The sequence below is a fragment of the Erithacus rubecula genome (genome assembly GCF_903797595.1).
Source record: "Erithacus rubecula genome assembly, chromosome: 6".
Taxonomy (NCBI): Eukaryota; Metazoa; Chordata; class Aves; order Passeriformes; family Muscicapidae; genus Erithacus; species Erithacus rubecula.
In genome coordinates this window covers 38,080,593-38,193,559 of record NC_136688.1, presented here as the reverse complement: position 1 = coordinate 38,193,559, position 112,967 = coordinate 38,080,593, and the positions used below count along the sequence as shown (strand labels likewise).

Below are 112,967 nucleotides of genomic sequence, written 5' to 3'. Positions count from 1 at the left end.
CACCCTTCCCCTCTGGGGGACTGAAAACATTCCCTGGAGCCCAGTTCCTCCAAATTAGGCCATACATAGCAGCAACAGATAGTGATAAAGTTTTGTCTTGGGGCACAGGTCTTCTCTGTATATATTCCTGCTTTAATACAAAATAGCTCAAGAAATAAAGATTTTTCCTGCCTGCAGCCAGGGCCAAAGCTCCTTGCAGCAGCCAAGGACCATGGATAGGTACAAGACAGCCCCTGTGGCAGCTGTGTGGTCCAGAGCAGACAGATGGAGCTGCACTGCCTGCCTGGCTCCTAGCATCACTGCCTGCAAGCTTTTCAGAAGGGAACTCTGGTTGTTCTGACATTTAGAATAGATTAAAAATCGTTACAGGTTCTTCTGGAACATTTTAGGAGGTGAAGCTATTGATTTAAAAACTCAACATCAGTTTTGTAAGAGAGTTGAACACTTCCTGGTTTCCACCTGTGAACACCAGTGCCTGGCCCTGGCTGACAGCAGGAGTACATTTATCACACTTCTCTCTGTCCCCGTTTCATCTCTGGCCTATGCATTGTGCAGGGTTGTGTGACAGAGATTTCAACTCCCCAAAAGTCTCTCAGTATATGAAGGGTGCTTGATCTCTTCCATTTTGTGGATCAGCTAGAAACTGGTGTATTTTGAGGTCTAAAAACAGCACCATGTGAATCTGCTGCTCTTTGCTGCCTGATGTTGGGAGCATTTTGGATGCTCCTGGATCTCAAGGACATGCCCACCTTAGCCAAAATACTTCTATATCCTTCACCAGGGTGGCCCATAATGCTGGATGCAACACTGCCAATGTTTCCTAGTTGCATAGTCCACCTTACACTGTGGCCAGCTAGAAATTATTTTCATTTTGAAAATATGAAAGAAATATTAAAATCTATGAAAAAATTTATCTGCAGCTCACAGAAATATGCCTGTGGACACTGGCCCCAAAGGAGGGGTGTCAAACTCTATGATCTTAGGAATGATGTCATGAAGACTCACAGCACTGTCTGCATGACAGTGTTTGTGCTATCAGGAAACAACTGGCCTGGTCCTCGGTGCTCCCCGTGTCTCTTCCTCCTCTGTCCCTTGACTTTTGCACTCAATGGACCCTGTGTTCAAGGAGCAACATCACACTTCTGTCATTTTTATCTCCTCCTGACTTTGCTTACTTAACCTCAGATGCCATTTCCCCCAGCTTAGTGTAGCATCCTGCCCTGGCTCATCATGCTGATGGCAATTAATAACTTCACTCTTAGTACAGGCCAAGCTCCTTCTCTTCATGCCTCCTGTTCATACCTGCACGCTCGCCTACTCCAGCTTTTGTTGCAAAGTTGGAGAACTACCCAAATTTTCCCTGCTTCAGCTTTGCCCTGTTGGATGTCAGAATTATTGAGACCAATTTGTTCCAGGCCAGCTGGCCTTTCTGGGTCATGAAGGACACCCAGCCTACCTTGGAGAGTACATGGACTTGCTAAACACCTGGGACCAATGCTGAGGACAGAGATGCTCAAGCACATGGGCCCCTGCCATGATGTGCATTTATGTTCTGGCCCATCTGCAGAGCTCACTGTGCTGTGACACAGCCCATTTCACATGGTCTGTGGCAGCAAGACAGCCAGATAGCAGTAGGGACTTCAGTTCCAAGAGAATTGGCCAATGCCTCTAGTAAAGTCATTTTGTCATGCTGAGGTGTGAAAGACATCACAAAAGTGCTACACATCTGACACAGGGTGACACCAAGCTTAAACACACCCACATGCTGTGGTGGTTTCAGCCTGACTTTGATTTTCTTTACCAGTCTGGGTGTTTTGCACTTATGATGAAAACAGAGGTGCCAGGTACCACCAGCACAGGCAGCAAGGGCTTGGGAACCCCCTGCCCTCCAGGTGCTGAGCAGGAGGATGAGCATCTCACACTGCCCCAAGCCCTCATTGTGTTCACTGCCAGATGACATCCAGCTGGCATGATGCCTTTCTGGCCAAGCTCTTCAGCATCCCTGAGCTCCTCAGTATCCCCATGCCCGCTGGGAGCAGGCATGTCCCTCCTGTGGTGACATTAATGCAGCAAATTGCAGCAGTGCTCAGCCCCTCAAACTTCTTTCTCTGTCAGCAGAAGTAAAATGAAATTGCCTCTGCTGCTGGCTCTGGTGCGAGCTCATATCTCTTGGCCCTTAATCAGGGCAGATATGAAATTTCTTATCTGTTGAGTAAAATGGTGCTGCACTTCAATCCATCCAATTATTTTTTCCAATAAGTGTGAGTGAGGGGGCTGGCGGGGCTGGCTGCAGGAACTTGTACTGTCAGCAGTGTGCTGGCAGTGAAGGGGCCCTGCCCTGGCAGACACTTCAATGCAGAGCAGCCCATACAGGATCAGTTAAAAGCATCCTAAAATGTTCTCCTGGGTTGTATGACCCAGGAAGGGGCTGGGGTGGGGAGCTGTGAGGGCAGGTTGGCAGGCAGGTCCTTGGAAGCTTGTTGCCCACCCAGGTGATTTCCAGGAATCCCCCCCTGCCATGTGGACACAGCGTGGTGTCTCTCCCTTTGGCCTGGAGTGTGGGCACTGCAGGGTGTGGGCACTCTGCTTGGCACATGTAAAGCAGAAATAACAGGTTCTCTGCCAAACATCAGTCAGTCTTCAAGGCCAGCAAAACTGTCATTGAAGATCTGCCCAAAGGAGACCCATCCACCTCCAAGAGGATGTCTGTGCTCAGCCCCAGAGCCTTGGGATCACCTCTCATGAGCACTCAGCTGAGACCATGGAGGCCAACCCGAGAGAGACAGCAAAAGTCAATAAAAAGTCAATGTGACAATGAAGCAACTTTTCAATCCTGGATCAGAACGGGACCCTTTCCAACAGCATCCAATGCCTGGGTCACCCAGCTGAAGCATTTCTCCATTCCCAGGAGGGGACCTACCCACCTTTTCTTTTTGACTCTTGGAAGTCAACAATAGTGTGGTTAGGTGTGAAGGAGGATCAGAAAAGCTGACCTTGTCACCTGTAGCACTGATGTGTGGGCATCTGGAAACTCCAGACAGAGATGGGGGCACAAAGAAAAGGGAAGAGTCAAAAAAGGAGGATAAAAATGGGACCAACCAGAAGGTGGGAGAAGGGACCCAGGAGTCCTGAATAAGAAGAAAAGGGAGAAAAAGGTCTTGTAGGAGAAGACAGGAAGAGGTAGCAAAAGAGACACAAAAACAACACAAATGGAATAATCCCAGAAGAGTCCTCCCTGCATTGTCCCACTTGCAGTCACGCTGAGGGGCAGGTCTAACATCACTTTACTCATGTGACAAAGACTGCAGCCTCCTGCCATTTCCCCTGTAGCTGTCCCTGCATCTCAAGGCATAGCCAGCTGGGAGTAAGGCCTCCTTTCTTTGGCACTCCTCTGCAGGCTGAGCAAGCTCCACAGGAGGGGTACCCAGAACCTGGGCTCTGCAGCAGTGAGGCTAAAGACAGGATCAGGGACAGCACTGTCAGCCATTGCCTGGGCTTGGGTGCTGCTTGATGGTCCTTGGGTGCTCAGAGCAGCCTTGCTCAGGTTTTGCTTCCATTCATCTTGCACCTCCCTGTTACATTTGCCTGGCACCTCCCTGTTCCCCCAAGTCCTCTGCATTGCTGCTCCCACTTCCTCGACCAATGCTCCCCTATCCTAAAGCTGTGCCAAAGCCAGTCCTGGACTCTGGTCCCCAGCTCCTCTAGCTCTTATAGGATCAGGGTGCCAGCCCTCTCTGCAGTCTTATGGATGCCTCACAGAACCTTGCTGGACCCAAATAATTCAAACAGAAACCAAAGCCCCTCTTTTGAGGAGGAGGGAGCAGGCACCAGCCTCAGTTTTTGCTGATGAGTATTTCCTAACAGAGTGATGATGGAGGCTTCAGGGGGCTGGAGACCCTGGAAATCCCCTGCAACTGTAGTTCCCATGGCAAGTACCTTTACAGACAGACCTCCATAACAGCAGCAGAAGGAGGATGCTGAAATGGAATAAGGGAACCTGTTCACTATAGCTATGCTGCCCTTCCAAAGCCATCAGACTGTGCTTCACCAGGTCCTGCAGTTGCCTGAGATGATGAGCAGCCAAAACATGGGGGTAGTAGAAGTCAAGCCTCAGCTTCATGAGATGACAGCTAAATTTAACCCCACTTTTCAATAATGACAATATAAAGTGCACAATAATTTAATGCAGTTCAGCAGTTAACATGCATACCATCCCCAGTTAATTGGAAAACTGTTTTGCAAGCTTCTGCATTAGCAAGTCAAGAAAGAGAAGCTCGTTTAAGGCAAAGAAAGTTGATCTCTATCTAACTGATAAAATTCTCTAATATTCTGAATTTCTGATTTTGAGTGAAACAAGGAGTTTTTTCTCTCCAGCTGAGATGATGGGAAAAGTTTTGGGAGAAAAACCTGCCATCTTTGCTCTCTGAAATAAGGCAAGCAAGTAGGAACTCTGCCCCGGACAATTAGCTCCTGTGTAGTGCTCTACACTGGGTTTGAGTCACCCCCATCAGCAAAATCCCTATTCAATATCTGTTGCTTTCAAGGACCATGAGAACAAGCACCAGCACGCCACCCTGGAAAGGCAGCCTTGTTCCTGAGAAAAGCAAAGCTGGGTAATGCAGACTTTCACCATGGTGATACTGGTTCCCACCACTTTCTAAAACATTTTCTCTATTTGCATGTTAGTTGCAAAGTGGATTTGCTCTTGAATCTTCTGACTGAGCAGCAGGGAAATTAATGCAACAAAAATGTATCTATGTAGAGCAGTTTTCCACTGACCTGTCAACCTTCTTCTGATGGTAGGCTTTGAGTCTGAACAGGATTAATTTTGTTTCCTTTCCCATTAAAGAGGACAGCTCCTGCTCACCCCCTGTCTGCCAACAACAGAGCCGAGCTTTTACTCTGTGTCCTGCCTAATGCTGCAGATACTGCCTGAATGAAAAAAACAGGCTGCAGAAAATCTAATTTTAGGGAATAGGTGACTCCTGATTTTCTGTGATGAAATTTCAACCAGGGGTGCTCATTAAGAGCCAGGGTCGTGCATCATCCCCAATCTTTTAATAGCTCTGGGCACTTCACTTAAAGCACCTCACAGGGATGAAGGATTTTTTGGAGGGAGGATGTAAGTGCTAAAATCTGTCTTTAATATCTGGATGTGGCTGTTTGAGTCACAAATGGACTTCATCACCTTTTTTACTCTCTTTCCCCCCCCCCCCCCATTACTTTGTGACACATTTTTAAAGCAAAAACACCCATGTACAAAAGGGAGCAATTCAATACCTTGAAACCTTAGTCAACTTTCCCTTGTGGAAAAGCATTTTACATCCTGTACACTGGCTTTATTTCAGACAGAAACGCCATATTTGTTAGGAAAAGTAATCAAACAGCCATGAACTACCTTGACCCAGAAAAAACAGACACAAAGTGATGGAAACAGCCCATTCCCCTGAGACTCCAACCCCTAAAAAGATCTAAAACACATGCATCCTTCCAAAACATTTATTTTCCAGCAGTTGCTGGTAAAGGTCCTTCTGACATGACATTTCAAACAATTGCATTTTGGAGCAGCCTGGCTCAGGAGCACTCAAGGGAGGAGTCGATCTGGGCTTTGCTTTAAATAATGTATGCGCAGGTGACCTCCTCTTTGCCAGCCTGGCAGTGCTCTGTGTGTGATGGCCCCTTGATGCTTTTGGCAGGGCATCCTCCTCTGAAAGAATTGAGAACACAGTGTAGGAGTGTGTTCATCATCAGGGAAAATGACATGCCGAGAACTGGGAAATTTTGAAAAGGAGGCTTAACAAGAAAGAATTTGTTTTAATTAAAAAAAAAAAAAAAAAAGAAAAGAAAAGAAAACAAAAGAAAAGAAAACAAAAGAAAAGAAAAAGAAAAGAAAAGAAAAGATAAGGATGTGACCTCTGCTAGTAGCCATTCCCAGGTAATTCTCAGATTAGGAAACCCGTGGGCCTAATGCTCCATGCTGAAACCTCTCCTGCTGTGCTTAGAGGCTATTCAAGCCTAACACACATTCTTCAAAAAATAGATTGCTGACATGGTGGACAGCCCCAGCACACTGACTGTCCTTATCTCTCACCAACAAAAAATGTCTTTGGCAAGGCAGCCAGGGCTTCCCCCTGCCAGCTGCAGGACACAGCAGCCAGCTCTGGAATGGTTCACCCTGCAGCAGTGGTGCTGGAGATCTCAACCCACATCCCATCCTGCTCAGTGGGACTGTCCCCCCAGGTCTCCAGGAAGCTGTGTTCATGGGCAGGAGATATACTCCTCCTGCTGCTTGCCAACAAATGGGGGTTTGGGGAAATGCTAACCACTGGCTTGTCATTTTGGCAGCAATGTTTTCTTGATGGCCTGTCGACTGCTGATAATAGCAACATCCTCACGCTTAGGAACACAAGTCTCAGCATAATAAATCCCATGCTCTTGAGGTTGAGAGGTGAAGAGAGATGAAATTGGGTCATTGCTGCTGCAGATTTGTTGGTGGAGTTGGGGGCACATTCAGCTGAAAGCTGGTATTTTGTGAAGGCCGTAATCCCCAGCTTTGATGTGCTCACAAACATACCATGGCATTGACGAGCTGTTTTCTGGGGCACTGAGGTGTGTGAACCTCTGACAGCAGAAAAACAGAGAGGAAACAACAAACATCAGTGTCCTCTGCTGAGAGCACTGAGGAGGGGCTGCTTCTTCAGCTGCCGTGATGGATGAACAGGGAACACTGAGAGTGATACAAACCACTTTGCAAAGCAGATCCAGGTGATGGTTCTACACATGCCAAGGAAGTGGGTCCAGAACTGGGGGCAGAGATAGAAACAGGAAAACAGGTGAATAAATCCCTGCTCTGCCACGGGCACCACAGAGCCACAGGGGAAACAGTGTCATAAAATGCAGTCTGGTCATGTACATTTTCACAAAACTGGGGACTTCCCAAGGATTCAGGGTAATTCTGCTTTGGAGAGGCAATGGCTTTGATTAGAAACATCTCTCAGAGCAAGTTGTATCCTACCTGATGAACCCCTTTGCCTGTTGACTGCCACTAGAGTGCAAGGTAAATCAATCACTAAGAAGATGCCCATGGACACAGAAAATAATTTTCTGAGGGATGAGAGCTCATTTTCAGGGCAAGATACACAATTAGTCCAACCAGCCCTGAAGATTCAGGACCAATCCCAATCAAGTCCTCTGTTGCTGCTGCAGACCCCAGGTGTAAAAATATTTGGGCCAATGTGTCCCACCTTAACCTGGCCCCAGCTTTAGATACCCATCCTTCTACTACCCTGATCCACTCCCAGGCTGGCAAGGGTTAAATATTTTTCTTTTAGATGACAGACATGTCTTTTTCTACTTGCCATAGCATGCTTCAGAGGAGATCCAGAGACCACGCAGTCTCTTATGGTCTATGCAGACTTTGAATTTTGTGGGCTCTGATCTATAATAAGGGCTCTGAATTAGAGAGCTGCTCCTACTGTGTGTGGAGGCTATTTCTGCTCCTTATAATTGTTTCCTGTGCCCCATGGTGTCCATGACTGAGTTCACATGAGACAACAAGGAATAAATGTAGCATCCCAGGGAGAGAAGTGGGGCTGAAAAACTAGAGCTTTGGGTGTGCAACCTTGAAGGAAAAGAATGGGCTGGGTTATAGCTTCATACACTCTACATGCTTGTACCAAACAAAAGAACTGCAATACGAGATAGCCTCATAGCTGTAAGAACAATGGAGAGACCCACACATTCAGGAAAAATAAGTCTTTTTTATGTATTGGTGCAAGTGGCCAGGATTTCAGCAGCACAAAGCTGTGCTAAGCCTAGAAACAAGACCCCAGGGAGTGAGCAGCAGGGGTCTGTGCTTGATGTTTAAAGCTTTTAGAGGCTGGACAAGAGTAAATGACTAGAGCCTGACAGATGCAAAATAAGGTTCCTGAGATCCCCGGTTCATCCCACATGAGAGCTGTAGCTTTTGGAATCAGAAGCAGAAGTATCAATTTATCAACTTTTTATAGAGAATTTTATCTATATGAATGAAGTCACTGAGCCTCCCAACTCCAGTGTTTGCTTTTATTCCAGAAACGCAAATTGTTTGGATATACTCTTTTTTTTCTTTCTCCCCACAAGGATTCCTGATACAAAAAAGAAAATCTATTCTCCACTTTTTCATATCTCCCTACAAATATTGGCCTGAGCTAACATGGCTTCATATCATGAGGTTGAACCAGCATGGACCTGCTTTTTTGAGTTGGCCCTCTTGAGAAGACATTAAATTTCTCACACATTATTGCAAATGGACAGAAATGTTAAATCTAGGTGTCTGTCCTTGATTGGGTATCCACACCCTTGGACCACTGCCACGCCGATGACCCACTGTTAAGATAACCCTCCATCCTCATGTCACACTGTGCCCTTGTGGAGAGCTGTGCATGCTTTCCAGAGAGGAAAGAAAACAGAAGACTGGTCTGTGTGCTCCTCAGAACCAGCTCAAGAACAACCACTGGCTTTATGGATCTCACACGTAGGGGCCAGGTGCCCACTTGGCCACAGGTGCCCAGTGGTGCTGCAAGAGCAGTGCTGGGGAGACATTGAAATGAGAAGGCCACCATATTGAAAGTGGTGGCCTCCTGGGCCAGGTCAAGAAGTTTTCTTTCCATCTACTGAAGACACTTGCTGTGAAGTGTGTCTGACTCAGCCAAAACAGCCCATGGGTATCTGCAGGCTTCAGTTTGTAGCACTCAACTTGGAAACTGTTATGAAGACAAATGGTACACGTCACATCAAATCAGCACCTTAGCAGCTAGCAGTGGCTTAGCAGAAAGATTTGTTCAAACAGTGAAGTGAGCCCTGTGTTCTTCAGAAGGAAGAGCATCTGTTCATGAATGCTTGACTAATTTCTCATTATCTTTTTGAAACAGCTTATACCACTGGAAAACCATCTCCTGCACAGCTATGTTCAGCCAACAGCTGGTCACCTGCTTGATTTACTGAGATCATCAAGAATGACACAAGCAATGTAAGAACAGGTGCAGGTATTTCAAGAGGAGGCACAGCCAAAATAGGCACTTAAAGAATGGAGGTAACTGAAACCCCCTCTTTTAAAGCAAGAAAAACAGGATGAACAGGAGCAGAGCTGGTGGCTCTGTGGGCCTGGCATGTAGCCATGGCCAAGGTGAGATGATGGGTTGAGTTTGTGCAGGGACTGCTTGGATCAACTTCTAGTAGATCCATCTGTTCCCTGGGGTCTGGGTAATGAGAAGGGAAGAGTTTCTGTGAGTCTGTGTGAGTTATGCCTGCCTGTCATGGCATTTGCTATGCCAGGTCATAATCCATTGCTGCGTTCATTTGCTCTGTCAGATTCCCTGCTAAAGGGCTGCTCCCCTCAGCTTTCCCTAGCAGCAGTGTGCTGCAGCCAGGGTCCAGCCTTGGAGTGGGCTCCCAGTGAGTCAGCCCTCTGCCACCTCAGCAGCAAGCTGGAGGCAGAGGACTGTCAAAGTTTAGGCTGAATTTCACATTGCAGATTCCAGATTTGCAGTGAAAAGTTTGCTACTGCTCCCACTGGGACAGTCAAGCTCAGCTATGATTTGTCCCTGGTGCCAGGGCTCTTGAGTGATATTTTCCATCACAGCATAAAGGGAAAGCACTCTGCCGGTGTCCCTCTCACTCATTACAGAACCCAATGATTTGTTTCAACTTCTCCATCTGTGTCACAGAGATAAAGCAATTTGCCTATCACTGCAGAGCACTTGGCCATGTCTGGGTGGGAAGTGCTCGAAGCCAGCCCTCACCTTGCTCCAGCTGTAATATCACAGCTTCCCAAAGGGGCTTAGCCAGGGGAGCTGGCCCTTTCCCACACCCTTCATCACTTTTCATCAGCTGGCACAAAGCAGATACTCCCCAGCCAGGCTGCATCTCTGCTGCTGTGGCTGTAGGAGACCTGGAAAAATGGAATATGCCTGGGGTGTGAGGAGAGGAGGGAAGGGACAGGTAGGAAACCAATGCCTGCTGTTTTCACATCTCGGGTCTTTCATCATCATCACAGTTTTAAATGACAGTATATAATTTATTAAGAGATAGAAGTAAGGAGAAAGCAGAGTGGAGAGGCTAGAAGAAGCAAGAAGAGGTAGAGAGTGAGAAATAAGAGAATTATGGACACAGTTCAAGGAAAGGAGCACAAGGAGGAACAGTGCCAGACTTGGAAACCAAGAGAGGGACAAGGGAGGGATAGAGAGAAACAATCTGGCAGGACAACAGGGGAGGTGGGAGAACAGTTCTCAGGGAATTAGCTGTAAGAAGCCAGAAGATGGCTGCTTCCCTGGTGTTCAGGAGTACTGATGGATTATCGACCAAGGGAACCTAATGTGTTTCATCCAGCATATTTCATAGCTGGGAAAAGCAGGTGATATTTGGGAGAAGAGGGAGTGGGGGCTGTTGGCAGCCTTTTTTTCTGGCTTCAGACAACACTAACACTCCTAGGGTTAAATCTGAATTTCAGAATACAGAGAGAAAGAGAGAAGAGGGATTTAGGAGTCATTCAGCACAATGGGACAGCTTTAGAAATAAAAATAAAGGAATTAACAGATGCAGAGAAACACAAGAGACAATGAAAAATTGTTTGTTTAACATGTAGAAACTAGGGCTTCTCACAGAGGTCAAGCAACCACCTACAGCTGCAGCCTGTGAATAATGCACTGACACTTATTTGATGAAGAAATATATTTATTTATATGAGCCTTATGAAAATGCATATGAAATTACAGCATCTACAAAGAGAAGCAGAGAATCTAGGATGCCTACACTGAAATAAAGTGACCAAAGGACAGACCCAAGGCACTTTGGTTCACATCTGAGGGCCAGAAACCACTATGAAATCTGGGATTCAGTTTCTGACTGAGGCAACTCATTAACTCTCTGGACAAATGTTTCTAATCCTGTGACTTGATCCGTGCCTTTGGTCTGGAGAAACACCCTTGCAGAGTTCATCTGGCCAGCTTCTTCCATTTCATTTCCCCCTCTTTCAGCCTCCAAGGTATTTTTTTCTTTCAGTAGGTTTTTATCCCAAAGCTAACATCAGGGCTGTGTGCACTGGCTCTCCCTGCCAGCTCCTGCTCACTGCCACAAGGGGCTGCCTCTCCAGGCATGTAACAGCAAATCCTTGGGCAGCTTCTTGGGGGGCTCTCCCAATGGCTTGGTGAGTGTTGGATTTGGAGGGCAGAGCAGCACCAGGTGCCAGCAGTAAGTCACCTGCAGCCCGTGGGGCTTTGCACAGGTGTGCAGTGAAGTGCAGGCTGTGGGGATCTTGTTGAGTGAAGTGCAAAACCAGGGCTGGTTTTCTTCAGGAATACGGTGGTCTCTGGATTTCTTGGCACTTCTTGCATGACTCCTGATCTGCAAGCAGAGGCCAAAGTGCCATGGAGAGGAAGAGTTTGCACATGGCTGCTTAGCCAAGAGCAGGCACCATGCTGGAGGAGGGTGGGCAGCAGCCAGCCAAGGTGGTTCCCAAGTTTGCTTGTCACCCTTATCCTTCTTTCACACAGGCACTGAAGTCTGCTGGCAGTCTGTGAGCTGGAGCCAGTGTCTGGCATGCTTCCAGCCTGGAGAAGTCTTGGGAAGATGAGAACTAGCACAGCTCCCTAGGTAGATAGATGCTGTGATATCCCAGAGTCAGGAATGCAGCTGAGGTGCTTGGAAGGGTCAGCTGTGGCAGCCCTCCCATCTGGCAGGAGCTGAGCTCTGGGCCATCTCCCTCACAAGCATAGAGTATATTTTGCATCCCTAGGCTCAAAGAGTGGTGAAGGGTGGAGGATCACCATCAGACCCCTGGATGAGCAGAACTGTTGGCTTCTCCCCCTGTGCAGAGCAGGCAGAAGCTGCTTCCCACTGATGGCTGCACTCTTTCAAGGTTTTTCTGGGAGAGGCTTTAGAGGATGGCAGATGGACACAACACAGGATAGCAAAGGTGAGGCATGCAAGATGACAGAGACCAGACTGCCCTGTGACCACAGTGTGGCTGAGCTGCTGGGGATGGCAGCTGGGGGAAGCACCCATGAGCAAGGCCATGTCTGTGTGGATGGAAACCTGAGGGAGGCTGAAGGGAGCAGGTGAAGCAAAGGCATTAGCTGAGCACTTCCCAGCATCTGGAGCTCAATGCTGCCTCCATCACCTGCCCCAGTGCCTCAGCACTGGGACTTTTGGAAAAGGCAAGGAGATACAGGAGCAAAACCATGGGGAGCTGGAGGAATTCCCATCAGCTCCATAGCCACTCACATCCAGGGAGGTCATACTCTCAGTGGGCTCCAGCACCAAGTTGTCCCACTTCTCAGACCTGGCCAATTTAAGGTCAGTTTAAGGTGGCATTCTTTAGCCTCTCAAATAAAGCCCTTTTCTTATCTGGTCCTTTCTGCTTTCTACACAACCCTTAATGAATTTCAGGGTTTGCCCCTTGTAAAGCTAGGATTAGACAGAATTTTAATGACTATTAAGAGTAAAAATTTTACTTTTAAATTGAAAGATAGGGTCCATCTGAGGTGAAATCTTGGCTCTACAAGAGTCAGTGAGAAGCTTGCCAATAATTCATTTGAGCCAGGATTGTACCCATTAGAGTTCAGGGCAATTTCAGGGCTCTGGCTATCTCACAGGTTTAAAGAGAAAATGCCACAATTTGTTGTAATAACCCAGCTCCCTTTAATGAGCAAATTAAAGGAAATTGGTGCAGAACAGGAGGGAAAAACAGGATGGAAAGGAGAATGCTAAAAAGCTACCATACCAGCAGGGTGACATGCTCCTGGTGATGCTTCTCACACTGTGACTGAAGCTTGAAGATGGAGTGAGCACCTCCATCCATCCATCCTCCATCCCTCTCCTCACACACCCAGCTCATGTCCAAGTTGTGCTAATCAGTTGTGCCTGGCCTTTCTAGAGTCTGGCTTGCTTCAGTGCATGGACAACTTTAGCTCTAATCAGGTGCTGGTCAAAATCATGCTTTGATAGCCTCTGCTTTGCAGCTCCCAGCCATGCTCTTTTATCTCTGCCTTCTTCAACCCACACCCAGTGGCACCTGCATCTGTCTCCAGGATGTGGTCCAATTGCTTTCTCTCTATTGGCTTCTTTTTGAATCAGACTTGAACTTCTCATCCTCAAGTCTATAACTCTATCCTTCCTCTCCTTTCTGTTTAGCTTCTTATCATTCTTCCTGCTCCCCTGACCACTCTGAGCTCTCTCAAAGGCACTCCTACTGAGTGCTATTCTGAGTGCACTTCTGGCTTTGTGCTATTATGTGCAGGCAGATATGCCCTCTACATTCCCCTTGTTCATGTCCATGCAATACCTGCTGCCAGCATACTGCCTGTCACTGACATCTCTGGGTGTTAGAAAATGGTAATTACTTCAGTAATTACCATTACAAATTACACTGCAGCTGGGTGAGAAACAAGAATAATACATATCGTGCAGTGTCTTCAGGGCCCCGCCCTTCCTGCTGTGCAGCAGCACTGCTGAAAGAGCAGAGGGGGCTAAGGTGAAGACAGAGGTTTGACAAGATTTGACAGGCAGTTCCTGTGTGGATGGAGAATGGGATTTTAAGGCATCCACAATAAACATTGATGAAGGCTTTAGGGACTAGTGAGATCAAGCCAATCAATCCACTGCTTTACAGGTGGCAGAAGTGAAGATGATATGATAATGAAGCTCCAGCCAGTAAGCCAGTGTGCTGCTGCTTCCAGAACAACCTGCAAGGCACAATGGAGAAGCCCTGTGGAGAGGGAATTACAATAATTGAGCCAAATGGCCAGTAGGTGTTTACTGCTCTTGCATGGTCATCAGGGGGTGCAGTAAATCAGGGTACAGCCTGTACAAATTGCAGTACTGGATGAAAACAAAGAATGCACTTTGGTCTCCCACCTTCCCTGTTTCCAAAGCCAGCAGAGATGCTGCAGGACCCTGATGCTTTGGAAACACACTGGGATGGGCTGCAGTGCAGGGCAATGATACTCGGTCGTAAAGAGCTGAATCAGAGCAACTTTGTAAAGCTGGCACATCAGTCTGGAGCAGAAGCTTATCTTTAAAACATGGGACCTTTGGACCACTGAGAGATGCTACTATAGGGAATAATGTTCTGCCACATGTCCTGGACATGCTTCTGTGAGATGACCCTGGTTGGGACACCTGAATCCAGAAGCTACATGATAATTTTGGTGCTCAGGCTGTACCTGCTCAGGCCCAGAGCTGTGGCCTCAAGCCCACAGGGCTGCACATGTGGGTCTGACCAGCTGGTGCAGGGAGGTGAAGGAAAAGGGTGGACAGGCCTTTGTGGCAGCAACAATACCATTTGTGCTCATGGGTTTGACATGTTGCATTGGAAATGCTGTATTATAAATGCATCGATGAGAGAGAGGCTTGTAAAATATTTTTATTTTGTATTCTCACCTTTTAGAAATGTTTTTATGAGATTGTATCTGTGCCTCACAGATAACAGTATCCTAAGTCAATTGATTACAGCACAGTCCCTCCAAACTATACCCATTTATGTCATAGCCTGGCACATTCAACTCTTGAAATATTTTCCTATTTATAAATGATCTCTAGTCTGAAGTTGAGGCAGTTAATGACATAGCTAAATCTATAACCCTGAGAAGGGACCCAAATAAAAAACAAGTAGTTGTATGGACTTTGTGCACAGTTTGCTTTTACAGCCAAGCCTCCACAAGAACACAAATATACTGGCCACTTCTCCTTAGCTTCAAGCTCCCCACCACAGCCTGTCTGCCTGTGAATGTAGTTTGGAGCTGGTCTGACTCAGTGTGGTGCCAAAATGGCTGCAGATGCTGCAGCCTTGTCACAGTCCAGCTTGGGGGATGGATGTCCTGAGGTTAGGGAGGCAAAGCTAAATGGGCAATTTATATGGCTGCTGTTCCCCTCTGAACCCCACTGCTATTGTATTTTTGTCTCTATCTCCAGGCAATCTCACCTCCCGAGGTCTGTAAGACTCTTTCTCCTGCCAATCTAGCCTCTACAAGGTATTTCAGCAGCTGATGTGAATGATTATTGGCCTGCTATGGATTTCATATGGATGGTGCATCAGTGCTACCCACGAGAGCACATGCTCTTCTGCAGAGAGAGCACTGTCCTTGCCCTGCTGCAATGATTGAAGTGAGCTTCAAATGTAAGCAACTTGTTCTTGTAGTTCATCACTTTTTCTATAAATATTTCCCTTTGAGATACACTTTCTCTCGCTTCCTTCCATAGGTGGTATATTTTGTAAAGTTTGATAATAATTTTTGGCTGATCTGTTTCTTCACATGGCAAGGTAAGGTGTGTTTAGCACCGCAGGTGTCTTCCAGATTGTGTTTTTTCTCTTCCTGCAGTTTGATACAGTAACTCCAGCATAGCCCCCAGCTACTCTGCTCAGTAGTAGAGTTGTCATTATGCTGGAGGACAATTTGGTGGTGGAAAGTGGTTTTAAGCTGACAGCACAAGGTTTAGTAGGGCCCAGAACTTGGAGGAGCCATTGCCCTGAGAACATAGACCCCAAAGACAGCCACAGAAATCCATATTGCTACAGCACATCTGCCACTGCTCTGCACCAGGGCTCCTCACCCATCTCTTCAAAGCCTTGTCCCAGGCCAGGTCTGAGCAGGAAGGGTGCTGCCCAGCTACACAGAGGTTTCTGAACAACCTCTTATGGTATCCAGCCTGTGACCTTCTGCAGGCTCCAGCAGCCACTTTAGGACTGCTCATTGTAATCCCCCACAGAGGACTCCATCCCTGAATGGGTGTCGTAGCCCTACCAGCACAAAAAATGCAGCCATGGCCAACAAGTGGCATCAATTGTGCTCCAAAGGCCATGGCAGCCCTCTGGGAAGTGGAGTTATGCTACCATCAAAACATAGCTGTGGCGTAGGCGCCCAAAATGTTCTCCTGGCAGCTCAGTACATCCTTGGCTTCTATCCCAGAGCAACATCTCTCCCAATTTTCCCTGTGACAGGTTGTTCCTGGGGATCTCCTCACCTTTACCTCCCATTTCCTGGTAATTTTTTCCCACCACTCATTAAATTTTGATGTAATTTGAGTATTTTGGCATTGCAATAGAGGCAATGGTTCATTAGCATTGCCTTGGGTGTGCTCACTGTCCTCCAGACCCACCCCAACAGACTGCAAGCAGCCCCCAAAAACTGCCTGGCTGACCTCATGGGGCAACAACAAAACTGGAATGGTAGAGAGGGCTGGTCTGACCAGAGGAGCTGAGATCATCCCAGAGCCATGACATTTCCCCTGGCCAAGTGTATGGACTGAGCCCACAAAAGCTGTTGCTTCTGCCCTCAAAAAAATTGAGGTTGTCCTCAATGAGTTGTCACTAGTTCATTCCCTTAATCCCCGGCAGTCATTGCCCTCAACTGATCCATCTTTGTATTACATCTGTTGTGCAACATTACCCCTTCACCTCTGACACCCCAAACTCTGCCAGCCTCCAGGGTTTCACAGGGTCAGTGCTAGCTCTGGTCCTGGCAAGTACAGATAAACACAGGCTTGGTGACACACAGCCTGGTCTGGGTGATGTTGGCTGAGAGGCTTGGGCTGCCAGAGCTGATGTTCATGCCTGACTAGCAAGGATTTGCACAGCAAAACATTTGTTGGGAGGATGGTGAGGGAGTCATAGGGTTATAGAAAAGAAATCCAAGGTCTTTCTGTGGGGAGACAAAAATGGAAATTTTGACCTTGTCTGAAGATCAGAAATGGGCTGAAGAGCCTGGTTTGACAATAATGAGCTGAGAGCAGAAGAATAGCCTCTCTGGAGGTTTCTGCCCTCAATTTATCCATTTTCTTCCTACCGAAATCATGGCACTCCTGGGGATGACAGCTCCAAAACCCATCTCAATTTGTCACTTGAACGAAGTGTTTGATCTGAGAATTATTGTTGTTGTTGTTATTATTATTTTAATATTTGAAAGTTGATAATGCCTCTGACACCAAGACAGAACTCATGAGCAAGACAAGTTCCCATCCCAAGGCTTTGGGAGCACAATTCCAGCTTCCAGTTAGTCACAGGACATCAGAATTCTGCTCTTAATGAAAAACGATATGACGCATATGTGGTATGAGTCATTATAATGTTAACTACAGTTGCTTCAAGCCCAGACATCGCCAGAATTGCTTTCCTCCCCAAAGATGATTCATGTGCCTCATGTGTGACAGCTCAGTCATTTTTTTGCTTATTCGAGTGAATTTCAATACTTTTTAAGGGTTTGGGGGGCAAAGTCCTTCTGTTCCTGTTTGGCAAGTTGAATTTCCTTAATATGTTCACAATCAGTTTCTCAGAGATTTGATAGCAGAAATGAGGAAAGAAGGAGAAATCAAGAGATTTGCATGTGTGTGTGCAGGGGTTTGCACCAGGAGGCTGCCCTGGTGCAAGGTCCACTTCCCACTGCAGCTGTGAAGTGGAGGGTGCCCTCAACTTGCCAAGCACAAGCCCCCAGGGGAGGGCAGAGGGATGCTGAAGGGTCTGCAGGAGACTACAGGATCCCAAAGACAGGGATGCAGCCCACCACTGCCCCTCTGAGCCAGCAAGGGACTGAGCACTAATGGGTAAGGTCCCTGTGGTGCTCACACAGCTGCTCGCTGATATTTTCATCCTAATCCACTGCCTGCTTTTCATCTGGGGCTTCAGCAGCCTGGTAAAACTTCATTTCCAGAGGCATTGCCTCCTGTTAACAGCTGCATAAGGAGGTCCCCAGGGATCACTCTGCCAGCCTCCAAAGAGGGTTTGTTCAGCAATTAGTCAGTGGGAGACCTGCTATCATGCAAGTGATGGCCACCTCAGGTAGTAGCTGTATTTCCTGGGGTTGGACTTAAACCTCTGCTGCTACATCACAGCTTGTGGACAGTCTGAGAGCCCCCAGCTGCTTGGCTGTCCATGTCCCCATGTGCATAGGCTGGGATACATCACATCCTCACCCAGCATGGGGGGTTTTGGGCAGAGCAGGACAGCTCTGAAAAATGAGAGGGAACAGAAAAAAAACAGTAAGCAGAAGAATCTTTAATGAAGTGAAGCACCACAGTCCAGGCCCTTGTAAGAGAATAGGATTGAACCCTGTTGGTTCAAAGGCAGCTGTGGGACAGCTTTCTCTCAGTCATCTCCTCTGAAAACTTGGCTGAATCCTGCCATGTGCTCCATGCCCTCCAAGGCCCTAGGGACCAGTGGCTGCAGTCTGTACCAGCAGCAGAAGCAGCCCTGGTAACAGGAAGGCTGGATCACATCTGTCAGCCACTGACCTCACTTCTCTCACAATCAGAGATGGGCAAGATTTGCCAGGCAACCACGTTACAGACTTCTATTCTTGGGAAGAATTATGTCAAAGTGAAGTCTTCAGTTTATGACTTAAATTTAACCTAATAGGATGCAGAAGTGCACAGACAGGCCTCAAACACTCTGCCTTGTCCCAAGCACATCTACATTTTTACAGCTGAAGCTCACTGACCTTTTTTGTTTCAGGCTACATGGGAGTACAGATTTGAGATCGTGTGGTTTTCCCCCTTTATTTTCTCCATAACTCAGAGTTTTACCTTCAGCAGTTGCAGAATCACAGTGAATCAGGCTGGAAGGACTGTTCTGAGGTCATCCATGGTGGACGAGTAGTCCCACCAGCTCAGCATTTTTAAGAGACTGTTATCCTTTGTGGACAGATTTACCACAAAGCTCTGGCTGCGGGCGAAAACAGCCAAAGCATATGGAGCAGCTATTCTGGGTTTAGAGCTGCTTTGCTTTTCCAGAGCAATGCAAAGCAGCTAGACAGCACACAGGGTTCCCTTCCATATCCCACTCGTCCTCCAGATGTCTGCTATTTCCCTGAACATATCCCCTACACGAGTGACTGCATTCATACACACCACCTCCTTCTCCCTCCTTGCCCTCTTCATATCCTGTAAAATCCCACACTGCTCCCCAGCCCTCCCAGCCTACACCACAGCTGCCTCTGGTCCAGGAGCATCAGCTCTGATGGGGACATTTGGAATTCAGGGAGGTCTCTTGCCTTCATGAAGACTTGCCCTTTTCCATAATAACCTCCATGTCCTGTCCTCCTAAGGCAGCTGTCCAGGAGAGTGGGAGTTTCTTATGCTGTGAGGAGCTGGAGATTCTGCCACATACTTCAGGCATCCAGCAAGATTTCATAGCTGGAGCAAGGAAAAGGTCACACTGAATGTCTATTCACAGCATGTCAACTAGGAGCTTAATTACTGCAGAATTCAGGTGCTTTCCAAAAGCACCTCCTTCCTCCAACCCTGGCGTGCCAAAGAACAGTGCTGCACCTGAATACTGCTTCAGCACCACTCACAGGGGATAAGAGACCCCTCTTTGACATGGCCACATGAGACACTCAGGGCCGTGGGTGATGGAGAACAAGGGAGAGATAGGAAGGGATTCCCTGTGGATTTTACTGCACTGAAGTATTTTAATCTCCAGCCTCCTCAGAAGACAACGTTTGCTAAGAAGGAGGAAAATGACACTAATTCCAGAAGGATGCTATTCATATATATTGCAAACACAGGCTTCTCAGGAGCTTTAACTACATGTGAGCTTGGAGTTATCTGTGTTATCAGGTGCTATTCACATCATACCAGTCCTGACAAGATCTGATGCTGGGTGCTCTGTTTCGAGAGGGAACTGCATCTTATGTGTTGTTTACTGCTACCTCCTAAATGGCCAGACTTCCTCATGAACACTTTCTAAACTTCATTCTGCCCTCCATGGCTTAATGCTTCACTTTTACAGAAGACTTGGGGTTTTTAAACTGTATTTTTTCATGATAAATTATCTGAATATTTCTTCTAATTGAAAAACCTCAACTTATCCATTACAGCTGAATCATTACCAGAACAGTACTGTAATATTTTTATTATTTTCTGTGTCCCTCTGTAAAAGCAATCTGACAGCATGTTCTGGGTTTTTTTCCTCACCACTGTACATTAACCAGATGGTTTTCTCTCTATTGTCCAGAGATACACCCACGTAATTTTTTTGCCTTCATGCCTCCAGTTAATTTAGAAATCACTAGTGATTATGAAGCATTAAAGTTGTTCCTTCCAATATGTTTTACCTTCCCCCTGTCCACGCTTAATTTCTTCTCCCATCACACTGCCCAATTAATTAGCTTTGGCTCGTCCCTCTGAAGCTTCTCTCTTGTCTCCAGATTTCACTAATCTGATCATTTTTAATAGCTGCAAATATAACTTTAATCTACTCAGTGCTCCTGTGGGCCATCATAAATAGGTGCTCAAATCTCCCCCACACCCTGCTGGCACCAGGTGCCCTGAGTGCCTCTGACAAGTGAGTCCTGCCTGCTCTCCTGTCCTGCTGATGCACTCACCTGAGCAGCAATGACCAGCCATCTCAAGTGTGGCTTGTTTCCCTTGCATTGTGTTGTCACTCTCTGTTTCTGTTTCTTTGAGGATGCTCTGCAGCTGAGCCCTTTGCAGAGACTTTCCAGTTTTGGGGTGCTTTAGTAGTGTCTGTCCGTTTCTGGCGCGAAATCTTTCCTCTCAGCACTTTGCCTGTGATTGTTTGGCAGGAGTTCAGGCTTTTAGTCTTGAGTGATCTGGGGGGGTTTTTTTGGCCGTCAATAATGTTGCCAAATTTGTCACGGCATATTTATCTGTTGCTATGTCTGTAGTTAAATGAAGCATCTGAAGCTCAGAACATATTGGCAGGCAGATTTTAATGTTTGAGAGAACATAATCAGAAACAAAACCCCACCTTTCCATGCCAGGCAGGCCTGAAACACAAGTATAGCCTTTTCTTCTTGTATTTTATGTCCCCAGCAACATTTTTTCTAATTATTTTTTTAAGAGGTGCATCATTTGGATTGTATAACAAGTCCAGTGGGATAGTGCATCAGCTAATATTTAATGTAATGAGAGCTCATTTCCTTCTGCTGGATGGGTCCTCAACAAGGTCTCCTTTGCAGCTGAGAGCAAAGGGCCATTTTGATATCCATTTTCATTTCATTCATCCCAGTGGATGCATAAATACAACAAGAAGTTTCAGTGGAGTGGGAGGCTGTGCATTTTGCTACATTCCCTTCAGAGTCTGTCCCTTTTCTTTTTCTAGGGCGGGAAAGTTTCCAACTGGCAGCTTATCCCCAGTGCCCCAGAAGTGTTTTATCTCTGGCTGACTCTTCTAGGTCACACAGCCTTTTGCCTCATGTCACCTCCCAGGGACAGTGCACATCTCTGATCTTTACTGAATGGCTGTGGTTGTAAAAGCAAAGCCCCAACACATCACCTAGGCTGATTTTCACCATGCCTCCACAAGCATGTACCCTCTATGTATGCATACATTTCTCTCAGAGCTGCTTGAGCTTGGAGAAGCTTTGATTTGGGATGCTAATGTCACCTCCTCATTGTCAAAGCAGGAGAAACAGTTCTGCAGCTCTGCTGCTAAGCAGTGTGTCTGTAAAAGTTGGTGAGGGCTAACCCTGTGCCTGGCTGGGCAACTGCTGCACCTGCATGTTACTCCAGGGATATGTGTGGCTCTGGTAAAGGATGGAGCAGCCATCCCCAGCTGATGGAAGGAGCTGGCCAGAACTGTGCAGGGACAGCTGTGGTGCAGGTGACCATGCACACCATGGTGGCAGTGTTATCTCTGAGCTATGCTCCATGTTCCCAGCCTTCTGCATGTGAAAAAGCCAATTAAGCTCTCTGGGCCTCGGCAAGCCATGGATGAAGAAGCTTCATTCAGCAACTGAGTTTTTCCAGCACAGGGAGAGATGGGGTTTTGAGCATTTCTTGCTTCCCTGTAACTCCACAGCCCCCTCATCCTTGCCAAGAGGCTGTCCTTGAGGAATGAGGCTTCTTTGCCTTTAATTATCCCGTGCTGGCTGGATAGGGCTGCATGGGATCTCATAAGATGTAAACAGCAGGACTTAGAAGGAGGCAGTCAGTGGTGATCACATCCCCAGGAACTCCCAAGGATGTGAGCAGGACCTTTATGGGGACTTTGACTCAGGAAAGGCGATTGCTACAAACCTCTTTGTTACCACCCGCACAACAGCAAGTGCCACTGACTCCTCTCCTTCCTCACAGGGCTGCATTCACCCCACACTGTACCTTGAGGTGCGTGCAGCCAGAATTTTACTTCACACCTGCTGGGACTTTGCTGCAGCTGGAGTCATCAGGACTGAAGGAACCTGTACAAGTCATCCACCTTGTCCCTGTGTCCCAAGCCACATCCTGAGGCTGCTTCCAAAGTGTTCTTCTAATCTGCATTGACAAAACTGGGATGGCAGAGATGCAAAACTTCCTTTCATACCCTAGCCCTTTCCTGTCTGTCCCACTCCCTAGGTACATGGGGACAAATATTTCCTTCTTAGATTTCCCTCAAGCTATGCTGGGTGGGTCTGGCCACAGGACCCGTTTTCCCTGGGGATCATTCTGTTGATAGCTGCAGCCTTTGTGCTCTGGCTGACATCCTCAAAGACAGCTTCCCTGCTGAGGCCCCCAGCCTGGGGCTTGCATTCTGGGCTCAAATCCTCCCCAGACCTGCTGGGGTTGCCAACAGTGGGACACAGATATTACCCCCAGGGAGGGAAAGCTGGCCACCTGTCACTGCTTTTTTGGGGAACACATACACTTAAGCCCTGCTGTTAGCCCACTTAATTCAGCCCTTTTCGCTTTGCAAAAGGCTGTCTCTGCTGCTACTGGAAAGACGTGCAGCTATCTGAGAGCTGAAGCAGAGGGGTGGCTGCCCTGCCCATCTCCTTCCCTAGCCAGTGCCTCAGCCCCTCCGGTAATGGACCCAGCTGCCCTGGTACACAGCCCATCAGCTGTCAGCTCAGCTCCTGGAAGAGGCTGGGAGGTGTTAGAGACAAGCCCGGACCTTCAGAAAGTCACGTTGTACTGAGAAGACACAGCGCAGCCCTCGGGGAGCCTCACTGTGGGCTGCAGAGGATGACAGCTGGGCAGTGTCGCTGGTGGACACGGGTGGCTGTGGGTCGCAGCTGGGTGTGCCTGTCACGGACTGCTCCCGGCAAAGCAGCCCTGAGGATGGGGGGAGGCAGGCGGCTCTCTGCCGCTCAGGCAGGTCGCTGTGGTTAGACCAGGCTGCAGCCGCGCGTGTATCTGCCAGCAGTGCACATTCGGTGCCGAGTGGTCCTCAGGAGGGGAAAGCTGGTAGGGGGTCGTCTAGGGAGTTCAGGAATAGCAGGGCATCGGTGCAGGGCTCAGGGAACTGCCGGAGCGTGAGGAGCAAGGCGAGCTCCTGGGACATTTGGGGGGCTGGGGGCGAAATGGGCTCGGGAAGAATGGGCTGTTGGGGCTGTGGTGTTGACTCTTGCCGTGCTGGTGCAAACCCGGGTTACCTCCGCTAATCGGAGTGATGCACAGATGCGTGTGGGGCAAACCAGCCTGCCACGGCGGTCCTCACGGAGCAGGGCAGAAAAATACCTGAGTGAGCCAGCAAACGAGCTGCCTGTCCCTGGGCCGGGCTGCCTGTCCCCTCAGCACCGGCTCGGGCAGCGAGAAATCGCTTCATTCTTTTCCTTTAAACTCTGCTCACTGGCACTGGGTCTTTCCCTCGCTGGGGGAGTGGGAAGGGCTGTGCCCTGGGAAATGCAGCGATCCGGAGAGAAAGCAGAGAGTTTGAGCGGTGTTGTCGGGAGCAGCGGGAGCAGCAGTCACGTCGGGAGCAGCGGCGCGGCTCCGCTCCGCCAGCCCTCGAGCCGCTGATCCAGCCGGGCGAGCGCGGCTCCGCGGGCGCGGAGAGCAGCGCGGTGCGGCCGCAGCCCGGGCGCCGCGCTCCCCGTTACCGCGCTCCGCCGCTGCGCTGCCGCACCGGCACCGGCCGCGCTCCCCCGCTCGCCGCTGCCGCGCCGGGCCCGCCGCAGGGCCGCCCAGCCCGGCCCGGCCCGCCACAGGCCGCGCCGGGGCCGCCGAGCAGCGCTGCCGCCGCCGTCATGCCCGCCGCCGAGCCGCTCCTGCCGCCCGAGCTCCAACTTGGCGGGTGAGCCCTGCCTCGACTCGCAGGTAAGGACCGCGCACTGCTCTCGGGTGGGGGTGCCCCGCTAGCTCCCCGGCGCTCGGCGGTCCCGGGGGGTCCGGGAGCGCGTCCCCAGCTTCCCCAGGCTGCTCCGGAGCGATGGCAGCACGGCCCCGGGGAAAGGCAACCCCGCGCCCAGCCCCAGCTGCGCCGGGGGGACAGAAAATCCGCTGGGGGAGGTAAAGATGAAAGGCTACAAGCAGGAGAAACCAGGACAAATTACCTCGTCAGAGGCTCTGGGGTGGCCAAAATGTAAGGATTTCAACCAAAGTTTTGGAGGCCAGATATGTCGGAGCAAGTGCAATGACACCTTGGACCCAGGCTGCCTTCGGGACTCCCTCCCCGAGTGGCAGCTCAGCCGCCGGCTGAAGTTTGGGGGTGGCTTTCCTTATGAGAAGCCTCAGCATTCGGCGGGAGCCACGGCACTGCCGGCCATCCCTGGGATGCAGCTGGGCAGGGGAGCAGCCCGGGCGCCTCGGTAGATACAGCTACTGACCGTGCTGTCACTTGTACCAACCACACGACTTCCCTGAGCAGCACCATCTCCCCACAGCCCTGAGGATGATCTCCCATTTTGTGTCTGGGGGAAAAAGCCACTCGTTCGGGAGTTTAAATGGGAAGCACTTTCCTTCTGTACCCAGTGCCTGTTTATAATTCCTTCTCCGAAGCTGCTGCAGGTTTCACAAAAGCCAAGCTGCTCTCCCAAACCCTTTTTACTGGGCTGCTTCCTTTGCTTCTGAAAAAGATAAATTCCCCTTTCATTTAGGTTGGCTCTACCACCAGTGAAAACCTTTTTCTCAGGAGGAAGGTAGCACTATATAAATACCACGGAAAACCAGAGAAGTGGGGTCTGAGCCTGCCTGCCACTCGCAAGGAAAAAAATAGCTTTGGTCTCTGAGGGATAGTTGCTGGTTACTTTGTAGATTGTCAGGAGAAGGAATTACTCAAGCCAAAATGCAGTGACTGCGTTTCTGTGGCAAAAGTTTTTTTGTGTCATAAACACAGAGCTAAAGCTTTGGGGAGCTGAATCCGCTTCACTTTGTCTCCCTGAGCCACCATCAGAGGCAGGTAATAAACACCATTATTAAAGAATGAGTAATTTGCTGCAGCTCTAGCACGGTGAATTTGTACAGCAGATCTCTGCTTTTGCATGGTACCCAACTCCTTCCTGCCCTCAGCCCAGCCTGCAGACATCACCATCACAGAGAAGTGACCACGTGCTCAGAAAAATATTGGCCATTAAAATCTCCCTCTAGCACCCACAAGCTCCCTGAAGCAAGTCCCAAAAGGGCCAATCCTGCTCGGCCCAGAAGCTTGTGTATTGTGGCAGAGGAGTCTGTGGGCCCCTGGAGTGGGCATAGGCACTTCAGGCTGTTTTGGTTTGTCTGCCCCCCTCACAGCCCCTCTGCTTGTGTTGGGATGTACTCACATCTTTCCAGGACCATCTTTAACTTCACTAGGTAGCCCAAAGCTCTGCCCTTTCTTCCCCTCTTTTTCTGCCTAGTTTCTAAAGTTCTGGACCTGTGCCTGTGACTGGCAGGTGCCACTTGCAGGAGCTGCAACTCCATTGCTGTTTTCAGGGTGGTAATTTCAGACAAAGTCTTCAGACAGAATTTCTCTATTTGTAGATTTGGAGATGGGGAAATGATTGACTATTCTGAGTGAAGGGCCAAGGCACAGCATTAGAGAGGAAAAAAAATCCGTTGCAGGTTTCCTTCAGATTGCCCTTCTGTTGCTGTTTCTCTGTCAAGTGAAAAAGACAGCAAACCAAACACTTTGTTCAGCCTGGAAGGGAAGGCTGGAATAATCCCCAGTGTTTCTTGTGTGCATCACTTAAACCAGCTTCTTTTTGAAGTAAAACATCTCAGGTATATTTTGAAAACCAGAGCTGGTCACAGGATTTGTCCCCAAGCTATATGTCTGGAAGCTCAACAGCTGGTGTGAAAATTTGCCCCAAGGCACATCAGAGATTCAATGTCATGTGTGGCAGTCACACTGGTGCTGTTCCTGAGCTGGGCAGAGGTTTCTCTGCAAGCCCTTCCTGCTCTCCATGACTTCCATGGTGACAGGCAAGGACAAGAGGGTGCTGCTGAGGCTTGTACCCACCCAGCAGGAACATGCTGGGAGGGAAGCACCATGAGCAGAATGTTCTCGCTCAGCCAACACAGGAGCAAGAGTGCAGCTCACCCAGTGCACAGCTGCCTCTTTCAACACACTGTGACTCTGGAGGGGTGCAAGAAGCAAGCCGAGTCCTGTTCCAGGGGGCTGGAAAGAGAAATGGGCCAGGAAGAAATGAAAAGCATCCATACAGCAAGTGAAGGAGCAGACCAGAGGGCCCTCAGCAAGGCAACTTGACAAGGCCATGGAAAAGAAAATGTGATATTGTTTCCATACTGTATGGAAGAAAATGTATCACTATCCTCTGCATCATCCTGGAGTCTGATACTGTGGGATGGACAAGGGTTGTGGGATGGCTGGGGGCAGCTGCTGCCTTTCCTCCCATTATATTCCTGATGATAGAATAAACCAGGGTGAACTGCCCCTCCTCAAACTCAGAGGGCACATCTCCACTTGAGTATTCTTTGGCAATATGGAATTTTGGCATATGGAAGAGACTCTCAACATCTGGTTTGGATTGCTCTTTTTGACCCAAGTAATAATTTTAACACCTTGAAGTTTGTCTGGGTCTGCAGATGTTTACCAGATGGGAAGACAGCAATCCACTTATTTGCTGGACCAGGAAATCATCTTACTGCTGATAAATGCACACTGATTTTTGGAAACTTAAGGTTTGGAAAAGTAAGCTAGACAGGTGTCATTTCCATGACTTAAGTTAATTTTTAAATAGAGAGCAGATTATTGGCAGATGAATTAAATATCTGAACTACACAGGAGCCTTGTGAATCCAGGAGAATCAGAACACAGTAAGCAAGGTGGAAATAGCCCTGAGCTGAAGGCAGGGAGACATGGATAAAATAAACAGGGCAGTGGGGAAAGGAGGGTGCCGCATGCGCTAGCCTTCAGGGTGCTAATGAATCATTTGAGCAGGGATATGTTCTAAACAGAGACAAATGAGCAGTCCTTAACAGATGCTTTACATTGCCAGCTTCAATTGATAAGAGAGGGATTTGCAGGGAGATGTGAGGATGGAGTTAGGGGCTGTGGCTAAGCTGCTCTATCAGCAAGCCACAGCTGTGAAAGGGAGGACATCTCTGTGTGCCCCCAACAACTGCTGCCACCTTGAGTGCTACGTCCCTGTCCCCATTTTGGTCTCAGACGATGCATCTGGAAGAAAGCCAGGTCCCATCTGCCCGACCACTCTGTGCTGGATGCCAGGACATTGAAGGGAGATCATTCCTGGGATGCAGACCTGCACATCTGGGCTGGGAGCATGGCCAGTCCTGGAGGGGAGCATGAGGCACAGGTCTGCTCCAGCACAGGGTGTTTATGCTCTCAGAGTGGTCTCTGGGGAGGATGGGGAGCAGGGTCCCATGGTAACAGCAGCCATGAATGGCCTTTGGGACTTCATGGGCAGGAGAAGATCCTTGAAGTGGAGATCATGGGACAGGAGAAAAGGTTATGGGTAAAAGTGCCTGCTTGGAGAAGAGCATGGAGCCATTTAGAATAACCACTGTGCTCAGTTCAGTACTGGGTATAAATAGTGACAGAGAAAACCTGATGTGAAATTGAGGACAGTAGTCATTAACAGAGGAAAATCAGCCATGAGCAAAATTAAAATCTGCCAGCAAGAGCTTCTGTACATCTTCCAGCATTAGAGGGAATGTCTTGATAGTAAACACATCTTGAAGGACCTCTGTGAGCAGTCCAGTGGGATACTCGTCCCTTTGGGCACTCGGAGCAAGGAGCCTGGTCTCGGGAGAGGGACTGGGCCCCCTCTGTGCTGGCAGTATTGGAGCCCAGGTGTCAGTGAGTTTGGCTCTCAGTGGCTCTGTATACGTGGATGTTTCTAAGTAGGTTTTCTACATTGAGGGCAGGATGCCAATGCCCATCTCTCCAGAGAGCAGTCTTAGTGTAGTTCCTTAAGGTGGTCCTGAGCTGAGGAAGAGAAGGTTGAAGTCTGAGCACATGTTTCTGCAGGACAGTGATTTAGATGCCATAGCAGGCAGGGAAAATAGTCTTTCCTGACCCTGAGCTGGTATTTTTTGGCTCAGACAAGAAGTGAGAGCCCAAAAGCCACCAAAGCTGTCTTCTCTGGCGGATGCCTCAAAGGACTGGAGATGCTGACAGTCTCAGCAGCAACCACACCTGGGAGTCATTGCCCTGACTTCCACTGCCTGCCAGCAACCTTGCTGGGTTCCCATACAGAAAAGTGAAGAAGCCTCTGGTGAGAGCAATCCATCAGCTTTGTTTGGTGTCGTGCCCCTTTAAAGCCCCTCGCAGGGGCTTATTGTGCTGAGGGTGCTGCAGGGCTGCTCCTCGTTTGGGTGCAAACCCATCAGAAGTGCCGTGAGGCTGGAGGACTGTCCCAGTGTGGCTGTTGGAACTTTCAGAACTTGCCCATCACTGATCCTGTCCCGGTCCATTTCCCTGGCCCGGTGCTGCCAGCCAGGTCACCCTCTCTGCTCTGCCTCAGCTGGGCACCCCATGGCCACTCTGCTCCCCCCCAGCTCTGAGCCAGCCGTAGGAGCAGCCCCCCTACACTGCCCACTCTTCTCCCTGATCCTACGTACACAGAACAGCCTGTAGAAACTCCTGACAGTCACCTTATTTACTTGTTTGCGTCTCCTGCTTTAAAAAAGTGATGCTGAGAGAGTCCAAACTTGCTAATTATACACCTAGCCACCCACGCTACCATGTGCTTTATTTCCATCACCATCAGTGCTTTCTCCGGGGCACGGCCAGCTCGATGAGCCCTTCCCGAATCTCGTGCCTGGGGGGCACTGCGAGGTGCATGCCGGCAATCGCGGTGAGCTCAGACCCCGTGCCGGACGATGCCGTGCTCGCACTTGAGGAGCCAGCGCCAACCGTGGGGTGTCGGGGCTCCGTAGCCATCCGCAGCGATTTGGGCACACGGGCACCGGGCCCAGGGTTTGCCCGCAGCGGCGCTGAGGGTGTGGAGCGGCCGGGCCCCGCGGGGGCCGGGGCTGTGCGGGGCTGTTCTAGCACTGCGGGGCGGTGCGGGCTGTGCGGGGCACTGCGGGAGGTGCGGGCTGTTCGGGCACTACGGAGCTGTTCGGGCACTGCGGGCTGTGCGGGGTTGTTCGGGCGGTGCGGGGCTGTTCTGGCTGTGCGGGGCTGTTCGGGCTGTTCGGGCTGTTCGGGCTGTTCGGGCTGTTCTGGCTGTGCGGGGCTGTTCGGGCGGTGCGGGGCTGTTCGGGCTGTTCTGGCTGTGCGGGGCTGTTCGGGCTGTGCGGGGCTGTTCGGGCGGTGCGGGGCTGTTCGGGCTGTTCGGGCTGTTCTGGCTGTGCGGGGCTGTTCTGGCTGTGCGGGGCTGTTCGGGCGGTGCGGGGCTGTTCGGGCTGTTCGGGCTGTTCTGGCTGTTCTGGCTGTGCGGGGCTGTTCGAGCTGTGCGGGGCTGTTCGGGCGGTACGGGGCTGTTCGGGCTGTTCGGGCTGTGCGGGGCTGTTCGGGCTGTGCGGGGCTGTTCTGGCGGTGCGGGGCTGTGCGGGCTGTGCGGGGCTGTGCGGGCGGTGCGGGGCTGTGCGGGCTGTGCGGGGCTGTTCGGGCTGTTCGGGCTGTGCGGGCTGTGAGGGGCTGTTCGGGCTGTTCGGGGCTGTTCTGGCTGTGCGGGGCTGTGCGGGCTGTGCGGGGCTGTGCGGGCGGTGCGGGGCTGTGCGGGCTGTGCGGGGCTGTTCGGGCTGTTCGGGCTGTGCGGGCTGTGCGGGGCTGTTCGGGCGGTGCGGGGCTGTTCGGGCTGTGCGGGGCTGTTCTGGCGGTGCGGGGCTGTTCGGGCTGTGCGGGGCTGTTCGGGCTGTGCGGGGCTGTGCGGGTGGCGCGGCGGGCGCTGCGCGGCGCTCCGGGGACACCTGGTGGCCGCCCGGCGAGCTCCGGCCGCGGCCGAGGCGGGGCACACGAGGGGCAGCCACGGCCGCGCTGTGTGCGGGCACTCCCTGCGCTCCCTGCTGTGGGGGTGCCTGCTTGGAGGCGATGGAGCTTCCACTGCTCCCGTTTTGTGATGTGCACGGGCAGTGTGTCCGGATGGTTGGCACAGGGGACAGGGAGGGACGGCAGCCCCAGCCCTGTAGAGCCCCTTTTACGGCTTCTTCTCCAAAACCAGCCTGGCTCTTCCCTGCCAGCCCCAGGGATGGGTTTGCTGCTTCCTGCCATTAGGAGCAACACCTTAGTTCTGAGCACAGCTGGGTCAGAACACTGCCGCAGAGAAACATTTTTATCAGAGACAATAAAGACCTGATTTTCACCTGGAAATTGCCCAATTTGATGTGTGATCCTTGAAAAGCAGCCCATCGCATCCCAATTCTCAGAGCAATTTAGTCTCTGTTGGAGCCAGCAGCCCTTTGGTACTGGCTTTCCACCTGTCAGGAGATCAGAACAAGCATTTTATTCACTCCTTTCCAGCTCTATCAGACCAGCTGCATCAAAGGTGTGAATCAGATTCTCTACATCACAAATGCCTCAGCTATCCTCCCTCTAATCCAAGTCCACAGGCTTTGTGTCACCCTCTTCCTCCCCTCCTGGTCCTCATCCACTCTTTCACCACTGGCTTCATAGTCCTTTTCTTCTCCATGTCGGTGGCCAGGATCCAGCTCTGTGTGGCTTAGACATCACTTTGCTTCCTCGGCCCCATGCTTCTTGCCCAGCATTTCCCTTCCCACTTCTGTCCCTACTGTGCTCTTTTGTTTCTCTGGGTACCCTCTCTGCCAGTCCCATTGGGGCAGTCATGTCTCACCACCCTTCCTCCTGCCCCACACTGAGATCTGCCTCCCCCACATCACTCCTCTGACCTTTCCAGCCCCCAGGCCACCTCACCTGATGCTCGTGCCACAGCCACCTTTCCCAGGACTGGTGAAGGCTTTGTTACACCCAGGGATGAGCAGCCCCTCAATCTGCATTCTGGTGCTGTGCCCATGACAGAAGCAGTAGTGTCAGATGAGCACCCATGGGAGTGTTTCAGTGTTGGCTGGAGCAAAACTGCTTTCTGTAATCATGTCTGTGGGGCTGGTGGAAGCACTTCCTTCTTCCCTTGAGCTGTGGTTCACCCTTTGGGGCTCAGGGCTGAGACATGCCAGGTATCCATGCTGCTGCATGGGCTCCTGTGCCCCAGAGAGGGCATATGCCAGACACACCGTCCATGAGCTTTCACAGCCCTTCCTTCACCCCCACTCCAAAATGACAACTGCCCAGGCAATGCTGTGCCTTTGCTTCTCAGCAGCCTTTGTGAAATGGTTTTCTTCTAGGCAGAATCATAAGCTTGCATGGCCACAGGCCGAGGTACTGTGTCCTGACTGGACATGGGCCCCTGCTTAGAAGACCCAGAGCACCTGAGAACTTCTGGGAAGGTCTGGGCTCAGGGACAAATGCTCGACAAATCTCCTGTGCTTTCCTCTTCCTTCAGTAGTGGTCCACATCTGTCCTGGGGCTATGGCAGCTGTACCTGGCCATGGTGCTGCTTAACATCAGCAGGATCAGGAACAGGCATTCACACTGTCCCCCACCCTCAGAGCAGCCAGGGTATGGCAGTGCAGTGGGACACCAGTACCTGAGGGCTCTGACCTCCCCTGGTGCTGCCCTGAAGGGAAAAGCCTTCTGCTAGGGTGAGCTAACCTTCTCACTCTGGAGTCTGGGGACGTGCACCGAAGCCACAACCTGCTAATGAGCCCGGGAAGCAAGGCAGAGTGTTTGCTTGACAGGGCAATTAAATGATGATTGATTCCTGGAACAGCTACTTAATTCATCATTAACTGGCTTATCATAGCCGGCATCTGTGCCAAGGGTCCCTCTGAGAGCTGCCCCAGGGGATGTGGTGTGGAGGTGAGACCTGTGAAATGCAAGGCTAAATTTGCTACTTTTTTATTTTCATGTCTTATTTTGGCTCATTTTACCCGGTACTTGCCTTAAGAAACTGAGAATACACAACACAGCTGTGCATTTCCCACTCTGCTGGGGACTGCTGCAAGCAGGCTGGGGAGGGAGTGTGGGGGCTCTGCTCAGCCAGCTGGTTACAGGAGCAGCCTGCACAGGGGGAGGCAGTTCTGTAGGGAGCCAGCAGCTGTCAGGCAGCAGTAGAGCTGCAGCATTGGTTCAGCTCAACGAGGGCACTGCAGTCTGCCTCCTCCCAGGTGTGCCCAAGTCGTGCATGTGTGCTTGTAGGTGTGCGTCCTCCCTGTGCATCTAGCAGCAGGTCTGTGTGTGTGCATCCTCCCTGTGCATCTAGCAGCATCTCACCGTCATTACCTGCTGCCAGCACTGCCCAGGCTAACCCCATGGGGCTGATGGAAATGCATGCTATCCACTCTTGCTGGTTATCATGACAGAGAATTGCCACTCTTTGACAATTTTGTCTTTTACTGCTTTCTGGCTTTCATCTTCTGACTTCATTACTCTTTCCCCGAGCTTGGTTGTTCACAAGCTTTCTTTATCACCAGGCTTATTTTATTACTAGTTTTCCTTTTTTAAGTCCCTGTGTGGCTAAATTCCATGTAGGGTTCAGATAGCCCAAATGGGGTTTGGGGACAGCTGCAGGGCTGGTCTGATTCTCTCCTTCCCTGCACATGCCCACAGGGCTGGTCCTCACTCTCTCTGCCATTCCCTCTCTAATGTCATCTCTAGAAGCTTGGTGGCCCTTGTCTCCACCTGCAAACCCAGACCATTCAGTACATGGTCTCTGTGTGATGTTCTCATCTTGGTGGCAGAGGAGTGGGAAGCATCTCTAATCCCTCTGGTACTGGGACTCTTTCACATCTGCACCGTTATTGGAGAGGAAGGTTCAGCCTGGCAGCTGTCCAGCAGGACTGAGCTCTCTGCTGTAAGCGTGCTGTGACACAGGTCCTCATTGTCCCCTCCCCACAGCTGACAAATGCCAGCACTGGGTATGAAGGCTGCAGTTGGTGGCTCCTATCAGAAGCACTGTGAGATTTTCTTATGCACTTTTCCTCTTGTCCCTGCTGTCTCCCAGGGAGAGCATCAGCCCCAACTCTCAAGAGTGGAAGGCAGCAAGAGAAAACACTTTAGTACAGGTAAATCTTTTATAATTCCACAGGGTGCAAGACTAGCACAGGCTAAATCCTTCCAGCTGTAGCCCTGCCTGGTCCATGCTTTGTGCAGCAGCTCCAAGATCCTGGCTCTGCTCTAAAAACAGCTCCAGGACAGTTTGAGGGACCAGAAAGGTTTGAGTTCATCTCATTTCCCTGGGATGAAGCCTCAGCCCTGCCCAGCCCATGTTCACAGACTTCCTCCTACTTCAGGAGTTTTTCCTGTGATTTTTTTTGCTGCCCACACTGTTATTCTTCCAAGGTGTGTTCACCCTAGGATGTTTGCTGCCTGCAAGCCCTCGCTGCCTCTTCCCCACAGACCAGGTCAGTGAGACATCTCCCACCAGCCCTTCTAGCATTCTTTGGGGCCAGTCCAGCTGCATGGATGCACTCTTCCCACACTGGTTCCCTGGCACCTCCCAAACTGCCTTTTAGGTTTCCAATTCCTCCCAGCTCCTTTCTCTTCTTTCCCCCTCCCACGCTCTGTTTCCCAGTGCTTGCTGCTGGAATATATGGCTTTTCTGTGCAGCTCTGATCCTTCTCCAGTCTGTTGCTGAGGACCCCAAGTGAAAAGCACAGCAACTTCCACACAGGCAGTGACCAGCAGCCTGCCTGCAGTCCCTCTGCTGGTGTTTCTCAACACATTTGGAACTGACTCCCTTCAGCAGTTCTCAGCAAGATCCCATTCCTTCCCACCCTAGCTTGCTGCCAGAATCATTTCTTAAGATAAGGCACGGATGGTGTACTAAACCTGCCAATTTTCTCTTGTTAGCACTGGGCTCCTGCTCTGGCTGCTGCTCTCAAATGACACCTGGTGACTGGTCTTTCCTTACTGTTTTGTTAAAAATTAAGTTATTTTATTAGAAATCTAATTTACATGTTATGGTAAGCCAAGAAAAGGATCATGGTTTCTTTGCATGAAAACGGATGTAGCTTTGAGCTTCTCTGTGTCTGTGCAGAAAATAAAGCCATCTTTGCTACAAATATGCATCTCCCTTAAATATTTTGAAAATACTTAATGGCCACCTGCTGCACGAGCCATTACTGGCTTTGTAGGCAAGGTGGAAGAGTGTGGAAGGCAGGGAATGGTTTTGGGAAGGGAGAAGTGAAGGGCATTCACTAAAATACAGAGTGTTTTAGCAGTACAAGAGGGCTTTTGAACAGTTCAATTTTCCTGAGCAGATTTACAAAATGTGATGACCACTGCCTGAACAAAGCCAGTGGACAGGTCCATTTAAAACCCTGCATGGTTCCCAAACCTGCATGATGTGGTAGAGTTTGGCCAAGGAAATAGAGGGCTTTTCACCCTCTGAAGTCTTCAGTTTTTCTATTTGTATTTCTTTCTTGAGATTTAAAGCCAATGTGATCTGCTGTCTATCAAAAAACCTAGTGCACCTGAGGGATTCTTGTGGCAGGAGGATGTGTGACCCTGCTACACAGCATCCTGCAGAGAAGTCAGTGGTCACTCAGGTCTCTAAGGAGGACAGGAACATTTGAGATTGCAAGGCAATAAGGTGGCATGGCTGGGGAGCTGGAAAAATGCTAAAGAGACTATAAAACCTGGGGCTCAGGTAAGTGAAGAGGGCAAAGTAACTGCTTCTCTCTCCTGAGAATGCTATATTTCACTGTACTTTTTCTTTGTTCCAATGTGGGTTGGGAAGCCAAACTAGTAAATGCTCCACTGAAGGAAAGTGGTAGAAATATTTTGTCTGAGAAATTTTCCCAGAAAAAAGAACATGAGAGTAATACAGGGTTTCAGCACTCTGAAATGGAGGAGGGGAGAGGGAGGTGAATTTCCCTGAGGAAGAAACCCATGTTGACATTTGAAGCTGAGGATCTCCTTTGGACTCAGCATTTTCTAAAGCTGGTGGCCTAGAGCCAAGGCTGTCTGACTGCTGCTGTACTCAGGGGTGGAGCTGGTTTAAAGAGCACTTTGATGTGATGGATCATTTCCTTAAAATTTCATCATTTCAAAGTGGACCAGACCCCATGGAGTCTCCCCTTCAATCTCCACATCTTTCTGCCTCTCCTCACAGAACATCCAACACTCCCACCCCAGCCTAAACCTAAACACCACTTCTGTGTCCTCACAGCAGCCCCTTGGCTTCCCCTGGTGCTCACTGCACTTGCCACAGCATCAGCTCAGCCTTGGATAAGTCCTAGAGAATTTCCCATAGAAGGTGTATATGTAATGTGCAGAGGGATATAATTCACCATGCAAACTTCCACTTTGGGAAGTCAGGGACGCTCCTCCAGTGATTGTCAGTCTCTTATCTACCATCCTGTCAGTCTTTGTCACAGCACACATTATGAGCCAGCAGAAAAGATGTGGTAGGTCCTTTCCTGTGAGGCTGCACATGGCCAACTTAAGATGCATTATAGATACAGCAGGTCGTCACATTAATCCTGCTTGAATCAGATAACCTTACTGCAACTGCATCCTTATCTTGCTGCCACCTGGGGAACAGCATTCAAGCTGTGCAGAGGTGGGGAGGGGTCTTGTTTCCTCCAGTATTGCCAAATTTTTCTGTTCCCCCTGGCCTGTGGATGTTGGCTGTGCACGGGGGAGAGGCTTTTCTGCTGCCTTGCCTTGCTGAACTAACAGCCTGTTCCTGCCACCCCTGTGCTCCCGCAGGATCTCCCCACCACTGCCGGCAGCATGGAGAGCGTGCGTGAGCTCCAGAACCCGCTCCTGGCCAAATCCAACGGCCACCTTGGCAGCAGCTACTCTTACCACCAGCACCACAGCCAGGACTACCCCAGCCATCGCTGCCAGGGGAAACTGTATTCCTACATATTCCAAAACACCGGTGGTGCCAGGACTCACCAGCTGCTGGATGCCAGTTCCCTGCAGCTGGCTGTTGAAGCTTTGTACGGCCCCAGTTTCATCCTTGTGAAGGATGAGACTGCTCTCAAGGCCAAGGACAGCAAGATGGAAAGCTGTGAGACCACTTTCACAGAAAGCAAAGAGTCTCCTTCTGAAGCTCCTGAAGGGCATGAGGCACAGGGGTCCTGCCTGGTAGAGAGTGACATCCGCATCCAAACTGTTTCCTATGAGGTGGAGGAAGAGGAGCTCCAGGAGTATGAGGTGAGCTTGGACAGGTGGCATAGCACTAAACTCCTGTGATCATTCTTTCTGGACATTGGCTCAAATTCTTGATAATTTATTCTCCCTTCTTTACCCAGAACTCCCCCCCAAAATCCTGCCTCACCAGCCTCCCTGTGCTCCCAGTGTTTTTTCTTCCTCCTTATCATTTTTGCTCCTTTTTCCTCACTACTGATCTCAGAAGGAGGTCAGCTTCCCTAAGAGCAGCCTGACTGCTGCTGGGAGCAAAGGGAGATGGGTCTCTGAAGGACCCTTGGGAAATGGGAATGCTTTGACAAGGGCAGCTTGTCACTGCTGTGACACTCAAGCTAAAAAGAAACAGCAATTCTTGCATAACAGCAACATTCACATGTGTGATGGCAGCAGCTGAGAGAAAGCTTTATATATATAAAGACAGGATGACTCCTGCACAGGGAGAATGAGAGCTGACAAAGCAGCCTTGTTGCTGTACTGTGCCCCACTATGGCCTGAGCAGTGGTGCCAAGCTGGGAAATGTCACCCAGGATCTTGAGAAGTGGGAGAGGGTCCCAGAACTCACTGGAACTGATGCCTGATGACCCAGAATAGCTCTGCTTCTTTTGGTGGTGGTGGTGTAGCCCGTTCAGGTGGCAGCAGGGATGTCCCCACCTCTGTGTCCTTTCCCCACCAAGACACATCATTGCAGGGTGGTGTGAGGCTGGCCCAGCGCTGCCCAAAGGCAGAAGGGCTCAGCACAGCACTGAGCACTAAGGGGACAGGGCATGCTGCTCCTGCAATGTAGGCTCCACTTCAAAAGCTTTCCCTCACTTCCTAAATTAGTTTAGCAGGATATCGATCTCCTAGTCTCTAATGGGGATAAGTCACTTTGTTTAAGTTTGTTTAAGCTGACAAACAGTCAGATCTGCCAAAGCTGAAGATATTTCAGTTTAAGACTCTCTCTAACGCAGGGAAATCCCAGACCCCCAGCATTTGCTCTGGCAAGAAGCCAAGAATCCATTTCACTCCTGAATTTGCTGAGCTATGTTGTTCCTCATCAAATCATGCTGAAGGGTCTAAAATATTTTTGAAATTGACTCCTTGAATTTGCCCGTGGGAATTGTGTGAGCGTGTGTGACGGGATCAGGAGTGAGTGGGAGCTGGGAGGCGAGGTGCTGAGGTGCAGGCTGGTGGCATGTGCTCACTCCATCTGGTTTTGCAGAGCGACTCCTCCAGTGACAGCGAAAGCGAGGATCATTTCCTGATGCTTCCCCCGCGGGACCACTTGGGCTTGGCTCTTTTCTCCATGCTGTGCTGCTTCTGGCCCCTGGGGATTGCTGCCTTCTACTTCTCCCAAGGGGTAAGGAATCCCTTTGCTTGCCTGCATGTGCCAAGTGCTAAACAAGGGCCCTGAAAGCCACAGCAGTCCGTGGAGGTGACCAACACCTGTCTGAATTTAAGGCTCATCTCTGTGCCATGGCCATAACTCTGAGGGTTGAGACAAAGGGTGCTCCTGGATGTCTCCACAGTTGTTGTGGGGTTAGAACCCCTCCAGTTCTGGTGTGAGTTACTGGAGCTTAGGCTTTTCCTTTGGGTTTTCTGGCTGTTATTTAGGGAACTGGGACTTCTCTTGGCCCCTCACCCAGCTTCTCACACTCCAACCAGGTTCAGGAAAGTGACATTTTCCCACCTGTCCTCCCATTCTCCAGTAATGTCAAGGTTCTGCACCATGACCCAGGCTGAGGAAGCTAATGCCACAGGACCAGGCTGCTCTGGAGTTGGGATGCAAAGGAGAGCTTGGTGTCCATATCACCCTACAGCTCCTCTCTTGCACTTGTTTCTGATGCACATTGGCTAACCTGGGGGAGCCAATGCCAAGCTGGCAGAGACTGGAGAGGCAATGATCCTCAGGCTGCAGGAGCTCAGAGGAGCTGCTGCATCCTTGAGGGCTCACCCAGAGCCTGGGCTCACTTCCATCACTGTTGACCCAGAATAATTCATGCAGAGCCAGGGGATTTACTCCACATTTGCATAGGTGCTGCTGTACCAAGAATAGATGGGGGAGGCATTAAGAAATTAAATCAAGAGGATAGGAACATAAATGGAAAAATATATTACATGAGTGCCTGGCACAGGGCTGGTGAGAGGCAGGGGAAGCATTAATTGATTAGGACCCCAAGGAGCAGCTGATTTCACATTTTTCCACATACTGCAAGATAGCACAGTGCACTCTCCACGTGGTGATGGGGCAATTTATATGTAGCTCCATTTTCTATAACTACCCCCTTTCTTCACTCACTGAGGCAAGAACCATATATTTGTTTGGTATCCTTGCACATTGAGTACATTGATGCACACCTGGCAACTTGAACCTGAAGTAGTAGGTAATAACAAGAGCAGCTTGGAATATGCCCTGAGCACTCAGAGAAGCTGGAATTTGCTGTCCTTTTCCAGAGAGATGAGGATCTGTCTCCAGTGCTGGTTCCATCAGTGCTTCAGCAGCAAATAGGCTTCAGCTGAAAACCCCATGCAGGAAAAATCAGATGGCAGCACAGCTGGACCAACAGACCATGCCATCAAGAGTCAGCTCCCTGAGCCTAGGCAGTTGTCTTTACATCTCTGTATGGGGTGCACTGGCATCTGGCCAGTACCACACAGCATCACCCCATGCACTGAGGATCCAGCCACCCACTCACAGCTCTGGCTGTGTGCCCTGATGGGTGCTTTCAGACAAGTAGCTGAAGCCCATGCTTCCCTTCGAGAAATGTAGGGAAAGAAATGTAGGAAATGTAGGAACCTTGGAGGGAAATGTGTGCACTGCTGTTCTGAGCTCTCCCAGACTGACAGACACCTTGCTGTCTGTTCCCAGCCTCCATGGGGTGCAGCCAGACAAGAAGCACTGGCTCAGTAATGAAACAACTGCATGCTGGTTAGAGGCCAGGTTGGTACAGCTGTGAGCAACAAGCATTTCTTCTCCTTCCAGACCAGCAAGGCTGTCTCCAAAGGAGATTTCCATCTGGCCAGCTCAGCTTCCCGCCGAGCTCTGTTCCTCGCCGCGCTCTCCATAACCATTGGCACAGGAGTGTACATCGGGGTGGTGGTGGCACTGATCGCTTACCTCTCCAAAGGGGGCCACGTGTAGCTGCCACCTGCATGTCACTGCCATCCCTGGCCACTGACCCTTGTGGGACTGAGCTTTCCTGTGGAGCACAGAGCCCCGGTGCCTGCCAGGGCTGCTTGCACAGCATGGATGTCCTGGGCAGGTTTCTTCCTCTTCCAGACAAACAGTAGACCCCTGTTCTCCCTGAGGCTGCAGCGTGTGACCATCTAACAACAGGGGATTGAGCACCAGCCTGGCTGCTGGGACAAGGAGGACACGTTAGCCTGGTGGAAGATGTGCAGGACAGAAACCACACGCTGCTGCCGGGCTGGTGCGACCACCCCTATCTGGGGCTGCAGCTTCCCTTCTCAGCCCTGCTGCTGGGGGATCCATCACTTCCCCAGGCTTGGCTCATGAAGGGTACACACAGGGAAAAGAGGGGATATGGTGCCAGGGAATGACTGCTGCTTCTTCTGGGAGGCCAGAGTCCTGGTGGGCTCTCCAGACACCTGTGATGGGGACGACATTCTCACTTCAGTGCTGTGGCCTGACCCCTCAGCTGCAGTGAAGTAGAAGGACAGAGCATGGACAAGACCAAGAGGCATGCTCTCTGCATCCCTCTGCAGACAGACCCCTGATCCACAGGAGGACATCCCAGTTTCTGGTCTATCCCAAACCAGAAACAAGGAGGAAGGCAGGCTGGTGGTTGCACACCATCTCTCCCATTGTAAGCACAAGTTGGTAAAGACAGCGAGGTTTTCTCTGTGTTGATAGTGACTGTCACGGTGATCCCAAGTCAGAGCCTCTATAAGGTTGCCATCCCAGAGTGCTGGGGCCCTAAAAATATTTGTAATGGAAATCTCTACCTAAGAAGTGTTCTGGGAGGGGTGCTGGCCTGAAGGATTCCACTCCTTATACCAGGTCAGGGCCCTGCCCACAAAGAGGGATGGAAAGTAAAGGCTGATGAAACCTACAGAATCTGGGGTGGGAGTGCTTTTTGTGAGGGGACGAGATGCAGAGAAGGAAGAGATGTGGAAGGAGCCTGAGACACAGGGCTCAACACCCTCCTTCCCATGCCTTGGAGAGAGGTATCTCCATCCATCCAAAAGTCTCTGGTAACAAGGAAATACCAAGCATCCCCCCATACATCTTACTTTTGCTTATCTGTATATTGTCAGCAACACATTAAGTGCTTCAGAGGTGGGTATGAAGGCAAAGGTTGCCCCAAAGGGCTTTAAGAAGCCACCATGCCTCACCCCCCATTCTCCAGCACCTGCCTTTGACCATCCCTCCTCTCCCTGGCTCTCCTGTTGCCTCTTTTCCCCCTGTGCAGGAGACTGCAGGCAGACTCTGGGCATCCCTCACCCCTTTCCCAGAGTTTCTGGACAGGCTGCAGCCAGCTTTGCAAGAGATGCAGCATGTTCCTCCAGCTGGGTGCCATTCAAATGTACATTTCATCCTAAAGAAGCATGTTAATGTCTGCAACTGCCATTGTACTTGAGCCATAAAAGAGAGAAGTGCATCAGAGACCTGTACAGAAGCTGGTCTGAAAGTTCCCATTATGTTTTTTAACATGGAAGAACAAATAAAAAAAGCAGGAGAAAAGACTCTGTTTATAATAACATGGAGCTGGCTATCAAAGAGGTGAGCATCACAAGAGTGCTGCACTCACTCAGACCTGGAGCTGTTTATGCTGTTCCTGAAGGAACTTATAATCTGGCTGGTGTATGGGTGTTTTGGAGGGAGATACATTTCAGTGTAGATCACATTGGGGAAATACCACCGAGAGCAGGATGGTGGTGTATGATTTTTTTTTCCCTGTGTGGTTGGACAAAAATTAGAGAGAGAGACTGGAGCATCTGTGTGCAGTAGAAGCATAAAATCTGCTTGAAGAGGGGCAGAAGAATACAAGCACTGGGGGAAATAAGCAGACCCTATTTCTGATGCATACAGAGAAGAAGAATTTTCAGGGAAGGGCAGGCATGTCCAGAAGGCATGAGCTGGCCGTAGAGAAGAGTAATAAGGGACAGACTCACCCAGCACCCATGTGATGGCTTTCATTCTCCTCTCCTGCATGTGTTCAGCCTTCCTGGATATCCATCCCTCCAAAAAACCAAGGAAGAGCATTATTTCAGGAGAGGGGACATCTGTGGGTGCATCTGCAGCAGGGGTGACCAGCCCCACCACCCCCCAGCTCAGTGCTGTCCCAGCTAAAGCCCTCCCCATCTCTCCCCTTCAAATACCCCAGAATCAGCAGGGGTGGGGAGTACCAGCTGATTCCAGTCCAGACAAAATTATTTGGGCTGCCAGACCAGAATCTACAATAAGATACAGCATTTGCTTCTGAATTCCTAATTCTTCCAGCTGGTTCCCTCCAGGAGTTTCCAAGAGTGGGGGGTCCAGCAGTCTTCAGCCCACTTCCCATGGGCATTCCATCACTCTGAACCCCAAACTGCTTCTTTGTCGTTTTTTAATTAGAGATGCATGGGGAAGGAGCAGGCTAAAGGGCCAACAGAATTAGAGTCTTTTCCACTAATAGCCTGAATCTCTGATGAACTTGTCAAAGCGGGGGAGAAGGGGCTGTGCCAGAGCATCCCTAAGGGGGGCATTATGCAAATGGAGAAATTAGTTGGAAACAGCCTGAAGGGAAACATGTGGAAATTGAAATCCGAGGCAGAGCATGATCACTGCTGAATAACTTATTATAGACTCACAGTGCCTGCTGTAGCTGCCTAAGCAGAAGGGAAGGAAGCAAAAAGGCAACAAGACACAGCAGTCAGGGAAGGTTCAAGCTCCAGAAATTTGACTGAGCTTAAAAAATAAAAAGTTAAACTAAACTCTACCAGTGGGTGTGGAAGAAGTGACTCCTCACCCCCTTCCTCCTGTCTTCCCAGAGAAGGTCTCTCTCAACCAGGACCCTCAGCTTAGCAGCAGAGTTCTGTAGTGGTCCAGATCCCACAGAGGATACTCAGAAATTTGGGGGCAAGGAGGAATAGCCTCAAGTTTTGGCCTGGCAGCATGTCCAGCCTAGAAAGGAGAAGGAATGGAGGGAGCCTGGCAGGTCACTGCTGTGGGAGGTGATGCAAAGGGCAGCAAGTGCAAAGATGATCTTTGTTTGTGTAGAGGGGTGGTGACAAAGTGACATCTCTGGTGGCTGATGAGGGAGGCTTTGGGGCTCTCTGAGATGGGGGTGGAGGAGGGTTAGTAAAACAGTGATGTCCTGTTACCTGCTGTCCTTCTCTGCATCCCAGAGCTTTCTAAAAAAATAACTGCAAGTGGTACTGAGGAGTTCCATGACATAGCAGAACAACTCCCTCTTCTCCAGTCATGATTGGGACATCTGTTTGTAACCAAGTTCCCCACCAGAAGGCTGCAGGTGCCTGTCCCTGTGAGCACAGGTACCTCAGCACAGCTATATCAACCCCCTGGCCTCAGCCCTGTGCCATCACCCTCCTCCCCACTGCTCCCAAAATGTCCATGCCCTGGCTCAGTTGCCACACCAGTGCTACCAGCCTTCATCCTAAACCAGTGGCACTGAGAGACAGACACAGACAGTCACCAGAAAGCCTGTTCCCTGCCTCTTCCCCAAATCTGTGCACTAGCACCTCTCTCGTTTCACACACACTGTGGCCTTTGGGTTGCCAGAAGTGCCATGACCAGGTGTCCCAGATGCCCTCCTTGCTGTGAGGACAAGAAGTTGGGGACCAAGCCAGCCCCACTCCCTGGACTGGTTGAATATCCCCTCCATTCCTCCCCTGCCTGGAGATGTTCTTTGCTCAGGCAGGAGCTCAGAGCAGCACTGTCTGAGGTGTATTGGGGTTTGGTTTCTTTTCACAGCAGTGGAAAACACATTGTCTTCCAGCTTGAGCTCCTTTTGTAACCTCCACAGCATCAAGGTGAGCACTTCCTGAGGGCCTTTCTCTTCAGAAGCAGCTAAGGACAGGGTGGATGGAGCCTGTGCCAAGGGTGGAGGTGGCCTTTGAATCCTGCCTCCTTCTGGGATGCAGCCAGGAAGAAAGCTGCTGAGGAAAAAAGCACCAGGAGCTCAGCACAGATCTGAGTGATCAATACATCTGAGCTGTCACCTGCTCTGCTGCCACTGCTGCCCCTTGGCAGGTGCTCTGGTGTGCCAAAGCAGTCTCACTGGCTACAAATAGGAGCTGGGAAGGGGTGATGGGAGATGCTGGGATGGGGCCATGCTGGATCTCACTCCTCTCCCCACAGGGATGAGGTGAGAGGATGGCAAAGGGAAATGAACCTGGTGTGGTTTGTGGGGGACTCAGAACCCCTGTGGGACACTGTCCCCAGCCAATGGGATCCACCAGGACACTGGTCCTCCCCCACACCTGCTTGGGGTCAGCCCCAAGGTGGGTGATGTGGAAACTACCAGAGCAGGTTGTGGGGTGTCCTTCCTGCTGCACTCCCAGAACCCTCCTTCCCTGGGAAGACAAAGCCCCTTGCAGAGGCAAAGCCACCATCTGCTCTTCTCACCAGCACCCAGCAGTGGGGTGGGATTGCAACCATGCTGGAGGAGCAGAAATGCCTTAATTTCACCCCCATCTCTCATCTGCAGCATGGTAAGAAAAGAGACACGGGGAAGTAAAAGCAGAGTGAGTCCTTTGGCTCACTTAATAGCATAGTGAATATTTTCCCTTCGCAGTAATCCAGGAAGGAAATAGCTAATTATCTGAGACAGGGCAAAATTTTATTTCTGTCAAAAAAAACGCTTTAAAAATCATGCAGCAGTGCATCTCTTCACCTAGTTTATCTTTTTCTCTTTGCTCCCAAAACAGCCTGCAGTGTAGAGAGCATGGGGAGGCACAGCCTGTGGCAATGCCATCTCTCCTGAGGCTGGTGGGAGAGGATTTTTACAGAGAGAAGCCAATTAAAGAGCTATCACTCAGGCAGGCATCAGCTTCTGGGAAACCAGGAGCTTCATTACCTCTCCTCTCACCACACATGCAGGCACCAGATCACTCTCCACAGACTCTGGTAGCCACACATGCTGGAACACACTGCTGGGTGAAGGTGTCCCCATGGGGCAAGAGGACAAGTGGTGTCAGGAGGGGACAGGGCACTAGGTGGGGACACTCTGCAATTGCTCCCTCTGCTTTTGGAGACACAATACTTAACCAGTTTTTAATCCTTTCAGTATTTGCTGGCTTCATTTTTAAATAGGTCTTGTTGCTTAATCAAAATGTCAGGCAGGATCAATCCCAGTTTCTCACAGAAGTCAGAGTGCAGACAGAGTGCTTCCTTCTACTGCCATGGAGAGCTGAGGGACAGCCCCATGGGCAAGGGGTCCCTTCTGCCACCCAGGCAGGCTCCCTGCCCAGACTCACACAGCTACAGAAAGGCCATGAAGATAAAACTTCATTCCCAAGCACCTAAGTTTGGCAGGAGTGTGTGTCCATCCTGCCACAGCTCTCATACCTGTCCCAGCAGCACAGTTACTGAAGGGATGGAGAAGGGATGGGCAGATCAGTAAAGGAAAATGCCAGGCTGGCATGGAACCACACCAAGAGTTGTCAGCTGGTCCAAAAAAAGCTAAGACAGGTATTAATGGGCTGTTGATATTTTAGAAAATCAGTTGGACTTGAGGGCAAGATCCTTGAGGGTCTATATGAGGACTGATCTTCCATATTTTCACTAGCAAGCTGGCATAGCAAAGAGGGGTGCCTTAGTGTCATTTGCCAGTGAGACAAATTAGGAGGGTTTTAAAATACAGAAGAGTAGAGAAACTGGACTACCTTGAAGGCAGGGGTGGTGGAGATGGGATGAAATGCAGGGAAATGTGAAGTGTTGCCAGCAGGAATTGCTGCAGCAGGCAGGGAGGTCCTCAGCTGGCAGCAACCAGGGAAAGGCCTGAGCCATTGCTCCAACATGACAAAGGCAGAACTTATGTTTGGATAATTGGTTCAGCAAAAAATATTCATGAAGCATAATGGCAGGGCAGTGATGGGCCACAGCTGGACTCCAGAAGACATTTTCAGCCACAGAACATGAGATGAATTTTAATGGAAAGGAGGCAGAGCAGGCAGTAGAAGAGCAGGGAACAGGACCTGGCAGTGGCTGGCTGGGACAGAGGCAGATGGTTCCCCACAGATACCACTGGGGCACAGGAAGAAGAGATTCTCTTTGAACAACTGAATTGGCTTGGCTGCACTAGTTGCCTGTAGTCTGGACCTATGGAGGGAATTATGCAGGGGACTGATAAAAAAAAAAAAAAAAATCCCCTTTTTCCATCTTTTCCTTCTTATCTTTTTTTCCCCTCTGCACACAGATATTCTTGATAATGAATTGCTGCTATGCTTGTCAGCTCATGAGCAGTTTTGAATGGTGTCTCTGGCTTCTCTTATCTTCCTGCTGCTGCTACTTCTTCACTCTGATGCTCCCAGCAAAGCAGAGGAGCTGTCCTGTGAAATGCAACCCCTTTGCCACCTTGATGCACTTTTAAGACCAACACTTTTGCTCTTTGCACCAACAAACAAGATGCCTGTGCAAAATCTGGAGGCAAAGCCATGCCTGAGCTAACATGTATCAGCTAAGTGCCCCAAAGCTTTGCTTGGGCATAATCAACTATTCCCACAGCACCTGGGCAAGCTCTGCTTCACTGCACTGCCCACCTTCCACACTCCCCCCAAGGATGCAAATGGGATGCCTTAGTGGCAGGGCAGAGGAGAGCCCTAAATTGCAGGTAGCAAAAGGCTGGTGCCCAGGGGCTTTGCAGTCCCTCAGCCTCTGCTTTTCGGTTACCTTTTAATTTTCCTCTTTTCTTGAGTCAGTATTTAAAGGAACCTGTCTGTGAAGGAGTTTTAGGTGACACCTGAGCTAAACCTCACTGCCCAGGTGCAAAGGGAGAGATTCACCATCTGGTAGCTGGCAGTGTTACGTGGAGCAGCAGAGCCTGCCTCAAACTCATCTCCCAGCACCAGCTCAGTGTGAGAGCAGCATGACATTCACAAATCAAGTGCTAAAATTCCCCCCCATTTAAGCTCTGCTCAGCCACAACCTACATCAGTAAGGAACAAGTACCCAACATTTAGCTGGTGTCAGCTGGCAGTGATCCAACATGGCCTGATGCCATTAAGGAATAGGGAGGAAGCGAGTATTATTTTCCTCACCAAGTCCCATCCAGGCATCCAGCTAAGGGCAGGAAAAGCATTACACCTAGATCTCTTCATCAGGCTTCTAAAAAGTGTCTTGCAAAGGGGGTGTGGAGCCCAGTACCCAGAAGAGATTCATGCTGCAGCTGGCCAGGTGTGATGCATACAGCACTCCCAGCTCAGGGAGAGTTGGGTGACGTGAAGCAGAAGCCATTCCTTCCTTCACCCTGCAGAGCACTGGGCCACACCACAAAGGCTCCCCCAGGCTCTCCCAATGCCCACCTGCCCCCAGCAGCAGCTGGCCACCACCCCTTGCACTGTGCCATGCTAGTGGATGCCCCAGCACACGACTCTGCTGTCAGGCACAGCCTGCCTCAGCTTCACGGCCACCCAAATAGGGCCCGTGGTGGCACCCACTGTCAGCAAACCCACCCTCCCTGCTGCTTCCCCTGGCTCAGGCAAGGCAGGCAACACTCTGGGAGCCCTCCATCCATTTTCACAGCTGCTGCCATAACCACCACTGCTGCTGAAAGCAGATATCTCCAGCCTCCAGCAGTTTGGAGACATAGGCAATCTTTCCGGAGTAATTACCAGCTGACTCCCTCAGTGGAGTTCATGGATGAGTCCTCCCTGGCAGCTAATTACTTCAATTACTTCCCGACACAGAGCCCAGGGCTCTCTGCAGCAGCACACAGCACTGCTTGGCAGCTCCCTGCTCCTTATGTGCCTCCCTTCCCAAAGCAGCAAGTGCCCCAGAACCCCTGCTCTGGGACCACAGACATGCTGCAGTGGATGGGCAGTGGTGAGATCCCACCATCACCAAGGACAAGGAGCTAAATGGTTTCTTAAGACATGCCCCAGATGCTGGTTCAACACAGCTGCCCCACCACAGGACAACTCTGAGCACCCCTTTTCCTGCAGCTGCTGCCAAAGAAAGCTCAGCAGAACATAGGACTCCTTTGCCTAGGAGGCTCACAGGGAATGAAGCCAGACTATGTCAGGAACAGGACTGGGCTGCAGCAGCCAGTGATATGTTCCAGACACCTTAAGGAAAAACAAGTTATTTGTGAGCAACTTTGAGAGGAAGAGGTGGGGCAGAGCAGGGGGATGGATTTGGGACAGACACACCACAAGTGTTATAGCATCACCTCTTAATATGGTCACCAAAGCTCATAATGCCCTGCCAAAGGCCTGAGAGTAAGACAAGATTCAGTCCTGCTGACCTTGTAAATGCAGAGCTTGGGAATCTCTCCCCCCACATCTGTAGGTTGCTTTGACTTTTGACAGCTTCCTGGGAAGCAAGAGCAGAAGTTGTCACCACAGTAGTATCAGGCAGCCCTAGACATCCTACAGCTCAGTCCTGCACAGCCATGCTGAGAACTCACACACTAAGGGGATGAGGGATTTTGGAGTCTGGCAGAGACCTCAGCCTTACAGCTCAAGGTGCTCACAGGGCAGAGGTGAAAACAGCTGATTTCAGCCTCCCAGTACACCACCACCACTTCAAGGCAGGACCACCAACATCTCAGACATTGTCTCTGCATCCCTGCTGCCACACAGGGTTATCTCCAGCCTTGCATCTGTTCTGGAAGGCAAGCCTTAGGCTCTTAGCAGGGAGAGCACAGCTCCAGCCAGGCCTCCAGAGCAGCAGACACTCCCCACCAGGAACCAGAAGATGATCTTCTCAGGAGCAGAAATTGAGGTATGCACAGGCTCTCCCTGCCCATTAGACAGTTTTAAGAAAGCAGAGAGGGAGAGAAAAGCCTTGTCTAGAAATCATGCAGTGAGAGTGAGGACACAGGACTAGGAGTGGAAGAGTCTTTATTGCTTTGGTTTCTTACAAGTGAGATATACACATCCATGTTGCTTGCAGCACAGCACAGGGGATGCAGGTACACTGGGCACACAAGTTGCATTTTCTCTGCATTCTCCTACACATCAGGGAAGAGAGACCCTAGAAAAGTAAGGCAGCTGCCAGCTGAGAGAATAAAGGTTTGTATGAAAAGTTTATTGCTACAAGACCTGAAGGTCAGGGACTCCAGAGCCTGCAAAGGACACTGACTCCTATTTTAGCATTCCCAGCATACAGATTACAGTGAGGACACAAATAAGTCCCCTCAGGTACCAGCCTCTGCTCCATCTAGGAAACATCAGGGCAGCCAGAGGTAGGTATCAAAAGCCAGAGTTTCACCCATCTCAAGTGAAGCTTTTATTGTCCTTAGCTGGGAAAAGCCCAGACCAAAGATGCTCCCTACATAAACCTGAGCATTCCCCAAACCTTTCCTCACCTACAGCTGAGCCAGTACTACTCTGCTCACTAATGAGATGCTAGGCACCTCCACGATCATCCTGCACATCCACATTACTCGTTCAAGCAACTGCCTGGGGCAGAGAGACTTTCACATCCTCCATCTCATGAGGCCCAGCAGCATCCCATGACACAGTACTACCTCCCTAGCTCATTCTTTGAGCACAAAGAGAGGAAAATTATCTGGCCCCTTCCTTTGGATACTCAATGCCTTCTCCTTCCACTCCTCCAGCCTCTGGGAATAGGCACTGTGAGGATGAACCCATACCTGATTGAACCACACAAAAAAGAAAGCCAGAGACTAGGAACAAAACAAAACCAAACCAGAACAAAAATCAGCAAGGCCCCAAGCTGGGCACGGCACCAGAGAGGCAGAGGGCACACCAGCAGAGGAGCTGTGGCCAAGCTGGCAGCTGGCACTCAGGCATCCACCAGCGTCAGCCCATCGTGCAGGGCACGCTTCCACATGTAATAGGTGGAGCGGGCTGTGAGTGGGAAGCGGGCACTGAACTCCTTGTAGGTTGGGAAGGTCTTGGACTCAAAGCGCTGCTGCAGGAACAGCTTGGCTTGTGCCTTGAACTGGGCGGTGGCGATCACATCCATCACAAACATCCGGCTGTTGGCTCTCTCCGACACGGCACAGCCCGGAACGCTGCTGTGGCACGGCACGGCAGGCACTGCCTTAGCCATCTGCTTGGTGGCTACCTCCAAATGGCTCTGTGCTTTGAGGCCTGGCTCTGCTCTTGGAGGTGCCAGGGAACGGTTCAATGGCAGGCTGGAGCTGCTCCAGGGCAGGCGATGCTGCCAAATGGTTTTGCCACTGCCCTTCCAAAACCAGTAGGCTGTGGGGGAGAGAGATGGATAGCGCAGGCGGTACTTGCAGAAGGGCAGCTGCCATTGCTGGACCTGCCTCCTGGCCGCATCTCGCAGCTGCTTCCTCCAGCACAGAGAAGGATGGAGCTGCAGGAGACTCCTGGATGCTGGCCGGTCTCCATTCCGTCTCTTCCTAATAGGCACGCTGCTTGGCTTCTGCAGGAATGGCTTTCCTACAGCTAGAGTTTTCTGGTTATCCAAGGGTGACTGGGGGTGTTTGAAGTTGGGGTTCTCCTTGATTGCTTTTCTTCGCCAGTTATAGTAAGTGGACCTGGAGATGCCAGGGAAGCTGCGTTTGAAGCATCTGTAAGGCACCAGAGTGTTCATGGAAATGCATTTCTCCAGGTAGGATTTGGCTCCTTGCATAAAGATTCCTGCTTGAATGGGATCTAGGGAAGGACTTGAGGATTTTAAGCTCCCCTGAGGATTTGCTGACTCATTCACATCAGCCTTTCTTGGGACAACCCTGTGAAGTTCCTGCAACCTGTGGGCCTCAGACAGAGCAGAGGCATCACCGTTGACCGTGCTCTGCATCTCGTGCTTCCAGGCATAGTATGTGGATCGGGAGATTTCTGGAAACATCTGTCGGAAGTGCTGGAGGGGGATTATATTGCCCTCCTGAAAGCAGGACTGGAGGAAGTGTTTAGCTGCAAACCTGGCAGCCGCTTTCTGCCGGTGCTCACGAGACTGGCGCTTCCAGCGGTAGAAGGTGCTCTTGGTGATGCTGTAGCGGTCACGCAGGTTGGAGTAGGTCAGCTGGGGGTCACTGTTCAGCAGCTCCAGGGTCTTCATGGGCTGGACAGGAGGCTCTGGTGAAGGCACTGTGGGTTCCAGCTCCTCCAGGCCAACCACAGCCACAAAGTACTGCGCTTTGAAGACCTGCCGGGAGAGCTGCTGCCCCGACCACATGATGTGCAGCGTGGAGGTTCGCGGGCCGCACTTCCTGGGCCGGATGAGCCGGTTAAAATAGGGTCGGATCTTCAAGTTGCTCATGGGATAGATGGAGTAGATGTTACATTGCAGTACTGAGGCAAGAGCATAAACGTGCCACATGTTGGCAAAGGTGCCAGGAAAACAGGTAGCTTTGATGTCAGCATCAAAGATGGCTTCCAGGATAGCCATGGGGAGGCTGGTCATCTCCGGGGTCTCCTCCGTGCAGAGGGAGTAGCGGGCAGCCTGCAGCATCACTTTGGAATCAATCATGCCATTCAAGTAGTATTGTTTGTGCAGCAGCATCTCCACCACAGTACGCACCTGCAGCTCCAGGCTGAGGCTGGGGTTGCCCCAGAGCAGCACACTGGCAGCCTCAAAGAGGCGGTTTCCCTCCCCTTTGCAAACGAGAGGCAGCATGTTACTTGGGGCATCCTCAGGATAGAGGCTCCTGGCTACCCGGTCAACCTCCAGCTCCTCTTGGAACTGACTCCCACAGTAGCCAGGTAGGGAAAAAGATGACAAGGTCCTCTCTGCCTCCAGCGCAGCACTGGTAAGGCCCTCCAGACCAAAGCATTCGGTGGCTTCCTGTAGCTCCTGCAGCACAGACTGCACCAGCTGGTGCCTCTGGATCATCCTGAAGGATGCAAAAAGAAAGAAGTTACTGGAGATGAAGTGCACACTCCAGATAGGCAGCGGCCTGGCCTCCAGATCCAGCTCCTGCCCAAAGCACAGGACGAGGGGAAAAAAAGTAAAGGTAAGTCCACCGTGGACATTTAAAGGACAAAAGAGGAAGCCTGGGTCCTCACCAGGCATGCCTGGGAGTGGGACATGGGCTCAGCTTGCTCACCAGTGACCTCCTGCGGGCAGCACATATGGCACACAGCCTCCACTTGTCTAAGCAAAACTAAGGAGTGACTGCACCCATAGGATGGGAAGCCAGGTCACCTCCTCCAACTGCATGCCTGGCTTTGGCCTGGCATCACCCCTATACCCACCTCTCTCACTAGTAGTTTCATCATTTTCATTTTACTACTCCCCTACCAGCACCCAAAGAGAAAAGTTTCCCTCAAAGGGAAAATTATCATCATTTCTGTAGGAAAGGACCTGTGACAGAACCAGCCTGTGTGGCCATAGACACACCTGGCTCAACCTGTTCAAACTCAACAGAAGAAGAGGTAAGAAGCTTGCCTACTCCCTCAGAGCAGGGCACTGCAGCTGCACCCATTGCATGCACCAAAAACTGTCACAGAACCTGGGAAGGAAGTGACAGAGCCAGCCCAAGACACAGCTACTGCTGCATGAGCTGACACTAGATGTCACTTGCTGCTCAGCCAACACACACCACCAGCTAAGAAGACACAAAAGGAGGGCTTCTAGAGCTACCAGGCAGGAGGCAACCCAAAAGTACAGGCAGAGTGCAAGCACTGAGTGGGTATTTCAGAGTCTTTAGAGAGTGCTCCTGCTGCCTGAGCTGGTCCCAGTCCTGTCCTACCTCTCCCCCTCCATATGCCAATTCTCACTCATGATATACAAAGAGTCAAACCTACACTGCCCTCTTTGTTCAGATTTTGGATTCCCATGTGGTTCTGTCCCCAGCACTCCCAAGGGCTTTCATGATGGCTGCACAGCTCTTAGCTCCAGCTTCATCAGAACAGCCCTCTTCAGCATCCTTTCACTGTCAGCCAGCTCAGGCTGCTCCCCAGCCAGCCTACTCTCTCCCTCTTGAGCCAGTTTCCTCCCAGGGACCACAACACCTCACTCAAGAAGCCAAATCTCCTCCATTTTCTTCTAAGCTTCATTCTCATATCATGTGTAATATGTACAGCATCACTTTGCAGCCTGCTCAGCCAGAGCTCACCTTCTCAACACTTCACAGGTATCACTGTGCACTCACAGCTCTGTGGGTACATGAACAGCAGAGGCAGGAAAAGCAGCAGCTCTACAGTAAAGCAGTTGTCCTGCCTGAACTCTTCTAATTTTCAGCCCTGCTACAGATATGGTTATTTGTGCTGTAACACCTATGGCCTCTGGCCATGACCAAACCACATGAGGTGCAACAGAATCACACAGACACACATGAACTCATCACAAGAGGCTCTGCACTGCTGCTGCCACAGCTGCCCCTTGCCTTTAATCATAGGTAGTCACCAATTGCATCCCTTCTCCTGCTCCAAACTCCTCCACTGCAATCTCCTGCATGTCAGAGGCCAGAACATTCTTACAGCTGCTCCCACAGCTGTAGGGCATCAGTTACTAGAGGCAAACACAAGAGAATACACTCAGCTGTGATGCAGGGAAGACAAACTAGTCCTAAAATCCTGGTCTGAGAAGGTATGGATTTGCCATTTCAGGTCTGCTATTTTCCTAGAATTTTGTAGAAATTTACAGTAGTTTAGAGAAATTTTGACTAAGCCTATGTTGAGTGACATGAGCTGAAACAAAGGCACAACTCAGGACAACTATAGGGCTGACAGAGCCCAAGTCCTCACTCTCTGTGGTCTGTCAAATGCTTTAGGTATCAGCCATCTCCCCTTGCAGCAGCCAAGGTCTGCTGAGCACTGTCCCACCAGAAGAGCCAGGAAAGGCAAGACAGACTTTTTACACTCTAGAGCGGGTGAGGACATAGTTGACATAGGCTAGAAAGCATTAGCAACAACCTATTTCTGTCCTAGTGGGCATTTCCCACCCTCTTATAGACTGGGGGAGATAGAGAGAGGGAGAGCTGGAAGCACCACTTAATGGCCATTAATCCTTTTCTCCAGCAATAAATCCACAGCCTCAATGTCACTGTCAGCTCCTGCTGCCCAGAGCAATCCTAAGGCAAAACCCACAGCTGAATCAGCAGCAGGGAGTTCCTGGGGCAGGTGGAGACGGGCTTGGGTAAATCAGAAGCAGAAGTCAGACAAGCTGGGGGGTTTGGTTCATGGTCAGATCAAACCCAGTAGCTTCAGCAGAGGACTTGATGCAAAGGGAACACTTCTGCCTGCACACCCCCAGGGAAGCATGCTGAACACGGCAGACAAGTGTCCACTAAACTACCTCAGCACCAAGAGGTAAGTAACTAAGGAGCTTTTTGCTGCTGATAAAGGTTTTACCTAACCTGGCTGCTTTTGCATTGTAACAGATAAGGAAACAGTTGCAGGTCACATTCCCTCACCTAAACTGATGGCTGGTGGCATCCAGTAGTGCAAGTTCCCCTAGCCAGTCCCAAAAATACTCCCACCAGCAGGAATTCAGGAGACTTCAGCCCAACTGCCCAGGACCCCTGGTACCCCAGAGGAGCAGGGGTGTCCATGCACCCCAGCCCACTGGGTTAAGTGCCTCGCTTCCCAGCCCCAGCTGTGGGGTCAGGCCACCCCAGCGGTAAAGGCTCTCATCTGAGAGAAGGGCATTTGAGCACCGGGACCGTACAGCAGGAGCACAGAAGTGTGGAGCTGTCTAGGCTAGAAATATCACCGGAGCAGCACCAGCGATGAGCAGCAAAGGCAGCAGGACGCCTGCTCCATCGGCCAACATCCACATGTTCACCGAAGCTCACAAACGGAACGTCGCTCACCGGGGGAGGGAAAAGCCCCAGACCCACCTTAACCTAGGCCGAAGCGCTGCAGCCAAGCCCGGCTCCGTCCGCCCCTCGAGCGGGGCACGGAGCGCTCGGGCGCGGCGGCGCCTGACAGACACCCCCAGCCCCGGGGCCGCGGCTGCTCACGCCTCTCCCGAAGGCGGCGGCGGCGGCTCCGTGCGCTGCCCCGCGACAGGCACGGCCCCGCACCCCGGGTGGGAGCACTGGCGGCCGCTCCCCTCGCCAGGAGACAAAGGGACACACAGCCCCGGGCCGGGGGAGAGGCCGCCGGTGCCCAGGCAGCTGCCGAGCGGAGACCGAGGGCAGCACGGCACTGGACGCCCGCCCGGCCGGGCGGGGATGGTGCCGCCACAGCGGGACACCCGCGGCTTCGGAAGGGATGCCGAGGAGCCGCGGCCCCGACGGCGCCCAGCACGGCTCCGCACTCACCTGACTCCGCGGGTCAAGTCACGCCCAGCCCGCACCCCGGGCCGCCCCGCACCTTTAAGGGCGGCGGCAGGAAGCGGCGCGGAGCCGCGGCCGCCCCGGTGCCAGCCCCGCAGTGACCCCCGGGAGCGGCGGCCGCGTGCGGCGCCGGGCCGGGCCGAGCCGGGCCGGGCCGCCCCTCCCCTCCCCGCCGGCCCCCGCCCTCCCCTCCCCCGCCAGGAAGCGGACCATCCCCGCGGCCCCGGCCCAGATGAAAGCGGAGCGGGCCGGGGGTCACTTCCAAAGCTAAAGTGATAATGGCCATTGTGCCGCCGCCGCCGCACTTAAAGGGCCCGCCGCCTCGGGCCGCCCTGTCCCGCTGTGCCCCAAAGCATCCCCGGGCTCGCAGCCCCATGGCGAGTGGCGGAGCCCACGGGCACCACGGGGTGGGAGCTGAGCGCCCGCGCGGGGCACCCATCGTGTCCCACTGGGAGCAGGCAGGTCCCAGGAGGGGGTCACTGCAGTCCAAGAGTTGGTACAGCCTATGTGTGTGTCTGCTCCCTCCTCCTGGCTTGCTCCTGATGAGGCCACGGTCCTTCTGCCCCACTAGCCTTTTCCTCTCTCCTTCCCAAGTGGTGCCCCTTTCACCGGCAAGGCCAGGCTGGCGGAACCCCCGGGCTCCTAAGGCAGACAAACCTGCCCGCCAAAACCTTCTCATTTGTCTGTGGTGGGCACCCAAATGACAGAAACCTTTTCCCTTGTCCTCAGATATGGGCAGCCTCCTGGACAGCCTTACATCTGCCTGCTGGTGCCTGGGCCTTCAGTGGAGCTCTCCTTCTGCTATTATCTCTGCCCTGCTGCCTCCTCAGCCTAATCTCAGGGCCAAGATCCCTCTCCTTAACTCCCACTCTCACAATGGCTTCATCCTGTCTCTTGGGCATCACGTGAGGCTGTGCAAACAACCAGCACATCAAGCACCTCTCTCCAGCATTGCTAAGTTGGCAGCACGACCTCCACCCTCTTCACATGTCCAGAACTCTAGAGCTCCCTCCAGTACCTGTTTCATCCCAACCTACACCACCCCAAAACAGGAGCCCAAGGAGCCCATTTGGTCTTGGATGTGAGGCCTGGGTGCATTTTAATGACAGGGGTCATAGTTTGGTCAAGAGGTAAGAGCTGGGATCTTCACTCTGTCAGTGCCTCATGTCCCCTGTGTGTGTAGCTCTGGCAGTATCTAGTTTCCTTTCCCTCTCCCCGGCCTGTCCCTGGGGACCAGCCTGAAACTTGCCACAATTGTCCCAAATCCAGTGAGGGGCACAAAGTAACTCCTGATGCCAGAGATAGCAAGGGCTTCCTGCCCCACGTGCCTCTGCCCTTGGGCAGCCTCACTGTGACACTCATTTCTGCTGCAGTGTTTGGCAATGAGACAGCAGGAGGGCTCAGAGACACCATGTGTAGGATTCCTGTGCAATTCAGGAAGCAACTAAACACAGATGTTTCAAAGGGTAAATGTGTCCAGCTGCCTCTCCTGCTGCCTTCCCCGTGGATGCTAGTCCAGGGGCAAGCATTGCCACACAAATCAAGGCATACCTTCACTGCCCAGAAGCACATATCCAAGAGCATTTTTTCCCACTTCTCTTGTCTCACATTTGATCCTAGGAATGCAGGGGGAGGCCAGGCAAGGAGGGTTTGACCAGAGGAAAGGGTTCCCTGGAAGCTGTGGACTGGCTGCTTGAGAGTCTTCCCAGCCTCAGTTAGGTGACACAACCCTGACCTTCAATTCTCAAACAAGTCTCTCTCACTGGACACAGAAGCTACAGAGTAAGAAAAAGAGACCTAAACCTTCCCTGGTGAGCTTTATCCCCTTCAGACAAACTTTCAAAGCCAGCTCCACTCTCTCTATCAACCTGTCCAGTCCTGGCTCTTTTCTCCTCTGGCAGGCTGGTGCTCATATCCACAGCTGCTAAGCTTCCCATCCCATCCTTCATTCTTTTAACTTCTTCGGTTGCAAATGCAAAGCTGGGCTCACAGGGCAGTGAGACACTGGTAAATGCCAGAGTCAGCAGGGTCAGTGATTAACATAGGAGCTGGAAAACACACAAAGAGACAGCTTGGGCAGTTCTGTTATGCAGATGACTGCACACACTCACTTCCAGCTTATAAACAAGTAGTTAGCATTTTTCTGTTCCTTGGAGGAGTTCAGTGGGGGATTAGAGTACTTCCTGCTTTGGTGCAGGATGCTTCAGCATTACAACCATGGATACCTTTGCAGTTTAGCTATGGCTGCCAGAAGCTTTTCTGTCTGTTGCATTTTAACCTGCCTGCTTGCTGCCCATCTCTCCCAGTCAGGGCTCAGAGAAAAGGTGCAGAGATGTCCAGCTGTGGGGAGTCTCCAGGCACCATGTTACCAGACATACTGTAAAGCAGGTTTTACTGCTCCAAGTTTGGGCATGGAGTCTTCTCCCAGGTCAAGAGCAACCTCTTTGTTCAGCAGATAGAATTCTTGTTGACTTGAACCTCATGAAGAAGGATGGTCAAGGACTTGGTGCTGAGTTCTTGTATAATAAGACAGGGCTTGCTCTGGTTCTGTCACAACCTTGACAGTGTCACACATGGGGACAATATTTAAACATTCAGCTATCCACCCCATCAGGAAAGTTCCCTAGTCCCACCTAGGGGATGTCCAGGAGTGGAGGGAGTCAGAGCACCCTACCTACTACAGGGCTGTCCATGGGTGGACCAGACAAGACTATTCAGATAGAATGGGATACAACTGAAACAGCTGGGCAGTCAAATGCCATTTGGGGCAGGTACAACTGTGGACCAGTTGCCAAAACCACTTCTGAAGCTGGAAAAGTTTGACCCATACTACTTTATGACCCATTTATGATCTATACATGGGGTAAATTGGCATGTCCATCCTCTTAGAGCCATTGCTGGTGCCTGGCTTCTGTTTTTCCCACCTTTCTCCCTCCAGAGCACTGCAGAATTTGAATCTCTCTGGGAAATCCCAGGGGAGGTGGGACTGTACAGGGGCTGATGGAAATGAGAGCATGGGAGCTTCTAGGAGGATCCTAAGTGTCTACTGTCTTGGCTGCTTTCTCTCCTGTGCCTGGCATTGCTCCACAGGGAAAGAGCATTGAGCAGAGCTTGTAGTCTGAACTGGCAACATAAATCAGGTTGCAGCAGCTGCAATATGTCCACCAGTCACAGGAAGAAAGAAGTCCAAGGGGTTCTGGTGTGATATTGCCCAATAGAGGCCTGGAAAACATGGAGTCCACCAAAATTTTTGTAGCAACTTGTTTACTGTGAATGACAAAAGTCCATCAACCTCAGCAAGAGAGAGCAGTTAACAGGAGTGACTACAGCTGAGTATAAAAGGGGCAACACAGATGCCAGAAGTATTGGACCTGAACTTTAAGACAACTTAAGGGCAAGGCCCAGTCAGGAGTTTCATCTCCCAGGGGAAGTGGGGAGTTTGCCTACACATTAGATCCCACTTTGGACAAGAGACTGGAGGCCCTTAAGTCTCTCCCACACCCTATTGCCCTCTTCCTTTGAAGTGAATCAGAACTCAGAGTCATTCTCCAGCTCCCATCAGTGCTACCTCCTTCCCACCCTGCAGAGAACACCAAGGGATCTCATTGCTGTTCTCCTCTCTCCAAGTTAAAATAACTCTTTGTGGGACCAGGGGACATCAGTGATGTCTCCTGAGAGCCACTCCCTATCTCTCTCCCAGTGGTTACTGATTCCCAGTTCATCTTCTGGGTCATGGTCAGCACTGACCAGTCCAATGCACCAGGACACACAGGAGAGCCAGGTCTGACTGCCCCCTGCCCTGAGGTACCAGAGCCCTGACAGCAGGTCCCATCTCTAATTCACCTCTGCTCATCTTGGGGCTCTTTTCCCTTCTGGTTTCTGTCCAACTGGGCTCCCTTTTTCTTCCCATTCTGTGAGTTGGGAGAGAAAGTTTGAACTTGGTGTTGGCACTGTGCTCTTGCCCCACGAGGCCTCTGTGAGGCTCTCAGGTGCACAGGAGGAAGTTAAATGTGAAACAGCAAGTGAAGTACCATAGCACTGAGCAAGGACTAGGAATCCTGGCTGCATCCTGTGGTCCTGGCCATAGGTGGGAGAGTGGGGGAGAGCTGGGAACTGAAGGAGATTCAAAGTCAAGATCAAAGCATTTCCCTCTGAAGCCCTAACACTTCCCTCCCACTTGCACATAAAAGCACTCTGCCCTCAGCGGGCTCTCCTCTGGGGAGGGTGGGTGGAGGAGGGGGTCCCTTTTCCCCCCTTTTCCCCCCTTTTTTTTCCTGTGTTACTAATAGTTCTTCTCACAGGTGAAATGCTGAAAATCCTTGACCTCTCCTCCCCCATGCCTGCTTCTTACCCAGATCCAAAGGGCCCAAAACCGTTTGGATGACGATGAGTTCATGGCAGACCTGGCCAGCTTTGGGGGTGTTACCAGCCAACGCCTGCATGGGGGAGATGCAGCAAACAAAGCCTTTGAAGCGTACAGTAGAAAGACACTGTTAGAGGCAAAGCACAAGGAAGGAGGATTGTAAAGAAAGCAGAGCAGTTTGGCCCACAGGAGGGGGAAAGGCTAATTAAGACACAGTGTGGAGAAGGGAAAAGGCAGAATCATTAAGATATCACAGCAGGAGCCCGTGGTGCAGCTCCATGGAGGTTTAAGCCATGCTGAGCCTGGCCTGTGCTGTTTGCTCCCCCTCGGTTTCCCATTCCCATCCTCTGCTTTGGGGAGGCACAGGACTGTGAGGGACTCTGTCAGTTCAGCTTGCTGATCCAGCTGAAAATTAGCTGGTTTAGTTCACACCCTAATACAGACAGAGTTGAAGCTCAGGATGGGAGTTTTCATTACCCCTTCCTTACTAATGGTCTGACAGAGGGCTAAAACTCACAGGTGATCCCACCTGAAGCAGCTGCAAGTTCTGGTGAGGACAGGTACCTATTGAGGAGACCAGAAATGGGAAACATGGGCAGGAAATGGTGGATTCAGTTTTGGAAAGCCCAGGAAGGGGATAATCTTCTGGCAGTGCTTCGTTACGCAACATCACACAAAGCCAGCAGCATTAAGAAAGACCTGGGAAAGAGGGAAAGCAAGCTACAGATTCAAGGCTGCAGCTTTGTTTCTTTCTGTGATGACAGAAGCTGCTGCTTACTTCAGAGAACACCCAGGACCACTTACCGCACAAAGGTAGCAAAAGATGGGTTTGTCAGGCTTCTCCCTGCATCCCAGCTACAGACTAGCAGGCAGAGAGGGAGCACAGGCAAATGGAAACACAGAGGGACAGTGGGGAAAAATGTGAGCCAGGGGCTGAGAGGACAGGGATGCAGGAAGATCTGGCTTCCTTCACTGGTCCAGGGCATGCAAAAATGCATGGAACAGACAGGATGGGGGATGGGAGGTTTCACACCTAGCAAGCAGGAGCAGATGGGGCTGCAGTTAAACACCACAAGGAATCAACTTGCACTGCCTCAAGGAGCCCAGGACCTAGCAAGCCAGGCCCAGCTCTTGCTTCCTTGGATTCATGGCATACACTTTGGTGACAGCTTAGCAATGCAGAGGAGGTTTCTCTTGGGTCTGTAGCTAGTCGGGGAGCTGAGATATGGCTCTTCACTGCAAACAGACCCATAAAACTCTGCTCAAGTTGTGCTTCCCCAGTCCTTTCCCAAGCCCTGCCCCCAGGCACACACTGAAATGGCCATGGTGTTTGCTGGGGGAGAAACGTGAGAAGTAGAGCTGGAGTGCTGTAAAAGATGTAAATGTTTCTGTGCTGACAGCAGCTGAGTGTCTAGGGCACAGCCTCAGAGGGGGGTGGAGAGGTACCGAGAAAGCACTTCTCTTTTGTTCTTGATCTTGGCTGCCTTAAGAGGGTTCCCAGGAAAAATCGTGAAGCTGATACGCCAAAGGGAGCTCACAGTGTGTGCTTTATCAGGTGGAGGTCGTGGGGTGCCAGTGACAAACCAAAGGGCAGGGAGAAGGAAGAAGTAGGAGGGCAGGTTTGGGATAGACAGTTGTGGCCATCTCATCTCTGTGTTAGATCCTCTGACTCCCCTGGTGCTGGAAAGCCATTTCGTCAGTCGAGGAAGGAAGGGAAGGAATATCCCCTCATCATAAAGTGGACAAAAGAGCAAAGGAGTCAGTTCAATCCTGGTAAGCACTGACAAGGTGACATACACAGTTGCCACAGCTGCTGTGCTGCCCCATGAGAGGATGTGACTGCCTAGGAGCAACCATCACCCAGGTCTGATGCAACAGCTGAGAAAAAAAAAAAAACCCCATGATTCTTTTAACATAAAAGTTAGTCATCACTGAGGTCAGGTTTTCACAGGGCTGATCTCTGCCCTCTGGAGCTTAACCTTTAGGTATGTCTGATAGCATTGTGAATTCCAAATGAACTGAGAGAAGGGAGATGAGGGCAAGGAGAAAGGGGCACTGCTTAGATACAAGGCCATTTGCTGAGAAAACACACTGATGTGTCTTCTTTCATCCCTGAGAGCATATACACTGATTTTGTGAAGTATGAATTATCTGTATCACTGAGCAGGTAGCAGCAGAGCAAAAATGAAGGAGATGAGGATGAAGGAAGAGAAGGAGGGCTGGGAGGCAGGGAACTGGCGGGAGAACAAAACTACTAAGCATATGGGAAGAGGGAGCCACAGGGTACATGCAGAAGCCCAAAGGCTCTGCAGAAGAAATGGCATCAACAGGATGGTAGGTGAGAGACACACTAGTAAGGAAGGCATGACAGCTCATAGGATCTCTCATCGCTAATCATCAGGCTTGTCCAGAAATTTACTTGTTCTGAAATATTTCGTATCTCAGAGTTTTGGGTTATGAAAACAGATTCTAGTCCAAACCTGAAAAAAAAAAAAAAAATTTGTTGGTGTGGGACGGCCCGCGCGGCGCCGGCAGGGGGCGCTGCGCCCGCGGTGGTGCCGCCAGGGGGCGCTCGGCGGGCGGCGCGGCAGGGGCGGGGCCGGTGGGCGGGGCTCGATGGTGACGCCGACGCGGAAGCGGCGGCAGCGGCGGCGGGCCCCGGGCGGGGCTGATGCCGGGCCAGGAGAGGTGATGAATATTCATGTGGAGCGCCCGCGGGGGCGGGGCTGGCCCGGCCGGTGCGGTTCGGCGGGCGCCGATGGCGGGGGGCCGCGGCAGCGCGGGGGGCGCCGGGGCCGGCGGGCGGTGAGGACGGACGGGCTGGGCCGGGGCGTGGCGGAGGGGAGGCGGGCTGGGACCCCGAGCTCACCGCCGGCCCCGCGTCTCCCTCCGTGCAGGGCTGGCTCCCGGCTGGACGGGCTGTTCCTGCGGCGGTTCCTGCGGCTCCTGGCCGTGCTCTTTCCCGGCTGGCCCGCCCCGAGCGCCCTCATGTTCCTGACGCTGCTCGGTGTCGCCTTGCTGGGTGAGCCCGGGTGGTGGGGATGGGGGGCTGCGCCCCACGTCCGCTCCCTGCGGTCCCCCACTTTGCCTTGTCACCCCAGTCCGTCAATCCCTTCCCCTGCTTGCCTTTCCCCTCCAGAGCAGCTGGTTATTTACCAGGTCGGCGTCATCCCCAGCCAGTACTATGAAGTCCTAGGGAACAAGGACTTCTCCGGGTTCAAAACACTGACTGCCGTTGCCGTGACTCTGATCATTGTGAACTCCACGGTAAGACCAGAGCTTCACGTGTCTCGGGAGAGGAAGGGAAAGCTGCCCATAGCTCCTGGCATGATCCTGGTCACAAAGGATTTAAGTCTGCCCGTGCCCTGGATCACTAGTACAAACTGCTAGGTTTGATTTCATTTTGAAAAAAATGTTTGTTCTCACTTATCTCTCCCCATCCATCTCTTTGCCCTTGTTCCAGCTAAAAAGTTTCGACCAGTTTATCTGCAACATGATGTATGTGAACTGGAGGAAATCCCTCACTGAATACCTCCACACCTGCTACTTCCAAGGCCAGGTCTACTACAGCCTGCACGTGCTGCGTGAGGACATCGATAACCCGTAGGCTGCCAGCAGCTTCTTTCACTATCTTGCTATCTTGCTTGGCTTCTCCTGGGCTGCTGCACACCTTTTCCTGACTTCTCTTTGTCTTTGGGTAGAGGTTCGAGCCTAGAAGGTTTTACCATATAGGTACCTTATTCTAGCCTGGTGGGAGGTGGTACCTGTTGCAGGGAACTTCTGTGACTGCTGGTTGTGATGGCTTTAGGGGCAGGATGTTTCAGTTGCAAGGAAAGTGGATGCCCATCTACTGCTGCTGTAAAACACCCTGTCTGCAAACTCAATCCTTGACACTTTGATGTTGCAAAGAGCCTGGCTGGACTCAGCAGTGCCTCTTCTTTCCTTCATGCAGTTGGTGCATTAGGACAGTCCCTGTTCTGTTTGAACTTAAAATACCAGAATCTGTAGCTGAGCATAGTTCAGTTGTATTTTAGTGGTTTGATAACCCATGGGAGCTACATCCAGGAAGGGCTTTGTTTTGCACTGGATGAGGGTTGCATTTCCCTTTCCTGTTCCTGGGAAGGAAGTGTCAGTGGTGACCTGAAATATATATAAGAGGAGGAGCATTCAATCTCTCCTTGTGGATTCCAGCCCCCACCCCCAAGAGGTTTCACTCCAGTTTGCTTTGTGCACTGTCCTGCTTACTGCAGAGCTCTTGATTACCTGTGCTGTGCAGCAAAGGTCGAATTCCCTTCCTCACAGCTGTGTGTGGACCTTGGCCTTCCAGCCTGTCCTTGCACACAGGGCATTGCTGCCATAGTTGCTTACTCTGGAGAGCTAAAAATCCCATGCTAGACATCATGTGAGAGGTCACAGAATCACAAAATACTCTTCATTGGAGTGGACTCCCATGGATCATTGAGTCCAACTCTTTATGTGAATAGCCCACACAGTGATTGATCCCCTGGCATTATTAGCACCATGCTTTAGCTTCTGAGCTAATCTCAGTGTAGAATCTCCCTAATTTCCCCCCCCTCCAGAACTTAAAGTTATTTTTAAATACTAGCTGAAAAACTGGAAATCAAGGGGGAACGTTTTCCAAATAATGTGTTGTTATACCATTGTTTTGAGACTCCAAGCTCTCCTCCACTGGAGTGGACACCTCTGATCTAGTCACTGCATTGGTGCCATTTCCCATGTTGATGGTAAGAGAGGAGACATGCTCAGGGTCCTGGGCAAAATTTGCTGTCTTGCTAATAGAGAAAACTTCAAGAAACAAAAGCAGCTTCTGCACTTCTGCTGCCTGTCCTTGCTCCTTCAATGTTGAGCAGGGTGGTTTGTGTGAGTGCTGCAAGAAAACATGCTAGGTATCTAAAGGGAAGCAGAAAACAAGGAGAGGTCTTAGCTTGGGTAAAACAGCTCTACATATTTGGCAGTAGGCTATCATTATCAAGCTGATGCACTTCCAGGTTGGTGTTTGGTTTGCTCCTGCTATCATTAAGTGTTCATTTCTGATAGTGTTTTGCAGTGGCATGGAGTTGCAAGGAGAGGTTAAAAAGCCATGTCTGTCACCAGGGCATGCAGCACTTCCCAGGCAGTGCAGCACATTGAATCCAGAAGCTCCTGCATGCCTGTCTTTTTCTTTGGGGGTGCAAGGGGAAGCAGAGGGTAGCAGCCCCTCACCACACAATTATTCTTCTCAGGTTTATTTTTATTTTTTATTTATGTTCACATTGTGCACTGGAATGTAGGAGACAACTGGGTCAATCTGCTCTGCAGCAGAAGAGACAGCTCTTCTGGCCTTTGCAGACCAAATGTGTGGGATTACTGAGGAGTATGTCTCATTACACCTTGCTTCTGCTCCAAAAATTTTAGTCAATCTTACTTATTCAATCTTACTGTTTAATGTGGTTTTGGTGCCACTGCAGAAATTCTCTTCATCTTGCAATTCCTTGATGAGAGTTTTTTTCCTTCACCAGGTCCTTAAAGAACAAACTAGAGCAACAGAGACCTCCCATTATGCAGTGCAAACCAAACTGAGTGTTAAATGCACAGTATCACCCACTTTGAAGGAATGAAAAGTGGATTCTGAGTGGCATACAAACATTTGCAGCACCTAGCAAAGCATTTGAGTTTCATTTAATGTGTTTCATGTGTTTTCATTACATGATACTTAATAGCTCATAAAAAGCAACATCCTCCTATGAGACTATAGCACAATTTAAGTTATAATTTTGTGGGAATATTACAGTCTGAGGGAAAGGAAAAATGATGATTGTAAGGTCAGTCAGGGTGAGACCTGCCCCAGAATTAAATCCATTGCTGTTCCAGAACTGCAAAAGTGTTAAAAGATTAATGTCCTTGTGGTTGTGTCTGTACTGAGACTAACCAGGAATCCATCCTTGCTCTTCATTCTGAATTCCAGCCTTAAGTTATGGCCTTTCCACTGGAGCTTAGCACAGCAGGCTGAAGCCCTCATCCATTTGCTCTGGACAGAGACCAGAGCACAAGTGTTGAACAATTGTTGAACAGGTATTGTTGAAAGTGGAACAAGGGATAAATACAAGGAACAGGATGAAAGAGTTGTTTTTCCTGGGTGCCATGAAGACCCTTGGGTGGATCCTGCTGGGCCATGAGAATGGTTTTCTCTGGGGGAGCTGCAGGTCCTTCCCAGACAAGGTTCACCTGCAGCAATGAAATAGCCTGGTTTGTGCCCTGCTAGACATTGAGTGCTGGCTCTTGCTTTTGGGCTGCAATGGTGTCAGTGGCTCTTTGTGTTGAGCAGGGACCAGCGCATCAGCCAGGATGTGGAGAGGTTCTGCAAGCAGCTCAGCTCCATGGCCAGCAAGCTTGTCATCTCACCCTTCACACTGGCCTACTACACATACCAGTGCTTTCACAGGTAAGGATGTATCCTGGCCCTGCTCTTTTCTGCGTTCTTTCCTTGAAGCCTGCCACATTACAACTCCCCAGATGGATATTTGTACACATGGGTGAGTGGTCTCTGCCAAAAGAACTCTGCCTTGGGGATGCTGGGATGTGCAATGTTGGCCCCCAGACTTCTGTGAAAGCCAAGAGAGGTGGCAGCTGAGGCTCTGATTGCTTGAGCCTAATGGTGCAGGAGTGTCCTTTTGCTTGGATTATTAGCTGACTTCTCTTTCTCCTTTGCAGCACAGGCTGGCTAGGCCCAGTGAGCATCTTTGGGTATTTCGTCATTGGGACGATGATTAACAAAGTGTTGATGAGCCCAATTGTGTCTAAACTTGTGCAGCAGGAAAAACTGGAGGGAGATTTCAGGTGGGTCCCAGCAGAGCTGTTTTCACTGCCAGTTGGCAGCTCTTGTGAAAGTTTCTTTTTTGTCCCCATTTAGTGCTATGTATGTAGCTACTTGTTTTGTCTTTGAGTTTCCTCACTCTCAGAGAAGGCAACTTGTGCAATGGTGCCTCACAGTTGGTGTACTGAGCCCCTGCCAACCATTCACAGCCTTGTGGCATGGCAGGCAATGCCCTTGGTTCAGTCTCACAGCCCAGTCTTTCCATATGCTCTGTAACTCACCTCCTCACCCTTGCTTGTAGGGTTGGCTGTGTGTATAGCAGGAGCTTTGTAGCTTTCCCTGGGGCTCAAGGCATCCAGGGACAGCAGCATAAGCTGTTGTGGCACAGGGAGCTCAGGGCAGTTGGCTGCAGTGATTTTGTATGGTGGAGATGCTGGACTAGCAGCAAACAGTAAGCCCAAGGGCTAAGAGGATGTGCACAGAGAGCAGGGCATGAAACAAATGCACCACTGAGCCGGGCCTGATGATGGCACCTCCTGTTAAGCCTTGGTTTCTGGTGCCTTTCTGAGCCTGTTGAGTATTTCTGTCAAGAGATGCCTCAGATCACTGGTCTAACATGGAAGAATAGAGTCCTCTAGGAATGGATTTGGCTACATAATTCACTGAGCATTTGTGCACAGTTATGAATTTTTTTGTTTGTACAGGTTCAAGCACATGCAGATACGTGTGAATGCAGAACCAGCTGCTTTCTACAGGTTAGTAGTGTTAATTTCTTTGTATCCTCAGAAGGATTGTCCCAGTTCAGAGCATCCTTGTTGAGTTCACATATCCCAAAGGAGCCCAAGTTTTGTTGCTTCAGCTTTCTATCCCTTCCACTTCAGCATCATACAGCCCTGACACTCTATTCTTTGCATTCTGTGCATCATCTGCAGAAATAATCCACAGCAACTGGAGACAACTATCTTTCCTTTGCCTCCCTTCTAACATCCTCAGAGCCAGATACAGATTTGGTGCTGGCTTAGAGACCATTCCTGATGTTTTGCCAGGTCCTTACCTGGAAGATTGCTCAAAGTCTTACTGCATCTGGTTCTGCATGTTCCTTCCAGACCCATCCTGCTGCTGCTTGCCTGCATGTCTTCTGTGGGTGTTCTAGCTGCCACCTGCCTACCTTAGTTCTGCTTTGCTCCTCTTGGTCAGTCTGTGCCCTGACCCTCCATTTGCTGTACTGGTGCTCTGAATTTGCTCAGTGCCATTCACCCCAGAGCTGAGCACACAGTCAGAGCCTGGCAGCACCACCCCCATGTGGTGATGCCCTGAAGCCTGTTGAGCTGCTGCTTGGCTCACCAGGATGAGGCATGAATTTGGTGTAGCTTGTGTTGGGGTGGCAGGAGGTTGTTGCTTCTCTCTGTCATGAGTCTGCCTTTCTTCTGTATGTTGTGAAATTACACTTCTGCCAGGAATTGTAGCACATGTTCTCTCTCCAGTCTTCCTTGCCCATGATCCGTATTTGGCTCCTTCATGTCTGAGCAGGCATTTCAAGTGTTGTGGTGCTGTCCCCACAGTGGTTTAATTCAAAATCACTGATTTCATAATACCTTATATTGATAAGCATGAGACTGATTTAAGTCACCAAAATCAATCTTGGTTTGCACTGGCAAGTCTGAGTTATTTCTTTGTGCTCTGATTGATTCTTACTGGTTGATGATCATTTTTTGTAATGGAAAAGATACTGTAATTACATGCCCTTATTTAAGATGCAGTACTTTACCTCTCAATTTTGATTTTTTTTTTTCTATTACGAAGTAGAAAATGGAAAGTGGATTATTATACCAGAAAACAGAATGTCTTGGTTCACTGTTTTAGCAGAAAAGCTTCATTTTGTGTGAAACTAAAATGTAGCTGAGTTGCACACAACCAGGCAATTTCATGGTATGCATCATAATTAAAAATTAAGAAATTTTTTTTAAAGTTGCATTCCTAGAATCCTGCAAGAGGAGGATCATGTGGTGAATGGCTGGTTTTGATGCTCAACTTCTCCAGCTTGAGCTCTTGTCCTCTTAAGACTGCATAAACATTGTTTTGGTAAAGGAAGAAACAGAAGCAGGGCACTGCCACCTTTTTACTTTTTTTGTGACTAAGCCTTTGGCAAACTTGTTTTAAAAGTGAAGTGAATGGGAGGAAAAGAGGGAAACCAATACAGCAATCTCTCCTTGTCTGCAACAGAATTATAGCTCTAGAACAAAGGTTTCCATTTCCTTTCTCACCTCTAACTCCTTGTTTCCAAGCCTTCTCTTTTCATAATACATAGATTGCAGCTCATTAGTTACATGAGATGTGTTATAAGGCAGTAAAGCCAAACTGAATTCTAACCAGGTGCATTTTTGAGAAAGAAACTGTATTTTTCTATGAACTGAGAATCTTTAGAAATGAGGCCTCAAAAATCTTATTTTGGATGTTTTTGTGCTGCTTTTGGCCTTATCTTCTTGGGCCCTAGTGACTCCCCTGTTTTATAGACCATGGTGGGAGCATGGTTTGTGCAGTGGGCACAAGCCTTTGTTGGATGTCAGGGGCAATAGATGCCATGGCAGGTGGGAGTCTGAAGTGAGATGTGGAGCTCTCTCTGCATTTTGCCACCTGAGGGCAGCCCAGGCCTTGCAAAGCAGCAGAAGGAGCTGTCATGGTTGCTTGAAGGTGATGGTGTAGGAGAGGTCTTGCTCCTGGCTCAGCCTGGCCACTGGAACATCACCACTAACTTGTGTGGTGGGTGATCTGATGGGATTAGCCCTGGAAGGGGGGAGTCATGGAGGTCAGGTACCTGTACCAGGGATTGCACTGCTCGGGACTTGCCTTTGTACCATTCCTGTGGAGTGGGAAATGGCAAGAGGTGGGCTGAGGCTGCTGGCCATGCAGGTCATGTGGGCTGATTATCATCCCCTGGATGCTCCTCTGCCCTCTCCTTTCTGGGTCCAGCTGTGTACAGTGCCATTGCTCTTTTCCAACCAGGCTGCATTTGGGAGCTGTGTTTGACCTTGGGTGTACATTGCTTCAGGCTGGAGCCTTGCTGACAGTGTCTGACTTGGCTTTGCCTCCTCCTGCTGCAACAGCAGCAGCCATGGGCTCTGCCAGAGATTTGTGGGACTGCTTGCTTCAGCCAGACTTCCTTGATGAGACTGTTCAGGAAGGCAGTCCTGGCTGTTCAGTTCATGGTCAATAAAGAACTTATTAGTTGGAGAAAAAGGTGCCAGGCTTGTTCAAAGCTTCAGTTTTAAAGGCCATGGTCCTAGGATATCTGTGGCATGTTGCAATCTTATTTTTCCAGGGCTGGGCGAGTGGAGCACATGCGCACAGACCGGAGGCTGCAGAGCCTGCTGAAGACCCAGAGGGAGCTGATAGGCAAGGAGCTGTGGCTATACAGTGAGTGGGCAGACTGGGGTGAAGTGGGGTGTGTGGTAACTCCATTGTGGTGGCCCACACGCCGGGGAGCTCTACTGGTAGAGCAGTTGGGTGGGGTGCTGTGTTTTCTTCTGCCTCTTGCTGGTACTTGTGAAAGTCTGAGGGTGAATAGAGGGTCCCTCCTGAAGTGCAGATAAATAGGAATTCTGTTGTGTAAAAGCTTCGTAAAGAGGCAAAGTTGTGGAGGCCCCATAATATGACTTTTTATGGGGCAGGTGTTCAAAGGCCAAGAACAGGAGGAAGGGCTTGAGCTTTGGGACTGCATATGTAGTTGGGAGCTGTGGAAGCTTCTTCCCTGTAGAGCCTGTCCCTTAAGCATAGTTGTCCCCTGAAAATATCCCTTCTCCCTTTTTCACTGGGTCCAGGTTTTGTCTTTAAGTGAGCCCTGTAAAGACAGCTCTTCCCAATCTCAGCAGCACAGTGAGTAGTGTATGGGAGGGAGAACCCTGAATAGAAGTATCTGTGGGAATTTTGGATCTTAAGTCTTTCTGCCTGTTATGCACTCCCAAAATACACTTTATGGCAAACCATCTCACCCCAGAGCTTCCTTTTTGCCCTCCCTCCTGTTCACTGTGAGTCAGTCAGGCCCCTGAAGCATAGCAACAAGCAGGCAAAGTGGCTTTTGCCCCATAGTAGTCCCTGAGCTGTGTGTCTGGATGATGATTCTCTCTGGGGCCTGCCCCAAAGTGTTCTTTGCTTGGCAAATGGATTTTCAGCCATTTAACACAAGCACAAAGCTTGTGCTATCCTGCAAAATGGGTTTTTCTGCTCAGGTTCATCATAAAGGGCCAAAGCAGAAACATGGCTCTTCCTCTGACTGGGCTCAGGGTCAGCACTTGGGCTTTGCTGGGACAGAGGTTTCTAACTCACTGTCTTCTTTCAATGTGCTTGTGCCCAGTTGGGATCAACACCTTTGATTATCTGGGCAGCATCCTGAGCTACGTGGTCATTGCCATTCCCATCTTTTCTGGGGTCTACGGAGACCTGAGTCCAACAGAGCTCAGTGCCCTTGTCAGCAAGGTGAGCTAAGGGTAATCTCTGTGACCCCATTGTGGAGGGTGAGCAGGCACTGAGGATGGAGGTTTCATGTGGGGCTGGTGCCCTGGGGCTAGATAACCTGCAACACTTGATCTTCAGGTTAGACTGTCCCTACTCACAGTGTCATGGAAATGGGAGCTTGTAGCCAGCTGGTATGTGATTAACTTGGGGGTGAGAACTGTCAAGGACACATTTATGTAAGTGTTTCCTAGCTCAGACCTCTGTGTCTAAAAAGAACCAAGAGGTCAGAAAGTCTCTGGTTTTCAGCAGTGTAGGTGAGAATGGTGTCTGTGCAATGCTGTGGGTGTGGGTTATGCCTGGACTACTACCTATGGTGAACCTGGCCACCAGAGAGCTGAGCTGGTTTGCATTCACCTTCCTGACCTGACTCGTTACCAGATACTCAAACCTGGCTTTCGATAGAGAATGCAGAGCTAAAAATAGGTAAGTGGGCACTGCAGGCTGAGACACCCTGCTCTGAGCCATACACGGTGCTGAGGCAGGGTTGGTGGCACGATCTGTGTGACTTGGGCAAACATGCTGGGCCCCAGGCAGGCCTTCAAGCACTTTGCAAACACCATCCCTGGGTGACAGGACATGTGTCTACCTGGAAAAAACTGCTGCACTGATCAGGGAAGTCCTGCTTCTTTCAAAAGTGGTCATCTTCACTCTCACCACCCTGGTGACTTCACCACTCCTCATTCATGTTGCTGAGACAGCTGATGTAGCCAAATGTGTGGACTCCTTGGCTGCTTCCTTGCAGTCATGGAATAAGGGTTTGGGCCCCAGCTCAGCACTGACCCTTACTCTGGCATGTGATTTCTCCCCAGAATGCCTTTGTTTCCATCTACCTCATTGGCTGCTTCAGCCAGCTCATAGATCTCTCCAGCACTGTGACTGATGTAGCTGGCTACACACACAGGTGAGCTTATCTGTGGGCACATGTCTGGAGAAAGGGTAGTGCAGGACAAAACCCTGCCCAGGTCTGTGCTAAAAAAAAAAAAAAAGGAAGCAGTTGCTCATGTGCAAGCATGGGCAAGTTTGGATATTGTGAGGAGGCTGCTGGAATTGTCCCTCATGCAACCTCTTGTGTGTCTAGGATTGGTGAACTGCAGGAGACCTTGCTGAGTCTTGGCAGAAAAAAAAATGGTAACTACTCAGAAGCCAAAGCCAGCTGTGATTTGGACAGGTGAGTTACCTCAGCAACTGGATGGCATGCAGCTTATGTGCCAGAGTGTGGGGTTGCCATGGGATGGAGGTAGCCCTTGGTGTCACAGTCTGTTGCATGCATTTGGTTGGAGCAAGCAGTGCTCACTGTCAATTGTCATTCCCAGGGTGTGTGGGGCAGGGCTACTGTCACAGGGGCACAGGAGGATCTCTCATCTCTCTGTATCTCTCATTCTTTGTCTTGGTGGTGGCCCAGCAGCCCTTCTGGGGAGGACCCAGTGCCAAGGGACACAGCTTTCCTTCTGGAGCGAGTGACACTCTCAGTACCATCCTCTGGCAAGCTGCTCATCAAGGACTTGAGCCTCAGGATCTCACAAGGAAACAGTGTAATGATTGTGGGAAACACTGGTACAGGGAAGACATCTCTCCTGAGGGTCCTTGGAGGACTCTGGGAAAGCACACGGGGTAAGGACTGCTACTTGCCTCAGCCTTCTCTTTCTCAACCAAGGCTACCCTTGATTTGCAAGGTGGTAGTGTGGCAGTTTGTGAGGCCAGTGCCACCATCTGATGGTGAATGTCACTGATACACTGATTTGAGCCACCTGTCTCTGTCACAGTCTGGCTCTCATTGCTTTGCTCTGTGTTGCAAACACACTTTAGTGGGGACTTGTTGGCTGCCTGATGGGACAGGACTAGATGGGCAGTGGGGAGTTGCTGCCTGGTAGTGCAGGTGTGCTGAGTGTCTGTGTGCAGGGAGCATCAGGATGCTGAGCTGCTTTGGCCCCCGAGGAGTGGTGTTCCTACCGCAGCGGCCCTTCTTCACTGATGGAACCCTGCGTGAGCAGGTGAGCCCAGCGTCTGTCTTTGCTCCGGCCTCAGCTCTGCTCCCAGCTGTCATCATGCCCTGCAAACCCCTGGGATGCACACAGGCCTGCAAGAGGGAGGATGCCTGTGGCTGCTCCTTCCCTTGTGCCTGTGTTCATGCTATTGTATCTCTGGTGGACAGTGTCCAGCTCCCTCTGACATGGTTTATTTTGCTTTATTAAACAGGTGATCTATCCCCTGAAGGAGATCTATCCACTGTCAGGTTTGTGGAAATCCATTAGAGCAATTAACCAATGCTGTGGTATTGCCCCACTGTCCTGTACCCAGTGCAGCTTGTCCCCTGCTGTAACCCGTCAGGAACACTCATCCATTTTTCTTTTCTTGCTCTGGTGCTCCCTAGCAGATTAGTGTGTGTTAAGGTCAGTTCTCTGTCCCCCTCCTTTTGTGAGGCAGCATACTCACTTCCTAAGAACTTGCTGTCACAGTACAATGAGGACAAGCTGGCCATGCTCTTCCTGCTATGCTAGACATGATATATGTTCCTGTTGGGAAACATCTGATTTGTTTGGTACAGCCTGACTTTCAGCAAGTCATGTTTGCCTTCATCTCATTTTTCATCCACCTCAATCTTTTGGTGTTCTACTTTTTCAAAATAATGTCCCAGGTCAGAATATATAGATCCTTTCTCTCCCCTGCCCTTCCAAAGCCATACCACATGTGATCTGCTGTAACTTGGAGATGTCCAGCAGTGTTACCTGCTGCTTTCAAACACTTGGGAGTCACAATCTTGCTGAGGCTAACTACAGCATTAGCTACTGTTGTGGCTCTCTGGCAGCTTCAGAGAGGTCCATGGCAGATGCACAGCCCTTTTCCTCAATTTCCACAGATGCTGACTGTACTAGCTCAAATGTATGTTCTGCTCCACAGTTGACCCAACCTGAGATGTTTCTCTTCCCACATGGGGTCTTTTTTTGGCTCTTACCTGAAGCCCATTCCCGTAACTCCACCTAGTGGACTAACACCTAGTGTTAGTCTCAGCTCTAACAGAGTAACTGTTGGGCAGGGCCTTGGCAGCTGAAGCATGGTTAACATTTTTAAGGAAGGTCAGTCTTTGGGGCTATCTCTGCCAAGGCTCAGGATCTGGTATAACTAATTGGTCAGGTCAACTACACTGAGCCTCAGGAAATATTCCAGTTCTTCCCTCGTGCCCCACCAAGTCCTTCATGCAGCAGTGGCACCAGCCTCTTTGCTCTCTACCTCTCCTTATGCTGCATGGTTTTCTCCCTAGGGTCTGCAGATGATGAGAGGATTGTGCGATTCCTGGAGCTGGCTGGGCTGGTGAGTCACTGGCAGCACTGCTGCCTTCTTCCCTGGTGCCACCAGTGAGGGAAGAAGGGATGATTTTTTGTGGCAACACAGCATGATTGTATGCTGAACTTAGTGGGGATGTTGTCAGTAGCTGGGACACAACTGTCTGTGGGACAGAAAGGAGGGGAGAGATGGTACAACTTCAGCTCAAGTGGGGAAAGGGTGACTGGCAAAAAGAGGGTAGTTGTGCTCAAGGCCATAGGCTGACAGGGTTGGGGACTGTGTTCACAAGTCTGCTGTGCTCTCTGTAGACTGATTTGCTGGAAAGGGCTGGAGGACTGGATGAACAGGTGGACTGGAACTGGTAAGGGAGCTCACTCACTGTCTGTGTGTATTTGGGTGATTTCTGAGTGGGGAACACTTCTAAGCAGATGCACATTGCTGCTGGATTTATCTGAGTCCATCTGTGTTCTGTGAGATGTGGACACTGTACAGGAGGAAAGCCTTCATGCCCCAAGCATCTACACCAACAATCACCAGCTGTGGTGTTCTGCAGGCAGCTGACTGTGTACAGGGGTGCAGCATGGAGAGGGGCACAAGAAGGGACACACAGGGACAGTTGTTTGCTGGTCTCCAATATCAGAAGCCATAACATTTTCAGCAAATGAGCTCTGTTTCTTGAGGAAGGTGTTGAATCTTGACCCTGCTGCAGGTATGACATCCTGTCCCCAGGGGAGATGCAGAGGCTCTCCTTTGCACGGCTCTTCTACCTCCAGCCAAAATATGCAGGTGAGTGACTGATCACAAAAGAGGGGAGAAAAAAAGACAAGGCCTTTGGTGTTTAGAGAAGCTGGTACAGAGACAGCTCATGAAATCCCTTTTGTGCTAGGAACATGCTTTATCTTGGCCATTATTTTAGCAGCATAGCACACAGAGGATTCATTTGTGAAATGTGAAAACATTTCATTATTTTTGTGGAAGGTGGTAAATCAAGAGGCTGTATATAAGACATTTTCTTCTTAGCAAACTGGTGATTAATCTTCGTGGTCCATCTCCAATGGCACCAGAAGAACAACTTTGTCAGCCTGCTCACCAGTTGCTATGTAAACAAGTGCATGTGTTGAGGAGTGTGGCAGCAGCTGTCATATCTGAAGCTCATGAACATCTGTACAGTTGTGGGGACAATATGGAAGGTTTAGCCCTGATGTGGCAAAAGACAGGAAAGCAGTGGGAGAAACAGTCCTGAGAGACCAGAGAAACATCTCTGAATAGCTAATGGGGCCAATTCCTTAGGCTCTGCTAGGGGCTTGAGCTGTTGGAGGACTTGCCATGAGGGGCAGGTTGGATGTGGGTGAACATAGCCAGTTTTGTTAGCAGGTACATGCAAGTACCTCTTTTTGCCCTGAAGCCCGTGGGGAAACACAGCTCCGTGATGTCTGGGCAGAGGGAACCTGTGGATTGCAAACTAAAAGCTGTAGAGATGATTTGAATTTATTTGCTCCAGGTCTGTAGTATTTACCCTTAATAGTCAGGAAGGTGCCACAGGCCATCCTACATGCTCCATGTAGGGTCTGTGCTGGAAAAGTACACGGACTGTTGTTCAGCCTGGTGCTCTGGCACATGGTCTGCTTGGAGACAGTCATATCTTGACTTTGGCCTTGATAGGGATGAGGCAATGGCTGGCAGCTGTTGAGGGAGAGGAGTGAGGTGAACGGTGTGGTTTGGATGGATTTAAGTATTTGAGGGGAAGGACAGCTTTCCTAGTTGCCTGGCACCTGCTGTGCCAGTGGAATACCAGAGTCCTTAGGTTTCTCCTCACTTGCCTTCTGCAGATGCTCTTGGGGAACTCCAGTTAGTATGTGAAATGTTCTCTGGAGTTGCTCTTGCCTACAAGATTTGTGGGGCTTATGACTTTTCTTTCAGTGTTAGATGAAGCCACCAGTGCCTTGACAGAACAGGTGGAGCATGAACTGTACCGAATGTGCCTTCAGCTGGGCATGACACTGATCAGTGTGGGACACAGACCCAGCCTGGAAAAGGTGAGACAGGGAGGCAGCACTCCATACCTCCCTCATGGCAGAGAAGTAGAGCAGGTCTCTGGCAAGCAGAGGGGAGTGACTAAGGCTGGAGAACATCAATGTGGGTGGACATCCCTTAATGTTGTGCTATTGAATTGCAGTTCCACAGCTGGATTTTGAAACTTCATGGGGAGGGAAGATGGGAGCTCACTCGATGTGAGAAGATGAGGCGGCTCACCTCTGAGGAAGAACACTGAAAAACATGCCCTTGTCTGGCCAGCCACAGAACCTGCACATGTGTGGAAGAGCTCTCAATAGCAGACATGGAGCTGCCAAGCTAACAGCTGTGTCAAACAGTGCAAGACCAGTTCTGGATTTTGCTGATAGACACCGAGTATGTCTGAACTCATGGTGTAGAGTTCTGCCAAGAGTAGACAACTATGCCATCCTTCTCCCAGCCTCCTTCTGCCTCCCTGGCTCTCATGGGAGAAAGGAGCTGAGCTGCTGGGCCTCCCTGAGAGAAGATGCTGTCTCATGGGTCTTGTAGAAACAGTAACCAGAGATCCCTCCACTTTGTCTGGGATTCATTGGTGTGAGGCTAGAATGCAACCTCCTTTGCTGCCCTCCGTGCCTTGCTAGGAGCTCTGCAGAACAAACTTATGTACCTTCTGGCTCTGTTCAGAATTGTGTTTTTCAGCAGGAGACAAGGGGAGGAGAATGCTAGCACAGAGAATGGGCATGTCTCTGTTCTTCTTATAACACACGGCTACAAGTGAAAGGAACATTTTTGTATTAAAATCTGGGGCCAGTTTTCAAACTGTTTCTATGGAGAAGAGTCAACTATTTGTTAACCGGACTGTTGTGTGTGTTCTTTCTGGGGTTTACTTTGGAAGAGATGCTTGTATATTGGCAATGGTCCTGGACAAGATTATTCCTAAAGAGCAGAGCAGAGGTAGAAGTAGTATCCCTGTCCAGGACTGGATATCCTGCCTGCTGCTACCTCTGCAGCTACTGCAAGACACAAGGAACCTTAGGGAGGGCTTTCTGCCTTCTGCTTTCATGGAATGAAACAGCTTGTCTCCCCCTACTCTTCTGCCTATGATGAGTCATGTTCTCTGTTTACATGGGTGTATGGAGACAGGTTTTGAAGGTCTCTTGCATTGTGGAGAGGTCACTCTAAGACTGCAGTGGAGATGTGACCTGACAACTTACTGGCCACCACTTGCTTAGTGGCTTTTCTGGATGTTTCCCTGGTTTTGCAGTAAAGGAGGAGGAGATGGCTGCTGGCAGAGCCAAGCTAGTGGCTCTTCTGTCGCTCCACAAGGTGCTTGTGTCCCTCTATGATGTGCTGCACAGCCTCATGGTCGTCCAAGGTGGTTAGGTCCCCAAGCTCATTGGCCTTGTTCTCCACAATTTTCCGTAGCACCCGACGCATAATCTTGCCCGAGCGCGTCTTGGGCAGCCGGTGTGTGACCTGTGATGGGGAGGAGCAGAATCAAGGCTGAAGGAAAGGGCTTGGCCAATCTGCCAGTGTGGGTGTTGGATCAGTTTGCTTGTGTTACCTGAACATAATCTGGAGCTGCATACTTTGCAATCTTCTTTGAGATGAGCTCCTGTAGCTCAGTAGCAACAGTCTCCTGTGTGTAGCCACTGTCCTTCTTCAGCACAACAAACACATAGGCTCCTGGCAGAAGGACCACCAGATTACTGAGCACAGTGCATACCATGCCCCTGAGACCCTGCCTGGACCTAGTGCCATGAGAGTCCCTCTCTGCTGGTAGCCTCAGGAGATGCTCTGTAGCCAGAACGGTACATGCATTTGGCCACACAGAAGCACTGCTGCTGCCACCTTATGCAAAGCCTAGCTGGTCTGTGGTGCAGGTTGTGATGGCTGTGCTGAGATCCCTGCTAACATGCTGTATTGTGTGACACCGCATTGCTAACAGTGCCACTTCCCACTGCCATAGCCCTGGGAGATGTTTTGGGGCAGGAAAGAAAGCATCTTACCTTCTCCCTTGATCTCATGTGGGTAGCCAATGACAGCAGACTCTGCCACTGCCACATGGTGAGTCTGGAAGAGAACAGGGCAGGAGTTTGACTCAATGCTTTTGGCAGGCTGGCTGCCACCTGGAGCTGCCCTGACCTGACTTGGCTATTCCAGCCGACAATAATGCAGGGAGATAAGGAAGGGCCTCAGATGGCTTCTGCCCTTTTTCCTTCCTTCCTCACTAGGTTTGCAAGCACTGGTCTTCTCCTCCTGCCCCTGACTGCTTTAGTTTGGATGGTTTTACCTCCCACCCACATTTCTTACCACAATATCCTCCACCTCTGCAGTGCCCAGCCGGTGTCCACTGATGCTAATGACGTCATCCAGCCGTCCTGTTAGCTGGTAGTAGCCCTCACTGGTACGATACACACCATCCCCAGTGAAGAAAAATCCTGCAGTAGCCAGAACCATGCCATAGTCACTTGTTGCAGGGAGCATGTGAGCTTCCCAGCAGCCATACTGGGCTTTTTTCAGCATGCTGGCACATTTCCCCTCCTCCTGTCTGTTGGCTTCAGGGCCCACGTACTCTGCTTCTTTTTCAACTGCTCATGGGTAAATGTTCCTTCTTTCCTTGTTAGTCTTCTGTATCTGTTGGTACCTGCACTATCATCAGGCTTCTGCCCTCATTCTGCAGTATACTGGCTAATGCTGTGCCTGTCTCATAACCATGTGCTGGGAGCACTTTGCTCCAGTGCAGGTGCCTGTGGTATTGCTGCTTCTCTTTGCATTACATCAAGACACACACAGTCTTGGGCTTGCTCAGTGCCTCTGGGTGAGTCACAGAGGCTGACAGAGTTTGCAAGAGATGCAGCAAGAGGTCTGTGCTCAAATTGACTGGGGGCAGAAGGACAAATTCACTGCCTTAAAACAATGTGTGATCCAGTTGGGAAGGTTGGTGAGGGGCACTCCTGTGATATCAGAGCTGGGGAGATGAAAGGCCTCTGGAGTGTGGAGTATCTCTGGAAGAACAAAGGAGCAGTACCAGCTCTCCTGAATCCTGCCTCCATACAGAAAGCCAGCAAGCAGACCCAACCATACCCAACCAAACGTGTGCAAGTGTCCTGCCACATGTTATCCTTACCTGGACAACGAGTCAGGTACGTTTCCAGAAATCTCCTGTGGTCATTGTAAATGGTTCGTGCCATACCAGGCCAGGCTTGTGAGATGCAAAGAGCTCCAGAGACATCATTTTCCCGAAGGACATTTCCCTGTAAAACAGTTATCTTTTAGTAACCATGGCTGAAGGGTACTTGGGATGTTTAGCTACTACCTGTTTAACAACCCTGTGAGGAGGGTCTTGTGTGCCTCACTTCAACAAGACAGGCTGTCTCCCCCAGCATATGTCTGCAGCAAACTGCCTCCCATGGTGGGACGCAAGGCCTCTCCAGGGAGACTGGCTGTCCCTGCCCAGCCCTGTCCTTCCTGGAAAGATGTGTCAGGGAGCCCAAACACAGCCTCTCTTGTCAGGACAGTGCAAGCTAGACAACAATTCAACCTCTACACTAGCTGGAAGAACAGCTTCCCTGTTTGTCCCTTTCCAGGAAGGAAGGTTGCTGTCTAGCAGAGGCGAGCAGGAAAGACATGGTTACAGATTGCCACTCCCCTTGGCAAGTACACACTGCAGGTACCTGGTGGAAAGGGGGTTGAGCCAGCACCTGGACTGCATGTTATAAATGTACCTTTTCATCCAAGAGGCAGGGGCTGATCCCAAAAAAGGGTCTCATAGCCATGCTTGGAAGGATTTCAGCTCCAGGATTAGAAGGACGGGGTGAGATACAGATGCCTCCTGTTTCTGAAGGAAAAGAAACAGTAATGCTTATCAAAGTCAGGGACAAGAGGAATGCTAAGAAGCACTGCTTGGCCAACAGCCTTTGCCCTGTCCCTTACTACATGCTGCACAGGCTGGGGCTGGCTTTGCCAGAAGGATGATTTAGTTCAGCAGGGATCTGTTCAGATCAAATCCCTGTGTTTATCTGGGTTAGCTTTAAAGATCATTTTTATGTTTGGGTGCTCATGGGTCCTTACAGCCTTGCTCATACAAGACTTTCAGCAACAACCACTATCACTTAGCCAGCAAAGCAGCAGTCAAAGCACCAAAGCACCACAAAGCAGCAAAGTCACTCCTAAAGCCTGGAAGCTGGAACAAGGAATCCTATGCATCTCACCAGTTTGCCACCACGTGTCCACTACTGGGCATCGTGTCTCGCCGACCACACGGAAGTACCATTCCCACGCCTCTTTGTTGATGGGTTCCCCCACTGCAATGGGAAAGACAAGGGGGCAGAGCTGAAATAGTACAGTCTCCTCACTCTGAGGCATCATTGCTGCTACTCTTGGCATTTGTGGGAAGAGGCACAATGTGATGTTCAAGGATTGGCTGCCCCAGCCCATGTTGCTGCACTTACCTGAGCCAAGCAGTTTAAGAGAAGAGCGGTCATACTTCTTGACCCACTCATCGCCGTACCTCAGGAGCAGGCGGATGGCAGTGGGTGCCGCATAGAACTGGTTAATTCTTAGCCTCTCTACTGTTTCCCAGTAGCGGCCTGGAATGGAAACAGGGCCAGTAAGCATCCACACAGGTTCTCCCAGCCCAACACCAAGGCAGAGAAAGAAGAGGTGAGAGCAAAGACTCTCCAGCAGTTCCTGGATGCTCAGCCAAGTTATCACATGGTGAGAAGGAGCAGGAGCCCCTTTTTCTTCACATAACCTAGCTCTGCTACTGTTCCTTCTGCAGGGAGGGAGAGGATTAACAGCTCCACCCCTGGAAAAGCAGCAGTGGCTTCCTAAGCAGAGGAAAAGACTATTCCCTTTGCAGCTCTCTACTGGGCACAGAGCACGGGCTGCTGCTGAGGCAACACAGACTTTGTGCTCATGTCCTGGCATCAAGCCACCAGCTCCCTGCCTGCTGTGGATCTCAGGGTGCTGTGGAATACCCCCACTCCCATTATGGAATGTTCCCACTCCCAGTGAGTCACCTCACTCACCAGGGTTAGGATAGATAGGAGTGCTCTCAAAAAGGACAGTGGTACCACCATTGCAGAGGGGGCCGTAGACCACATAGGTGTGTCCTGTGATCCAGCCAATGTCTGCCACACAGCCAAAGATGTCCCTGTCCTGGTAGTCGAACACGTACTGAACAAGAAAAGAGACACAGTGAGGGGTTTCACCTGCGCCTGCACTCCTGGCAAGGGCCACAACAAGGAGCAGTGTACTCTCTGTCAGCCCTAATGTTACTGTGTTTGTCTGTCCCCTGCAGGGACACCTTCCTCCTGAAAAAAAAAGTTTTTTAAAAAGAAAAGAGTAAAAAATTAAAATTAATTAAATAAAATTGAAGTTAACCCAAAACTGTGAAGATGCAGGAGACAGACACTTAAAAAAAAACCTCACAGCCAATTTTGCTCTTTTCCAATGGAGAGAGATACAGCCTTTACTTCATTTTGCTGGCATCTAGACAAGGCTGATCCAAGCATCCTGTAGCATCTAAGCAGAACCTGCTGGGTAAGAAAGGTGCCTCTGTATTTATGTGACCACGTGGAAAGAGAGGAGTTGTAGGCAAGGGCAAAGTGGTAGAGGACTCCATGAGCAGAGCCTGTAGGCACTGCTGGACTGCAGATGGACAGTAAATACTCAAAACCCCCTGAGCTCAGCAAGGAGCCCAGCACAGGAACAGTGAGGCAGCAAGCTGAGGGACCATGTGATGCCTTGGCCCAAAGCAACCCCAGCCTGCCCACAAGAGTTGGAATCTCTCCATCTCAGCTGGGTGAGTGCAGTGCTGTGCCTGCAGGCAGAAAGCAAAACAAGCTCCTCTTCCCACTGCCCCATTTATTCCTCATGAGACCCCTGGCTGCAAGGCTGAAACATGAAGGAATGATGACTCCACCCTGCAGGGTGGAGCTGAGTGCTGTCATATTGGCAGCAACACAACCAGCTTCCTAAAGTACTCTTCATTTCATTTACTCAGTGCCAGGAAAGCTTCCTAGGGGCCACTCTCCCACTAGCCTATCACTTCTTGCTGTCTCCTCTGATTTCTGTTGTTTCAGACCCACTAATTTCTTCCTGCAGCTCCCTGCTGACTTTCATCTGGGGACTCTGGGGCCTCAAGTGTTCTGAGCTCAGAGTAGTATGTATTTGGGAAATCCTGCTAAGGAGCACTACCTGTAGCCAGATGTGGTCTGCTGGGGCTTGGAGGGCTTCCCAGAGACTTTGCACTAGATAAAGATGAGTTTGTAATGCAACAAGGAGCATGTGTCTTCACTGCCTATGAACTGCTGGCTCATTGTGGCTGGGATCCATTACCTTGTGTGTGAGAGCAGCAAACAGCAAGTAACCAGCTTGGGTATGAACCAAGCCCTTGGGTTTGCCAGTACTGCCTGATGTGTAGAGAAGAAATAACATGTCTTCACTGTCCATGACAGCAGGCTCACAGCATGCATCCTCCTTCATCATCTCCTGCAGGAAAGAGCACAATAGTTCTCTCAGGGTCTCACAGCCTCCCCTGTGTTGTGCCTACACCTGCCTGTGCACCTCTCTCCTGAGTCTCCCTCCCCTCTGAGCACCTGTGCCACTATGCTCCCACAAACATCCTCCAGAAGAAATGCATGGCAGGGAACACAACTTCACCCATTCAGAAGTTGTGCTCCATGCTGGCAGCCTTGCCACTCTGTGTGCTATGGATAACAGGCACATGCCAGGTCTGCCAGCAGATCCATGTGTGACAGTGTAGTGGCAGTCCAAAGTTGGATTCACAAAGTAGCAGCCCATGTCTCGTGTGTTTCTGGGCCCCTGTCCACCCTGCTATGTGCTCTGGCTTGCACTACCTGCCCTTCACAGTACAGGGCTGGTAGTGTGGGAAGACACACCAGTGAGTCATTTCCTAATGGCTACTGGGACTGTCCTGAACATATGTGCAGCTCTGCCTGCCACTGCTGCTGTGGGACAATGTCCCCAAATTCTCTCAATGCCAGCAAAACTGCCATGGCCAGGCAAGATCCTCTCTCCACTCTGTCCCTGCACCAAAAGCAAGCACTTTGCTCAGGAGAAGTGGCAAAATTGCTAGGCAGCCTCTCACCTCCTCCAGGGGCACATCTAAAGCTGTCATGGGAACCTTGCTGGTGGTTCTCATGGAAACCAGAACCCGTTTCACTCCAGGGCACTGCTTCACAGCCTGGTCCACTGTCTTCTTTAGCTCAACAATCTTGCCACCTCTTAGCCCCTGGTTCACTGTAATCACCGTTTCTGACCGGGCTGCAGAAGACACAAGAGCCACATAAGCAACTCTGCCCCTCTCCACCAGTCACAGAGCAGTTTGGCTCTACCATGACCTTTCATGTCTCTGTCTGTCTCCCAGCCCTTAGTACTGGTATCTTTCATTTAGCAAAAACAGCAGCTTTGCATCTTGGTTTCCCATTCATTTCTGCCTGTGTTGCATCACCTTACAGGAGACATTGTATCCCAGTCTTTCATTCTCATGGATGGAAGAGAAAACCTCTGCATCCCATGGGCTGGAAGGTATTTAGTGGGCTTGTGCTGTTTATTGGGTTGCTAGTACCTGCTCCATGACTACACATTATTTCACAGATAGCCTCAGAGAGCCCACGGAATCTCACTCAGAAAATCTTTGCCATCCACACAACCCTGAGCCCACTTGAACAGCTGAACCAGCAAGCTCAGCAGGATCCCCCATGAAAAACAGGTCAGTTACCCAGTGCCTCTTACCATCCTGGATCCTGCCAGCGAGAGCCTCTGCACTGAAGCCAGCAAACACCACAGCGTGCACGGCCCCGATGCGGGCACAGGCCAGCATGCTGGCCACTGCCAGAGGGCACGGGGGCATGTAGATTGTCACCCTGTCACCCTGCTTCACCCCTTGCCTTTTCAAGGTGTTCCCCAGGCGGCACGTCAGCTCCAGCAGTTCCCTGCCCAAAGAAGCAATGACACAGTTAAGACTTTTAAGACTTTTCTTGCAGATCTTACCTGCATGCATAAAGATGGAGGGCCTCAGAGTCACAAGAACACAGCTTATATCCCTACATACCCTAGCCCTCCTCACTCTGGACGACCATGGGAGAGCTGTAAAAATCAGTGGGAAGGAAAGAAGACAGTCTCTAACCTGGACCGCTGTTTATGGAGAAGACATAAATTAGAATTATTTCTGCACAACAGCAGCCACTGGCAATTCCTCTGGCTCAGCAAACCCCCAACACCTCAGCTGACTTTCTCAATGACAGCCTGCACATTTCTAACCAACCTGTACAACCAGTGTGACACACTGCCCTGCACATTTGGAGGCTACATGTGAGAAGTTACATATCTTTCCCCAAAACAGGGTTCTGTGCTTTGCTAAAGCTGAGGTCAAGCAAGAACAACAGCTGTAGCAAAGCAGTGAGCAGAAAGATGCCTCTCCCGAGAAGCGTCCCTTCCAGAAACCACAGTTTGGCAGTCAGTGAGTCATTTCATGGAAGGGCTCTCCATGCATGGGGATTGACAGGGGTGGCTGGTCATATTTGTCGTGTGAGGCCTGAAGTCAGAGAGGACAGGGGGATTTGTTTGTTGTGCAGAGGGGTTTAAGTGAATTCTGTGGCAGTGACTCAGAGAGCAGGCAATTGAAGCTGAAAGGTGGGAGGCCTAGACTAACCTAGCAGGGCTGGACAGGCAGCCCCCACAGAGAGCCAAATCCAGCAGCACTGCTGACATGCATTTCTCAACAAATTTACAGCTGTGAATTTGCCTTTCTTGCAGACCATTTACCAGAAGTTTATATAACAGGAACCTGGGTGGGAAGGCACATGTGTGACTTTCTTGTGTGTCATATCTAGCATTGCAGTGCTGCCCCAAGGGGCTTATATCTGCCTCCCCAGCTGGGCAGGGACTCCTCAGGGCCCAGAAGATTTAATCAGGGAGTAGGCTGAAGTTTCAGATCAGCACAAGCAAGCCAACAGCTACCATACTCCGGATCTGTGTGAAGGGATGCTGCATTCCCTTGCATGACAGACATAGCAGATCAGCCCTGTGCAGTTCATACATGTTAAAATATGCCTCTCATATGCTGGAAGGTAATTACTGACCTGTATGTCACCTGTACCTCCTCTCCAGGTTCATCCTTCTCCCAGATTAAGGCCACTTTGTCTGGGGCTACATGGACGTGACGGTCCAGACAATTCACTGGAAAGGAAAACCCAGTATCATTGACAGAGAAACCCTCAGAACCTCTTACCTCTCATAAAGCCAGCACTGGCACTCCCATTTTCAGGTCAAAGTCAGGGCTGTGTGTGTCTTCTCAGCATTAGCCTTGGGCAACCTTTGTGGACACCAGCACCATCCCAAGCCTGTTATGCTCCTCACCACTCCAATACCTGCCAATCCTCACTATCAGCTTCCTCCTTAACTGCAACCTCATGCACTCCAGAGCAGAAAATGCCTTCAAGTCCCTTTGGAGGTCACATCCCCAGTGCCCTCAGAGCACTGGCAAACATTAACTAAGCTGTCACTCCACCCAGCACTGCCTTGCAGCTGCCTCCAGGGTGAACTAGGGCAGTTTTTTAGTGGTAGTGCTCCTACATAACAAATGTAGGACAAAGGCAAGCTCTGCACTAGAAGGCTGCAGAGTGCATTTATCCAAGATGGAAAAGAGCCAGAGTGCACAGCCCTTGGCTTTCCAGGGACATGGTAAGCTGAGGCTTTGGCTGGAGTTCTTTCATGTGAAGTTCCCTGCATTGCTGGCAGCTGCAGTTTCCTCAGAAGCCTTGTTCCACTCTCTGTTTTCGTTAAACCTGCTAAAGTCATGGGATGATGCAGCAGCCCCAGACTGCATACCAACTTTTTTCTCCTGACCATTTGTAGTTTCCCATGAGAGAAAGAAATGCATATAAAAGGAGAAAGAGTAAGATGTCAAATCCCAAAGGCAAATAACTCTTGCTGTCTTTCCCAAATAGATTACACAAAATCTGATTTTCTCAGAAGTCAGTCTCGTATTTTGAAGATGGGGACCAACAGCACTATGAGCAGGACACAGTGTCACTAGCCCCAATGTCTTCCCCTGATAGACCCCCTAAGGCAATAGCCCCAGTCCACAGAAGAGCTTCTCACTACAGTGGTGATAGTATGGCTCATTTCTCCTGTATTTTGCTTTCTACAGATACATCTTGCCTTCACTGAGCAGGAATGACCTAGAGCAACCCTGTCTGCTGAATGCACATGTTACTGCCTATGGTGCTGCAGGACAGAGCTACTGCACTGCTGTGGGATCCACAGGGGCTGAGGGAGAGCAACCCAGCTACCAGCACACACCAATCCAACTGCAACCTTTTCAATGAAACCCAGCTGCTTCCTTAGTGCCAGCCACAACCTTACACTACAGCCACTGCAGGACCAACTGGACCTTTTGGGGATCCCCCTCTCTCCAGACCTTTAACTCTGTGCTCTTCTGATACATTCCCGGGGCTGAAGTCACACATATAGAAGCACCTGCAGGTACTTGGTACAATCCCATGTCCATCTCCTTCCTTACCTGTCACATTTAGCTGCCCACCCAGGAACCAGGAGATTCTGCCATGGCACAAGTTGCAGTTCTGGACAGAGTGGAAGGGGGTGATCCAGGTGAGCCGGCTCCTTCCTAATACTCCCCAGAAGATGTCACTCTGCTCCACTGACACCTTGTATAAATCTTGGTGGTCCTTGGGTCTGCAGAAGGCGACGGCTTCAGGCATGTAGGCAGTGAGAGGCTTGTGGCTCCAGGATCTGGCAGCCACCAGCCCAGAGGGGCATCTGGGAGCCTGAGAAAGAGCTTTGAAGCAGCAGGTCTTGGCCAGCAGCCTGGCCATCACTGCAGGGTACCTGCCTCTCACTGAGGAGATGGATGTCTGCAGCCCTTACAGATGCTTGGGACACTTGGCCCAGGCAAGACTCCAGTTAGGTGGGGCTACGTCATCCTGAGCTGACTGGACACACAACAGTTGTTGCACACAGGGAGCCTGGGCACCCCTTCTGCCCTGCCTTGTTCTTCTCCTGCTCTCTTCCAGAGGACTATGGGAAAAAAGAAATTCAGTCACTGCAAGGGAGGGGAAAGGGGTGGGCTGTAGAAATTTTTGACTGAAAATAACCTTCATACTAATCTGAGCCCTGACAGAAGTTCTTGAACAGGAGCCAGGTTAAACGTGTGCCTGGGCTCTCCTCAGGGGCCAAGGTGCCTGGGCCAGGCTCCAACAGCCTGTTCCTTCTCTCCTAGGGCTGCAGTGCATCCCAGACTCCTCTGTTTCATCCCCACTCACCTCCCTCACACCTCTGTCTATTCATCACCATCCCCTCCCTTGCTGCAGCACCCCCACTACATCCCTCAGTCCTCTCCTGGCCACAAAGGCATCTTGGGGCAGGTCCCTGTAAATCTTAGCACCACCCCCTTGTTAGTCATGAGTGATGGACTATCCTCTCTCAGAATTAATGCCTATTTCCATAGAGCGTTGGGCTGTGGTGGGCCAGGGAAAGTTTTTCTAACATGGCTGTCAGCTGCAGGAGGGGAATATTGCATCCCATTCCGCCTTACTGCTGGGAGGCTGTCAGAGCTCTCTGCCTCCTCCCAAGCACTACAGACTGGCTGTACCACCACTGGGAGCACTCAATGAGGCCATGGTGGGGCAGCTGGGGATGGTTTGGCATGAAGCACTGCAGCCCATGTCCTCACACTGAGACCTCCCACCACCCACTGCAGCAGAGCTCAGTTGCCTCCCTGCCTCCAAACAGGGCTCATTTTTGCTGCCTTCCTTTCCTTCAGGCCCTATATACGTAGGGGTTTTTTTTGGTTTTGTTTTTTTTTTTAAGGTAGAATTTGGAGGATTCCTTATTGTCATTGAGCAAATTCCCTTCTCTTCCTAGGGTCACAAGAGAAGAGCAGAAAAAGGCTCTCCCTGCAAGCAGGGTTGTTCCAGCTAGGTGGACCAAAGAAATCAACAGTAGAGACTACAGGGTTAGTAGATCTCTTTGCTCTTCAAAGTGCAACACCACTCCCAATCTATGGAACTGGTACGTCAGGTGAACAGGCTGGACACCAGTGTGGGACATAGGCACTATTTCCCATCAGGCGCACTCATCCCAGACCACTCCTGTTTTGTGTCACGGCCGCCCCGAGCTTGATGGGAACCTACAAGGGCGCTGTCCCCCGGGGGAGCACAGTCCTCTGGGCTTACAGCCTCTCCACAAACTGAGGCCCGAGCAGCCTCATTGTTCCCTGTCTCTTATTTCCTATGCACACCTCAGCAGTTTCCCACCAGCCCATTCGCAGATGCTTAGCAGGGCAGGTAGCTCCTCACCTGGTGCCGTGGTTTAACGAAGTCTGCTTTTCAGTTGGGGGACAGCGGCTGCAGGGCCCCTGAGGGGAGCTGGCGGAGCCAATCAGCGGGCTAGTTCAGGAGCCAATCAGCGGGCTAGTTTTGAAGATTGACACCCAGCTAAACCACTTTAAAAAGTTGAGCACGCCTTTGTGGAAAAGCACATTTAGAAACGAACAAGTGCCGGGAGAAGCTCTATTGGTTTCCGGCCTTTGAGCAGGTAACTGGCTGAGCTGTGCTGTGCTCTGCCGCGACGCTGGCCCCTTCCTGATAAACCCGCCAGGCCCATCCCAGCGGGGCCTGCCGGCCCTGTTTTGCTGGTGGCACTGCTGGGCCAGCCCTGGGCTTGGCCCCGCGGCCAGGAGCGGCCAGCGCCACCCTGGAGCGGGAGCGGCCGCCCGGCCGGGGCTGCGCGGCCGGACAGCGGCTGCGGCTGTCTCAGCATGGCTCGCAATGAGCCTTGTTTGTTTAGCCACTTATAGCCAGCCACGCTGCAGACAGAAAGAGAAAAACGGCAGCAGCTTTCCTTGTTTTCGGCGCTCCTCATGAAGAAAAGCACTGAGTGGAGCCGGTGGCTGGCACGGCTCGCTCGGTGTCGGCGGGGAGCGCATGGCCAGCAGCAAGAGGAATGGCGAGTGATTTCCCTGATTCAGAGCCTGGATGAGACCAACCTTTCAGTGCAGAACTCTATAGAAACTGTTTCAGTTGATAAAGCTTGAGAACAAATGTTCCTAGGAACACCAGTTCTCTCCCAAATCAGGAAAAGGAAAGAGTGAAGACACATAGAGATGACAACACGGGACACTGAGGAGTCTTCCCAGTACAGGAGTCAAATTCCAGATGGGAGGGGATTGAGGAGATGCCTTAGTCTTGGGCTGAAATTCTTTTGTAAGGCTATAGTGAAGATATATTAAATATATCACTTTGTTTTTCCCCTGTAATTCATGGGATGCATTGGGGGATGTAGCGTTCTAACCACAGCCATGAACAGAGGCACTGGTATTGAAGTAAGCAGATGCTAAAGTAGCTGTGATCCAATGAGAATCTTGATCAGCGAGAGATGAGAAACCTTGCCCCAGGAATAGAAGAAAACCTCTTTCCCAGAGATGGATGAAAAAAAGAACTTTGGCTTTTATGCTGGAACAGCTCATCCTTAAAATAGTACCCCATAAGCTGACATGACCCATGAATGCAGCTGTAGGAAGGTTCCAAGAGATGGGAGGGACTTCATGAATGCAAATTTCTGAGTGGTTGCTATTCATGGAAATTAAAAGCCAGGAGAGAACTGTTCCTTGTGGAGAAGTCTCCATGGCACGGCAAGAGAGACTCCTCTCCATAAGAGAACTGAAAAAAACCCCTATTTTTGAGGTGACTGAAAGTCACAGGTTTTGTCTCTTTATGTTGTCAGTGGAAAAGAGGTTGTGGGGGGAGGAGAAGTGTTCTGAAGGTTTATTTTGATTTTCTTGTTATTTTTCTTCTAATTCTGTTAATAAAGGTTTTTTAATACTCTTTAAAGCTTTGAGTCTGTTTTGTCCTCCTCCTAATCCATATCTCACAGCAGGAAATGAGTAAATAATTCTAGTGGGCACATTGGTGTTTGGCCAGCACTAAACCCACTACACCTGGTAACCCAGAACAGGCTCCCATTGCTCTTGAATTGGAGCTCACCTTGCTGGAAAGCCCGAGGGTGCCCTTCCCTCTCAACTGCTCCCTGCACTTGCTGTGTCTGGTGCTGCCTCAGCTCCTCAGGCCAGCAGGACACTGCAGCCTGTTCCTGGCAGAGGCTGAGCCTGCCTGGAGGTCAGTCAGACTCTAACACCAGGGCACGTGTGACATGGGATGACCCAATGCACCAGGGCTGCTCTGGATGCTGAAGTGACTTGTTCTCTCACCAGTTGTGTGCTGTAACTTCTGTTCCACGTACAAGCATACCTCTTTCAGTTTTGTATTTCACTGCAGAGAGAGATCCAAGCTCCATCTCCTCTATGCCTCAATGGGGAGGAAAACGCAGACCTCTGGGCCACTTTGGGTCTCTTACCTCTCCGTGGCAACAGCATGACATCCAACTCTTTCTCAGCTCTGGCTGAACTCGCCCTCCTTGAACATTGGTGACTGGACTCGCACACAGAATTCCTGTTTAGTTTTATTCTTCTTCATATCTTTACAGAAAATGGCACATAAATCACAGATGCTGGATGACTAGAAGTTGTTACAGCTCCATATCTCAAACACCTCAATACTGAATTATTTTCTCACTGTATATACATTATTTACACTCCATGGGCTATCATCTAACACGTCAAACGATCGGAGGACAAAGACAAACAGGGATTGGATGACTGGGCTTAACCCTTTGATGGAAGAAAAACAGTAGCTCTGGGGAAAGGGTGCTCACAGCTGAAAGCAGGACAGAAAGGGTCACCTGGAAGTCACTGTCCTACGGCTTTTGGAGGGAGAATAGTGCTTTACTGGGATGGGAAGGTGATGGTACCATGGAGTGAGTTTGGCTGTGTGGGTCTGCATGTGCTCCTATGGGATGTATGTACACATTACAGGGTATATCAGGGTGGATGTGCATGGCTGTCATTCCCTTTAACACTCAGAGGGTGAGCTGGACAAATTTAATTCAATAAATACATCAGGTGGATGTTGTTGTCTCACCTGGAATAATGTATTCAATAAGTAAATTCACCATTCATCACCTCTTGCAGGGGTGTAGGGTTTTGGTGTTTAGAGCAGAGTCAGACCCAATTGCCCAGCCCTGCAGGAACCAGTGAAATGGGCTTGGGATCAGCCCAGGGTACCAGGTGGGACCAGGGTGTTGTGCCTGTGGGCTAAACCTGCCTCTCCCTGCCAAAGAGAGGCAAAACAGAGAGGCAAAGAGAACTGCTCTTAAGCTGGCGTGCCCTCCCAGCAGACTTCAGTGCTGGGCAGGGAGAGATGGCTGGAAGGTGCAAACGACATTGGATGGGTGGTCATCATTTCAGGCAAGCACTGCCATGGGCTTGTCTTGCTGCAGCCCAGGCCACAGGCAGAGGTGATGGCCAGCAGAAGGTGGCGTGTCTGCCCAGGGCACAGTGGGACAGGGTGCAGGGGAAGGGGCCTGGGCAGCACTGGGCAGAGGTGTGTACCAAGGAGAGGCATGGCAGCAGGGACCAGGCTTGCTTCAGGATGGCAAACGGGCTTTGGGGCTGCAGCAGAAGGAGAAAGCCCCAGAGCCAGTCGTGAGGCTGAAAGGACCAGAGCCTTGGTGTCACTGGTGGCAGTGATGATGTGACACCTCCCTGTCCCCCCCAAAAGGAAAGGGTGAGGGGGTGAGGAAGGCCTGGTGGGGTGGAGGAGCGAGGGGCAGGGGTGTGCTCAAGGGGAGCAGGCAGTGGGCACCCCTACCAGGCAGCCCCAAACACAGAGACCGGGGCCCCTCTCCCTGGCAGGGGGGCCAGGGACACCTGGCAGTCCAAGGGGGAATGTGGCCCCCAGAGGACACAGTGTCTGTCGGGGCTGGCTTCTGCCACCTCTCTTCCCCCTAGATCAACTTCTCCTCCTTCTGCGATGAGTTCAGCTTCTCCGTCTGTCTCTCGTCCTCCGCCACTGCCGCCTCCTCCCCTGTCTCCACCTTCCTGCCCGGGGCTGGGGTGTCCCCGGCAATGGTCCCCAGGACTTTGGTGCTGTGCTCCTGAGCTTTGGCCCTGAGGGCAGCAATGCTGTTTTCTCTCAGTTCCTCCTGGGAAATGGTGGTTTTGGGATCAGGACCCCTTTCTTCTTTGTCACCTTTGTCAAGCTTGGGCAGGGCCTGGCGCTCCACCTCTGTCTTCCTCCCCGCCTCAGCCGCTGCCTCCAGAGACTTTTTGTGCATCCCTAAAAAGAATTGTTGGTATTCGGGTTTAGAAAAGCGCCTGGGCATGGGAAAGCCATCTTGAACTGAAAACAGCAAAGATAAAGAGAGGCCAGAATTAAGGAAAAGCAGAAACCCTCGCTTCACACAGCAGTCACAGCGAGCCACTCGCTCTGGCCCCGCACGAGGGCAGCCCAGGCAAGGCAGCTGCCTGCTGGGGCAGCCCAGCATCTGTGGATGGTGGCTGGTCCCAAAGGGCTATAATTACTCTCCCCTTTATTTCTCTCTGTGAACCTGAAGCTAACTTGTTCCTGCATGGAGATTAGAGTTGCCTGAGCTTCGCCGAGACTGGGGAGGGAGATCCCTCATTAGGAGGGATGTTTCTATTTCTGTATCAAACCACAGCCACCCTTCTGCCTCTCTCCATTCACACAGATGGAAAGACAGGACAGCCCATCGTCAAGATGCCAGACACTAGTTTTGAGGCAGAACCAGCCTGAAAGGTCAGAAAGAGGAAGCAAAGAGCAGGAGTGTGACAAGGTAGCTGCTACCTCCATGTCTGCACAGAAAACCAAGTGAGACCTGGGCAAAGACAGATCCTTTGGGAGTCCTAGCACCCCATCCAGTCATCACAGGGCTGGAGGAGTGAGATTGGGATAACCTCCTGCCTTGGGCAAGGATTGGAGCCCCTGCTCCAGAGTTGGGCATGAAGGATGCTTGAGCCATGGGAAGTGAATGTTAGCACCAGCCTGAGCATGTGGGCAAATTTGTGTCCCAGCCAGGTTCTGCAGGTCATGATCTAAGGTCCAGCAGAAACTTGGGATGAGTGGTTAAACCCTATTATCAAGGGTCGTTGGTGGATGGAGGCATTGAGGGCAGCAGGATGGCAGGACCTCGCCCTGCTGCCCTTCACCTATTTTCAACATGACTCTGATTTCTTCCTTGCACCCCCTGTCTCTACCCATTTGCCATCCCCCTCGAAGCTGGCTGCTCTCTTACCCAGGAGCCAAGGGGCACAGGACTCCATGATGCCATCCTTGGCAGACTTGAGGATGGATTCGGGCAGCGGGATGGAGTGACGCACCATGGCACCGTAGAGCCCGTACTCGGCCATCACGCTGCTCCTGCCCCAGCACTTCTCTCGCTTCCGCCACTTGGCCCGGCGGTTCTGGAACCAAACCTGGAGCAGGTGACAAGAGGGACGTGGTTTTTGTGTGTGCAGAAGGCATGCCAGGCCCCTTCCCACGCAGGAATACGCATGTACTTCTGCAGCACGATGAAAGCAGGTGGGTGCACGTTTATCCCAAAGGCAACACAACCTCTTCCCCCATGCAACAGACACTGGGTATCTCTCCCTCCCTCCCTTGAAGGAGTGTGAGGGGCACGTGCGAAAGCAGGTCCCATCCCTCTCCACAGGATGTAATTAATTTGCCATTGCAACGTCTTTTTTCTAGTGGCTTCTGGCTCTGGTGCCTGGGATTTTCTTTTATTGTTTGCTGTGTGTCTGAGCAGCGTTACAGGGCTGCAGGCAGCGGTGCCTGCAGGGAGGGCTGGGATGGGGGCGGATGCTCGAAGGAAGGGGGAAGCTGCTCTGTGCGCTTTGCCCTGAATTCCCAGTTTGAAAAACCCCTCATCTTCTCAGAAAATTGGCAGAATAATCTCTGAGCTGTGACCTGGGGGGCAGTGAGCAGAGAGGCGGGCAGCAATGGCAGGGAGGGGGTGATACTCGCAGAAATCTATTAGTGCTCTCTCTCCGATTTCCATTCCTCTTGTCTCCCTCACCCTCCTCCCTCCCCGGCTCCCCTCCCTTCCCCCCCGAGCAGAGGCATCAGCTTTAGATGAAAAATTGCTTGAGGTCTATTCAGAAGGAGGCAAAGGAAGAGTCAGCCCCAGGGGCAGCCCAGGCCTGATTGAAAAATAAGTTAATTTCAGTTTGAATCGATGGGCCTCAGGCACTGAAATATCACGGGAAATTAAAGCAGCTGGTCCCCAGGGAACCACGCCATTGACCTGCGCTAATTAATGCCACGGAGTTACCAGGCCCCTCTCCGAGAGGCAGTCCCTCCCTCCCCGCGGACACCCCAAACACCTCCTCATTTAACTAATTAGACTCACAGAAAATTGGGTGTTAATTTGTTTAGGATTTTTTTTTTCTTTTCTATTTTTTTCCCTCCCTTTCCCGGAAAGTACACGGCAGAATGGAAATGAATGTCGGGGTCTCGCTGGCAGATGGATGCTCGGGGTCACTCCGCAATCTTCTCCGACTTGATTGCTTGATTAGGTCGTTAGCACATTAAAAAAAAAAATTGCTTGCCGTCTGGCGCTGGCCTGATGAGTGGGATGAGGCGGGAATCGCCTGGGTAATTTATCTTTTTATACTGCAAAGAATTTGATTTCAATCTGCAGATATATGGAGGTGCCTTTGACACCTGTTTAACATTACAGAGCTGACAGCTTAACCCTCTCTTGTCCCCACTACTCGTAGCTGTGGGGGAGCTCAAACTGCAGTGGGGAGCACTGGGGGTCTGTGCCAGTCCCCCAGCCCTGCCTGGGGACCACAAGAGTGATGCCACAGAGTGTTCCTGGTCTCAGGTGGCAAGGCAATAAAGGCAGGGGGCTAGTGCTGATGACAGCCACGTTGGCCATTCCCAGGAGCCCAGGCAGCCTGCTCCCCCAGCCAGCTCTGTGGAGTGGGTGGGGTGGTGGTCCCACTGGCTGTGATCCCAGCTTCTCCCAGCAGAAGACACTCTGTGCATGTCAGAGGATTTTACCAGGCAAAGGAAGGAGGCTGCTTCACCACAGGCACCTCCTCTGCATGATAAACAGTTTGATTTACACTTACATACTGCCAGTCTGTAACCCCTGGACCACGGGTGGTTGTAAATCCTGCAGGGCCTAAGCAAGGACCCTCAGGAATGCAGAGGTTCCTCCCTTTGCTCTCTCCTCCATGCCTGTGTGAAACATGGGTTTGCCTGGCTGTGCAGCCAGCAGGATGCTGGCAGAAGGTCTCACTCCAGGTCATGCAATCCTCTCATTCCCAGAGCACAGGGTAGAGAGCTGCAGGTGTCTCTGCACTGATGCTTTTACCACTTGCCCTTTCTCTTCCCTCCTGCCTTGATGCTCCTGTCATATTCCCACATACCTCATGCTCCTCTTCCTTTTCCCTGGCCGGGTCAGTCTGCCCCAGCACTGCCCACTCCACTAAACCTGCTACCCTGGAGCATCCCCTTTTCCATGGCAGTGTTATGCAAATACTGGAGGCAGCAGAAGCTTTGCCAGCTGGCAGCCCAATTTTGACTAGAGCTGGTAGAAAATCTTCAATCAAAAAATGCTGATTCAATCACACAAGAAAAACGGTGTCCAGCCACTGGAAGTGTAATCAAAATTATCTACAGCTTTCTTCTGAATGCTGTACTTTAATCTCAGCTGCCTAAGACATGCAAAATCTATGCTTTAAAGCCAAATGAGAAAATCAAAATTGCATCAACATCTCAGTAAGATCATTCTGAGATTTCCAAAACAAATTTTCTGTCATTTGATGGGAATTTCCTCTTGGTTTTGATTAGGAAAAAATGAAAGTTTGATATCCCAGAATGTTTAGCAGAACAGAAATCAGGAAGACTGACCATCTTGCTCTAATACCAGGAACAATATCTTCATCTGAGGCATGAAATTAAGTGAAACTAATGGTGCTCAATACTGAGTATTGCTGGGATCAGATCCCAGTCAAGCATTTTTGTTAAGCTCATTCTGAGGAGCATGGGGTGACAAGCTCCAGCATGGCACTGGCAGCCCTCATGCCATTTCAGATCAGCAGGATTGTCACTTGTGTCCTGTTTTCAAGATTTTGGTTCTCATTCAGATGGCTCCATCAGTGGGGCTTTCATTTACAAAAAGAACTCAGTGATTTCTTCAAATTTATCAATGTGTTGCCAAAATTTTCACATGCCTTGATTCTGAGCTGAATTACACAGTGATTTCAGTAATTCAAAGGTATTTTCAGTTGGTACATCAGTCACAACATCCAAATATGCAGTTATTTATTATTGGCACCTCACTTTTCTGGGAGAGGGTTTCACATTACACTTTACTCACCTTACACATCTCATGTGGTTTTTATATCCTTTGGCTGCTTACTGTCCTTCCTTGGAGATATCTACTCTACAGTTTCCTCTGACTGTGTAAGATTTGGTCTGCTTCAAACAATGTCTGGGTTTGTCCACATTTTCTCTTGCCCCTTCCCACCCCATGGATTGGCTCAGCTCTGTGAAAAGCTTTACTGACGTTGCTCTGTACTGTGCACCTTCCTTCTCACTCATTTTCATCTGGTTCTCTGTTGCACAGCCCAGGGTATGGTGCAAAGACTGTTCCTAATTCCATGTCTCAGGAGCAGTGATGAAACCTTCTGATTCATTTTAGACTGAAGCATGTCATGTGTTTGTGCCAAGCTGTCATGATATACAGAGGTGTGCAGACCAATGTGCTACACCTCAAGAAGTTTCACACTTCTTTATTTTCACACAAAAACTCTTTGTGAAACCTGGGAAGCTTGTTCCAGGAAGCCTATCCTCCAAAAGAAACAATGGACAAAAGTGGACAGGTTTTTCTTGCAGTATTACAAAGCCTTATGAATGGGAATGTTTCTAACTTTAACCATCACCTAATTCTCACCTCTAGTTCCCACTGCCCAAAGCAATAAAAGTTCAGGCACTCTGTACTTGACTACAGGTTTGCAAGGGTTTTGGAGTGGGAGTTCTGGAGTCAAGACTGGCAAGGATAATCTTGGCAGTTTCCTCCCCTGAATCACAAGTGACAACTGATACTTCTTCAGATTATTGATGATGCAGAAGAGCAAATTGTAGGAGGAGAAATCTCTCATTTTGCAAGGGGACGTGAGACTTGACACATCCTTGTTATCCACATTCATCATATTAGTTTGTTTACCTAATCAGTGCCTGAAACATTGTCTGCTAAAGAGAGAAATCTCCCTGAGGTTGGCCATAATTCAGAAATCTGAATTAGCAAGGGATATTTTAAAATCTCTGTGGTCTTCCTGTGTATTGTTTCTGGTTTGTTTCCACCTAAAATTTTCCACTGGTAACACTCATTTTCTTGGCAGCTACTTTCCAAGCTAGGGTTCCATGATGGGAGAATTGATATTGGAACTTTTTTCCTTATTCATATATATTTTCCGTGCCCAAGCATTCCTCATCTATTAAAGGAAAATTCCAGGCTTGGGTGATGGTGGAATCTCCCCTCCTGCCTTTGACAGAGCGTTCCACAGGGGATTCCAGGGAGCGAGGTCAGTGGAGCGCACGCGGTGCCAGCGCAGGGCGGCAGGAGCCGTGTCCGCTGGATGGCCACAGGCAGAGGCACAGGACACACGGACACGGACACACGGACACTGCAGCGCAGCGTCTGCAGGGAGCTGCTGGCAAGCAGCACCTAAAGCAAGGGGCAACATCCCGGGGTGCCCAGAGCCACACTGAGACCCCCTCCCCGGCACAGGGACAGGCAGGTGCACGTTCTTTGTCACTCCCCACTCTGGGGGTTCGAGCTGCAGACCAGGCAACACCTCGAGCTGCCCTCCAGGGCCATGTTGCCATCTCAGTACCCAGTTTCTCATGACAGCTACACCTCTCCCTTTCTAGGAGACTTAATGACAGTGGTCAAAATGAAAACCGCCTCTGGAAAAACAGCAATGTCCCCATCCTCATATCAGACAGGACCTGAAGATGTGAACACTGCAAAGAATGGCCTCATTTCATGGATGTCCCCACCCACACCCATGAGTACTGGGGCTGTGTAACAGACTGCCATGAGAGCATGAGCTCTGACTGTGCCCCGGGGCTTCCTCAAATCCCTCTGTTTCAGCAATCACTACAGAAAACCTTCCTGGCTGCTGGTAGAGACTGCACCACTTATGTAAGCCTGGAAACTGTTTATTGCTGCCTTTTCAAATGTAACATCAAGGTTATTGGTACTGTTTATGGTGACATCACTTTCTATGGCTGGTGTAAAGTGGTTATGAAGTTAAATGAGAGCAGTAAAGGTTGCACATGGGCTGCATGGCTGATGGCAGGACTCATCATCCCTCTTCTTGCTAACACAGGGAGAGAGCTTGCTGAACTCACTTTAGAAAAGGCAATTCTGCACACAACTTAGCAAGAGCCCTTCCTGATAATAGCTGGAGTTCTGCCTGACCCACTTGGCTAACAGGTCCAACCAGAGAATACAAGATGAGCCCTCATCCCTCTTGAGTGAAGACATGATGGTGCATCCCAGCTTGGGTCTCCTCTAAGGTAAAAGAGTAACAGGGCACCCATTGAATACAAGCTTAATCAGCACCCAGCAAAAATGTACATGATTATTACCATGCCAGCAGTCCTGCAGGCCAGGCCTGTCTCTGAATCCTGCTCTTAAAAGCACTATATGGGCCAAGAATGACTATTTGTTCAATTTCTCTGACTTTGGCAACTGAAGCTATAAAATCCCACTTGACCAGGAAACATGTCTTAAACTGCATTCCCTTGGTATATCTGGGGTTTTCACCTGTCCTCGTGTGGCAACGTGATTTTTCAGTTCTTGTAACCTTTCAAAAGCAAAGAGCTTCATTTGCTGCAGCGATCCCATCTTACCCAAAGAAAAACAAGTGTGCACACGATGTGCAGGGTCAGTACAGTGAGATCAGTGGCTCAGCACACACTCAGCCTGTGCATCTGCACAGCAAATGCATCCCTGAGACAGTGACTTCCCCATGGCCACACTATGATTCCAGCTGACCTGCAGCTTAGTACTTAGCACTACAGTGCAGCCTTCCATATGCTGGGACCTGGCAGATCAACACCCAAATTCCTCTTTTCCTAACATGCTGAGTGAAAACCAAGAAAAATATCAGGGTCATAGATGCATGATAGTCACAAGAAAGCTGACAAGAGTGAAGTCATCATCCTAATCCACAGAAACCCAGGGAGACATCTGCCACTGTCACAAATGGTGATAGTGCACATCCATCCTTTTGGCAATCACAGTACCTGACTCCATTAACCAAGCTGCCATCCGGCCTGAATTATTTCATTTTGCCTTCTTTTCCCCCACTAACACTTCTGCAGGTTCTCTAGCACAGAGGAAACCTTAGCATAGATCTTCATAAACATCTGTATGTAATGCACTCTGTAATCATGCAGGGATACACTGCATTATTACTTTCCTGCTAGAGAAGGTGAGTCAGGACAGACAGAGGAGAAATGTCATATCCCCTTCACAATGCCTTTCAATGGGCCCTGAAATCAGGCCATGGGATGCCAGCATTCCTCTGAGGCTATGGAACACTGCCTGTGCTCTGGGACTGCCCCCTGCATGCCAGCATCAGCTCCATGGTGCCCTGCACCAGTAGACACTGAGCAAAGGGCAAAGGTGCTCTCTGACCTTCTCCAGAAAAAAAACACAGGCACCAGAGGCTGTGTTCATAGCAAGAGATGGTGTCTGCAGTGCTACTGGTGCCCACTGTTCCCTGACATAAGGCTAAAGCCCACCCCTACATACACAGGGACATGCATATAGGTGTCACTTAGACACTGAGCCTTGATCTGTCATGGTCACCATATAAAACAAAAAAGCTGATCCAGACCAATAACAAATTGTAGTTGTTGTAGTGTCAGTCATGGGGCACTCTGAGTTGGAAGGCTGGCAGTGGAGGAACCCAGAGACACCAGAAAGTTGTGATGGACATAAAGCAAGTTGTCTTGGAATGGACATCACAGGCACATGTGGCTGTGAGCAGTGTCTGGCACAGCTATTTATCATGCATGTTCACATGGATGGGATGGCTAGATCCTTACAAGAAGTTTTTTCTCAACAACACTCACAGTTCAGCCCTCTCTCAGGGTGAGCCAAGCAGAGTCTTGAAAGGAAAGGGTAAGGGTGAAAAGGTAAAGGGTGAGAAAGTATTTTGCCATGTGAGCTGAAGCTGCAGGTAAAGCAGAACTTCCCAGGGGCATGGTCTGTCCTGGGCAGCCTGAACACAGGGACCAGCCAACCCAGCCTGGCAAGGTGCTGCTGCTTGTCCACACTGGAGCAGCTCACTACAGCACGAGTCACTCACTAGGTTACTTCTAGATGAGGGAGGGGACATAACTAACCCCTGTGTTTATGAGTGTGCAACATGCACAGCATGAGCACTTAGATAACTCACAGAAAGGTGACCAGATACAAGCAATGCTTGGCTTGCAGTCCCCTGCTACAATTTTGAAGAGAAAGCTGCAGCTGAAAGCTCTAATGGCAATGTGGCAGCCACAGTTTCAGCTCTGCCTTTGCTCAGGCATTTGGGAGCCTACCAGATACCTGCTGAGAGAGAAAGCAGGGAGCAAAGTGAGCAAAGTGTGCTTCTCAACCAGGCAGGCCCTAAACTGAACACCTCTCACTGCTGCTGCCAGGGCAGGAAGGCATCTTTGTTCTAAGATGCTGTAAAAACTGTTTTCCAGCTCAGTCCCTCTTTTCTGCTCCACAGAAGGACCTGCCAGCCTCATGGCATGTGGAGATTGAGGTTCTTGGTGTGTCTGCTGAGGACTGGACTGCTCTACAGTTCCTGGGCAAAACCTGGCTCACAGAACACCCACAGAGAAGGGCAATGAAAAGGAGAGCAGGTTTGTGCTTCCAGAGAAGAATCAGAAGAACTTGTTGAGATCTATCAGAGTAAAAGAAAAACATTACAGAGAGAAATAGATCCATTAAGAAATAAAGGGGAGAGTAAATTAACTGAGTGTCTAAAGTGCCTGTGTTATTGAACTGTTAGAAAAATCTCTATTCAAAGTCAGGAAAGGAGGAAAACTTTGTAATAAAAGGGTCATTAAAGGAAAACATGAACGCAACCATCAGCTGCTCCCTTTGCCAGGCATCATAAGGCTGGAGAGGAATTAACTACTGAAATTGCTAGGATGACCAATTATTTTTTAAAAATCAGCTGTGAAAAAATGCAGTGGTATCAGAGGAGAGAAAAGAAAGTTCATCATTAAGTACAGAAGTGAATAAAAGTGTTCCCAGCACAGGGATTTGGGATAGCATTTCCAGAAGAGCTAAAGTGATTGAGGAACTGCAATGCCTAAGCTAACTCAGAGACGTTTGCCCTTAAACTACTGTTGTTAAGAAAATGGGGGATGAATGCAAGGAAGAGGTGTCAGAGCCTGGCATCATGCAGAGCCATTCCTGATTCCCTTGGACACGATGGGGGAAGCTTCTGCCAAGGCACTCCACAGAAATGGGATTAATTTTTTTGCCCTCCTTTCTCTCCTCTCACAGGGAGCTGCTGTGACCTGATGCTTGAAGGTGTCAGAGCCTTGCTGAAAGTGTCTCCAAACCATGGAGAGGACAAGCAGAGTCACTGTAAAGAGACCTGTCTCCCTCCCAATACTGTGCAGAAGCACATCAAATTCACAGTCTCTTGTCCTGGGACAGCCATAAACATCTTTCAAGAACAGAGCAGAAGGCAAGAACAGGCAAGTTTGGTTTTATTTGTTTTTTCTGTCCCATTTAGAGAATTAGTCAGTGGCTAAAGCAATTCAGGGATTGAACATAGAGCAATAAAGCATAATTTAATATAAAAATTATATAATTATATAATATTTATATAAATATAATATAATATTAATAAATATAATATAATAATTTATAATTTAATATAAATATTCATAACTCTATACCTCCACCTCTGAACCAAAATGATCTTTTAAAACTGCACCTAACAGCCCTAGCTGTAGCAGGATAAAAATCCCTAAGACAAGCAGGCAATCTGCATGGTCTAGCAACAAGCAGGAGAGTCCCCACTTCAAAAAGCTGAAGTGTTATTCCCAGCCCTCCATTCTCCTTTTCTCCTGCCACATTTTCTTTCTCTGCCCAAAAGTATGTAGTGTAAGACTTTTCAGACAGGAATCTCTTTGGAAAGGCTTGCCTGGGCCCCTGCTCTTGCCCATCATCCAGCCCCTCTGTTTGCAGCTCTAGTAATTAACTTGTAAACGAAGTTCTAGCACATGGGCTGAAAACAGGCCATAGATAAAGGGTAATGAAAACAATCCATTAGAGAAAGGGCCAAATTAAACAACTCTTAATTGAAAAATGGAAATGAATATGAATTTAGATCAACTAAACAAGCATGTTATTGAAGAGGCAGAAAAGTGGATGAACTCCTAACATACCAATTAAAGACATGGAGGCAGAGATGCACCATATGCCATGAGAAAAACTCATAATAATATTTTCAATAAGCCACTAAGTTTGATTAGTTTTATTACTCTCACTTGTATACTTCCTACATTTCTAGAAGCATGGGGGAAGTTTATGACACATATCTGGTATCAGACAGCCATGGCTTGCCCCAGTGCTCACAAATTATTGGCAAAGGTAGCCAGCACTAACTACCCAATTCTATTTCACTATTAACTACTTGCAGGGCTCTTAAAACATAGATATTTTGAAATTATTGGCTCACACAACAGCAACACTTTTGGCTTGTCCTTCACCTTGGTAATCTACCTCCAACAACCCTAACCACTCTGGTAATTTCCTTCCAGCTACATGACCCCCATGAATTTGCTCTTTAGAGACACCAGTTGGAGCCCACTGGCTGTGTGACTCATGCTGGCCTTTCTCTGTTCCATGTGTGAGAGTCACCCAAAATTTTAAATAAGAGCAGACAGGTCCTCACTTCTTAGAGTAATAGTGATAAGCTCAGAAAGTCCAACAGCACCACTTTCTGCAGCAGTGAATAATGCTTTGGTGGCTGTTCCAGGCACACATTCAGCAAAGGTCACCAGCTCCATGGAGCAGGCACAGCATTCCACACTTACACCATGGGATTCACACTGCACCCTGCACTCTGCAGCAAGCAGGGAAAGCTGGCACCAGAGGGAGAGCCAGGGCTGCTAAAGCTGCAGAAATTATTTATTCCTTCATGGTTTCTACCATGTTTCTTGAGGGGACTCGTGGGTTCACTCCTGAGCTCACAGTGCAGTAGAGGCTCCTCAGCCTTGTCAAATTCTATTCATCTCTAAACAGAGAACCTTTCTGCAAAACTGAAGGGAGGTGAGCCTCTGTCCTTGCAAAACACCCTTGGTACTTGCTTCCCTCTAAGTGATTACTCCTGATTCCTCCATCCCTGCCCAACTCCTAGAGGGCTTCACACTGATACTGTGTTCATCTGATAGCTAAACCAATACTTATTCAATTAAAGATTTAGTTGACCTTGTTTTGTTTTTAGCCAAAATTGGCCTCTTAGCTGTCTGACAAAGCTTGCTGGGTGCACAGACAGTCCCCACTCCACACACAGCACCAGCCTCTTCTTGGGATTACTATTGCTTATGTGAGCAATTTTATTTGTCCCAAAAATTGTCATCCAATAATTACCATACAATCTTTTAACAACAAGAACTGACTATTTTTAGCAGTTTTATTACTTTTTTAATTGATTACTTCCCTTAAAAGGTGACTCTAATGTCCCTACAATGGCAGTCAGGATCTTTTTTTTTTTTAATACTGATTAATCAATTTGTTTGAACAGTAGGAGACATACTTTAAGGATAAACATATACAATCATTTTAATAATCCCCAAATCAAACTGTTACTGAACTTTAATACTGTAACTATTCAGTTTAAGGTTTGGAACTGTTATGTATTAATAAATTCAATAGGGATAACTTATCTAAAATCTACTCATTACACTTAAGAGATTTGCTATAAGAAACAGATTTAAGTCAGATGTTGCAGTATTTGTCAGCCTCAGGACACTTTTAATATTTCATAATGTTTATTAAGGATTTACTTCCCCACAGGAATCTACTTACCTCTCTTGGATTTTACAGAACAGTCTGGATTTATTCCAAAACTGGCACTTCAACTGCTATGAATATTCTTTCCAAATACATTGATCAATGTGGTCTTTTTCAAGTATCTTGCAAAATGGCCACAATGACATCTGATCTGACTTGTGCATAGGATCTCACTATGAAAAAAATTATTTTCCCATGCCACCCAATGGGAGGATTCTCATTTTCCTTCCAGGAGCAGCCAACTCAGTGTGGGAGTAAGACATACACAGTGTGTGTCTGCCTTGGGGAAAAAAAATGCACTTTCATCTTCTCTTTAAATGGAGGTTTGAATACTTTTTCCTGTATTCAATGTTCCCTTAAACCAGTAACTTGCTTGGCCTCTGATGGCTGTTTGTAGTGTTCTGCTGAAGGCTTTACCTGCAAACAGTTTCTATATATCATTCTTTCAATTGCCCTCTTTGAATTTCACTTTCACATCAAATTTCCTGGGTGATTTACTTTCTCTTTGACTAATACCTCCTGAGAAATAATCCCATGAATGAAAATAAGGGGTAGATATCAATCTTAGGTGAGGATCCAATGGGAAACCACATGAAATGCTGTAAAAGTCCACAACATGTGATGCTCACAACAATATTAAAAAACACTTTCATTAATGACCTACAAGAGGGAGAGAGCATTGCTGAAAGATGAGAGGAACCAAAAGCTACAATGAAAATGCAAAATTGTAGAGCTCCCTCAGGCAACAAGAAACTCATGCAAGGAAAAAACCACAAGGATGTAAAATTATAAATATTATGAAGATGGGAGTAAAGATTCATTGTAAGCTGTCTCTTCCAAGGGGCATTAAATGATGCTAAGAGATTCAAAGCAAGATTTACTGCACTCAGGCAATTCTGCTGCAGAACTTCTTGCCATGGGATATTAAGATATTTATTTATTTACATGTATTCAAAATCCCAGGAGATTGACAAGTACTCAGTGTTACTAGCTAGCTGCCCTGTGTGGCATCCACCTCTTGCCCCTCTCAGAGCTGGCAGAGCTGTTATCATGCTTATTAGCCAAGGTTAACAAAATTCCATATGAAACCCAAAACACCCAAGGGAAAATCCTGAGCATAAAATAAAATCTGTCTAAAAGAAGTTTGAAGTGACAGAATTAGATAAATAGAAATAAATAAGGAAGCAAGCAGAGCAGTGCTAATCCAAGACTATTTCTGCAAGGGACCACAAGTGCAGCTGTACTGGTGGGATGCAGCTGTAGGTATGTGGTCCCTTATCTCCAGGAAGGCTGACAGACAGGAACATGCAAGAACAACCACATCATTAAGAGATGAGCATGTGATTTATGAAGGATGATTTAAGGAAAGATCCTTACAACTTGCTTAAGCAATGATGAAAACCACAAGTGACAGCCAGAAGAAATATCTTAGATTTATTTAAAGAGCATGAACTTTATGACCAGGGGGAAAGAATTTGGCTCATAACAAAAAGGTGCGAAGTTGAAAAGGAATACGAGGTAAAATATCAAGAAATATGATCAAAGTTGGGAATCAGCTTGCCATGGCTTGCCACACACAAAAAATATGGACAAGGAAATTTCATAGTATGTATTGTAAGGGACAATCTACTGCTGACCTATTTGAAAGAACAGTGGTGCTCAGGACTCCTCTGTGAGCCTGATGCTCACCCTGCAAGGTGCTCAACAGATGCTACAGAAATTCTGTTGTTTCTCATTATTTCCCCTTTCATGATCAGCAAAACTGTTACTCACAAATCACTTTTTCTGGAATACACACGCCATTAGTTACACCTGATGTTTAGAGCAGCCTTACATTGGGGTGCTGCTGCTGTCCAAGTCTAATCTGACCTCAAGAGCAGAAGGGTCCCAGTAAGGAGCCCTCCTAGGTTTAAAAGCTGCAATACAGGAAAAGTAGGAGTTGTTCATTAGCCAGCTGGAGAATGACAGGGCAGACAAGCCAGTGACAGCTAAGATGCTTTACCTGCTATTTAATTTCCAAGTCAGCTCAAACACTCAGCACTAGAAGGGTGCTCCAGGTGCTGAAGCTGTACAAGCTCTGTCAGCTCTACACTGTCTGCCACAAAATCTCATCCACCTCACACAGAGTGCATGCTCTCAGCTCTGGCCAGAGAAATGGGGCCTCTGGAATTCAACATACACTGTGCCACTAGATGAACCTCTTCCTTGAAAAGGTGTTTTATGGGATTTCAAAGGACCTTCTTTCCAGCCCAGCACCAAATGGTGGCTGTAGGCAACAGTAAACTCCCAACAGTGTCTCCTCTCTTGACCTGAGGTCCTGCAGGATCACAAGTGGAGGTGACCCTCCATCCACTTCACTCCTTCTAAAGGCAAAGCATCAGGGCTTGTTTCTCAGAGCAAAATCCAAATGCATCAGGCAGAATTTGAGATGGCAACTATTTCTGAAAGTTGGTGGAAATCCTGTTAGCACACAGGTTATCCACAAGCTGTTAGATCAGCAGGAGGTCTGACAGGTCAATGGGATAAGAAGCACTAGTTGCTTTTATAAAAATGTCATTTTTGATTGAGCACAAGAATAAGGGTGGTGAGGGGGGCTCAGGACCAAGGGAAAAAAGGCTGCACTTCTGTTTTGGAGGATCTTCCTGTCCCTGCATGGGGTCATACCTCAGCAGCTTCCAGCATCAGTGCTATCCTGCTAAGTGCCCTCTGAGCTACATCCCAAATCCACAAGAGAGCAGCCTCCTGGGCCATCTCTTCAGCAAAGAAGGAGCAGAAGCTCAGGGCACAGCTTGGTGGGTGCTGGGCATGCATGAGGGATGAACAGAAGGAGGAACCAGGGAAGCCAGCACCCTCCCAACACTGCATGGCACACAGGATAATTATTGTAGAAACTACCATGCACCAGCCACAGAGACCAGCCACTGCCACTGTGAGCAGAACCAGGACAAATAAACTTCCAGCCAGACCAGAACTCCACCTGCTCAAAGCTTGGCCATTACAATCCTGTGCCCTGTGTAGAAACCTGATGGGAGCAATCCATGGGGTAAAGTGAGGCAATAGAAGCTGCTGGAGCCCACCCTTGTGCACATCATGTTATCTCTGTCCAGTGTGCCTCCCACACTGTAAACAGCAGCTGTTAAGCCTTCTCCAGCTTTCTGGATGTAATGAATGGCAAAGGCTGGTCCTGGCCCAGCCCTGCAGCTCAGGCTGCTCCTTCCTGGTGGAGGATTCACCACCCAGCAGGGACATTCCACACCACCTTGTTCTACCTCCTCACAGTAGCACGACAGGACTGGCATGCAGCTAAAACCTTCATGTTAAAAGCTGTTAACTTCATAAAATTTAACAGATTAACAAAAAAATATCCCCAGAAGCTTTCAGGGAAACATCACTTGAGGAGGTAAATACAGTCAAAGTGCAGACGTGGTGCAAACATCTCACTGGGACTCACCCAACATTCCCTCACTGCATCCTACCCACAGCTCTACCAGCTGCCCACATCATCCCTGTGCATCCTTCTGTGGCCAAAGGAGCAGAGATTAGTTCCTTCCCTTCAGCAATGCCTCCCAGACATGGTCTCTGGGAAGCTCTCTTCTTGCTTTTACTAAGACCTTGAAATGCTGCCATCTTTTTTTGTATGCCTGTTGTCCCTCTCTGACTTAGGATTCTCTGTTATACACACCCCAAGTCACTGGTACAACACACCACACACAGCACATGTTGACACACAGACACCAATTACTAATCTGCCAAGAATATCTGATCTGTCTGCCTACCCACCAAAAGCAGGAGAGTGGACAGCCTGGGGAAGTTTATCCAGAAAAATGTCAGCTTTCCCATGCCACTATCTTTCCTTCATGGAGAGATGAACATGGCTGAGAGCAGCACAACAAGGGGGTCCAAGAGATATGATTACCTGTATCCTGTCTTCTGGCAACTCTGTTTTCATGGCCAACATCTCTCTAGCATATACGTCAGGATAGTGAGCCTCATTGAAAGCCTTTTCCAGCTCCTCCAGTTGATAGGATGTGAAGATTGTCCTGAGGGGAGTAAAACTCTTTGATCAAAACACAAGCAGCATAAAAGATGATGAAGAGTCAGAAATGGACACTGAAAATAGTGAAACCTGGGTAACTGGCTAACACACAGCTTTTCCCCACCTACTGTGTTTCTGTGCACAAAAGGTCAAGTGCTAGGTGAAAGGAGAACCAGAAAATGCCAGAAGACAGCATTTTTAGCAGTTACAAATCACCTTCCCTTTCAGGGACTTGCCTCTGGAGACAGTGCCTCCCCAGCAGCGAGCACCCGCGGCGATGGCAGCTGCTCTCAGCCTCTGCTGCCTCTTGTGAGATCATCACACTGAGATGTGCAGATCCCCTCAGCACCCCGTCTGCAGAGGTGCTGAGCCCTTTCCCAGCTGCTGGTCCTTGGCCTCTTCAATCTCCATGAGCAAATAATCCTTCACCTTTAGTCTCAGTCTTTGGACAAATACTCCAAATGTTTTCTGCACCCTAACCCACCACTCTTCATCAGTTCTTCCCCACGAGAGCCAGGACCAGTCCCTTCCTCTGCCTTTGCCCTGGCTGCTTCCCCTCCAATATCCCCTTGGCTGCTCCCTGCCAGTTTGCATTACCCCATTATCCTTCAGAAATCCTCCTGGGCAGGCAGCAGCCCAACCCGCCTCCACACAGCCAGTTCTGAGTTTGGGACAACCAAATTGAAAAATCAGCAGCTGGAAAGCCGAGACAGATGAAAGCCCTTCTCTAGCAGATGGATGAAAAGTCTCGGAACACTTCCACTCCCTGAGGGTTAAAACTCCCACCCTTCAACTCCTCCAATACAGAAAGCTCAATTTTTAATAAAAGCTAACAATACTGCAATGGCAAAAAACCCCCAAACAATAAACAAACAAAAACCCCCAATCAAACAAAACCCAAAACAAAAACAAAACGAAAAAGCAACCAAAAAGCCAAAGCAAACAATAAACCTCAACCAAAAAACCAAACCAAAATAAAACAACCCATAACCCAACAACGAATTGCAGCCCTTGTGCAAAGTAAATGCATAAATTTACCATCAATCTAAGAAACATGTATTTCCCAGAAGGAAAGAGGAAATTGAGTCTTTTTTAAAAATACACCCAAATTTCAGAAAAGCCTTTCAGTTCCAGATAGCATCAACAGAAAATATCAGAAATATCCTCTGCTACACAGAATGAAAAGGATTCCACCAGATCGATAATATTACTAACAAAAGCAGCATGCAAATGCAAGGGACCTGCCTGCAATCAGACCCATCTTTAAATTTGCTCTTAAATCCATTCTCTTTTCAAACAGTTTTTCTTCAACTCTGACAAATCCGTGAACTCCAGGGACAGCAAAGGCACACTGAATCATGTATTTTCTCTCTGGGACCACAGGAAAAATTATTCCAATTTTGATCCAGTTTAGATTTCAAGCACTCCCCTCCTTCTTCCTCCGACAGGAGCGCGGAAACCAGTCCAGGCTCACCGGCGGGAGGGTTTTGCTGACATTCCGCTCAAGTTTTCCCTTTTTAACTCATGCCCGGGTAGTCCCTGTCCCTTTTGAAATTCACAATCCACTGCCCCTTTTGGGGTTTCTATCCTGCTGCAATTTGCAGACTATTGGCCAGTCATCTTCCAGCCCTTCTTTGGTACAGTCTTAACGGTTTAGTACAGAATATACAACTACAGTCAAACGCCGCAGGTCTGTTTCTGTCTAGAACTGAAAATAAATCTGAATTTCGTTTCCTATCTCTCATCCAGGTCCGGACCTGTACACCAGTCCCAGCTGTGCTACCAGCCCTGTTTTGGGCGTAAAGAAAATGAACTTGCATTTACTCCAGAGCACCCAAACTGGATACATCTCCTTGGAGAGGGGGCCCGGGTTTGGAAAGAAGCCCTCCAGACCGAGCCTCCTGTTGCATACATAGCAGGATGTCTCCTGGGATCGGTCTACTTCCACCCCGCATCCTGCTAAGCTTTCACTGGAGCGTCTTTTAATCCACCTTTCCTGCATCGTGGCAGGATTGATTTAATTATTCCTAAATCACCCTCAGTGGATGGTGTTTAGCCTTTCTTTGTCCTGGCACTCTGGCCACAGCAATGCCAGAACCCAGGAAAGGATTTTTCGTTTCTGTTTATAAAGTGCAAATAAACCAACTCCATTTTAACTGTGGGAGAAGTCCAGCAAAGTCTATTACCCTGACCGTGCTTATAGGAAACCAAATCCCAAAGTGGATCTTCATTTCTGTAAACAGTTTCCCAGCCTTCTTCAAGCCTCTTTGCAGGCTGTCTCTGATTCCCAACTACTTAATCTACTGGCAAAATATTTATTTTTACGTAATAAAATATTTAAATTCTTGGTAGGAATTCTGTCTTGCTGACAGTCAATATTAAGATTACTGTATGTGGAGCTGGAAACAGCTTTTATTATTTCTGACAAGTTGATGATTTTCCCTTCCAAACTCTCATGATCCGCGCTCCACCGCAGCTCATGGGCTGCTTAGGATTGCGAGTCGGGATACTTGGATCCACAACCAGAAAAAAATAAATAAAATTACACCTGTGGTCGAATTCCCCACTGCCTATAGGCACGTCCCCATATCCGATTTATTTTGGACAGGGAGAAAGAATAAAGGGAAGGCCCCGTTGGAGAAGCCGCCGGGGGATCGGGCGGCCGGCGCCGGGAAGAATATTTCGTTCCAGGCCGGAGCGGATCGTCCCCTCCGGGCGGCGGGGCTCGCCGGTGACCGGTTCTCTGGGGACTGGGGCGACGGGAGCGGGCGGGTGGCCGCCGCTGTCTTACCTGTGCCGCCTCTTCTTTCGTTTCTTGCTCTGATTTAGGGAGGATTTGGACATTTTTCGGTCGCTGGAGGAGACATCCTCGGAATCTGCGGAAAGACAGGCAGCGGCTGTGGGCTGGGGCTCGCTCCCCGCCAGAGTCCTCCCGGGTAGGGCCAGGCCCGCCGGCTCCGCTCCCTCCGCCGGCTCTGGCCGAAGATTTCGTTGCGATCGCGCCGCGGACGGGGCCCGACGCCGCCGCTCCCTCCAGCCGGACCCGGCGCCGCTCCCGAGCCGGTGCGGGCAGCTCGGGGCGGTTCGCCTCAGCCAGGGAAGGATCCGGGCCGGGACCGGGCGCCAGCTCTCGCCTCTCTCCATCAGAGCCGTTTGCTGAGGCTGCTGACGCCTCGCTGCTAAAACGCAGCTCAACCAAATCGTAGGAAAACGGGAAAGCTGCAGCCCCATCTCCGCGGCGGGCAACCGCGACCGCCTGCCCCGGCCCGGGGATCCCGGACTGCGCCGCAGAACCCCGGAGCGGGGAGGGAGAAATTGAGGTTTATGGAGCTACCGGCAAAAACAAGCCCGGGAGGAGCAGGTGCCCATCCGCGGCTCCCCAGGGATGCCACGGCCCGGCGGTGTTCAGGGCAGGACGCCGCCGCCTTTGCCCCGAAGGAGCAGCCGGGGCACGGAGCAGGGACCCGTATTTCGATGCGCGCTCCGGTCCCACTCCGCTCGGCGGGCCGTGCTGCGGGCGGGAGCGGCGGGCACGGCCCGGGACGGGCTCCGCTGCCGGAGGGAGGCCGGGGATTGCCCCGGAGCCGGGATCCGGCGCCGCTGCCCGCGGGTGGGCCCGCAGCGGAGCGGCCGCGGAACGGGGCCTGCAGGCAGAGTTGTGGGAAGCTGCTGCCGTCTAGGAAAAGGATGCCGAAAGACCCCTAATTCTCCGGCAACGACACGGGATCGCGGGGCCGCTCCGACGGGGTTCTGCGCATCCCTAGGCCGGGCACCGGGGCCACGCCATCCACGGCCGCAGCCCCGGACGGGGGAAAATATCATCCCGCCCGCCCTCCTCCTCATTCTCGGGATCGAAACGAAATCTCCCTTCCTCCACCGAGCCAGCGGCCTCCCGCCGGGACACCGCGTGCGGGCGGCTGCCGGGTGCGGGCGGCGGCGCCGGCGGGGCGCGGCGGGTCCCCGGGGAACGGGGACGTGCCTACCTGAGCTGGCCGTCTGGCTGCTGTCCAGCTGCCCGGGGGCCCGGGCCAGCGGCTGCAGGTGGACGCTCTGGGGGTCGGAGAGCACCTCTAGGAAGGTGGGCTGGGTGTAAAAGCCGGGGATGCCGCTGGCCCCCAGCAGCCCCATGCCCACGCCGCCCACCCCGGCGGGACTGAGTACGGAGCGGGCCGCCAGCAGGTGCCCGGCGGGCAGAGAGTCCAGGGCGGCCCGAGGGTGCGACGGCGGCTCCTTGTTCAAGCCCAGGATCTCCTGGATGCCGAAGCCGGTGCAGCGGGGAGGGGTGGGCCCGGAGTTGGACTTGACCCCAGCCGCGGGGGGCGGCGGGGGCAGCGGCGGAGCGGCGGGGGCTGCGGCCGCGCCGTCGGGCTTGGGCTTGCCGGGCAGGCTGGGGGCCAGCGCCGCGCCCGCTTTGCCCGTCATGCTGCGGCCGGCGGTCCCTGGTGCCCGCTCCGGGAATGCCTGGGAGCCCCCGGCTCAGGCCCCTTTTATCCGCCCAGCCGGGAGCCCGAGCGGGGTCAGAGCCGCGCAGCCAATCACAGGGGCCAGCCGCGATTAGGGATGCCAAAAAGCCGGCACCGGCGGCGGCGGGGCCGCTGCTCGGCGGGCTGGGGCCGGTGCCCGCCCGCGGGCTGGGGCTGCCGCCCTCCCCTGCGCAGAGAAGGGCGGCCCGGCCCCGCAGGCCCCGGCCCCGCTTCGCCTCCAGCCGAGCTGGGGAGGTGGGGTTAGCAAGGGAGGGACGGAGGGAGGGATGGATGGAGGCATCCCTGCTTTCATAAACACGCACGGCGTGGGGCACCGGCCCTGGAGGAGAGATGCGCAAGGCTTACGTGTAGGGAAACCACGGGCTCTCTTGCTCATCCCATACTCTGAGATAAGTAAGAGGTCAGAAGAGAAATTAGGGACCTCGAAGATAAGCTAAGAATTAAAACTGAGCAGTGTTCCTTAAAAATACAGAGCTGGAAGCTTTGCACGTTGGAGAACCATTCAGCTTCGTGCCATCAGAGGAGATGAAACAGTTGCTTGGGCTCTCTAGACAGCCATGCCCATGAGCAGGGTTTCTGAACCACACAGCTCCTCATTGCCTTATCTTTAATCATCTCTGGGCACGACAGCACACACTTCATCCCTGCCAGCATTACCCCAACCAAAGACATTAAACTAAGAGAAAGCCCAAGGCTTCCCCTGCTTGGCTCAGCCTGAGGCAGGAGCTCCAGCTCACGGTCTGTGATTTGTGGGGCTGGTTAATCAGCAGAATACCGAACTGGGGCTGGAACTGTAGCTCCAGATCAGCATGGAAAGTCCATCTTCTGCCTCAGCTTCGAGGAGAA

The 112,967-nt window shown here is 50.3% G+C and overlaps 5 protein-coding genes across 16 annotated transcripts; 2 read left to right on the top strand and 3 right to left on the bottom strand.

Annotated features, from left to right (window-relative positions):
- The first annotated feature begins 14,954 nt into the window (after positions 1-14,954).
- SYNDIG1L (synapse differentiation inducing 1 like) lies at positions 14,955-42,124 on the top strand. Its single transcript, XM_079307794.1, has 4 exons — positions 14,955-15,154; positions 35,825-36,277; positions 37,473-37,610; positions 39,234-42,124. Exons 2-4 carry the CDS (start codon positions 35,849-35,851, stop codon positions 39,390-39,392), a joined length of 726 nt encoding a protein of 241 aa, XP_079163920.1. The 5' UTR covers positions 14,955-15,154; positions 35,825-35,848; the 3' UTR covers positions 39,393-42,124.
- A 6,136-nt stretch (positions 42,125-48,260) lies between these two features.
- On the bottom strand, positions 48,261-54,724 carry VRTN (vertebrae development associated). 2 transcript variants are annotated; one of them, XM_079307791.1, is made up of 2 exons: positions 54,580-54,724; positions 48,261-51,204 (listed from the first exon to the last, which is right to left on the bottom strand). In XM_079307791.1, the coding sequence occupies exon 2, from the start codon at positions 51,201-51,203 to the stop codon at positions 49,185-49,187; it is 2,019 nt and encodes a 672-aa protein (XP_079163917.1). In that variant the 5' UTR covers position 51,204; positions 54,580-54,724; the 3' UTR covers positions 48,261-49,184. The 2 variants fall into 2 exon arrangements, with proteins under 2 accessions (XP_079163917.1, XP_079163918.1); XM_079307792.1 differs by lacking the exon at positions 54,580-54,724 and adding an exon at positions 54,154-54,560.
- A 6,818-nt stretch (positions 54,725-61,542) lies between these two features.
- ABCD4 (ATP binding cassette subfamily D member 4) lies at positions 61,543-76,332 on the top strand. Of its 11 annotated transcripts, none has more exons than XM_079310268.1 (19): positions 61,543-61,645; positions 61,855-61,979; positions 62,097-62,224; positions 62,421-62,560; positions 65,283-65,399; positions 65,669-65,794; positions 66,476-66,526; positions 69,091-69,185; positions 70,123-70,244; positions 71,093-71,184; positions 71,362-71,451; positions 71,689-71,894; positions 72,183-72,274; positions 72,480-72,516; positions 73,543-73,592; positions 73,874-73,926; positions 74,275-74,351; positions 75,486-75,601; positions 75,742-76,332. In XM_079310268.1, the coding sequence occupies exons 1-19, from the start codon at positions 61,629-61,631 to the stop codon at positions 75,835-75,837; spliced, it is 1,830 nt and encodes a 609-aa protein (XP_079166394.1). In that variant the 5' UTR covers positions 61,543-61,628; the 3' UTR covers positions 75,838-76,332. The 11 variants fall into 11 exon arrangements, 10 of the variants coding, with proteins under 10 accessions (XP_079166394.1, XP_079166392.1, XP_079166391.1 ...); XM_079310264.1 differs by having other exon boundaries at positions 61,630-61,762; XM_079310263.1 differs by having other exon boundaries at positions 61,630-61,762; positions 71,686-71,894.
- Positions 76,333-76,848: 516 nt separating this feature from the next.
- Positions 76,849-87,945, bottom strand: LOC306804096 (acetyl-coenzyme A synthetase 2-like, mitochondrial). Its single transcript, XM_079310259.1, has 15 exons — positions 87,929-87,945; positions 86,134-86,648; positions 84,692-84,788; positions 83,343-83,542; positions 82,696-82,871; positions 81,924-82,076; positions 80,612-80,759; positions 80,033-80,170; positions 79,793-79,885; positions 79,307-79,419; positions 78,709-78,835; positions 77,892-78,019; positions 77,588-77,651; positions 77,143-77,264; positions 76,849-77,054 (listed from the first exon to the last, which is right to left on the bottom strand). The coding sequence occupies exons 2-15, from the start codon at positions 86,444-86,446 to the stop codon at positions 76,878-76,880; spliced, it is 2,049 nt and encodes a 682-aa protein (XP_079166385.1). The 5' UTR covers positions 86,447-86,648; positions 87,929-87,945; the 3' UTR covers positions 76,849-76,877.
- A 2,238-nt stretch (positions 87,946-90,183) lies between these two features.
- On the bottom strand, positions 90,184-112,059 carry VSX2 (visual system homeobox 2; the record flags this gene model as incomplete). The annotated part of the gene is made up of 5 exons (XM_079307793.1): positions 90,184-91,804; positions 92,781-92,961; positions 107,518-107,641; positions 110,429-110,513; positions 111,621-112,059. The coding sequence occupies 5 exons, from the start codon at positions 112,057-112,059 to the stop codon at positions 91,473-91,475; spliced, it is 1,161 nt and encodes a 386-aa protein (XP_079163919.1). The 3' UTR covers positions 90,184-91,472.
- Positions 112,060-112,967: the final 908 nt, after the last annotated feature.

Bases quoted from the DNA above. Each gene is read 5' to 3' on its own strand.
- SYNDIG1L (XM_079307794.1), top strand. From the start codon at position 35,849: ATGGAGAGCGTGCGTGAGCTCCAGAACCCGCTCCTGGCCAAATCCAAC. The intron at 36,278-37,472 runs GTGAGCTTGGAC...CTGGTTTTGCAG, and splicing joins AGGAGCTCCAGGAGTATGAG to AGCGACTCCTCCAGTGACAG. The intron at 37,611-39,233 runs GTAAGGAATCCC...TTCTCCTTCCAG, and splicing joins CCTTCTACTTCTCCCAAGGG to ACCAGCAAGGCTGTCTCCAA.
- VRTN (XM_079307791.1), bottom strand. From the start codon at position 51,203: ATGATCCAGAGGCACCAGCTGGTGCAGTCTGTGCTGCAGGAGCTACAG.
- ABCD4 (XM_079310260.1), top strand. From the start codon at position 61,659: ATGTGGAGCGCCCGCGGGGGCGGGGCTGGCCCGGCCGGTGCGGTTCGG. The intron at 71,452-71,685 runs GTGAGTTACCTC...GTGGTGGCCCAG, and splicing joins GCCAGCTGTGATTTGGACAG to CAGCCCTTCTGGGGAGGACC. The intron at 72,275-72,479 runs GTGAGCCCAGCG...TTTATTAAACAG, and splicing joins ATGGAACCCTGCGTGAGCAG to GTGATCTATCCCCTGAAGGA.
- LOC306804096 (XM_079310259.1), bottom strand. From the start codon at position 86,446: ATGGCCAGGCTGCTGGCCAAGACCTGCTGCTTCAAAGCTCTTTCTCAG. The intron at 84,789-86,133 runs GTAAGGAAGGAG...TTTCCTTTCCAG, and splicing joins TGGGCAGCTAAATGTGACAG to TGAATTGTCTGGACCGTCAC. The intron at 78,836-79,306 runs GTACATTTATAA...ACTGTTTTACAG, and splicing joins CCTGCCTCTTGGATGAAAAG to GGAAATGTCCTTCGGGAAAA.